Below are 139,744 nucleotides of genomic sequence, written 5' to 3' on the forward strand. Positions count from 1 at the left end.
GTTGGGGCATTCACAACTTCTGGAGGCAAGTTGTTCCACTGATTAATTGTTCCAAATGTCAGGAAATTTCTCCTCAGTTCAAAGTGGCTTCTCTCCTTGATTAGTTTCCACCCATTGCTTCTTGTTCTACCCTCAGGTGCCTTGGAGAATAGTTTGACTCCCTCTTCTTTGTGGCAACCCCTGAGATATTGGAACACTGCTATCATGTCTCCCCATGTCCTTCTTTTCATTAAACTAGACATACCCAGTTCCTGCAACCGTTCTTCATATGTTTTAGTCTCCAGTCCCCTAATCAACTTTGTTGCTCTTCTCTGCACTCTTTCTAGAGTCTCCACATCTTTTCTACATCTCATGAAGCAATTGTCTCCCCCATCTCTATACCATTAACCAGCATCTAATTTGTATTTCTCTGCAAAAGGTGGGAAGAATTTTGTCTGAACAACTTGGATGCAAATTTGTGCAACCCTACTTAATGCTAGCATACAATTTCATATTATGGGCAAGAATTAAAAAGAAAAAAGAAAAGATTCCTATTTATACGTTTGTTAAGCCATGTTGGATATTATTCTAATTTGTACACAGAGTAGAGGTGGTGATCTATTCACTTTAACTTGATCCCATCAATATTTCAAACTTGTGGATGAAGGCAAAGATTTCAAAACCTTTTCTGAACTTGGGCTGTAAAAGGCTATTTTCCTTGGGTGAAAGTTCTGTAAATATAATTAAATCGTTATAAAGAAATAGTTATTTGAATATCTTGTTCGATTGGATCTGTTGTTAAGACCGAGAGCCAGATTGGTGTGGTGGTCAAAGGCATGAGGCTGGAAACTAGGAGATCACAAGTTCTACTCCTGCCTTGGGCAAGTCACTGTCTCTCAGTCCTATGAAGGAGGCAATGGCAAGCCACTTCTGAAAAACCTTGCCAAGAAAACTGCAGGGACTTCTTGTCCAGGCAGTTTCTGAGAATCAGACACAATTAAATGGAAGAAAAAATAATTGTGTCAGGCCTGCAGCCATCTTTTCTTTTGGATCTTTGGCCTGCCACACTTTCTATTATTCTACTATGCATTTTCTATTGTGGGAAAATGTGAGGGGGGGATTGTAGGAGTGAGATGCGATGTAGCCATAACAAAATTCTTTCTAGAAAGCCAAGGTCATCCTTTGTCTTTGCACCTCTGCACCTGACCGGAACTGGATGGGTGGAACTGCCAGCATGGCAGTGGAACATTGGACCATATGATGGACTTGTGGATGTGGGGGCAAGATCTTGAACTTTCAACTAAGTGGGGAAAGCCGGGAAGCTTTCAGATTCGGGTTTTCCCAGATGTGCCAACCTGGCTCTCTTAATAAATTGGAACTTTGAGCAATAGTTTGCCTTGGATTCTGATTTACTTTTGAATGCTATTTGGAACCCTGACAAATTGTGTGACTAGGACAAGAGACCATTTATGCAAGGCTGGGAGCAAAACAGAAAATTATCCATATATTGCTATCTTGAAACCAATATAGGGCTATACTTGATCTTCTGATTCTGAATTGTGGGCAACTATGCACATGCATAATATTTACAAACTTCTTATATGGCCAGGATTTTTTTTTTAAATTGGAAACTCTGAAAAAATAACAATTTAAACAACATCATTAAATGAAATCATAACAAATTCCTGCCTTCATGTTTTCCTTTTGTTTTTGGATAGGCACATTACTGCCAAAGCAGTTTACCATAATTCTAGATTACCTAACTGCTTTTTTCAATGGGACATCAATTTTTCCCCATTAAGCAAATAAATAAATAAAAATACACAACTAAATTTTCCTTTGAGTGAAAAATGTACCATGAACTTCAGACAGCATATATTTCAGTTATGACTGTGGCCATTGATTAGGTAAGAGCACTTAAAAACAGGAACAGGATTTTTTTTTTAACAAAATGAATAGATAAAATAGGAGCTGCCCTTTTGACTTATTCCTGTTTCTAGAAAGACTGCATAAAATACTTAAAATTAAAATTAAAGAGAGAGAGAGAGTAGTGAATAATTCATTCGAAATCTAGGTGGCAATTGCAAAATTACAAAATCAAGAGGCAGTTTTCGATCATTTTCACACTCCATAATTGGGGTGCATTTACCCTATTGTTTTACAATGATTAAATCAGCTTCTCATACCAATGTTTGTCTCCTATTCATGTTTATTAAAATATGTCTTCTCTCTTATTCATTGGAAGTGCAATGGCTCAGCTGGAAAGCTGACACCTCAGGTTCGCGACCTGAGAGCCATGCAACGGAGTGAGCTCCTGTTCCTGCCCCAGCTTCTGCCTACCTAGCAGTTCGAAAGCATGCAAATGCAAGTACACTAATGGGTACCACTTTGGTGGGAAGGTAACAGCGTTCCTTGCACCTTTGGCGTATAGCCATGCTGGCCCATGGCCATGGAAAATCTCTTTGGACAACACTGGCTCCCTTGGCCAAAAAACAGAGATGAGCACCATGCCCTAGAGTTGAACACACCTGGACAGGTAAACTTCTACCTTTACCTTTACCTTTACCTTTTATTCAGTAATTCAAAGGGATACCCTCCAACCTACAAATAGTTTCCCCTTCAGCCAGTGAGGCTATTTGGAATGTGTGGTTACTCTGTCAAAATGGTTGCTTGTCTTAAAGAGCATGACCAATCAAAAACTCATATTTTTCATTGCTGTTAAAAAATTACTGGAAAAAAACACAAACCAAAGCTCAGAGATCATTATAATACAAATACTTACAAAAACTATACATAACTACACAAAAAAGAAACAAAGTGCACCATTGTAGCAATTAACAGTTATAATTTTCTACATCTTAGCTAATGTAAATGGTATTCAAATGCATATATATATATATATATATATATATATATATATATATATATATATATATATATATATATATATATATATATATATATATATATATATATATATATATATATATATATGTTATATTTGTGCTGATAAATAAATAAAGGGAGACTAGTATGGATCCATTTCAAGCTGTTTAGCTCTCATCAGCTAGCCATACCCTTACTGGGATTTGAACCTGGGATGTGTTACATATTAGGCAGACTTGCTAGCCACTTCACCACCGGTTCTCCTCCTTTATCAGCTAAGCCAGGGAAATAAGTATGTGTTTGTGTTACAACCCCTGGTATGCCCAAATATGGGAGGGAGCTCACTCCTCCCGCTTAGCTGATAAAGGAGTAGAACCGGTGGTGTAGTGGCTAGCAAGTCTGCCTAATATGTAACACATCCCAGGTTCAAATCCCAGTAAGGGTATGGCTAGCTGATGAGAGCTAAACAGCTTGAAATGGATCCATACTAGTCTCCCTTTATTTATTTATCAGCACAAATACAACACAAATATAAAAAGACAACATTAAAAATAAAAATATGGGTTTCTGCCTGCATGGTTTTCTATGATGAGCCGAAGGACAGAAAGAGGGAGGAGTGAGCTCCCTCCCATATTTGGGCATACCAGGGGTTGTAACACACACACACACACACACACACACACACACACAGACACACATATATATATATATATATATATATATATATATATATATATATATGCTGGTTTTGTTGTATTCGGGTCTTTTCCCGTGTAAGGAACCTTACACGGGAAAAGACCCGAATACAACAAAACCAGCATACCTACACCCGTGAAAATCTACGAAAACAAATATATATATATATATATATATATATATATATATATATATATATATATATATATATATATATATATATATATATATATATAACTTTTTAACCCATTGTATTTTGTTTGTGGTTCTTAGGTTTTTATTGGGAGATCTGCTTTTGCATTTTAAAGGTTTTTAAATGATATAATTTACTTAGAAGGCAGATTGTCAATGGTATTTCAGTGAAAATGCTCCAGATGCAAAACAATTGGCCAAAAAGCTACTTTTTGAACAATCTTCTTTTTATTGTTATCTTATTTGACTGCAACTCCTACCACTCTTGTATGTAAAAATTCCACCTCTACTATAACAAAGGTTAAGGGATAATCCCTCTCCCCATTTCCCCATATTCAATGAATTTGCTGAATGCTGGCCTAATCCTGACTGCTGATCAGTCAAAATGCACGTCCCTGACTTGTAAAAGTGACATAACAAGACAGTCAGCAAGCCAGCAAGCCAGCAATAAATTTCCCGGATTTACCCTTTATCCTGCTATGATTCAGTTCTGTTGTCCCTGCTAACCCTGATGGGATGCTATGATTCAGTTCTGTTGTCCCTGCTAACCCTGATAGGATGTCCCAATATCTACAACAGTTACAGCAATTCTCCCTAACTTGCATTCTCTGCTTGGCAGTTACTCGCTTACACACACGTACGAATTTATAATCCGTTGTGTTTCTTCCTCTTAGTCACAAGGGGATGTTGTTACTCTGAATCAGCAGAAAATGCTTTGGATGCCATCGCCACAGCCAGCTTCATGACACTTTTCAGTTGGTTTAATTGACCTGTTTATGTACGAGCTTATGCGATAAGTGGCAAATGAAGGCCGTTGACAGTGATGTAATACGAGACTTCTGCCCTTCCATACACATTACGGGACAAGTCCTGCAATCTGCTCTGAGTCAGATGCATAGACACAGAGCGTTTGAAACATTTGAGCAAGGCAACTGGCTGCAAGATACCATACTGTACTCTCTCCCTCTTCTTCCTTCATATCAGCCTTTTGGAGACTGAGAGATATTGTCTGTGCTTCAAAACAGGAAGGACATCCTGCAGGATTAACAGGGTGACATTGGTGGGGGCCACAAGTTCTATTGAAATCTAAGCATTTTAATAATTATAACATGCAATTAGGTGAAGTAGCTTTTGGTAGCTTCAGTTCCTGGCTACAGAGGGAATTCTAAACACTGTAATTTGGTATGTGCATTTTTAATAATCTTGCATGTTTAAATCATCAATTCATAAAATAGGTTTCTACTCATGTAAAATTGTTGATCAGCTTACAGTACCGTAAAAACAACCCAAAATACATATTTGTGCACTTGTGAATTGGTGTACATAGAGCAGGGGTGAAATTCAACAGGTTCTGACAGGTTCTAGAGAACCGGTAGCGGAAATTTTGAGTAGTACACAGAACTGGCAAATACCACCTCTGGCTGGCCCCAGAGTGGGGTGGGAATGGTGATTTTACAATATCCTTTCCCCAGGAGTGGGGAGGGAATGAGGATTTTGCAGTATCCTTCCCCTGCCACACCCACTAAGCCACGCCCACAGAACTGGTAGTAAAAAAAATTGAATTTCGCCACTGACATAGAGTATTTTAAATCGGGAAAGGGGAATTCCTGTCTCCTTCCTCTCCCATTTTGCAATATTCATATCCATAGCTCTCAACTGTCAGTGATGTGATTTCTTTGTCACTTTAAACATTCAACATAGTAAAATGCCAGTATTTTGGCCCAATATTCTGCAGTCTATTCCTCAGTATGATCACATCTACTGCAGCCCTTGGAGAAAAATTATGAGCCTTTGCCTAAAAAAAAAAAAAAAGTTGCCCGCCCCATTTTAAAGTTAATTAAAAATATCCAGAACGTTGTATAAGTCTGCAAAGGAATCCTCATGTGGCAATATAGTACTGAACAATTTCATGCTCAGCAGCCAAAGTTTGGGGCGGGGCACATTCCCCACACACAATTGGTCCCTCTATAAACTGCATTTTAAAGGCACAGACCATGCACAATTCATAAATGCAAAATAACAAATGCATTGCCCTTAGATATCTGCACCAGAATACCCCATCTATCTTAAGCTAAGTTCTTAAAGTTGTTGTATTCTGTAGTATAAACTTTTAAGCATTATTAAAAGCCTTCACTTGCAGCCATTGAGGTGCTTTGCTTTCACAACTGTTGTGCAGAGACTGTTCCAGGGCGGGCTAGAAGCAGAAGGAGATAGCTAGACTAGTAGTGTAGCATTCCAGGAAAGGGAGCCAGAGGGAATGCTCTGCTTCGAGAGCCTGTGGAAGGGCTTTGCCAATCGCCTTTCCTTCCGAACCAATGAGGAATTGAGAAGCAGCTCCTTTTCTTTCTGTTGCTAGCGTTGGAAAGAAAGGAATGCATGAGGTTCCTGGGTTGTTGGGAAGGGACTTCATCCAACATCCGAGATTGTTGTGTTTCTGAAATCTAAGACATATTGCCTGTGTGTCTCTGTGTGTGTATATACGCGGACGCATTTGCAAAATTGTGTCAGTGGCTGTGGGTTAATTTTGCCTCTGGAGAGAGATCAATTTAGCATGTGGCAAACAAATGTCCCCGAGCAAGAACCGCAAGGGAAGATTTGGGAGGGAGCCAGGAAACTGGAAGGGAGGGGAGATCTGACCAAGATTGCTCAAGCTGGGAGAGCTGCAGAGGAAAATCAGGGGGCTGGGGGTGGGGTGGGCAGGAGGAGTTAACAAGTCCACCCTTGCGTTGCCAGACCTGAACTAAAACTGGAACAGATTTTAACATTCGATCTGCACAAGTCAGCCAATGTTGTTTGGCCTGAAGATGTAGGGAAAAGGAAGGTTAAAATGCTATGGAAATACAGTTTCCATAGAACACAAGAAATCTGTATACTACACTTACTTTCTCTGGCATCCACAAACTGAAGAAAATCAAGGTCAAGAGGCCACATGAAAGAAAGATATTTTTAAAAATGGACCATATAGAGAGACATGCAAGTTCTGTTTTATGTAGTATGATTTTGCTTTAAAGCACCAAACAAAGCACTTTTTAAACCAAAACAATTTTTAGAAAACTAAAATACCTATGAAATAATAGAGTAACTATGCTGGGGAACGTAGGTTCCAGGGACTGTTAACCAGTGGCGTAATATTGTTAAAAGGACATGGTTGATTCTGTTCTGCAAGCTTTCCCAGATGACTACAGTATAATGTTTGGTGATTAGATGATCAGCAGTGTAATCCTTTGCTCTTCTTGAGGCATCAATATTGGAGACATTGAGATGTTGTTTTTGCTGACTTCTGCCTTTTTCTAAATTGCTAAATTCTTCTAAGGTTTCCAGAGGAATGCTAATAGATGAAGAATTTATAAATAAAAGCAGCTATCCAGTATCTGCTTGACTTCCATTCTGGGGCTAAAAGTGGTATGACTTTGGGTCAGTCATTCTCTTTAGCCTAACCTGCCTCACAAGATTATTGTAGTGGAGAAAATTGGAAGAGGACATTATGTATATTCACCACTTTGAGTTACTTATAAAAGTAGTAAAGGTGGGATAAAAATCTAAATTCCACCCAGACTAAATCAGTTTTGCTTATGCAAGGTGGTTGCATTGTGTGTCCTTAGATACTGGGGTATTTAAAGTTAAAAAATATAGTTGTTTTAGTGTGGAGTACTTCAGCAGGTATTTTAAGATTGTGGATGATAAAGGAAGCTGTTAGATCGGGCAATGGAAAGGCAGACACAGGCTAACAGTAACAACAGCTCTTTGTTAACAAGACAACAAGTGAGAATAATCCAGCAAAGGCTGGGTCTGACAGCAGCCCTTTTATAGGGAGCTGTCAGACTCTCAGCCAATAGAATCAAACCTCTGTTCCCGCCAGAACAGAGGACCTTGGTGGAAACCATATCTACTGTTGTAGATATCTAACACCCCTCCTCTCTTAGATGGAATAATCCTACTTGTAACGTAGTCACACAGGTAGGCGGGCTTTTGCATAGCTCTGCCTGACCTACACAGTTCAGTAGGAGGGGTTCCTTTGGACAGGTCGGAAGGACCTGTTTGCTCTGCAGTTCTGCTTGGTGGAAGCTCCTGGAATCTTCCACAGGCCGCGGCTGGAGCTCCTAGAGTCGGTTCACTCGGAGCTCGCTGCAAGCCTGCAACATCAGCAGATGAGTATTCTGGACAATTCGGGCTTGAGCTAACTGTTGGAGGAGTGAGTGGTTGCTCCGTTTGGTTCGGGCTTTGGCTAATTCGAGCAGGAGTTACCGCTGGTGGTCTAAGATTGGAGTTGGAGAGGAGGCCACGGAGTTGGTCAATGTGCCTTCTCCAATTCCTACTGTCCTCGAGCTCAAGAAGGTATGAGCGAGTCCCAGTGATGCCTATCACCGTGGCAGGAATCCACAGTGTTCCCCCGGTGTAGTTGTGGGTGTATACCGAGTCCCCTACGCTAAAATTCTAGACTTTGCTTGTGGAGTCTGGGGGCGAAACAGCAGAATAGTTTGGGTGTAGCCGGTCTAAGTGAGATCTTAGTGGGCGACCCATGAGAAACTCAGAGGGGCTCCCCCCAGTAGTGGCACTGGGTGTGATATGTTGAACTGGGCCAGCGAAGTCTATATGCACCCTAGACAATGGTGCTTGAGGACGCTCCCACTCCTTAGAGGGCACCTCTGGGGGAGCAGGTCTGGACTCTTGGCACGGTGTGCAGGTAGCCACCCATTCTTCTATCTCCCTGCCCATGTTAGGCCGCCATACGTAACTCCTTGCCAGGGACTTCATCCTGACAATCCCTGGGTGCCCTACATGTAACGCTTTCAATACTGCAATGCACAGTTTGGGTGGAACAACAACCCGGTCCCCCCACAGTAGGCAACCATTCACAACAGACAATTTGTCACGTTTACAAAAATACATTTTGAACTCAGACCCCACAGGCCCCTTGGGCCACCCCCTCCACACCCAATTCATAACTTGTTTAACAGTGGAGTCTTTGGCGTAGTAGTGGGCCACATCGCTAGACAAGACAGGACCAGTCTCCAAACAGTCAATGAGTAAGACTGATGTCTCGGGTGTAGGGTCAGCGAGGATTTCAGGCAATGGGCAGCGACTCAACGCGTCCGCATGTCCCAAGGTCGTGCCAGGTCAGTGCACCAGCCGGTAGGAATAAGCAGCCAAGAAAATAGTCCACCATGTCATACGTGGTGAAAGTGACACCGGAGTTGGCCTGTTCCCAGCCAGCAAGCCCAAAAGTGGCTTGTGATTGGTAATGAGTTCAAATCCTGCCCATAGAGGTATTTGTGAAATCTTTTTACCCCAGCCACAGCAGCCAAGGCCTCACAATCCAACTGGCTATAGTTCCTTTCTGCGGCAGATAGGGTCCTGGAATAGAACGCTATGGGGGGTTCAGTCCCGTTAGGCATGCGGTGGCTGAGGACGGCTCCAATGCCGAAAGGTGACGCGTCACAGGTCAACACCAAAGACAGGGTCTGGCTGTATTGGATGAGGAATGACTCGGCTGACAGGCGTCTTTTGACCACGGTAAATGTGGCAGCTTCAGCTCGTCCCCAGGCCCACTTCGCGTTCTTTGTTAGGAGGTGGTGAAGGGGTTCAGCAACGGTGGCTTTCTGTTGTAGAAAGACGCTGTAAAAATTAAGGAGCCCGAGGAACACCTGCAGCTCGGTTTGATTGCAAGGTGTAGGGGCGTCCTGAATAGCTTTAATTTTTTGGAAGGTCGGATGAATCCCAGAGCCGCCAATTAGGTACCACAAGAATTCGACCCTTGGCACATTTATTTTACGTTTTTCTTTTTTAAGGCGGAGGCCCCCAACCTTTTGGGCAACAGGGACTGGTTCTGTGAAGGAAGATTTTTCCACGGACCGGAGGAGGTGTGGTTTCGCATGCTGCCTGCATCCTGCATACTCTTGTTTGTGCAATCCGGTTTCTGGCATGCCGCAGCCCAGTGCCAACCCATGGACTGGGGGTTGGGGACCCCTGAGATAGAGTACGTTCTGCGTCCTCACAGGAACAGATACTAAATTAGAACGGAATAAATTGACATTAAAGGTAGGTCCAAAATTTAAATATATGTTAATGTCCCAGAACATAAATATATGCAATTACAGAACTGTTGGAAAATTAATTTGAAAGTGGTTCCCAACTCAGGAAGCTAAAATATTGCATAAATGTTCTAGGGATGTTTAGCAGTGTACACTGGGTACTAGAATGAACTTTTGTTCATTCATTTTCATACATATTCTACATATCCAAGATGGGGATCTCATCAAAATCTAGACATTAAATATGCAGGGCACCTACAAAAAGATAGTGTATAATGAATATTAAGTTGCAAAGCTCAAATTTTAGATATGTTTGAACATTTTAAAGCATCATCGGTTATAAAAAGGTTTGAAAGAGGTTGCTGTGCATACTGAAATACATTTATATATTGATACACATTTTCACCAGAATATGATTCTGCACTTGCTTTTTTTAAAGATTATTGTGCTGTAGGCTGTATTTTAGTAGTTTTACAGCTTATTTAGGTGTATCATTATTGTTAGTAAAATTAACACTTTAGATTTTTTCCATATTCAAAAATTGTGTAATATGTGGAAGGTAGAGAGAGAGAAAATGTGACTAGTTGTGGTTCATGCATAGCCCAGCACATCTGTGTTGTAAACATCCAGAGAACAACAAGATAGCTGGAACAAATTCCAGTTGCCTATTTATTCATAGCTAGTGCTTGCAGTTTGTCACCGAGATATGGTAGCCTTATCTAAAAATAATAATAATCATAAGAAGATGAGCTGGTAGGACCATAAAGTAGAGAAAGTAATAGAAACTGAAGAAGCTAAAGTGCTCTGGATTTTAGAATTCAAACAGGCACCTGCCACATCACTTACCAGAATTAACAATTGTCAATAAGACAGACCCCCCCCCCCAAAAAAAAAACCCCACACACAATCTTGATAGTGGATGTGGCAATACCTAGAGACAGTAAAACAGAAGAGAAAGGATTGGAGAAGATAACAAATACAAGATCAGCAAATAGAAATAGAAGGACTATGACAAAAGAATGCAAAGTAGCACCAATAGTATAGACAAATTGGGTGCAATCCCAAAACAACTGAAGTACCACTTGAACACCATTGGGATTGACAAAATCCCCATCAGTCACTTGCAAAAGGCAGCTTTTCTCAGAACAGCTTACAACCTGCAACAATGTTCTTTCAACACCATCAAGCATCCACATCTGCCTATCGCAAGTCCTTGGGAAGAATTTGATAGATGTGTTAAAAATGCCAAATCCAGTATGAACATCTGGCTGGCTATGCAACGAACCATAATAACAACAATAATAAAATAAAGCACAGCTAATCTTAAACATATCATTTCCTCTCCAGAGAAATTCAGAAGCTCTAATAGCTTTAATTGTAACACACTAGCTTGCTTAGTTAAAGATTTAGGCATGCTTTCACATGCCATATACTAAATATGGCTAGTGTTTATATATTATTGTTTTTGTTGTTGTTGTTATTATTATTATTGTGTGTTGTGCATACCTAGCCTCTTTGATTAGTTTATACATAGTTCAATGTACTGTACAATTCAAGAAATGGGTCTTATTCAGTAACCAGTTTAAACTATCTTAAACGATCGAGGTATAGAATAAAAATAAAATATATCTTGATTACTAGATAAAATATAATTCATAAACCATATAACTCAGAATTCCTTTCTCAGAGATAATATCTATTTAAAACACACTAGGATTTGCTGGGATTTTTAAAGTATTGCCAGATGTCTAGATCTTGTTTGATTCAATGCCATACGAAAAATTCAGCATTTGATATGAAGTGCTGGACTCCTATTTACTCTAGCCCAGGGGTGTTCAAACTTGAGAACTTTAAGACTTGTGGACTTCAATTCCCAGGAGTTGAAGTCCACAAGTCTTAAAGTTCTCAAGTTTGGACACCCCTGCTCTAGCCAAATGTCAAAGGATATGGAAAGATTGGGATGTATATCTCACTGTGCTTTTTCCTGCTTTCTCACAGAACCAAACGTTACTGATAGCCATATTGGCCTGTAGAGAAAAAGTGTCTTACAGATCAGATACTGTATCTTGATTTGGACAAGGCCAACTAATGTGCCACAAAATTGTGGGATGAAATGAAGCCTTTAAATTGTTGAGAGACAGTACTGGTGCTTTCAAGAAATTGAAATTATCTAGCTGACAATCACAACTGAGCCAATATTTGGAAGCAAAGCTGGGAGGAAGTTTGGGGTGCAATGAAAGCTGAAAAATGTAAATCTTCCACTGACATCATCTAAAAAAACCCAGCAATGTGTTTATGGATCCCTTTTCCAGCTTTCCTGATGTTGTCTCTTTAAGAAAAGGAAAAGTTCCGCCCTCTTTTGGCTTGCATGTGGGTGTCTTTACAGCAGAGAGAGCCAAGCCAAACAACATAGATCCCCTCCCTCATCACGTTTATATATCCAGCCTGCTGAGACTGGATCTCTCTGGCTCAGAAAATATTTGGCAGCTGCAGGGGAAAAAAAACATGTGTGGGTTTAATTTCTGTTCCTTTCCTTAACCACTGTGGTGGTGGTGGTGAAAGTTCTCAGGACTATGATAAAAACTTTTTTTTAGAAAAGAAAAGGCTCTCGGTGAATAAAAAAGGCAATTCAAATTCCCCTTAGAAAATTATTCCGGGAGCGAGTGACTTAGTGAGATATTCGTGTAAGCATTTATATTTTATTCTTTTCTAAAGGCTGATGTGCGTCCTATACTTGGGTCTAATTTCTTTGAAATTTGTTCCACTAGATGAATCACATGTAGTGAAATCTCATGCAAATGTAGTTAATGTACTAGAAAGTCTCTGAGAACTTGCGTAAGTGTAAAGATGCACATCAAGAGCAAAAGTGCAAAAAGTGTGCAATGAAAAGCACAAAAGAAATACCACATGGAGTAAACATAGGTAGTTTCTGCTTCAGGCAAAAACAGAACAGTGCCTTGCTCAAGGCTATATAGCACAAACCAGGATGTACTTAGCCTATAAAGCATAAACCAGCCTATGTTATTACACTTGGGTGTCTGAAGGTGTACAACCTGAGAGGTGCTTGTGTTTGGCATTTATCAAGCCTTGATATCTGGTGACATACCATAATTCCAAAGACCTCAAGACTGCCTGCTGTAATAATGGGGTAGGATGTACCTGTGACCATTTCATTGGCTTCTTTTTTTATATATATATAAAAAGTTTATTTATTTATTTTCAAGACAAACACAACACATCCTCCTTTACATACTGTAGAAAGTGTATCAGTTGGTTACAAAAAAGCTTACGTGCATTTCTTCCACAGTCAACAAACATTACTTCATATTAACTCAAGTATTTTAAACTCAGATATTTACACATGTTACCATCATCATACCTCCATTTTCATTTGACTATAATTGTTTACACATCCTTCATCATAAAATATACCAAGATTTAATACATAACCACATACTGGCATTTCATTTACTATTTCTAAAATCCTACAATAACACTGAATCTTTATATCCTATTCTAGCTAAACATCCATAGTATTCCACAACAAAATTTTCTAATCCTTCTTTCCAAATCATTATTTGCAATTTACATCCAATTTCCTTATGTTGTACCCATACCTATATATACATTATCATCATTATCCCTCCTTTATTTAACTATATCCTGTATCATAACATTTCCCCACTAATATTCAAAACTTAACTATATCTTAGTTCTTTTTTTATTAACCTTTATATATAATCCAAAAGAATTTCTAATCTTCCTTTCATGGGTACCATTCAATATTCATATTCCATTATTGCTTATCATGACACTACACATTGTATACATTATTATCATTATCAATTATTTGTTTAACTATATCTATTATCACTAAATTTCGCTAAGTTTAACTAGTTTTATGTTATACTCTTCCATCTATCAACCTGTATCTTTCCAGTAGCAAAACAGTCTCATATCTTCTGCTATTTATGGTATCAGTCCTCTAATCTTCTCTTTAATCAACTTTGTATGGACTCCTCTTAGCAACTCTTTGCTTATAAAATATCTCATGTAATTACGATGCCCTTCTGTTTCCTTAATCAGCTTGTCTTTGATTGTCGGTGGTGTTATCAAAACTTTTGCTAATAAGATTTCTCTCTTTAAATCCATAAATTCTTTTATTTTTTCTCCTTCTGTATCTTGTCATCTGGGGTAGGTTTCCCCTCCATTTAATTCCTCTTTCAGTATTCCATTCTTTCCATTTTCAGAGACAAACCAGTCACCATAAATATCAGCAATTTTAATTTCTTTATATTCATTTTCCTCTTCGATTTTTTGGATTTTAACCACCACTTTATCCATTTGATGAACATCTTCAATTTCTCCGTCATATTTTGCTGTTAAATGCACTAAGTCATCCAACTTCTCTATTCTCTCACGTGTAATTGATAATTTCTGTATTTCTGAGAATATCTTTTGCAGGCTTAAATCTTCTTTCTCCTGTTGAAATTGCACCATTGTCTTCAATAAACACTGCTATTCTAGCTTAGAGGGTTTTAACAAAGATTAAGCATCGATTCACAATAATTATTTCATTTTCATCTTTCTCTGGTTAGAAATACTTCAAAGGAACATCTGTGTACTTTTTTTCTTATCACTTTCTATAAACAAACAGTAAGACCTTGACGTGCCAAGCCAAGATAATCAGTGAAAGAAAATATAGTGTTTCGTTTCCAATACACAAAACTCTAGCCTTCGAAGTAGCAGTGTTATTGTTACAATGTTGCAGTTTTTTAAAATATCTTTTTTGTATTTCAAGTTGAAAAAAAGTCCAATTCCTAAATGAGTTAGAAGAACATCCACAGTAATGAAAGAGTAGAATTGACCATAGATTACAAAGAGTAATGAAGAAAAAAGAAAAATAGAAGAAGGCTTAATCCATTCGTTTTAGAAGTCTTACATACATTCCATCTGTGAAGATAGCATTTTAAAAAAAGGATAACCCACTGTCAAAAACCATTCCAAATTTAATTCCGCCGCTTATTTCTTCTGTTCTCCAATTTGAATTTATTTTATGTTTTTATAGGCAGTCACTTTTAAAACGGTAAAAATTCCTCACCAGCTGAAAACACTTTCTCTTTCCATATCCTTCCATTTTGGAGCCGCCCTGACTTTGTCAGCCAAATGGCTGGATTTTTTGTCACCGGCTTGAAGACTTTCTCTTGGACCGATCAGGGACTTTGCGATGTCCCTGAGATCAGCAAGTCATATTCTTCCTATTCACCATCTCTGCGGGATGGTTTAGGTCCATTTGGACCACCCAGTGGCAAAAGTGTCAACTGCGATCTCAGAGCATTGAGATCGCACATCGTGTCGTCGTGACTTCAGCTCCTCCCCCATTTCATTGGCTTCTGATAAACTTCACTTATTCAGGTTTTTAAAGAATTAGATTGACATTTTGAGGGGAGGCTGATAAGTTTCAAAGCCCAATTACTGGCCTCCTAGGCAGTCTTAGAATGAGAAAATAGCGCATGGTTGTAACTGAATGGCTTTTCTTACATGGCATGCCTTATAATCGTTGCCTTTAAATTGAGCTTGATAGCTATGTTCCTGTATTTTTTTTTCTGCAACACCAAATGATCACTTGGAATGTTTTAAAGATTTCCCAGTCTATCCTGCACTATTCTGAACATCCTAGGCAGTGTCCATCCAAATACTAACTAGGGGTGTTTCTGCTTAGTTTTCCAGATCAGTGAAAATTGTCTTGATGCTACTATGGTTAGGCTGATATGCTTATACTTTGCTAATTTGAATATGATTTATTCAGCCCAAGTAGTCTGGCATGCTTAATAGATAACTATGGACAAATTACCCAATTTAGCAAGTTTGGGATTCAGTGTACCAGGTAAATAGAGTCATTGCTTTTTCAATATCCGTGCTTCCGATGGAAGCCTTTTCATATCCCCAGCATTTTTAACATGCCTACTGCTAAAAAAAACTCAATAAAACAGTGTTATTGTATCTGAACTCCAGCTTTTAATATGTCTCCTCCATTTCCTGCAACTGTTATACTGTTACTAGATCTGGGCTGTATTCTGATTTTTCTGCAGCCTAACTTGCTTTACAAAAACACCTTGACTTAAACCCTTCTCAGCTTATAGATATGTAGAGATCTGTGTAACTTATCAACTGACTTGCAATAGAACTTTGCGCAACACATTTGTTGATGCCTTAATACAGTGAAGGCTAACCTTTTTGTCATCACGTGCCGAAAGCATGCATGCGTGCCCGCACCCATAATGTAATATATGTACAATACCCCCCCGCACAGCTCCCCTACACATGCACATGTGACCCCCTCCGCACCCCATGCATGCACACGTGACACCCCCCACACACCCAATTTTAGGCATTTTTTTGAAGCCTCCTGGGAGCAAAAACGGGCCTCCTTGAAGTGGGTCAGGGGGCAGCCACAATCCCTCGCCCATGCAACCCCCCCATTCCCCATGCATGCACACGCATCTCCCACATGCGCCCTGCCTCCCCGCACATGCAGAGACCTGAAAATTAGTTGGCCAGTGGGAGCCGCACACACATGTGCTGTGGAACTGAGCTGGGGTGATGGCTCATGTGCATGCCACCTGTGGCACGCATGCCACAGGTTCGCCATCACGGCCTTATTAGAATTGGGTAGGTGGCAATACATTGGGGGAACCCAGCCCTTATTTTAGTATGCTGTATGAACATTAGGCCATAAAAATAGCTTATTTGTTTGGGGACAGCATATGAACACACCCATTTTATGTTCTTAATATCAGTTTAGTATGTTACAAGAACCCTAAGGCTACCAGGCTGCAAAATTCTGATAGGATCAAATAACAGAGGTACAGAAAATGTTAATTCTGGCCATCAAGTAATCATATGGATTTTTACAGCCCAGATTTGGTAGCCCTAAAATGATCTTACTCTGGAAAGTATCTTGGTTATAACTTTGGTACAGCCTCATCATGATTAGCCCATTACTATGGTATGTTTTAAATAACTCTGTATTTCAGAGGGTTTGTTTCCTTTGGGAAACCATGTTAGTCTTTTCAATAAGTTTTAAAATGCTACAAAACTGTTTGAACTGATCTACAATGTATTAATGGAACTACATCTACATGGAAGGATGTAAATGAATAAGACTACTTATGAAAGTTACGTTTTTTGAAATAATAAAAGCAATTTGAACTGAACATTCCTGATTTAATACCCATTCATTTCTTGTATCAGGAAATTGAGAGAATAGCTACTAGGATTCATATAGACATCTGCTTTGCAGAGTGCAAACAGTGGTCAAATAGTTAAAAATCAAATACCACAAAATTTCATTTGTCCAATAGACACTTATCCTGTATGAAGTTGCGTGTTGGCTTTTTTGAATGAAATATAGAGGGCTTTCTATCTCGCTGTAGAATAAAAGGATGCCTCAGGGTGTTTTGTAGAGCATTGTTAACTGTGGTTATATAATTACCAGTGGCCACATCTTCTCTAAACCTTTTACACTTTACATAGAAGAATGTAGATTAGACAAATGTGACAACATGCACAAGACTAGTTAATATGGATTAAGTATTTTAATGTTAAGTATTAAACTATCAAATAATTCATTCCATCTATTAACTATATGCTTATTAAATAAGAATCCCAATTATGAGGGTTAACAGTCTTCCAGATTAGTTAAAACAAAGTATACAGCACGTCAAGTATTGTAAGTAAAAATCTTTTTTACACTAGATTAAAAAAAATAAAACAGACCAATAAGAGCTATTGTTTCTGCTATTATTTAAAATCCATTTTATAGGAGGTTTTATTGCCTTTCTGAGCAATGTACATGTGTTAATATTTGTATTTTTATTTTGTTGATTTTTCCTCTATTTTTGTAAGCAATTCTCAGGTCAAAGATAAGTTTCTTAATAATAAAGAAGCCCCAATGAAATAACATAGTAAAGCAGCTTAAAAGTTAATGGTGAGGGATTTCCAGTAATTGAAACTGTAATTATTAAAATCTTTATTTGCTAGGTGACTTATAGGCAGATATCAAAAATTTGATTTTAGTAATACTTTGCTTAGTGGCAGCATTCAATATTTTATAACTGGTTAAACACAAGTCTCAGCTGTGTTGCACGTGCTCATTTTGTTAGAAAAGCACAGAATTTTGGCAAAAGATCTTTTTTTTCCCCCTTGGTGAAAAGTGCGAAGGAAAGTTGGCCATTGACCTACAGAATGTGTTGATCCTTAGCCCAGAGGTAGCCACAAACTGCTTTTTCTTTGGAAGTCAGAAAATGAGTTGGGAGGGTCCATAGCTTTCAGCAGCGCATACCCATTATAAGCAGACAATGTCACGTTTCGTTTCTGGGATTTTCAGTGGTAAACATCTTGGTTAGGAAGGCAGAATGAGATCTCCACTTGATATATTAGAATATGTTGGGGATTTTTGAAGTATACAAGTAGATATTACAGGAAAGCCAGTTTGGTAGTGGTTAAGATACCAGGCTAAAAACTATAGACCAAGTTCTGGTCCTTCCTTAGGTATGAAAGCCAGCTGTGTAACTTTGAGCCAATAATTCTCTCTGCCTCAACAAGCCAGTTGGTCAATTTCTGTTGCCACCAATGGATCAACACTTGAACCCTGCACCTGTGGGAAAACACTCAGAAGGAAAAAAAAGGTAAAACATTACATGGCAAAAAGCAACAAAAATAGTTCCACTAGAAGACAATACAATACAATACAATAGTAGAGTTGGAATGGACCTTGGAGGTCTTCTAGTCCACCCCCCTGCCTAGGCAGGAAACCCTATACCTAGACACACTAGAACAATTGACCATTGTGAGGTTTCTGGAAGGGTACCCATATAAACTTTTACAATCATCCCTCTCCGCTCTGTGTTTCTTTTTTAAACATCAGTTCCTCATCAGAGGCTTTAGTTCAGCTCTTCATTCCAGGATGTTGAAGGGTGTGGATTCAAACTCTGCAATATACCAAAAATTTTGGAATCGGGATTGGTTGCCCTCTACCAGACATTGAGCTGTTCCTTATTAGCAATCCTTGGTGGAACTCAGTCTGCCTTTGCTGTGGGGATATACAAATGTCTTGGTGTAGTGATGCACTGTCTTTATTCAATTGGCTAATGGTTGGCAATGTAAATACAGTGGAAAAGGGCTGTGCAAATCAGACTGGAGGTCCTATTTACCCATGGCTGACTTAAAAGCGCTACCCATTTCTCCTTCAAACTAAGTTGGCAAAAAGCAATAGAATACTAACATAAAATTTGCTGTCCCTATTGCTATGCCTCTCTCAGTTCTCTTCCCAGTCATCTGACTTCAAGTAAAAGGGAGGGCTGGGAGCCTAAAAGCTTTACATATTTTTGAGGCTGCCCTTGCACATTCTGCAAGAGGAAAAACATCTACTCTTAATACCACTAACAGCTAATAATGTCTTACAGTATTCATAGGCTGGGAATGAGATGAAGGCAGTTTGGGGAGCCAGCTTAAAAAAACGTTGCAAGGGCACATGCACACCTTCAAAGATAGAACCAGGAGGAAGGGGGAAGTTTAGTTATTTCCAGCATCCCTGGCAACACTAAACAACATTTTAAAAAAAAGATGGATGCGTCGTTATAAACAGCAATCTCCCCAGTGGGGGGAAAGCTGGCTTGTAATAGCGACTTCCAGTGACAGAGACTTTGTGGCAGCAAAAAAAAAAAAAAGCTTTGTGGATCCTATTATGGTCTTCGGTTCATTCTTTGCCTAAGAGTAGTAAACCCAGTTCTGGGGCTTCACATGGTAAAAAGCAAGCCACTGAAGAGGGAGTGGGAAATGAGAAAGACAAGCGAAGTGTCTGAAGGAGGTGACCCCACTCACCACTGGCTTCAGTTCCTTCCCAACATGGGTCTTTAGTACCTGGGCCCCACCATCAGCATACAGAGCCTGCCAAATGATACCCAAAGGGCGAAGTCCGCCCTTCCAGATGTCGAAGAATTTCCAGTATTCCGGAAAGCAGGGATAAGGATGCTCGGGGTGGCAATTCAAGGAAGGCTACAACTGCCCTCAGAAATTCATTGCTCGGCACCGAAAAGCGTCCCGTTCCTCGAAAAGTTGTGGGATTTGGGGCTCTTTCGGGCACAACCAGCTACTCTTTTAACCACGCACCATCTTAAAAGGTCTGCCATTTTTTTTGTTTGTTTGGTTTAGACTTGTTATTTTCTTCTCTCTCCCGCTGACGACGACACTACATGGCCCTCCTGTCCCAAATATTGAAGGATATTCGTCTGAAGGTTTCTTAGCCTGGCCTTCTCTGGGTCAAGCTTTACACGTGCGCACGGCTGGAAATGGAAGATTAGGCCGCCAGATCGCTTCGGAGTAAACAAGCCTACAAACTCGCCTGTCAAACATGATAAATGTGTACCCAACGGCGGTAGAAGCCTCACGGCTGGGGCTTTTTATGACTGGGCGTGCGCGAGCGAAGGGGGTGGGGGGGAGGAGGAGGAGGAGAGGCGAAATCCCGATCGGCCGCCTCACTCAAGCGGGGGGAAGGGACGCTCCCCCGCCCCGCGGCGAAAATAGCAAGCCCCGCCCCTTCACAGCGGGAGGGCGAGGGAAGTGCCTTTCCTATTGCCTTAGCAGCTCGAGCGGGCGCTTTTGCAGCTGGATGCTATTTTAGCCACTGAGCGTGCTCCCGCCCTTAGTGATAAGGTTGGGTTCCTCTCAGCTTCTTTGCCAGCGGCTCTTCTTTCGTGATTGGCTCCCTCTCTCTCTCTCTCCCCTCCCTCCCTCCCTCCCTTGGGTCTCCTCCTTCCTAATCTCGTCTCTTGGCCTCCAGCGCCAACTCTTCCCGGTTTGATTTAGGATTGGTCAAGCTCGCATCCCAACTCCTCCTTTTAAGCGTTGCGATTGGATAGGCGCCCCGGTCGCTGGGTTCTCTGATTGGACGTCGCTCTTCCCTCGTTGGGCCGCCGCCCTTGACATAAGCCTCAACCTGCAGCTCTGGCTGTTCTGTCAGGAGGAGAGAGAGGGTGGAGGGGGGGGGACTGTTTCCACGTGGGGAGTGGCACGTAGTCATTTCCGCCCTGCCTGTAAACTGAAGCGAAGGAGGAGAGGTTGAGCGCTTTTGCCCGAATCACGTGGGACGGCGAGGGGAAGCGGAATGGAGCGAACCCTCCGATTTCTCAATTGGAAGCTCTTTTGTTGCGTGGCCACAGCGATGTGCTTTTTTTCAAACGGGAGGGGGAAACTCCAGCGCAGATGCTCTCCCGCCCGTCCCGCGGTTGCTGTCAGCTGCCTCTTGAATGCATGCAAAACAAACAAGTCTTAACCTTGTGGCTGATGCGCGTGCTTCCTCTTCCTCCCATTAGTTGATTAAAACATAAAAGCTGTCATAAAGGCTGTGGCGTTTTATCTCCCAGAACCGTGTGTGTGTGTGTGTGTGTGTGTGTGTGTTTAATGTGCTAAAGTAATCTAGCATCTGATTTTCCAGCCAGTAATGCGATTCGAGTCTAGGAAAACTTAGGCCGCACTCAGGGAAAGATCAGCCCAGGCTTCACAGCAGCAGAATACACAGCAGATAATAATACTTGTCTATGTATGTGTAGTCGGAAGTGAATTTAGTTGTTTTTGATGGGAGCTCTTTAATGATAGCTTTGGATTTCCTTCCAATTAGATTTTCATTTTGAAGTTTGGCATATTTGTGCAAGTTTACATTTCTCCCCCCCCCCTTTATTCGGAAACTTTTTCTGAAAGAAACCTTACTTATCTAATAAGTTCATTTGACATCTTAACTGTTGGTCGCCTCTTGGGTTTGGTGGGATGTTTCTTGCAGTGTGTGTGTACACATTTTATACAATATATGTATCACACACACACACACAGTTTCCCCCAAAATAAGATCTCCAGAGGATAATAAGGCCAATCGGGCTTTTGAGCACATGCATTAAAATAAGCCCTCCCTGAAAATATTGCAACACAGCAGCAGCCATAAGGTGACCACATTTGCTGCCTCCTGCACCACAAAAATAATAAGACCTCCCTGAAAATAAGGCCAACTGCTTATTTCAGGGGGGGGGGGTCAAAAGAAAAGACCCTGTCTTATTTTTGGGGAAACACTGTATGTAAGTATGTGTATGTATGTACATAGGTATGTATGTATGGTGAATGGGCTGTTCTATTTCTAGTTTTGAATAACCCTGAACAATAGAGGACCCCTCAAATTTCTGTTTCAACTTCCGTTTTACCTATCTGTTATTTAGAGGTTTCCTTTCTTATAGTGCCCTTTCTTATAGTGCCCAACTATATTGCCTTGGCAATTTTCTGGTTACACATAAATATGAAGTCATTGTGTTTACTGTTTCCAATTAGTTCAACAAAACCATGCATTTTTAGGATTCGTTTGAAGTCATCTCTAGTAGGTTCAGTTAATAATCTATCCTTTAATATTTTCTCCTGTTTTCCTGATTGTATTTTGCATCTCATCTCTTAGAGAAAAATAGCATGTCCCAGGGCAAAATCAATTTTGCATCCTTGCATTTTCATCTACAAGCATGATAGGGAAGAACTTTTTGAGGTTTCTGACTTCGTTGAAATTATGCTTTCTATAACACATACACACACATAGTGTGCTTGTGTATTCCTTCCCCTGTTCTATTTAATAAATTTTCATTTACATGATTATCTTGGTTCTGTTTCACAAGGTATTTGTTATTCTGTATTTATTTTTTTACTTTTCAGCTCCCCCTCATCTTGGCACAAAGGTTTGTATTTAACAAAGAAACAGGTAAGCACAGTGTTTCTTTTTGATATCTCTGGATTTAATTTTTTCCTGTGCCTGTTTGTCTTTTTATCATGTTCTGTTTTCTTGTGGTCTATTTCTCCATTTTTATTTGGCCGGTCAGCAACATTTTGACCCTCACCCCCTATTGATGATTCATCACAAAATGGAAGGTCAGTTTTTTTTTCCAAGAGCCCAGTTTGTTTGCTTTTATTATCCTACTTAGATGAAACTCCAGATGATGCAAGCTTTGAGGGCCTTTACCAGGTTTTGTGCCAATAAATTAGTTTTGGAGATTACTGCATGGCCACCTTCCTGCTTTGCAACTTTCTCACCTAAGGTGATTTCTAGGGTGGCATTGGAGAATGTCATGATGACTGCTCTTGGAAAATTTTAGTATTCATATTGAGGCGGGCAAGATTTGGATGAGATGATAATAAAGCTCTCAATTCAACATTATCCAACATTAGAGTAAGTCATTGTTTTGTTTTAGTCTTTGTCTTCGACAAAGTCTGGTTACCATGGAAGTGAAAGTGATATTTCCTCCTTGTCATGGCCAGGCCAATATTTAGTGAAGTTTTATCCCACATAATCAAACTCTCATTGTGAGGTGGGGATTGTTCCTTTGCAGATTCTGAAAGATTCCTGAATACTTGGAGGAGAGTCTCATATCAATGTCCTAAATCCAGCTGAGGAAGTCAAAAGTGGTTGAGGTTGAGAAAATTGCCCTGAGTGGCAAAACACAAGGAGCCTTACATGATCACTCCCAATCATAGCAACCTGTAGAGCTTACTCTGTTGCCTGGGAAATTCTGAGACATAGAGACCAAGGGATAAATATTATAGCACCATGATGGCGAACCTATGGCATGCGTGCCACAGGTGGCATGCAGAGCCCTCTCTGCGGGCATGCAAATGGTCGCCCCAGCTCAGCTTCACCACGCATGTGTGCACACCTCCCGCCGGCCAGCTGCTTTTTGGATTTCTGCTGCGCATGCACGGGGATGGTGGAGGCGCATGTGGGAGATGCACATGCATGTATGGGGGATGGGCAGGAGAGCACCGGGGCCTGTAGCGATGAAAAGGTTAGCCATCACTGTTATAGCACATAATGAAGCCAGAGTGTACTACTGGTCGGAGATGCATAGTTGGCAACTTCATACGGGATTTCTATACCATTCCTAAATATTCTTAATCTGTCACCTATGATCACTTTTTAGCATAGCTAGCGCATTACAATCTTTGAAATGTTATCTTTCCATTTTCATTGGAGAACCTCATTAGGGAGTGTATGTGGTCTGTTTCACCATGGGCCGGAGTTATCTCTCAACAAGTGCTTTCAAGGATCTGATGAATGCTCCCTTCTGTGTTTTATCAGATCCATGAAAGAAGATAGTATTGCCTTTATTGTCATTGTAAAAAATAAATACAATGAAATTGGTTACAACATAACAAAGAGAGGGTTTGATAGCTTCATCTCCCTTCAATTTTTTTTTTTTATGTACAGTAGAGGGAAGTAAATATATCCAGTCCTGTTTCATTCTACTGTACTTTAAAACACAGTGTTTTATTTGAGTTTTTCTGTTAGCAGATCCTTTTGGTATTTTGTCAGAACAGCAGTCAGCCGATTGAAGAGAGCAAAGTGTTCCTTCCACAAACTATCTCTAGGCTTCTGGTTGAACTGTGGGGTTTTTTTTAACTGTCTTGTGCTGCATGAGTGCACATACACACAATAGCAACCCCCCCTTTTTTTGTGGAGGGCTTTTGCTGTGCCAGGGCTCTCCCTCACAGTCCCGTCAGCCAACTTTAGTGTCCTCTTAATGCTATCTGTTGGAAAGTACTGTTTGTAAATGTTTCGCCCTGAGGAAGATGGGCAATTTCTACATTCAATAAATAAATAAATAAACAAGCAAGCAAGCGATGCCAATTTATTTTTGGGGAGGAGGACCCCCCACTGTTCTATTGGTCAGTTATTTATACCAACTGGTCAACCTCAGTTGATCTTGAAAATCTAAGCAATGTTGTGTTGCTTAACTTTAAATCTAAAAATGTGGGAAAGAGAAGAAGAAGAAGAAGAAGAAGAAGAAGAAGAAGAAGAAGAAGAAGAAGAAGAAGAAGAAGAAGAAGAAGAAGAAGAAGAAGAAGAAGGTATATTAGGTACATTCACACTGACTTCAGTTATTTATAACATGTTGAATCTGGATGGGAAACATCAGGAATTCTCAACACCCAGGAAGAAGGCAGCGGCACACCACTATCTGAATTGTTGTCATGAAAACTACATGGACGTGTCAAGCTTGACTTGAGAAAGTTGTTATCTTTACAGGTCAGATGGAAGAAGAACTTCGTTTAAGGTTCCAAAGGCTGCGGCGGTGAAGATGAAGCACAACAAGCTTCATGAAACATGAAGGAATTGGGGAATAGAAATGATGGAAGTGCCCCAAAACTGGATTTCTTGCCTGCCATGTATTATCAAGTAGCCATACAGCAGAATTTATTTGAATGGCTAAAGATTTTCCAGGATCTACACTGGTGTACAGCTGTTCAGCCCACCACATAGTCTGTGGATGATTCATACGGTAGTAGCCAAGAGATTTGAGTGCATGAAGAATGGTGCACATGGCCTTAAAGGTACATCTACTGTTAAATAAATGAAGTTCACATAAGCCAGTCCTCTCTTACAGTATTCCTATGATTCCCAGAATTCTAAAAATAAAAAAGCACTGTTTTGGAAAAAAAAATACTGCTTTTCAAAATATATATATTGGGATTCCAGTAGTACAAAGTAGCAGTACATTGCTGATCATGAAATCACCAGCTCGTGTACCATTAAAAAAAAAATGGCTGGGATTTGAAATTACAAAAATGCCAGTATGTTGCTGTTGATAAAACAAGCACTAATGAGCAGCCTCCAATGTTGCATGAATTAAGCTCTGCACAGTGGGATGTTTAGTTCACACTCTCCCCATTGCCTCCTCCATGTGCATCTTTAAAGCATGCTACAAAGGCCTGAAAGACGTTCCAAAGCACAGGATAGCACATTCAGGAGAAGCCGGCCCTCTCCACACATGCCCCACACCCCATTATGCAGCAGTGGAGCAAGTTTATTGCTCCTCTCCCAGTGAAATTATTTTGCTTATGTCAGCAGTGCACAGCTTCCTTTATACAGAGGGTTATATTTGGCCTTTGACTGATGTGTGCTAAAAAGTAATTACATTTGGGAGAAAGAAGTAGGCAGGACCAGAATGAAAAGGAAATAAAATTTAATTTAAATGTCCTCCACGTGGCAGTGCCTGTCCACCTTCGCTTGCCCTTGGAAGCTAAACACCGTTGAGTTGGATATTAGTGTGACAGATAAACATACGTCTATCAGAAGCCACCAGGATACCCTATGGTTAGAGATTGAGAAGTGGAAGAAAAATTCATGGACAACAGCAGTAGAAAACACCTTGCCCAGTTGCCCCCAAATCCTGCATTGATATATGCCCATAGGTAAAGGTAAAGTTTCCCCTCGCACATATGTGCTAGTCGTTCCTGTCTCTAGGGGGTGGTGCTCATCTCCGTTTCAAAGCCGAAGAGCCAGCATTGTGTGAAGACAACTCTGTGGTCATATGGCCAGCATAACTAAACACCGAAGGCGCATGGAACGCTGTTACCTTCCCACCAAAGGTGGTCCCTATTTTTCTACTTGCATTTTACATGCTTTCAAAGTGCTAGGTTGGCAGAAGCTGGGACAAGTAACGGGAGCTCACTCCATTAGGCGGTGCTAGGGATTCAAACGGCCAAACTGCTGACCTTTCTGATTGACAAGCTCAGCGTCTTAGCCACTGAGCCACCGCGTCCTCTTTATATGCCCACGGTGTCAGTGTATCCCCTTACAATAGTATCAAAGAGAAAGGAAGATTTTCTGTAGAATTTATTTTTATTTATTTATTTATTTATTTGACTTATCAGTCGCCCCCTCTCCGCAAAGGGACTCGGGGCGACGTACAATCAAAACACATATACAGATGTGGCATGGAGGAGGTAACATCAATGTTTAACAAATCAGATTCAAATGAAAAGCCACTAGGTTAAAATAAATAGCAATAAATTAGGACAGTTAAAACAATTTAAAACCCCCAAAATTTACATTTACAATAATTAAAATTGCCAGGGAGGTTAGAAGGTTCTCGTTAAGCCAGGCCGGCTAGTTGGAACAGGTGGGTCTTGAGTTTCGTGCGGAAGGAGCGGAGATCGGTCGTTATCCTGATGTCTGGGGGGAGGTCATTCCAGAGGGCTGGGCCCATCACAGAGAAGGCCCTACTACTGGGCGCCGCCCTCTGACACTGCCTGGTGGACGGCACCCGGAAGAGTCCCTCTCTGTGAGAGCGAATTGGTCGCAGGGATGTATGGGGCAGAATGCGATCCCGCAAATAGCTAGGTCCTGTGCCATGGAGCGCTTTAAAGATGGTAACTAACACCTTGAGGCGCACCCGGTAGACCACAGGGAGCCAGTGCAGCTCGCGCAGGAGAGGTGTTATATGGGAGAACCTCGTTCTCCCCATGATTGCCCACGCGGCCGCATTCTGGACCAGTTGCAGTCTCCGGGTGCATCTCAAGGGGAGCCCCATGTAGAGAAATGGGGATTTGAAATTAATCGCAATTAAGATAACTGTCATTGGTAGTTGTTTTTAGAGCCATACCCACATCCTAGGTTTTTGAAACAAGACACATCCTGCTTTAGATCAATAGTTAATGGGGGTTTTCCTTCTAGCATTCATTTTTCATACAGGAATTCCAAGAACAAGCAAAGCCCAGGTTCCTCACAAATTATGCTGGGCAAAATAATTTTGAAAACAATGCATTTCTCGAGATAAGATACATTGTTGTTCTTGCCACTTCGGTTATTCTTAAATATTCAGAGAAGAAGATGAAAAGAACAGGATAGAAATGGAAAGACTACAATGGTACTCGTTTTCCTTACAGCAATTTCACTTTGAACACAGGGATATTCAAGGTTCCCCTGAGGGCTGGTAAGCAAGCAATCCTTGAGAATGCTTCCACGCTTTAGTGGCACAGCGACACAGGCCCACCAATTTTCCTATGCTCTGCCCTCTACTAGGTAGTGCTGATTGGGAGAGCCACAAAAGGTTTCCCTGTGCTGTTCCAGGGATTCCATACACTCTGCACTCGGAGCCACACCATTATTTATTTCAGTTTCTATGACTGCCCACTCTCACACGGTTCTAGGTGGTTTACATAGGCAAAACCGAAAAACACAACTAAAATACTGTACTGTGGAACACACACAGAACGGAGTGCACAGGCCAAGAGCTGAGCCTTGGCATGCTGTCAACCATGTAAAAGTGGAATCGGATAGCATAGAGCCATGCAGCCACTTCTTTGTCGGGCTCATGTTTCTTCACTTGGATTCTGCTCTCTACTTCTCACTCAGGTTCATTTCCTATCTCTGGTTCCTCACTATCTGTCCTTGTGCCAGTGAAGATCAGCCAATATAGTAAGTGAGAATGGTTGATGTACTTAGACTACCCTACAACTGGGTCCCTGGGCTGGTTTGTATACAGTGTGAGGATTTACTTCAACCATTGTTCGATGATACCTCCTACACATGGTCAAAATGTTTGCCTTGTGTTGCCCATCCCCATTTGTTCCTCAGTGTTTCATCTGGAAAGCAATGGAAGGAAACCACGTTTTAGCTCTGTGTGAGTTGCGGTGAAAAAGGTGTTGCATTATGTGTCATGTTTTCATGCATTATGCATTAGGATTCTCACAAGCTTTGCCCCTTCCCACAATCACCAGCAGAATTGTCTTGAGTAGAATGATCACTAGGGTATATAGATATTATTACACCCGTGAGCCATTTAGTCAGCAGATAACTGTTAGACAACAGTCCTTAATAAATGCAATTTATTATATATTGCTAGTACCCCTTTCAGGGATTGTCTCATTTTATGTCTACTCATTGTGTGGCTTAACTGTCTTCCTGTGAATAAAAGGAATGTTGCTAATTGAGGTGGATCCAGGATTTAAGGCAGACCTTTGGGGATGAGGCTGGACTAGCAAATGTTATGTGTTGTGCGAATCCATCCAGAATCTTAGGAAAATAAGCATGCTTTATACTAACTTTCCAATAGGCAAGTTAATCATTGCAGCCAACACTTGGCAGTTAATCAAACCAACAATACGAGAAACTCAAAATAAATACTGCTCATTGGAAAAGATAGTATCAAGTTAATATGCAGAGTCAGGCTATTAGAAGAAAGAAACTTCCTTCTGAACATGGAAGTCTTAAAACCAAATGAGTACAATGAACAGAAATTCAGCCAAACAAAATGTATGCTGGCGACAACTGATGTGTAAAAAATGTAGATTTGAGTAAATAAAACAATAGGAACACAATTCTGACAAGATTAACACACACTATACAAAACAATGTGGGAGACAATTGAAATAGTGTGTGTGTGTGTGTGTGTGAGAAAGAGAGAGAGAGAGAGAGAGAGAGAGGGAGGGAGGGAGGGAAGGAGAGAATTAAAGGCTTTCTACAGGAGAACACAAATATTAAGGAGATGGGTTAGAATTTGAAATTCATAACAGAAAAGGTATTTTAATTTTGCATAATTGTAGACTTTAAAATAATGTTAAAATACAAAGCAACCAACCTAACAACCCAGTTCCTAACAGAAATTAAACATAACTGGATATTTTTCAGAGTGAAATCCTACTAAAATGACTACAGCACAGTTGCTTTATAGCCAGTTTTCTGGAAACTTCGGGTGCTGTTAATTTATTGGGAGCTGCACAATTGGGGCCAACCCAAGAGCTTTATGGTTAGAGGGAAGATTAGCTGCAATCACCAAGAACATATAATGTATTTTGCCTTGTCTCATGTTGTACAATATATCAGTTTTGGGTTGCAACAAGAAATGGTGTGCAGATTCCTATAATTTTCAGAGACATCGTTTTGATATGCTTAATTGTATCTAGTTTGTTTTTAACATGTAAACTTCCTTTGAGCCATAGAGGCAAGCCTGAAGGCATGCGATTATTTTTATGTTCATTAAAGTGTGGCACAATCAGTTATATTGTGCCCTGACATCAGGTATATGCCCTGAGTTAATGCAAAGAAAAGACGTTCTCTGCAATTCAAGAAGCATTTCAGAGAAATACCATACAGGGACAGCTGGCATGTGCTTCTGCCTCTCTCACCATTCTGTTTTGTGTCCACTACTCCTCCTGCGCAGCCAGAGGCAATGGGAGAAACACAGTACTTTTTCCTCTGCATGTTTAAAACTGCAGTTGTGAACAGACAGGCAGAAGCAAAGCGAAAGATGTTGTGTGTGTGCTTGCACTGGCACAGTGCACAGAAGACTTGGGCACGGTCCAAATTGACAGAGAAGCCACTGGGTGGGGAAAATAGTAGGGATCTCTCTCTCTCTCTCTCTCTCTCTCTCTCTCTCTCTCTCTGTGTGTGTGTGCATGTGCGTGCGTGTGTGCATGCCTATGTGTAAATCAAGCTAACCTGGAGCTTCTTCAGCCAATCCAGGAGCTCATGTTCCAAAATCTAGGCTATTGCCATTGCCACATGAGGAATTGGAGAAAGGATTCATCCCATCCAGTATTTGTATAGTATAGTCCTAGCTTCTTCCTGGTCTGATGAATGCATTCAGCAATAATGAACTAACTAGAGGGATTGCCTATCCGTGCTATACACTTCCAATTAGGCATGTATTCCTGATTTTAATAAATAGCATTCTCTGGAAAGGAGCACCCTCCTTGGGTAAATTAACTGTTTCCTTCCATGCTCCACTGCAGAGAACGTTTCCTTCATTGAAGCCAATTTCTGACCTTTGAAGAAATGCCTGTTAGCACCAACAGGTAGTCTATGAATGGAAAGAGATTGTTATTTCTTTTCTGGATTGACCCATTCTCTTCTGTCTCTTCCCTGTGAAGTTTCTTTCTTCCCATATTTAACCTCCAAGATTTGAAATCAGCCTAAGGAGAAATGGCACAGAGGTAAAAGTAGTAGGTCCATTGTTACCGACATGATATTTAGTAGTATTAATTGAATCTAGCAAATATTTGCACGAGCCATTTCTATTATTGTTTATTTGACTGCCTTTAAGATCTGTCTTTGAAAAATATAAAGTAAATTAACATCACCGGTTCTCTGGGTCTAATGCATTCTTATGTGCCAGCACCATGCCTCATTGCTCCCCTTAATATATGGGCATTGATACAGCACTTGGCACTAATATTGATTATTCAGTATTGCAATGAAAGAATCCACTGTGCACATGCTTTCCTTTATTATTCCTGAAAAACTTATGCCACAGACAGAACCAAAGGTTAAGGCCAGAGCTTTAGCATGCTTACAGCAACACCAGATTCTGGCTGGGCTCATGTCAGTTTCTTGTATTAGTATCAGAAAGACACTTAGGTTTATGTTTTACATGAGGATTAGTAGTTAACTTTATGTACTAAACGCTAGCTGATGAAGCCTGAGGCTACAACAGTACTTAGTATTACTTAATTATATAACTTTGTAGATCTTCCGTAGTACCAAAAGGATGAGTTAGGGTATGGGGGTAAACCCCTCCTCATCCTCAGGTACTACGGATGATCTACAAAGTTGGAAAGGCTACCCTTAGGGTATCTTTATTTGAATCTCAGTCATCTTTACAAACAGTCTTGAAAGAAAGATTGGCGGTCTCCCCCAAATTGCAAAAAAACTGGGACAAAACCACGGATGCATTTAGTAATGGGAGGCTCGCTGCTGCATCTTTTCCTTGTCGGTGGGCTACACCACAGCCATAATGTGCTGCTGCTGCTGCTGCTACAGGTCGGTTTTGTGAAAGATTTATTTCACGACAACGGCATTTGCTCCAATGAGGACTTTCTGGGTTTACATGAAGGCGACGAATAACGTTAAAACAATCTGTCTCGCTAAGGGAGAAGAATCCCCTTATGGACTGGAAAGGGCAAACCTGGGGACGTTACAAAACCCTGCTCTCTTCTACCGAGCTCCGCAATCGCAGCCAGGAGTTGAAAAAGAGCTTAAAAAGCAGAGCTGGGCGAAAAGGAGTGGGTGAAAGCGGGGGAGGACGGCGAGGCGCTAGCAGGAGAGCTGAAGCGGCTTGGCTTCGGTGTTTATTTTTTGCAGGGCTCCGGCTGGGGGCGTGTATTTAAATAGAGCCGCGCAGCCAATGCGCGCCGAGGGGTTGGGCCATGAGGGCAGCTTGTTTACAACAGATCTTTCCGAGCTGTTCTAACCCGGCCGGCAAGGAGGAAGAAGGCGAGAAGCAAAGCCTGGCGTCGGGAGCACGTGGAGTCGCGAGCGCGGGAGAGGCGGCCAGGCCTCCCCATCCGCTCCCCCTGCCGCCCGCCCCGGGAGGAGCCGCCTGCAAGGTGAGATGATGGGTGCAGCGACGGGGCTGGACAGATCCTGCCAAAGTCCACCGTGCACTGGCGGGACTGGTAAATACATTAAGGCAAGCTGGTGGGTGTTCTCTGCCAAAAGGTGGCAGATCTTGCGAAAGGACAGCCGAAGTGGGGGCTGGCTCGGAGCAAAGGTCCAATATAGTTCTGAACGACCCGTGCAAAGGTGGCTCTCAGGGGGAGCTTTTAAGCGGCTGGAAGGCGGCGACTACTTACTCTTGCTGGTTTTGTGCTTAATCGGCCAAAGCGGCTATTGGCAGATATATTGCTTCTGCATATGCAGGTTCCATTATTAAATTTACAGTAGTTACTTCATCTGCCTGGAAATGATCCAAGTCCTTTTGGATTCCACTTAGAAGCCAGCGGCCATTGCTTTGTCTGACGACGGAGAGCTCCCCAAACTGCTTAGGCGTTAAGTAAAAAAAAAAAAAGTGCAATTTTGGTTTTGACTATCTCCATGATCTGCCTCAATACACATTCTCGGCTTCCAATGTTTTAAGCTTCCCGGGTTTACTTTCTTCATATTTTCCCATTTTTTAATAGCTAGCTGACATGTTCAACCGCTTTTCCTCCAACCTACCCCTTCTCCCCCTCCATTCCTGTTTGCCTAAATTAAGCTCTTTCCCCAATGAAGAAAAGCAGAATCTCCGTCTTTTCTAAGGGCGCAGCTGCAGGTGCATTTGACCACCAACCTCTGCAGACAGCGTGTGTATTGGCCACGCTGGCGGAGGAAAATGATTGTGTAGCCTAACATTCAGAAGGCACAGGGTTGGCAGAGGCAGTTTTAGCTGTTTCTCAGAGGAAGCAAACTACAGCTATCTAATCATTTGTGTATTACTCTTTTGGATGTTTGTACATTAATGCCTGCATATATTTTGCTTCTACTATAGTCTTAAGTAGAAAGTGAACAACCCCCTATCTTCACTAAGATTGAAAATGTTTTGATTTCCTTTATTTTGCAAACAGGCATGTTTGGTCTTTGAGACTTTTAGCTCAGTTAAAAACACTTCGTAGCTCATCTCCTCAAAGAAACCATAGTGCACAATTACAGAAGTTCGTCCATAAAATTGGGGTGGGGGAATCCTTTGTATGCATTTGTACCAATTCATATTTATTGACAGCCTCAACTGTGTAGACAGAAAGCCGCACAACAGCCTTTCTGAATCCTCCAGATAGAGTGGACTGGAATTCCTAGAGCTTTCAGCTTCTAAAAATTTTAGGAATTGCAATTCCAATTCATCTGGAGGGTGCCAGGTTGGGAAAAACTGCTTTAGGTAGCAAATGGATGGTGGAAAGGGGTTACTTCAAGTCAAATGAAGGCAAACAGTGGCCCACAGAACACATTCAATCCCCAAACCACATTTTTTTGCAGGTGTCAAAGCTGTGTCTGTCTGTATTTGTGGATTTCAACAGCATAATAACCCCAGCACCATTTGTGGCGGGGAAAAACACAGGATTGTTAATCTAAATCCTAAAATAGGCCTCGCATACTTTGGAAGAGAAATCAATCTTTCTGCCTCAACTGGGAAAAATGGAGAATTTCAGTTCCACCAAAGTTGCAGATAAGCCTATACTCATTTTATGACCCACCCAGTGCAGCTTTCCAATGGTTTATCCTCCACTCCTTCAATTTAATGGAATAGATGCACCCAGATCTCATTCTTATATTTGTGAAATATCTTGCTTCTTGGTGATCATGCTGGATAATGTATCTTGTAACATTAAGGTAGGATATATAGCTGTCAGAGACTTTCACTTACAATTGGCACATGCTTGATGCTTTAAAATAAAATTACTTACACATAGATCCTTTTTGGCATATAGAGGGGCCCACATTCAAACCCTGATATCTCCAGTGGAAAGAAGGATACATTGGATATTCAAGTTTCCACATCCCAAGTTGATAGTTAATAGTCTGTCCTGACATAAAGCAGCTACATTAATCTAGGGAAAACTAAGACTTCTTAATGGTGAGAACTATTTAATTACATATATTTTATAATTATTTTATAGCAAAAATGCCTCAAACCAGCCCATATATGGCCCCTTTATGTTTTACTTGTGCTTTAAGACCTTGTTTGAAATTCAGTGGCAAAACTTTGGCAGCTCAGATTTGATCACTCTTTTATACTGGGAGGGGAAATCAACAGAATTGGACTTTCAGAAAACCAGGATATAGTCCTGGAGCATATATTTTAGCTGTAACTTCAATGAGCCATGACATATCTGCCCAAAACAGTGGAATTGTGAGAATTCTCCATTTTTTTTGGATCTCAAGAAAGATTCCAAGGCTGTTTTAACTGGAAGCTAGTATCTGCAAAACATGTCTTCAGCATTGGTGCTTACTTTCCCCCAAATAATTTTACTAGTTAATCCAAACTAGTGTTCCGACTTTTAAAATCTCCATTTCAAGGAACCTAAGGTCTTGTCGAGGTAAAACTGAATTGATAAACAGAACTATGATATACAAAACAGCCCTTGGAAAGGTTACCTGGTTGTCTGATGCAGTTCAGTCTTTTTTTAAAAAAAAAATTCAAATAAGCTTACTTTTAAATGCAAATGAAAAATTGTTCTGTTTTTGCCTTGCAGTTAAGAATACAGAATGTTTCTTAGAAGACCAAGGAAGGAGCTCTCCAACATTAAACTGATAAATATGAGGTGTCAAAAGTGTCACGTTTTAGCTTGGCGCCCCCCCTTTTTTTTCCTTCAAAGTTTTCTAAGCTCTTTCATTGCTTCCTTGAGTCTTAAGCTACACTCCATCTTCTATTTGCAGTGTAGGTGTGTCTCTTCAAACAAATGATTGCAAACCCCTGGGGCAAACAACTTGTTAATATGTGTGTTAAGAAGGATAACTGCAGTAGTGGCAAATTCAGTGGTGAAAAATGGCAAACTTTTTTCAAAAATAAAACTGATTTCCTCTGCAGTGAACATGGCTCCAAATCAATGCTAAGAAGTGGATTTTAAAAACCCACAACAGCTTTATTTGCTTAATGAAGCAATTCTATACATGCTAGTAATTTTTGAGTCAATTCATTGGACAAGTGACACGGCTTTCTGTATGTCCCCCTTGTATGGTAGTGGTAGTCTCTGCAACATATTTTGCTCCCCCTCTACACACTTTGTCTTTGCTTCCATGCTTTTTTGTAAAATTTCTGTTCTATATGCACTTCTTCAGAACTCGGGTATATTAATTTTTAGGTGTTAAAGTGTATCTTTTCATCCTGTATCCATAATAATTCATGAAATGGTCTTTGCTTTTGTTTCCCCTTCGCCTCACCTTTTTAATGAATATATTATATTATATATGAATTGTACCTATTATTTTGTATTTTGTAAGCCACTTTGCATAGGAAGCAGCGTTTGCATAGGAAGCAGCGTAACTAGTGTCCAATATCCATCAAGTGTTTCTGAACGAATGTATTTTGGCAAAATCCTGCCAGCTGGGAATGATGGGACTTGGAATCTAACATACGTCGTAGGGGACTTCTGGCCTTCCTAGCTCCCAAAGTGTTGTTAAGCAAAGCGCGATGCCAGTGTCCTTTATCGTGTGCCCAGTACAGTATCACCCGATCCTCGAAGCTACAGTAGTAACAAAACCTCCCTCGAGTGTGCGAGGAACCAGAAATTCACCTGAGCTAGCATTTTATCTACAGCGGCGGTTCGCCACACGCCTCGAGGTTTCCATGCCCGACTGGTGGCACTTGCCCCGTGGATGCTGTCTGCCCAGTCAGCTGGCGCCTGCTATTTTGTGGCCACGCGGGTTGGCGGATGTGTGCAGAATTGCCAAGGCGCTCACCCCACCCCCCCACTCCCAGCCGGCTCCGGCCTCGCGTTGTTTGCGTTCTGGTTTTTGCGCGTTTCCTCGACGTGCTGCTATGCCGCCGCCACCGCAAAGCGAGTACCTCCCTTCCGAGCCGGGACTCCAGGCCGGGGGCTGCCTGCAGCCGCGTACGTGAGGCAGCTTGTGCCGGGGACAGAGGAGGGGAGGGGACGGGACTGGAGGGGAGGAGAAAGGGAGGAGGGAGCTGGAAGGGGAAGGTGGATTTCAAAACAAGCTTCGGAAAGGAAGGAGGGAGCCGAGTTGGCAAGCGGCGTCTGGAGGTAAGCCCGAGAAGCGCCGCGGGTGGCGGCGGGGAGGGCGCGCGCGCGCGCACACACCCACCCCTTTGCGGGCGCGAGGGAATCGGGGGCCGCTGCAGCCGCTCGCGAAAAGAGACCCGAAAAAAATAAAAAGCCCAGGCAGCCGGGGACTTGCCCAGTGCAAGCGGAGTGGGTGTGTGCGCGCGCAACCTGCCACGGGCCGCGCAATTCTCGGTGCCGCGCGGTTCGCGGGCAGTCCGTCTTCCACCCGCTTCCTCTGCAAAACCCGAACCAAACTTCGTGGATCTCGCTTGGTCTCTTCTCCGCCCCGGTTTAGGAATTAATTGCTTCCTAGCTGGAAAAGGGTGAGCTCTTGCGCGCAAGCTTCCTGATCCAACGCCTCGGACAGCGGTCCCCGGCGCTCTTAACACTTTACCTGCCCTTTAGATCTACTCTTGTCTTTTGCAGAACCGGACTGTTTTATGCCGATGTTTGCACCGCGCAAGTGGTTTTCGCTGTGTGGTTGTCCCCCCCCTCCCCCCGACGTGGTTACTGAAGTCCTTTCGCATTTCCTCCCCCTTTGGACAAGCCCTCCAGGGGCGAGAGGATAGGGAGATGGACTTAGCTTTTGCTTCCTCCTCTCCAACGCGCCTTTATTAAAACCCCGCAGTCGATCTACTGCTGTTCCTAATTTTCCGCGATCACTTGGGTCCCGGTAGCCAGGCTCTTCCTTGTGCGAGCTGCCCTGTGTTTTGATCAACGCGTGTTTGCCACGCCTCCCTTCAGTGGGCGCTTTTTCCTTCGCTCTTGTCAGGGTTTTTCTTTTTCCTTTTGGCACCGGGAAGGGTGCAAGGCTAAGGCAACACTCGCTTCTCCCTTCGTCTGCAGGTCCCTCGCCGTCCCGCCCTCCTTCCTAGCTCCTGGGTCCGCTTCAGCCCTTTCCCCACAGCCAGCCAAACCTCCCCCGCCCCCCTTTCTGCCTTCTAGCCGCTGCGCCTTCCCCGCCCCTGGGTTGCCCATGGCACGCCCACTCGAGGCGCAGAGGGGCTCTGCCCCGGGAGGAAAAGTGCCACTCCCCCTCTTCTTGCGGCCATGTCACGTTTGCCTTTAGACCACGCCTCGCAGTCCAGCCCCAGATTCTACATTTTAAGTCTTAAAAAAAGAAAAGAAAAACCATCGATTTTATATGGCCTGCCCGTCTCGCGAAAAAAAAGTGACTTGGCGGGTTGTTGAGTCTTGCCGGTCAAACTTCAGGGCGCTTCCCGGGGACGTCCTGGAACGCGAGACTTGGGACGTTGCTGAGTCTTCTTTGTCATTATGGTTTGAGTGGATGGTAGCCCCATGGCTTCTTCTGTGGAGAATCTTTACAAAACCACTAAGGCAGGGCTGTCCAAACTTGGGAACTTTAAGACTTGTGGACTTCAATTCCCAGAATTCCCCAGCCAGCATAGAATTCTGGGAGTTGAAGTCCACAAGTCTTAAAGTTCCCAAGTTTGGACACCCCTGCACTAAGGGGAGAAGAAGATACTACAACAGTTGAGAAGACCCGAGCAGTCCAGTGCAAAGCAACTATGGTTTTGGGGTGTTTTTTTGTTTTTTTTGTTCTGTGGGTCTCTGCAGCTGTCTCCCTTCACTGTCGTTTTTCTTTTTCCCATAAATATACTTGTGCAGCTGTTAGCTTTTGCATAGCTAGGCAAGGCTTCAGCTTCTGGGCAGTGCCTTCCACAGCTTGGGTCCCATTTGTCATGCACCCACTCTTCCATAATGTTGTGCAAGGTTTGAATGTGTTCGCTCAAAAAGTAAATCTCATTGAGATTGCAGCTCAGAGCTTGCTATTCTAATGGTGTGGAGTTTTAATGTGCAGTTAAAATGCTCTGGTAAGCAATTAAATAAATAGCTCTTTGCGTGCCAGCTTTCTGGTTCCTCAGACCTGAATTCCTGTGTCTTTGTTTTAGGAAAGATTTAGATATTTGAATGAGGACATTTTAGGAGGACTTTTTAGGAGATTGAACCTTAGTTTGGATGAATTCTGCAACCAAAAGATCCTATTCTGGAGATTTCCTGCCTTAACAATTAATCATCTTGGAGCTCTGCTAGCTGCGAAAACTTCAGTATTTTTCATAACTCGCACTGGTCAATAGAAGGACTAGTATCTGCCTTTCCGCAATATATGGGGTGAGCTTGTTGGATTTGCATGTTGTGTGAATCCAGCTAGCTTGCTTACCGGTAGTTTATAGCTCAGGTCACCGTGCAAATCCTCCAGAAATGTTTAATACAGCAACCCAGATAAGGATGTTTTGTGAACATAGCCAGTGTGCTGCCTTTCAGCAGATGCTGCTTTCTTTGAATTTCTCTCTTTTTTTTGTGGGGTGGAAGAAAGCGGCATCTCTTAATGGGGAATCTTTGGCATGAACGAGCTTGTCTGGGCCCTGCTTCTGGCCTTGAAATAGAACAGGGTGGGATGAGATGAGAAGGGGAGATTGCCCCAAATGTAGGGAGCAGCATGCCATTGGCCCTTCCTGTTTCCCACTTTGTTACCGTGCAGGTTTTCACTCCTCTTGTGGACCTAACTGGTACTTGTTGTGTTTTCCCCCTCCCCCTCCCCAATTTGTGCCACACCCCTTCTTTATGCTTGCAACTTGGAGCATATCTCAGATCTTCTGCTTAGGAGCTTTGTGCCTTCACCAGGTCACACCATTTACCTCACAATATGCCAGTATCCTAGGCTGTGCAGTCTGGGAAATATAGTCCTGAACTTCTTCGACATTGTAGAAGGTTTGTCCTGTGAGTTAATAACACCTGTTTGATGACTGGTAGCTCCACACTTGATTACTTTTCACTATGCAGTGTTGTGGTGACATTTGGACTTCTGCCATTTTCTCCTGGTATTTCTTGGTATACGTGTTGCTGACTAAGTTTGTGATTAGCCAGTGATCAGAGATCTTATTGCCTCTTGGGAGCTAGGCAGAAGTTCCTTTCCCCCAAAAATGGCTTGCTTCTTCTTTTTTTTTTTTTCCGGCGTCACCAAGATTGCCCTAAGCAAGCTATATAATGGATTTAGCAAATTGTTTGTGGAGCAGAAACTTTTGCAGACAGCAAAAGTCTTTTTGTACCATTTCAAATGGAAAAAATGACAGGGTCCCAGATTCTCAGAAGAGGTGATAGGGGAACCAACTTTGAATACTTTGTATGTGTACTTGTAACCCTTACCCTAACCTTCAAGTTAGTCTTGACTCTTGGCGACTGCCTGGTCAAGTCCCTGCAGTTTTCTTGGCAAGATTTCAGAAAGGGTTTGCCCTTTCCTTCTTCCCAGGGTTGAAAAAGAGTGACTGGTCAAAGTTGCTCCCCTGGCTTAGGGGCTAAGGCAGGACTGGAACTCACAGTCTCCCGTTTTCTAGCCTGATGCTTTAACCACTGCCTTCAACTGGCTTCCCACTTTGAACATTGAGTGATGTAAATTGTTGATGGAAGAACATTTTTGAAGGCCAAAACCCTCACTTACAGGTATACCCTGCAAAGCTACAAGGTCTTATTTTTGGAGAAACATGGTAGCTTCGCAGGGTATACCGTACTTTTCGGAGTATAAGACGCACCATTTTTCCTCAAAAAAGAGGCTGAAAATGTGGGCGTGTCTTATACATCAACTACAGCAATTTTTTGCCTCCTGAAGCCCCTTCACCAAAATGGCCGTGCATAGCCTCATGGAGACTTTCAGAGATCTCTTGGGGGTTGGAGAGGGCAGAAATTAGCAACAAATGGGTCATTTTTGCCCCCAGCCTCCAGCAGCACTGTATAAGCCTCCATAAGGCTATGCATGCAATTTTTTTGACAAAAAATCGGGCCTGCTTTTGCAAAAAAAGCCATTTTTTGCTCATTTTGCCCCCCCCCAGGAGCACTCTGCAAGCCCCCCCAAGGCTATTCATGCCTTTTATTTGAAAAAAAAAACAGGCCCATTTTTGTGAAAAATGGGCTGTTTTGGGGAGGTTTGCAGAGTGCACAAACTTTTTTTTTCCCTTTTGGAAACCTCTAGTTAGAGTGATTGATGAGAATTACATTGATCAAGTGCTGTGCCAGCAGAAACAAGTCTTAGGTGCTGCAGGTTGTCAGCGATTTCCTTCTCCAGCACATGGATAAATACACCTGGAAACATCTACCTACCTACCTACCTACCTACCTACCTACTTACTCTCTCTCCCTACCTACCTACTGTATTTCTCTCTCTCTCTCTCTCTCTATCCCTCTCCATCCCTCTACCTATCTACCTACCTACCTACCTACCTACCTACCTACTCTTTCTCTACCTACCTACTGTATTTCTCTCTCTCTCTCTTTATCCCTCTATCTACCCCCCCCCCCAAAATAAGCTTATTATTTTTGAGGTACAGGAGGTGGCGAGCGTGGTCACCTCATGGCTGTTGTATGTTGCAATATTTTCGGGGAGGGCTTATTTTTTTGGGAGAGCTTATTTTAGCACATGCGCTCAAAAGCCTGATTGGGCTTATTACCCAGGGAGGTCTTATTTTTGGGAAACAAGCTGGAGGAGCCTGTTGAGATGAGTAGGTTGAAGCAAATGTAAAGCCATTTTTGAGTTGACTTTAACTTCTGGGGGCGTGTCATTTTCTTAGCAATTTTATGGTAGTGCTTTGCTACTGCCTATTTTAATGATGTTTTTTCGGCTTCTCTGTCTAGCCATAGCCTTGGGATTTCTTGGTGGTTTCCTATCTCAGTATCAAGAAGGTGTGATTTTACTTAGCTTTTGTTGCGGGTAGCCAATGTTACCTTGGTAACTTGGTAGCTTGGTACTGCCATGTATGTTGAAACAGAAAACTCTTTCAAATTCAACCAGGGACACATTCCCAATTGGAGAATCTTCCTGTCTTTTCAGTCTCTCCACTTCCAACCTCATGGCGATCTTTTCAAGAAAAATCTCTCAAGCCCGTTTTCCAGCATTTATAAAGAGTTGTGGAGGGAAAAGACTGGTGCACTGTAGTTTGCTTCCAGGAATAACTCCTGCTGGTGAGATGTTCAGTCTGTCAGAAAAAAGGCTAGCTTTCTCTTTGATCTGTTAGTTGTCAGTATACAACGAGATCATTTCTATGGCAGGGAATTAAAATATGATGCAGCTCAGAGAAAGTTGCAAGAACAGTTTCTGTTGTGCGTACGGTTCTTGCATATGTAGCTACTGTGCCCCTCCTAATGGTGTTTTGATTTTGGTATCTGGCATTAAATCTGAGAGACAAGGGTGTAGTTTGGCAGCCGTTATTGTTACTGTTGTTATTGTTAAGAGTGTATTCCTTTGGCAGTGATCTGCAAGAAATTATGCAGCAATGTGGATTGGGGCTTAAGCAAGCAGTGGGCAGGGCCAGACCCAAAAGTAGGTTTTCAACACCCCCATTTTTCCTCTCTCTTTGGCATCAGAGTCTCTCTCTCCTCCTTTCCTTTCTCTTTTGCCCTTTCCTTTCCCAAGCAATAACATTGGATGGGTTGCTCTTGCCAGAAGTCTGACCTGCATGCTTGCCAAATGAGCTTTGAAATTTCCATGTGGTCCTAGTGCAACATGCTGCCCATCCTTGGACTAGCCAGATGTTGCCCATAACATTTGTGAATCTGATTGGAAACAGCACCCCCTTTCTGCCAACTGGCACTCCCGGAACTGTCCTGGAAGATTTGATAATTCCCTTTTTTAAGAAGACTAACAGAGTCCACACATAGAACATTTCTAACTCTTTCCTGCCCCTCCCCCCAAGACTACCTGTCTTGATTTTTGTGATGACATTTGTCCTTTGCATTAATGAAGTACCAGGTGTGTGCATATTCATATCTGCATTCATTTGGGATTGAGAGAGCCGCACAATTTGATCAGTAGACTTGCTGATGGAACTTGGTAACTGGTTTACACATTACATGATACTGCAGGTTGTGCATCACTATATTGCAGAAAGGCAGCTGTTATTTTAAGCATATTGTATGAGCAATGTAATCTCATTATTAGCATAGCTAATATTATTTTTTTTAAAAAAATTAGTAATCTATTTTTTCTTAATTTGGATATATACCTTATTGTGTGAATTCCACAGCTATCAGGTGTGGATTTTGAAAATGTGGGCAACTGCGAGATGGCAGCAAAATGATAAAGAAAAAAATGCCACTCTTTGCTGCCCTCTACTGGTTTTCCGGGTTTTTGCAGCCCAGATGCTGTAACCCTAGTGAACTCTCTGTGTTTTGTTCAGTTGTCTTTCCACCTGGATGTGATGGGAAAAGCAAAAGGCTGGTGAATCTATTTTAGCTTTGTCTCTATTATATGCAGTGAGGCTTTATGGTTTGTGACTGCTCTTTTCCAGCCTGAACTGGAGGATGCTGAGGATTCTCTACAGAATCTATTGCTTCTGTAGAGAAAAGGATCAGCTCCAGCACCCAGTTCCTGCAGGTTTTATACCCTCTTGCGATTGAAGCAAGTTGGATGCAGGGCTGATTGGGTTCAGTGTGTGACATGGTAAACTTTTCTTCTCTTGAAATAGTCTTGAAATCTGGTTCACTCTGCAAGGAGAGGTGGAAACAAAGCTCTCCTACCAGGTCCTCAAGTCTTTCACTTGAATGTGGGAAATAAAAGGGATCTCCCTCGCATCGGGGGGGCTTCTGCCAAACCATTGAATAAATGTGCCCGAACAACGACAGATAAATTGTTGCTGGGGAGATATAAATATGAGGAATAATGCCACCAGTGCCTTCACAAGGAGAGTATGTATACTTTCCTCTTTCTCTTTCTGATTGTATCTTCTCCAGCTCTCCATTATAAACTCATACCTGCCTCCAGGCGAGGCTGCCACTCCTCCTCCTTAACAGACTTCTCCTTGCGGGGAATATGCTGATTTAAATTTGCAGGTTTTAGACTTTCTAAAAAAGCTCCTGATCCCTGCTTTTTCCTTCTTGGAGAATCTCACTTTTAACCCTTTGGTGCCGCCTGATTCTCCCCAAGACAAGGCTGAGGGCAGTGGGAGTTGCTGCCCTTTAAAAGCCAGAGAGAATGACTTTGAAGTTGGGAGGGTTAAATCAATCCTTATCCTAATTGTGTGTTGAACTGGGCTTTGTAATCTGTACAAATATAACTAAGTGGCTGAGGTGGCAGAAAGTCCTAAAGAATATATACCAGGGCTTATTTTCCAGATAAATCTGCATAGGATGGTCTTGCAACTTTGCTGCACAAGTTTGCTTTTTAGAGGCTGTTCAGCTGTAAAAATAACCCCTCTTGCATCAAAAGCCCCCTATTTTCAACCAATCTCAGCAAAGGATTTATTGGGTGGTTGCTGTCAGCCTCATTCCCCCTCCTTCGATTTTTACCATCTGGGTTTCATGATTAGGACCTGCCTTACAGAGCCTTTTCTGGGAAATGGGAAATGTAAATATTTTTTTAAAAAAACCACGTGATCTACCTTTAACATTAAGTTATTCCTCTTATTGATGTGCAATAGCAGATGTAACAGCTTTATATTAAAGTGAAAGCTATTCCTTTAAAAGACCAGATAGGAATACAGATAGACCTTGCTTACAATAGTGCATTTAATGACCGTACCAGTGGTGGGTTCCAGAACTCGGTGCAACCTGTACGGTGCAAAGGGGCCGGGCGTCCACCACATGAACGCGCACATGTGTACTTACCCCCCGCGTTGCTCCAGCTGCTCGGCGGAGCATCGCACAGGTGCCGTACGTTCCGTGCACAGAAGCCCCAAAAACCTCAAATACTGGTAAGAAGGGCGGGCGGATGGGCTCTCTGGAGCACTGTACCGGAACGGTACCTGGTGCTCCCGGCAGGCCCTGGTACGCCCGTACCAGGGCGTACCGGTCTTAACCGACAACTGGACCGTAGAAAGATAAAATGGCACTGCGAAAAGTGACTTGACCGTTTTGGACAGTTATGACCTTTGCAGGATCCCCATGATCATGTGATTAAAATTCAGGTGCTTGACAATTGGTTCAAGTGAAGTCAAGGGGAAGCCAAATTCACTTAACAATTGGTTTATTAACTTATCAACTGCAGTGATTCACTTAACGACTGAGGCAAGAAAGGTCGTAAAATGGGGCAAACTTCACTTAACAAATGTCTCACAACATCAGGGCTCAATTGTGGTCATAAGTTGTGGACTACCTGTACTTGACCCAAAACTTCAGATAACCCTGAGAACTTTGTGTAATGTAACCAAAAGGAAAATTGTGAAATATAAGGGGAATAATCACTTTAAATGTAGTTCATTTGAAATGCAAATCAAATTAAATCAAAGTTAAATGTTTGTCCTAGCCTATCCCTATCTTAGTTTTGGAGTGCTGTTTCTATCATGTTTCTCAAAGATAAAATATGCACATCTTCCTTAAATATTTTTTTTATTATGACTGATGCCTACTAAAGTAATATTTTATATTGAAGTTGAATGTAGCTTCCTTCATTAAAGTTTTTCATCTTTAAAACTGCTGTAATCCAAAGATAGGTCGGGTTTTGGTTGGCTGAGGGGTTAGTTTTGGTGGTGGGTAGGTGTGCAAAATGGGTACCACGCAAGGGTGGGCTAGTACTTTTTATGTTTTTTTCTTTCTTTTTCGCTGTTTCTTGAAACAGATCCCCCCCCCCTAAAGCTCACTTTATGTTTATGCTAACATCTCATTTTTTCCTCAAATTTAGCAGATTACAGAAAAGAATTCCTAGCTGCAAGTAAAGGATTCTGATGTTATACACAACTTAGATTGACCCCCATTGCCAAAACACAAAATGGGGGTAAAATAATATACATTGATATAAACTCTTTAAATACTTAAATATACAGATATTTGGTTTTCAAAACTGTCCCTATTTCTTTAGGAAGTCACCCAGGAATGCATCCATTGGATAAGATGATTTAAAAGCAAAATAAAGCATTTATTTACAACTGGAAAACTCTTAAATATCAATTTTGGGGTTTTGCATTACTAGATGAATAATGTAGATTTTGCAGATGTAGAGTTGGGATTTTAATTTGGAAGAACTATTAGATTAAAAATTGTGGGTGGCATAGTGGCCTAGAAGTGGAGCTCTCACATCACAATTAGGAGGCTGTGAGTTTGATCCTAGGTAAGGGCTGATATTTCTCTCTCTGGGCGCAGTGAATAATTGTCTGCTGCTGCAGACTCTGTGTAGGCATTAGGAAGGGCATCCAGCCTGTAAGCTCTCAGCTCCATTCAGTCACCCTGATTAGATAAGCTAATCGTATCTATTTACCCATCCAGTGATCCATATTTTGTAGGTAGGCTTTCCAGAAAAAAAATACATTGTGTGCTGAGAGTGTTGAGTCTGGAAATGAAGAATGGAATGGGAACCAAGAAGAAAATTTGGCCAAGCCGTCCTTTTTTTTTAACCTGCTCCCCATTTTTTTCCATTTACTGTTCAGGCGAGCCTACTCAAACATCAAAACAAGGTGAACATGACTACAACTCCTCAAATGTCAAGAGGATTTGTTAAAGAAAACTTTCACCCCCACCCCCACATATAAATAGATAGTATATCCAAGAGAGAAATTCTAACTAGTTCTTTTTTCGAAGAGGATAAGTATAACTATTATTCCAAACCATATCACAAGGATATGAATCTCAGTCAGAGGGTAACAACTATTGTATTATGATAAGCAGCCTTTAAAGGTATAGTTGTTGTAATTACTTCTAAAGCATCCAAGCCTGTGATTTCACCCAGTTCTTAACTTGTCAAAGCAATACTGTAATGAAGGCAGTACATCTACCAGGGCAGAATTGAAGCAACCTCATTGCACATATGAAATCAATAAATAGAACTTGCTTAGAGCCAATAGATACTTTCAGCTGATTAGAATAATTTGCAATGTTCCTTTTTGTTGCGTTAACCAACCTGCCTTTTGCAGGCCAGCTTGCTCTCTGAATTACAGGTACAGGTAATTCTCCATTTACGGCTGGTTGTTTAGTGACTGTTCAAAGTGATAATAACTCTCCAAAAAGTATGTTTATGGAGATTCTCTGCCATCCAGGTCGTGGTTGTCCCAAAGGTACTTTTTCAAGAGGCAACTGGACTTTCTGGGTTGTCTTTGAAGACGTTTCGCTTCTCCTCCAAGAAGCTTCTTCAGCTCTGACTGGATGGTGAGGAATGGAAAAGTATCTCCACAAAGCATTAGAACCCAGTTCTGAAGGTAGCTGCCCCCTAGTCATATGACTGTAATGACATTTTTGCCAAAGCACTTGCTTCCCTTTTTTTTTGGCAAAAATACCCCATAGTGAGCAAGTGGTTTGCTTAACAACCATGGATTCATTTAACAACTATGGTGATTCACAATGACCATTGCAAAAAAGGTCATAAAATTAGGTTGGTCAACATAGGTTACCCGCTTTATGCCTCTCTTGACTTACGACTATAATGGACAGGGGTAAATCAAAGGCTACCTGTACTTCATATCCAGATCGTCTGTAAAGCTTTATCCTGAATTCTCTCAGCTAGCCCTTTCAGATGTGTTCCAACCATCTGGCTACAAACTCCTGGAGTTTTAATCCCAGGATATCTGAGGATCCAATTTGGGAAAAGGCAGTTCTACTCCAAATATGAAAGAGAATTAATTGAGATGATCTGAATGAAGCCTGTATATACAAATTAAAACATGCAGCTCAAATTTCAGCTAAACTCTGGAGGTAGCAGGTGGCTTACTGGGTACAGAACCTGATGCCCCCAGAATCACAAGCAACTCCCCCCTCTCTTTTAGAGCCTGCCAAAGTATAATGTCAATGGGTCAGAACAGGAAACTTCTTGGAAAAAAAGGACCTCTGTCATGTATCCTTGCTTGAATGATTTTTGTACCGTACCATTTTTGTTTCATTTGTAGGCTGCCTTGGGGCAATGATCTGGTGGTTGCAACTTGGATTTTTCACAGGTTGTTAATATCTAAAATAGAATGTAACATGCTAGTTTGACCGAAATAATTCTTGGAATTTCAGTTTGGCAAAGTGCTGTCAGAGGGAGGGAGAATTTAAAAGAAGACAGACTGTAGCTGAAAATCTACCTGCCTTGCTGTCTGCATATTGCTCTTTGTCTCTTCTTTCTCGGTTTGATTAATTTCTTAAATTTCCTAAACAAAAGCTGTGGTTCAGGCCATCTTGGAAACTGCATGTGCACATGAGAACAAATTAAAATGTTCTCACTCCTTTAAGCTCAGATATATAGGGAATCATTGTGATGTGCGTGAGCCAGGCATTTCACACATGACCTGAAGTCATTGCTTTGTTGTAATTTCAAGGAGTGAGTTCTGGATACTGGTGAATTCCAGGCTTGCTATAATCAGGAGACCCCAAGCTTTTTTTCCAGGCTAAGGTCCCATGTTTTGCCTTTAAGGATATTCAATCCAAAAAGAAATGGGAAGAGCCAGAATAAAACTGAGTTTGAATTCCTTTATATCTCCTTACAATTAAAGAGGGCTCAGAGAGGACTGTAAATCACTGTGAAACAGTATATAAGTCTAGATGCTATTCAGAGGTGGTATTTAGCAGGTTCTGACCAGTTCTGCAGAACCGGTAGCTGAAATTTTGAGTAGTTCGGAGAACTGGTAAATACCACCTCTGACTGGCCTCGCCCCCATCTATTCTCTGCCTCCTGAGTCCCAGCTGATCGGGAGGGAATGCAGTATCCTTCAGTGGTGGGTGGGATTCAAATGTCTTTACTACTGGTTGTGTGGGTGTGGCTTGGTGGGTGTGGGTGAGGCTTGGTGGACGTGGCTTGGTGGGTGTGACAGGGGAAGGATTCTGTAAAATCTCCATTCCCTCCCCACTCCAAGGAACGGTTACTTCAAAATCCCCATTTCCTCCCGATCAGTTGGGACTTGGGTGGCAGAGAATAGATGGGGCGAGGCCAGTCAGAGGTGGTATTTACCGGTTCTCTAAGCTACTCAAAATTTCCGCTACTGGTTCTACAGAACTGATCAGAACCTACTGAATACCATCTCTGGTATCCTTCCCCTGCCACACCCACCAAGCCATAACATGCCCATCAAGCAATACCATGCCCACCAAGCCACGGCCACTGAACTGGTGGTAAAATATTTTGAATCCCACCACTGCTATTGCTAAATTTGGTTAATAGGATGACTCCTGCTAGGTACTTAATAATTTCCATCTTCTGTCATCTTAATTAGATTATATCAAATCTGTGGGATCCTTTCCCAGAGTTTTTAGGGGCCACTTATAGCCCAGGAACCTCACATTTGCTCCTCTGACATTGATTTATCCATGCCCAGTGGTGGGTTGTACTACAAGCATTTCTTTTTCAACAGGCTGAATTCTGAGTGCAACTTTCTGTTTACACAGCAGTGGCTTGCTGAGTTCTGAAAAAGCCATTCCTGAGCTTTGGGGCTAGAGCTTCCTGTCAGTACTGTCCCATGGGACATGCGTGGGTATTGGTTTTGCTTGTCTACTCTGTTCCTAAACTGTCTTTTAACACAAAGCACTCCCCAATTGATGCAAAACACAGAAATCTTTTTCTTTCTCGATTCTTTCATTGCAGAAGCTCAGGGCTTCACATCTACACAAGGGAAACTTTCTTCTCTTCCTCCTCGCTACTTTAACTGCAAACAAAACCTGTTTTAACTGAAAATACATTCCTGGCTTGAACTCATGTGTGGATGCAATTAGCGAGCAGGACTCTCTCGGGGTGAGATCTGTTCCTTGCTTGATTCCAGGCCAAAAAGTTTCAGCAGTCTGACATGGCTGAGGACTCCCATTTGGTTATATAGTGAATAGAATAGAATAGAATAGAATAGAATAGAATAGAATAGAATAGAATAACAGAGTTGGAAGGGACCTTGGAGGTCTTCTAGTCCAACCCCCTGCTTAAGCAGGAAACCCTACACCACTTCTGACAAATGGTTATTCAATCTCCTCTTAAAGACTTCCAGTGTTGGAGCATTTGCAACTTCTGGAGGCAAGTTGTTCCACTGATTAATTGTTCTAACTGTCAGGAAATTTCTCCTTAGTTCTAGGTTGCTTCTCTCCTTGATTAGTTTCCATCCATTGCTTCTTGCCCTGCTCTCAGGTGCTTTGGAGAATAGTTTGACTCCCTCTTCTTTGTGGCAGCCCCTGAGATATTGGAACACTGCGATCATGTCTCCCCTAGTCCTTCTTTTCATCAAACTAGATATACCCAGTTCCTGTAGTGCTGTAGACTTTTCCAAAGCAAACTGCCGGCCTACTGAAAACGCCCTCAATGCCATGAAGAATGTGTAGCCCCACATTCATTTGGGCTATCTAGGCGAATGTTGGCTAGTACAGAGCTACAGTTTGCAGGAATATTGTGGCCACTTTTTCTGGGTCCTTCAGGTAGGATGGGCTCTCCCTGTATTTTCTCAGAGCTTCTGTTGCCTGCAGTTGGCATCTAGAAACCATAAAGTAAAAATGTGTATGTGTGGAGTACGTGCGCATCTGGATTTCCTCATAAGCTCTGCTTCCTTAGGATGGCTTGAATGTTTGCTTGAGAAGTGCGAAGCCGAACTGGCAAACTGTGGTCTGGAAGCTCTTTTCTGTATACTCCAAGCTGTATAGCTCTAAGCACCTGCTGTGGCTGCTGTTGAACATCAAGAGACGTGGTTTTAGCTATTTTGGTGACGGAAATGCAAAAAAAAAAAAAAAAAAAAGAGGAATTTGCATTCTAACTAGCTTTCCATGAATGCCTCCAGTACCTCCAAATCTAAGGAAAAATCCAAACATCCTGGCCTCACCAAACAGATGACATGATCATACCCATTTTGCAGTATTGCCCTGCCAGGCTGAGACCTCTGTGCTTCCCCCACTTTAATAAAGTGTGACTCTTGGCCAGCGCTGGGGTAGAGGTACTTGAGATTCCTTTGCAGGCTGTGCTGTAATTCATGCTATCAATTGCTCATCCTTCCAGTAATTATTAATTACTAGGGCTGGTAACATGGTGTTGCCTGGGTATTTATTGATAGGGGGAAAATGTCCGAACCAAATGTAATTTCTAATGTTGGATTTTTGCCCTTACTAGAGGGAGCATCTTTGTGGAGTACTGTGAAGCCGTTGCCATGGCAACTCCACTGCACTGTACAGTAGAAGCCATTTTATGGCAGTACGGTAGAAACCATTTTAAGGCACAACAGGCTGTATCTTAACAGAACAAACCTGCCCCCGGACAGTATTTATTTCCAGAGAGTAAGTCATCTGTGTACCAAGTTTGGTTGAAATTGCTTGAGGTATTCCAGAGTTATGCTGGAACATACACACACACACTATATATATATAATTATAATTATGTCCTTTTCTTCTTTACTGATTGCAGTGTGTCCGTGATGGCGAGTGTGCTGTCCAGGAGGCTGGGGAAGCGGTCCCTGTTGGGTGCCCGCATTTCTGCACCCCCTTTGCTGGGGGATGGGATGCTGATGACAGCTCAGGTTCATCCCCTGCAGCCAGAACACACCAGAGCATCTTCACATCAGAGCATCCTTTCATATGAGGATGGACACTTCAAGGAACACGTTGAAGCCTCTGGCAATCAGAACCAAAATTGGCCAGTGCTACAACCTGGCCAAAAGGTACTGAATTTGGTGCTGAAAACTATAAACCACCTTTACAATACAATACAATACAATAGTAGAGTTGGAAGGGACCTTGGAGGTCTTCTAGTCCAACCCCCTGCCTAGGCAGGAAACCCTATACCGTTTCAGACAGATAGCTATCCAACATCTTCTTAAAGACTTCCAGTGTTGGGGCATTCACAACTTCTGGAGGCAAACTGTTCCACTGATTAAATGTTCTAACTGTCAGGAAATTTCTCCTCAGTTCTAAGTTGCTTCTCTCCTTGATTAGTTTCCACCCATTGCTTCTTGTTCTACCCTCAGGTGCCTTGGAAAATAGTTTGACTCCCTCTTCTTTGTGGCAACCCCTTTCATCTCAAAAATGCTGGTATTAAACAGAAACACAATTCTGTAATAACAAGCCATGCAGGTTCATTCAGTCAGCAAGCGAGAAAATAATTTTCCTTAGGAAAAAAAAAAAAGTAAAATGCCTAGGGAAACAAAAAAAAAATGGTTTGAGGCAGAAAAATGAGGAGGATTGCTATTGACACCAATTGCATCACCCTTGAGACATATTCCAGAGTTAGGGGGTCCATCATAGAGAATTCTGCCTCATTTATAATGTGTAAAATATTTCTTAGACTGAAGGTAATTGGATAAAGTATTAACCAACGGAACAAATAATGAAAGACTTGCTGTTTGATATATTTTGGTCTCTAGTCATTAATTTGGACTTAGAAATAAAATAGGAAAGTAATTTAATTTCTTAAACCTTGGGGTAGATCAGTTTTTCCTACTTTGGTATCCTCTAGATATGTTTAGACTACAACTCCCAGAATTCCCTAGGTTGGAGAAAGCATCTCAAGAGTTTTACAACTGAAATTCTAGTAGCCAAATTCTTCAGGAGCTGAAGTTAATGAAGTGGTTTCAAGGGCAGCAGCTTTACAACAAATCAGTGGGTGTTATGGACTTTCATTGAGCTAATATTTACAGACGTATCTGCAAATATAAAAAATCAGGGTTTTTTTGTGGGGAAGGAAACTATTTCTGTACCAACAAACATTTCATGTCAGATATCACAGTTTATTTGAACTGCCACAAGATGCCCATCCTGTCTCAGTGCTGTGTAAATAGCTCACTCCCATCACATCACTTTGGCCATACTGGCTGAGGTAATGTAAATTACAGGTAGACATATCTGAAGGAAGTTAATCACATCTGTCCTAAGCCAATGATGTCAAAAGTTGAGTTAGTCTTTACTTCCAGTCTTCCTATGTTACCGGCACAAAGCTGGTGTATATAGGTAGTTAAAAACACCAGACCTCCTAGACCCGTGATGGCAAACCTATGGCACGCGTGCCACAAGTGGCACGCGGAGCCATTTGTCGGCACGCGAGGCGCTGCCCTGTCAGCTGGCCAGCGCGCATGTGCGCGCTGGCCAGCTGAGTTCACCTTTTTAAAAGCTATTTTTCGCCTTCCCCAGGCTCCAGAGGCTTTATAGGAGCCTGGGGAGGGCGAAAAGAGTCCCCCCCCCGCCACCCCGGAGGCTTCAGGGACCATCCGAGGCTTCCCTGATGCCTTCGGAGCGCTTAAAACGACCCTCCGAGCAACCCGGAAGTCACTTCCGGTTTGCTCGGAGGGTGGTTTTAAGCGCTCCGAAGGCTTCAGGGAAGCCTCCGGACAGTCCCTGAAGCCTCCGGAGGGCCTCCGGTGGGGTCGGGGAGGCTCTTTTCGCCCTCCCCAGGCTCCAATAAAGCCCCTGGAACCTGGGGAGGGCAAAAAAACATGTAAAAATGGGGGGGTCGTGCGTTGTGCGCGCATGCGCACTGGGTGTGTGTGTCGCGCGTTGCATTATGGGGCGGCACACACGCACTCAACCCCCCTGCGCTCCCCCCACTTGTGGCACGCGAGCCAAAAAAGGTTCGCCATCACTGTCCTAGACGAAACAAGAGACACTGCACAAGACATGAAGGGGGGAGGAGCCATGGCTCAGCCAACAGACAGGGGAAAAGAGACAGCAATGAGACTTAGGTCACATAAATGATTTAAAAACACATCGCAATTGTTAATATAATGAAATGGTTAGAAGTGATATAAAGTATGGTTGAAGATGTCAAAGAATTTGAAGCTAAACTGCTAATATGTATGTAATAATGATATTTTGATATATATAAAATAAGAACGAGATGTAAGATCCCGGGGAAGTACCACCTTCGGTATGATGTAGCTGTCAAAATTTTTCTCCACATTTATGTACCCTTTTCCCCAAAATACTTGAAAAAACTAATAAAACTTTAAAAAAAACCAAAAAACAAACAAACCCACCAAGACCAGAATCTGGGAGACTGGGAGTTCTAGTCCTGCCTTAGATCTCCTTTCCTTGGGGCTAATTTCCTGTTTCTTTTGTTAAATGTCAAGGACAGGTTGCTTTTCCAAATGGAAAATATTGACTGGCAATGATGGGCACCAAGCCCAGCCTTTCTAAAAGGTCCAGCTTGGGGAAGGTTGGGTTAAAAAAGTGTGAAAATTAAGGTGGCATTAGGGGACGACGACACAGAGAGAAACGTTGGGTGGCATTGCGGAAGAAGAGGAAGTGTGAAGTAATCCTATTGTGAATTTCTATAAAAATAATTCTGGGTCCAAGTTTTTATGCTGGAATTAGTGGACTATAAAAAGAATGCATTCAAAACCACTCATCCACAGACTCAGCATGACCAGTGCCTAAAAGTATTTGGGAGCTTTATGGAACAAAAATATATCCTCAAAAGCTGACCAAATGAAAATAGGCCTTCCCCTTAGCTAGTAAATGCCAGCATTGTTTTGCTTAGGTGAGTTGCTATTTCGGGCAGGGACACACCGTTTTGGGGGTTGCATTTAATAGTTGGCTTGCTAGGAACTTCCCCCCCAGAAGGAGGCAGGTATGAGGTACAAAAATTAATGCGTATTTATTACATAGGTGAATATATTACTTTCACTCGTTTAGCTGACTGCAACCATCAGTTAAATCAAATTAAACTAAATACATAATTGATTGCTCCCTATACATCTCTCCTATCATATTAAAAATAAAGTTGGAGACAATTTGGAGGGACTTTGGGGGATCTAAGGCTTTGGGGGTACATAGCTGGTGAAATTCAGCAGGTTCTGACAGGTTCTGGAGAACTGGTAGCAGAAATTTTGAGTAGTTCAGAGAACCGGCAAATACCACTTCTGGCTGGTCCCAGAGTGGGGTGGGAATGGGGATTTTGCAGTATCCTTCCCCGGCCATACCCACCAAGCCTCACCCACAGAACCGATAGTAAATTTCACCACTGGTACATGTGGTTTGATTCAGAAGGTGCCACAACAGCTTTCAGGATTGTGTGGGTAGATTTTGCAAAGTCCCAGCTGCATGTCACCCAAGGCTAAGCAAAGCAAACAGTTCCAACGAACCATTGGAGTTGTTCCCATTCCTTCTGCAAGTGGGTGATGTTCAGTAGCAGCCTTGCAGATGGAGGTGGCAAAAAAGGTTGCAGATGGCTATCTGGTGTTCTCCTTATCTGCTGGTCACTGGTCCTTAACTTATGACCACAATCAGAAGCAGAATTTCCATTGCTAAGCAAGAATGTTCTTAAGCGAGTTGGGTCCAATTTTACAACCTTTTTTGCCACGATTGATAAATGAATTACTTAACAATGAAGTATTTCATTGTTGTTAAGTAAATCATGCCATCATTAAGCGACTCCAGCTTCCACCATTAACACACAGGCAATCCTCGACCTAACAACATTTCATTTACGACCGTTCAAAATTATAGTAGCGCTGAAAAAAAGTGACATATGACCGTTTTTTCACACAGCCATTGCAGCATCCCCATGGTCACCTAATCAAAATCCGGACACTTGGCAGTGTATTTATGACAGTTGCCATATCCCGGGGTGGGGTGGGGTGGGGTGGGGGATGGGATTTCACGTCATCCCCTTTTGCGACCTTCTGACAAGCAAAGTCAATGGGGAAGCCAGATTTGTTTAACAACCGTGTTGCTAACTTTAACAACTGCAGTGATTCACTTAACAAATGTGGTCAGAAAGATCGTAAAATGGGACAAAATTCACTTAATTTTGTCTCCGTTTAGGAACGGAAATTTGGGGCTCAGGTGTGGGTCGTAAGTCAAGGACTAGCAGTAGTTTGAAACCAACTGGGAAGGTCGGAAATGGTGATCACATGACTTTGGGGATGCTCTAACCCTTGTTAATAGTTTGTTAACAGTTTGCCAAAAGCCCCAAATTTCGTCATGTTACTGTGGGGATTTTGTAACAGTTGTACAGTAAGTGTGAGGATTGGTCATAAATCACTTTTTTTTAAAGTGCTATTGTAACTTTGAATGCTAAATGAATGGGTTAGTTGAGAACTACCTGCATAGCAATAACAATAGCAATAGCACTTAGACTTATATACTGCTTCACAGTGCTTTACAGCCTTCTCTAAGTGGTTTACAGAGTCAGCATTTTGCCCCCAACAATCTGAGTCCTCATTTTATCCACCTCTGAAGGATGGAAGGCTGAGTCAACCTTGAGCCGGTGAGACTCGAACTGCCGAACTGCCGGCAATCTGCAGTCAGCAGAAGTAGCCTGCAGTACTGTATTCTAAGCACTGTGCCACCATGGCTCAGAGGTTCCTTTTCCCCTCAGAGCAGTGGTGGGTTTTTACTGGTTTGGATTGGTTCAGCTAAACCGGTAGTGGTTTGGCGGCCTGGGTCGCTGGAACCGGCAGCAACCCAGGGCTGCCACGCCCCCGAATGGTTCTCCTGGTGGCACCATAGGCGGCGCCATAGGCGGCGCCATCTTGTTTTTTGCTTCTGCGCATGCGCAGAGCAATTTTTATTGCAGTGCGAATGCGCGCGTGGCACGCATCAAGTACGTGCGCACACGAAGTGCCCCTGAGCAAACCGGCAGTAGCCTCTGCCAGAACCCACCCCTGCCTCAGAGGCTTGGAATCATGGTTTTTCTTACACTTTCGTCCCCTGTGTTTCTCCCACAAGGGAGACCAGTAACCCGTAGGCCCAATTGGAAGAATTGGGATTTAAATTCAGGAAGTCTTGATCTGACAGCCAGTCCTTTATTGCTCTCACCCTGGCTCACCTGTCACACTAAGCCATAATGTGCTAGTTTGATTTTGGGGTAGCACATTTATATAATCCCAGTTAGTGTGCGGTTTATTCAAACCACAGCTTGATATATTGTATGAATTCAAATCTTCTCATCTGGCAGAATTCCTGTCCTACGTTTTTCAGTTCGATGGGATTTTGCTCATTGCACTACCTTAGTCTCTCCTCCTACCCACCTCAAGGATCTGTTGTGATGCATGACCTGCTTCACCTTTTAGCAGTAGCAACAACATTTAGACTTATATACCAGGAGCCCTTATGGCTTAGAGGTTAGAATGCAATATTGCGGGCACAATTAGGCGTTCGATTCTGACCTGCTCAAAGTTGACTCAGCCTTCCATCCTTCTGAGATAGGTAAAATGAGGACCCAGATTAATGGGGGCAATATGCTGACTTTGTAAACTGCTCAGAGAAAGCTGTGGAGGGGTGTTCTAAGTGCTATTGCCATGCTGCCCCATAGTGCTTTACAACACTCTGGGCAGTTTACAATATCAGCATTATTTGCATATTGCCCACAACAATCCGGCTCCTCATTTTACTGACCACAGAAGGATGGAAAGCTGAGTCATTCTTGAGCCCTGTCAGGATCGAATTCTAGGCTGTGGGCAGAGTTTGCCTGAAGTACTGCACTTAACCACTGCGCCACGAGGAGTCTTGTAATAGATTTTGAAAGTGGATGGAGGTTGAACATTAACCTAATCATGAATACGTTTTCATTGCATTAGATCTAACTGCAGCATTTTAACCTGCATACATACAGTGCTCTGCATCCTCTCTCTTGTCAATTGATGCCTAACCTTAAAAGGAATTAGGACAGAGGTGGGCAACTACGGCAACTTTACAATCTGTGAACTTCAATTCCCAGAATTCCTGAGTCAGTCAGCCATGGTTGGCTCAGGAATTCTGGGAGTTGAAGTACACAATTCATAAAGTTGCTCACCCGAATTAGGAAGTATGTGGGCAAACTCCCTCCCTTCCTGCACACACAGTCACAGATTCCCACAGAAATTTAGAGCAGAAAGAAGCATAGGCTAAGTAATGGTTCTAGGGAGTTGTCAAGAGCTCTACCGGACCCTGTACTGGGCTGCATGAGACTACCACACACAGGTTGTACACAACCGTGACTTAATGCATATATTTTTTAATGGAGCGTTACAGATCCCGTCACTCCAGTTTTTCAGAACAGTAGGGTCACTGCAGCTTCCCTAGTTTTTCCATATAGTAATTAGGATCCCTCTATAAATAACACCCCCAGGAATAACTTAACTCAAAGAGTGCCCCTCTTAGCCTGGATAAAATTACATACAAAAATAGACTTTAGGAAGTTAAGCAGCAAAAGGGAAAGACCTTTCCGGAGACCATTTTTCCATGGACTACCCAAGCATAGGCTAGTCATTCCTTTTCTGACTCTCCTAGCCAGATGAGCTGCGCTGTCTTACTAGATTGCATGTGCTTTTGCATGCACAGAGGAATGGTTGGAGAGATTTCACGAGTTTTTGCTTATTCACCTATTCTGACACTCTTTGAGAGATTTCACAAAGCCGGATGGAAAGTCAGCTGACAATCACAGTGTGTCGCTTCCACATGCTGGTCATGTAGATATGGCTGTGGCTTCAGAGCACATACTGTATCTCTGTGAAAGAAAGCTGTGCCTTTCCTGTTGTTCAGGGATCTGGAAATGCATTTTGGAAGCCCTCCCATTATAAGGCATTGAAACACTGAATTTGTTTCAAAATGACATTTAGTGTAGTATCTTCTCTTTAATGATGGTCAGCCAGTTGCTTTACAACACGGTCCCCAACCTTTTGGGCATCAGGGACCGGTTCCCTAGAGAGAGGTTTTTCTGCAGACCGGAGGGGGTATGGTTTCGTGTGCTGCCTGCATCCAGCAGATGGGGCTTCGCTTGTTTCCGCAGCCCGGTTTCTGGCATGCCCCGGACGAGTGCCAGTCCATAGACCCCTGCTTTACAAGCTTGAGCACCATAACTACTCCTGTTCACTGCCTCTGAACATAGGTTGCTATTGGTGGCACAGCGGTTAGAATGCAGTACTGCAGGCTACTTCCGCTGACTGTCAGCTGTCTGCAGTTTGGCAGTTCGAATCTCACCAGGCAGAAGGTTGATTCAACCTTCCATCCTTCTGAGGTCAGTAAAACGAGGACTCAGATTGTTGGGGGCAATATTCTGACTCTGTAAACCGCTTAGAGAGGGCTGTAAAGCACTGTGAAGCGGTATGTAAGTCTAAGTGCTATTGCTATTTGAGTACTTGGCTCATAGTTATTGGTAGGTTTGGCTTTGGTTTGTTTGTTTATGTTAGGAAAAATGGAAACAAGGACAACAAAACAGGTTTACTCATTTGGAGACCAGAATGACCATTATGACTGATAATGGCTTTTCTTCCTACAGGTATATGTCTTTTACAACGGGCAAGAGAGTACTGGGCTGGTGGAGTACCATGACCCAGTCAGTCGTGAAGTGAAGGTGTTGCTCCCAGAAAAAGGTTTTTATGTCACTAGGAAAGATGACGAAGTGAGACTGGCTGAAGTTGTGATGTCACCTCTCCCCAAACTGGAGATGGATCTTGGAACCCCTACAACAATGGATTATAGCCCGGTTCCTGTGGTGATGGAGCATTGCACCTCTGCAGCAGACATTGCTGTGACATCTGCTTTGAGATCGGTTTCTAGGAATATTGATGTACCAAAAAGGTGGGTGGTTTGGAATGCCCATTCGGCTGTAGTTATGCAATATTGCATAACGGTTCCATAATAACTTAGGGATTTTTTCCCCCTTGGCTGAAACAAAATGTGGAAAGCAGTTTCCCCCTCTGCTGTTTTCTTTCCCTTTCATTTTATTAGGTTGAAAGCACAAAGGCAAATACAGCTTTGTTTGCACTTAATCTTACATAAGCTACTCTAGTAGCCTTTTCAGCTGAAGGGTGGTAGATGGAAGTATTTATAATATTTTAAACAAATGAGTAAATAATTTGCAGCCACAAACTAAAATAACATATCTTGACTAAGATGCCTTGGCGATAATAGTTCACACCGTGATCCACCCATTAGGCTAGTGTAAACATGCTGCATGAAGGGTTGCCTTTGGAGATAACCCAGTAGCTGGACTGGGTGCAAATTACAACAGCAAGTTTGTTGTCAGGACAATTCCACCGGGGTATGGATCTTTCCTATTTTGAAGTTGCTGTACTGGTTATTAGTAAGCTTTAGGGCCCAATTCAAAGTGCTGCCCATTACTTTTAAAGCCTTTTACTGGTCAATATTGAGTTTTATAATATTGAGCCAGGGTGGTGCAGTGGTTAGAGTGCAGTACTGCAGGCTACTTTTGCTGACTGCCACTTGCCTGCAATTTGGCAGTTCAAGTCCCACCAGGCTCAAGGTTGACTCATCCTTCCATCCTTCCAAGGTGGGTAAAATGAGGACCTAGATTGTTGGGGGCAATGTGCTGACTCTGTAAACCACCTAGAGAGGGCTGTAAAAGCACTGTAAAGTGGTATATAAGTCTAAATGCTATTGCTATTACTGTAACCAGCAGCACCTTGCCAACGTAGAATTTGCCTCTTTGGTAGGGGCCATGTACACTGAGACCTTTTTCCATGCAGGGTATCTAAGGTATAGGCTATATGATCGACCTTCTTGGTAGTGGCCCCTCTTTATGGAACAAGCTACTCCTGGAAGGATAGAGACCTTCATTCTTCTTTGCTTTATAAAAGCAAGTTTAAGTTGTATTATGTTTTGTTCAGGGCTTTTAGCCCTTAGTTATGTCTGAGCAGCCATTATAAGTGGTACCATTATTATTATGGTTTGGTTGTAATGATTGTATTTTAGAACTTGATTTGCTGCCTAGTATCTGTAGTAACTGGGGCAGCCTATAAAAACTATAATAAAGTAAGTAAACAAACAAATCCTAAATGCTTCAAAATGAATTAAGAAAAAAAGAGAGATAACAACGCCAACAAAATTGTTCTAAAATCTGCTATTGTCCAGTTGAAACAATCATATTACATTTAGTTGTTAAGAACAGTGGTAAGAGAAGAGAAAATGTTACATCCCTGGTAAATGCTGCCCATTAACGTATCTGGTACTGAAGTTGAAAGACTGCTTCAATATGTTTCGGCTTTCTGGTGTTTTAGGTGACTACTGCAATTTATTTTTCACTCCAGTGGGTTGAGTTAGATCTCTTCCACCTGTACACCTCCATTGAGCTCCAGCCCCTCCAAAATTATAACAGACTCCTTATAAATAAGAAATCCGAAAAAGTTTTCTGGTCTGCTTGTTTTTAAAATTGACAGTGGAAGCTTTTCCTACTAACTTCAAGAGGTCTGCTTTTATGACCAGCAGGGAAGGGGTGGGGTTGTTCATGCTCCCTTTAGAACAGGGGTCTCCAACCTTGGCAACTTTAAGACTTGTGGACTTCAATTCCCGGAATTCCTCAGCCAGCTTTGCTTTGCTGGCTGATGAATTCTGGGAGTTGAAGTCCACAAATCTTAAAAGTTGCCAAGGTTGGAGACCCCTGCTTTAGAAATCTTCATCCTGGAGATGGAAGAGACAAGACTCCAGAAGAAAAGTACAGATCCAGAAGAAAAGACCTGAATTCACTTGAATTTGTGCCTGTTAAATGACTTGTTAAAAGTTGAGACTTTTGATCAAAATGCTTTACTGGTTGCTTTTTAACGAATAACTTGTGCCCGAAGAAGAAAGTCTTGCAAGAAAACAAATGCAAGAGTCATGAAGCACTTGAGACGGAATTGTGGGGTGAGCAATGTCTTCGCTAGGATAGTTGGTCTGTTGATTCTTTTGGAGGGAACCATCTTATCCTTCCCCCTCCTTCTCTCATTGCAGGAAACCAGATGCTGCAGTGGAGATGGATGAGATGATGGCAGCAATGGTGTTAACCAGCTTATCCTGTAGCCCTGTGGTGCAGAGTCCCCCTAACAATGATGCCAGCATCTCTAGTAAGTTTGACAGCAAAGGGCCTCTGATGGCTGTTTGGCATTCTGTGCCAAAACAAAACTGGTTTAGTGCATAGCTCATGCAGTGCAAGCACTGAGGCCACAATGGCTTAGCTGTATCAGCCCAAATGGATGTTCTCCTATTGTTTTTTTTTTTAATTAAAAAGTTTTAATAAATTTTACAATTATCACCCCCCTTACCCTTCCCTCTTCCCACCCTCCCTCCCCCCGACCTCCCAGAGCAAAATACAGGGTATAAACATTTAACAACCATACGCTAACATAAGCTAACTAATTTTAATATGTTACTATTCTTGTGCTTTAACTCCCCCTTTAATAAACTAACTTAGAGTAAATTGTAACATTCTTTATGCCTTCATTCATAAGCTAACTGAATTTTTTTAGTCCGGTATTTGCTTTGAATATAGTCAATCCATCTTCTCCAGTCCAGGTTGTACTTCTCATCTGAGTGATCCTTCAGATACCCTGAAATTTTGGCCATCTCTGCTAAGTTTACTACTTTTAACGTCCATTCTTGAATAGTGGGCAACTCTTCCTTCTGCCAGTATTGCGCCACCAACAATCTTGCTGCCGTCGTTAGGTTCAAGATCAGATTAGTCTCTATGACAGTACAGTCTGAAACTATGCCTAACAAAAACAACGGGTGTGTGAACTTTATCCTCCTTTTCAAAATATTTTGAATAACCCACCATATTTTTATCCAAAATGCTTTAACTTTTTTACAAGTCCACCAAATATGGTAGTACGTGGCATCAACACAGTCACATCTCCAACATTTAGATTGTAGATTCGGATACATACAGGGTAGCCTTTTTGGATCTAAATGCCATCTGTACAACATCTTGTAGAAATTCTCTCTCAAGTTCTGAGCTTGTGTAAATTTTACATTTCTTACCCAAATCTCTTCCCATGTTTCCATCATTATTGGATGTTCTCCTATTGTTGTTGGAACACAAGTTCCAGGATTCTACCATGCTGACTGCTGATTCCGGATATGACAGTCCCGGCACATTTGGAGAATGCCAAGCTGGAAGTGATTATTTAGAACACAGACATTTCAGTATCTGCTTTTTCTTGAATACACATACCTGAAAATTTAGGCTATCCATAGAAATATTTTAGCATCTCTTTTTTTGAGGCAACAATGTGGGCAATCCGGAACTGGAAAATTAGGCAAATGTGCCCAGAGCAGTTTTCAACTTATATCAGAAAACTTTCTGATTAAAAAAATAAGGCAAATGAATCTGATTAAGAAAATTTCCATTAATTGTAGATTTGGGATATGAAATTTCCACCCTGAAATAATGATTGCAGGGGAGAATTCTGTCTGTGATGATGCTGATGGTATGGAATAGCGTTCTTTCATTGTTTTTTTTTAAGAAGTCAAGAAAACTTCTGTATTTCAATTGGAAGTATTTTAATTCTGTGAAACGCCTTTTTGGGGGTAAGCGTTATTGATACTTGTTGACTTGTAATTGTTTAGCCACTTTGTAACTCAATTTTGAAAGTTGTGTAAAAGAGAAAATGGCATAAATAAAGGGAATAGAATAGCATTAAGTGCCTTGGCCAACACACAAACTGTTCAATTCAGCTTTCAGAGATCCAACTTTTCTGCTCTACTTCTTTGGTCTTTTGGGTACTTGGCTACCTGCCCCAAATCTGTGTTTCTAAAGCACTCATTTCTTTCAAACTTTCTTCCTGTTAAACGGCTCACATACCTCTTTCTTATGTCCTGGACAAGCTTTTCTCAAAAGTAGGCCATACCCAGTTCAGATCCAGGATTTTATTCCAGCTGTGAGGTTTAAGGATGAAGTGTACCTCATAGTAAACCAAGTCCCCCTTTGATACCTTCTGGGTTCTACCAGATTTTCCTTCTCAGCTTTTCTCTCTTTGCCATGGTTTTACTAAACCCTTTTGCCTGGCAATTCTGGCGCTCTTATGTACTTAGCATTCCACACGTTTCTGAACTCTTGAAAATCTGCTCCAACATTTCCTGGCATAAAGTGAGTCTGTTAATATTGTCTGTTGAACTGTTTTAAGAGTTGCAGAATGGGGAATAAGGAAAGATGGCGTATGGGGCACTTTTGCAGTTCTTGTTCCTTTTGATGAAGTATGCATGAGCAAGTTTCCCCAGAGATTGTCCCCGGTTATTGAGTTCTAGCACATAAGGAGAATATCTTCTGTGCTAGAACTGGCTTCTGACACTTCCTTGATGCTCACCTGTTTCTACTGCAAAACACATTGAAATGCTCTTCTTCCTTGGCTCCTAAGAAAATGAGAAAGGGATTTTTAGTATTATTTTTTTATTATCGTTCTTTTGCTTCCAGTACAGGAAAAGACTGACTTGAGGATATGTTCTGTGAGAACAGACGGAACAAACTTGGGATGTTCAGTCTGAAGAAAAGAAGACTTAGGGGAGGCATAATAACCAAGTTCGGATACTTAAAAGGAAGATGGCCATGAACGCTTCTCCATGGCTGCAGAAACCTGGCCCACAAATAATGTATATTAGTTGTAGCTATCTAGATTTCAGTTAAATATAAGGAAATACTTGATGGTAAAATGTATACACCAGGAAAGTAGCTCAAAGGTGGAAGTGGTCATTTATCCATCTCTAGAGAATGTTAAGATGTTGGATAGCTGCCTCCCTGTTTAATTAATCTTTGTGCTCATTGAGGGTTAGGGGTCTTCAGACCTTCTTGCTGGGGAATTCTGGAAGTTGAAGCCCACTCACATACCTTCAAGCTGCTTATGGCCTCTTTCAACGCTCCGATTCTTTTATTTTCTTGAGTAGCTATTATCATTTGCCATATCCCTTACCCCTTGGTCATGTTCCAGAGCCTGAAGATAAGGATTTAGTTGTGCTATGATGTATGAAAACCAGCACAATACTTGAGGGATATGTAGAGAAAATATACCAGAATATTGATATGCCACTATGAAATGAAGAAGGTGTAGTTCCCACAGGTAGACTGCTGTTTGCATCTAGTTGGGTAGCTTCGCAAATCACCAGAAGGATACCCACAGGTAGAGGCCAGTTCATAGACTCTGTTGGATGTGTGTATATGTACATTCTTGAATCTCCCAACCCCCCCCCCCCCCAATTCTTTAAACTTTTGTCCCTCTTTCTCTTTTTTAAAATCAATTTCTGAATTTATGGGGGTTAGAATCCAGGAGTGGGGGCTGTAAACTCAGCATGTTATATGTCAGAAGGAAGAAGTCAGTACTGATTGGCTGATATTCTTGGATAGATTGTGGTTGTATTCAGGGAACTGAGCTAATTCTGTGGCTGATTTGAATTGTGAGTTGCCAAACATGCCTTCTCCTAGTTTGATTTGTTTGAATTCCCACCCTAGCCTGCAATCCTAATACTTCCTGATGGTTCTCTACCAAAATACAAATATGTTTAATTACTTAGCTTTTTGAATGCTACCACCTATCTTGGCAGGGGTCTCCAAATGTAGGAATGGGATATGAGGACAGATTGGTAGGTAGGAAAAGGGTACTGCCCCACCGCTCTTTCAGACCACCAAATCTCTTTAAATATCCTTTTGCCTACTAAGTTTGATCCAAATTCAGTGTTTTTGCCATCTCATATTGACTCAAGCTATAATTACAAAGTAGGAAGAAGATCATGGAGAACTTTTCTTGAAGAATTGTCTGTGAGAAGCCTGTAAGTAGAAACCCTTGAGACTGGCTGTTTGTGGACAGCAGTAAAACCTTACCTATAATCCCTCCAGCACACCCAGCCATTGGAGAACTGCTAGAGAAACAGCTGGCTGGATTAGGAATGGTGTCTGCAGTCCCCAGTGGAGGGAGGGGGTTGTGTAATCCAACCCCTGGCTGCCGCTTCCAGTTGGATGCTCAGACCTATTACGGGAGTAATAGGCACCAAGAAGAGCCAGTGTCTTTATATGGAGGCACTTCCCATAAGCCTCTTTGGACCCTCTGTGTGTCTGTTTAAAAATAGGAGCCTTCCAGCATGGGAAATGCAGGTAGGGCAGTCAGGCCTGTTGTATGTCTGGATGCTGGACTGGCAGTGAAGGTGTGAAAAGGCTTCTAAAACGGAGAAGAGGGGGAATATCCGGTGCCTTTTCCTGTCACTCACTTCCCGATTCCAACTTTACAGAGAAATATTAGATATGAAAATATAAATTCATCTTGATTGAATTCAATGGAACTTTGTCTCAGAAAACGCTTACAGGACTGTAGTCTCAGTAGGTGGCAGAAATTTGTAAACTTACTCTGAGTAAGCTAAGCAGGGTTGAGCCTGGTTAGGACTTAAAGGGAGGCTGTCAGGGATGTAGGCTGGATTGGAAAATCCATACAACATCCTGGAAGTGGCAACCACCTTTGTTCTGTGGCCATGGAAACTGTAGGGCCATACCCATGGAGCAGTGGTGGGATTCATTTTTTTTTTTACTACCGGTTCTGTGGGTGTGGCTTGGTGGGCGTGGCAGGGGAAGGATACTGTAAAATCTCTATTCCCTCCCCACTCAGGGGAAGGATACTACAAAATCCCCATTCTCTCCCAATCAGCTGGGACTCGGGAGGCAGAGAATAGATGGGGCCGAGGCCAGTCAGAGGTGGTTCAGTTCTCAACTACTCAAAATTTCCACTATCGGTTCTCCAGAACTGGTGAGAACCTGCTGAATATCACCTCTGCCATACAGTCATCTGGAATCAAGCTTTAAAAAAAGCTTCTTAGGCATAATTGTATTGCATTTTTGGATAAAGAGATAAGTTCAATACAGATGTTCCATTCAGGTTGCACTAATCAAAATTTGTGCCAGGCTGTTTTTGGATTCTTAAATGTGCTTGGCAGTGGTAGGTTGCAGGTAGTACGCTCCGGTACGGGCGTACCGGAGCCTGCCCGGAGCACTGGGTACCGTTCTGGTACCATGCTCCGGAGGGCCCACCCGCCCGCCCTTGCTCCTTACATGTCTTCAAAGTCTTCAGCACTTCCACGCATGGACATGGCACGTACAGCACCTGTGCGACGCTCCGCTGAGCAGCTGGAGCGTTGCGGAGGCGTCGCTGGACAGTGCGTCCATATGGACGCCGCTGGGCCCATTCCAACCGTACTGGTTGAAACGGGATCTGGAACCCACCACTGGTGCTTGGGTATTATACTTTCACACGTACAAGAACCAAATTAGACTTTGGAGCTGGATATCTGCTTTGCTTCTAGGATAGAATCTATTTGTCTTGATGTTATAGATAGAACTCATCAGTCTTTATTCTAAAAAGAGCAATTTTACTCTATGATTTCTTTCATCTGCCCTATAGTTTAAAGTTTCCAGTTCTTGGTTCATTATCTCTGTATGATTCACACTTAAAATAATGTTACTTCTGGTATGAATTCATTGTGGAAATGTATTTCTTTCTGGCTTATTTGTCTGGCTGTATTGTGAACATGTGATCAGTAAATTTAATCAGTTCATAGAATGCCTCAGAAAAAGAGTTGTAACAACAAAATATTCAGCATCAATAGAATGATTTAAAAAAAAAACACCAGAAAAAGCACCATTACATTTGATATAAAGGAAAACATGGGCCATTTTTTTTAGAATCTAAGGATCATGTAATATGTGACACCCAAAGAAATAAACAGTATTGTGTTTCAAAATGTCATGTTCTAGTTTCACACAACATTTAAATTAATGGCCAGGTTTTAACACCTTGAACAACAAACTAAGCAGCCCTGCTTTAGCCTAGCCTAGCAAGTTGTTTAAGCCCATGTGGAAGGGGCCATTTTAGTAACTAAGTCCAACCCTCTTCTCAGTAGAAAAATCTAATATAAAGCATCCTTGGCAGACATTTGTCCAATTTCTGGATGATTGCCTCTAAAGAAGGGGAGATTATCATCTCTCTTGGTTTGACTGTCAAAATGCTTTCTTAATGAAGTTTTTCTTAACATTCAAAATAAAAGTATTTAGAAATATATTATCTTTTGTACAAAATCCCATTCAAATTCTATTTTATAGAATAGGGCCACTATAAATGAAACACTAAAACAGGGGTGTCCAAACTTGGGAACTTTAAGACTTGTGGACTTCAACTCCCAGAATTCCCCAGCCAGCATGGCTGGCTGGGGAATTCTGGGCGTTGAAGTCCACAAGTCTTAAAGTTCCCAAGTTTGGACACCCCTGCACTAAGACAAAGCTATTAATAGTCTTCTTTCGTCTCCCCTGTTCCCTGTTAGTAAATTACAGGAAAGCAACTTTTTTTCTCAGTTTCTCACATTCCTCGTTCTTAGTAGCAAAATTTGCAATATGAATATTTTTGTGTTTGTTTTAAAACGTCAAATGCTAACAGTAAAAAGCAGACTGCTGAATGAAAACACAAATTTTCTTACTGCACTGTGCTTTGGTTGGCATGCTCTTGGGAGGCAAGGAATTATTATTAATTAAGAAATTTAAGAGGTACAGTTTTCTTCCGGGTGATGTTCATACCAACTTTAATAAACTACAGTAGTTATAGGAGAGGCTGTGATTGGTCTAAAAAAACGCTATGGCCAAGTGGGATTTAAATTTAGGGTTTCTTGTTTTGTCCGGCTTTTGAACTGTTGCAGAGATCTGAGCTCTCCGTAGCCATTGAAAGAATAATTTAATCTAAACTAGTCCACCTCTTCCATTCAGTGCTATCTTCCTCCATCTATACCTATGTCAGGGATGGGGAACCATGGCCCTTGGCCAGGGGTGAAATCAACTTACCTTCGCTACTTGTTCACACATGTGAATGGGCGGGCGCACTCGCTTCACTTGCCCGTGCTACCTCCGGGCATGAACAGAGCGTCAAAAATGGGACGTGATGATGTCCGGGCGGGTTGGCAGAGCCTCCTGCCACCAGCGCTACCGGTTCGCCCAAACTGGTTGCAACCAGTTGAATTTCACCACAGCCCTTGGCTCATGTTATAAAGGGTCATGGTTCCCCACCCCTGCTCTGTGTCAAAGTGATGAAGGTGCTAAACTGAATAGAGAATCAACTTAACTGCTTAAGAGCTCAATAAAAGCATGATTCACCTGTTTATCCTCTCACTTTGTCTTCAGCATCCCAAGCAACCTGTGATGCCTGGAAAGAAAGTGGCGACATGTCAGATGGCGGGAGCAGTACCACAAGCGGGCACTGGAGTGGCATCTCCACCCCTTCTCCCCCACACTCAGAGGCCAGCCCCAAGTACTCGAACGAGGCCTTCAGTTCTCCTCGGGGTGATGATGGCTTTGAAACAGACTCGGATCCCTTTCTCTTTGAAGAGCCTGCTCCAAGGAAAAGGAAGGTACATGATATGACCATAAGACGGGGAACGAATTGTTCCATAGAAGGTGCAGGTCTAAATATAGATTTCTCCCTATCAGATCAAGAAAGAAAAGTATCTACACAAGCCTCTCTTCCAGAATTTGTATTTTTACTATCAGAGCTATATCAATCATTACTGTTTCTATCCACTCCATTAATTCCTGTTTAATTATTTGTTAGGACTTTGTATGCTGGGTTTCCCTCAAGGTCTTATATTGTGTAGAGCCCTTTCCCTTCCAGTTTTCCACCTAAACAACATCCTATGAGTTGGTGGGCCTGAGAGACAAAGTAACTTCCATGCCTGAGGTGGATCTGAACCTGGGACTTCCAAGTCCTAGTTTAACACCTTAATCACGATACTATCCTAATTCTCATTTTTATTGGCAACTGTTTTAACTCTGATTGGCTAACAATGGAAGTGTATTAATTTTGATGTGAATAGGACTTATTTTGATTTTTTAAAAAAGGAAGTTGATATAAAACCGAGCCATCGAGTTAACCGAGAACTGTTAACTTCAACAGAATCAAGAGAAGAACAAAGTCGGGGGTGTCAAATTTGCGGCCCATGGGCCGGAGGCTTCACACGCTGGCCACACCCACCCCTGGTTTGGCGAACAGAGAAAAAGTTGCGATATGTCATGTGATGACAACATGACGCCGCAAATTTGACACCTCTGAATAAAGCGGTGCAGTCACCAGTCGTTAAGAATTCTGAGGGGTTAGGTTTTGCGCAACTTATATATGGCCATGAATTGACTTAGAGTTGTTTTTCTTCTAGAATTCAGTGAAAGTGATGTACAAATGCTTGTGGCCCAGCTGTGGCAAAGTCCTTCGCTCCATTGTTGGAATTAAGAGGCATGTGAAGACCCAGCATCTGGGGTAAGGCCATAAATTGCAGTTGTTCACATTTGCACAGTTATATTGGAAAGTATTACCAGTAGGTAGAATTATACAGTATTACAAAACAGTAACTGAAGTGGGGATAATTTGATGCCGAATCTGGACTTTTCGATCTTCCAATATGATCCTCATGAATGGTTGCTGGAGGGTGAAATCAGATCCTAAGGAGGGGCTTAAGGTGGATTTTGGTGTACTGCAGACGAGGACCCTTGCCCCTGCTGACCATGTTAAAGGAGGTGGCTGGGGTCCCCATTTTTATTCCAGTAGTGAATCAAATGAGTTTATTGGGGTTTGTCAATCACCCTGTTATAATTCATCTTTCCTTTATGAGGCTGCAAAGATGATACAATGAGTAACTTACTGTTCTGGCCTAGGCTTCCCAAGAGCATGAAGCAAACTTCTTGTCCCGACAAAAACCCCTTTTATTAATTTACTGTGAATTCTGCTCATTCACGTCCAGCAAAGTCTTTCAAGGTAGGATTTACAGTCACAGACCTTATCTGCCAGACCGATATCTGCAAAACTTGGCAAGGAATCTCAGAGAGTCAGGAACCAGTTAAATGAGCTAATTGTCTCCTGCAAACTGCACTCCCCTTTCTCTCCTCTCTTATTTCCTCTGGAAGTCCACTTGTGGCCTTACTCCCAAGTTGACCCCTGTTCTTTAGCTGTTCCCTTTGTCTGGCAGCTTTGTGCATGCTCACACTGGGAACAGGCTCTAGCTGTTTGTCTGCCTCACTGATTTCTGACTCTGAAGGCAGCTGATAACTGGCATTCAGCTCTGCCCCCCTCTTTGCCTCCGACACAGGGCCCTCATCAGAGCCTTCCCCAGACTCCATGACTGGCCCATGTTCCTCCCCAACCTCCTCACTATCCGAATCTGCTGCCAGCTCTGCTGGCTGCTGGCGGGTCACAACACTTACTGAGTCAAGTTCAGGCTCCGGATATAAAGTTCACTTTATTTGGAAAGGCTCAGATCAGGGTTTTGAGGTTGGGCACATTTGGAACATTGAAAGGAGGTATCTATGCTTACAAAATGTTTGCTGTGGTGTGCGCAGCTAGTCACAAAGCACTCATTTACCACAGTTGCAGGAGCTTCATGGTATCTCCTGTAGTTCCCCAGAATGGGTCTTAGAATGCTTAGTTCTTTCTTTTTGTGTGGGGCTGTTGGATGCCATTCTAAACAAAATATGATAGATTCATCCACTCCTCATGATCGTCCATGAGATTTGAAAATGCCAACTTTTCAATTGAGTTAAAAACGGAAGTGAAAACAGTGAATTAAAACTAAAATGAAGTTAACACTGAACTTAACTCAGTTGAGTTAAAATTGAAAGTTTCAAGAAAGAAAAGGGGTAAGTGGGTTGGACGTAGGGAGATGCCACATGGGTTGTTTGCAAGCATATATCTGCCCTTGAGATACTTGATCGTGTTCATCATTTTTTGAATCATCTTCTTTGCTGTGATGGGGTTATATTTATTGGGAATTCCTGGAAGACAGCGCTTGTTCTGGTAGGCAGTCATTTATTTCAAATTGGCCTGTTTTGTTTTGTTTTTTTGGTTTTTTTGTGAGTTAGAGAATATAATTTAGTCTGGATTTGAGCATTGGCAACTATTTTCTCTGGCTTGAGTGTAGACTTGGTTACCTGGCTAGAAATGACAGAACCGTGTTTGATATTCGCTTTGTGGTTATGGGGCCCTCTTGTGGGGATAATTGGTTATACTTTTCCCATCTTTTTAAATATTTTCTTTTGCTTTCAATGATCTTCAGTTCTGTTGAGTTTTGCTTCTTCAGTTAACTTTTCTCTCGTTGATTTGTTCTTTTAGCAGATGAATTATTTTAACAGTGCATAATACCAGAGAAGCTCAGATGATAAAGTTATGAATGGAGTTAGATGAGAGTTTTGCAGTCCAGAGGGGGAAGGTCTGCATTCACCAGTTATTTGTTCTGCTCCAACAGCCTTTGCACCAAAAAGGGATCAAGTGAACCTGAAAAATTACTCCCACCTTGTTGTATCTGTTGCAGCAGATGGACTTAGTTCTGCATTCTTGCCTTTGCTACTCTATGAGCAGAATGTTACCCTAAAAGAAAGGCTTTATGGGGATTCCATGAAATCATTCTTGGTTCTGCTGACAAATGCAGAAGAATTTCAGGATTTGTCAAAAAATGTGTCTCCATCTCAGTGGACAAAGGAGGATTGGCAGAGCTGATGATTGAGATGGTAGAACTGGTGTTAACTTCTCTACTTTGGGGTGGTGGATATGAAAATTCACCAGATAAGATGTTCTTCTACTTTTACATTCAGGGACAAAACCCCTAGATCAGGGGTGTTAAACGCGCAGCATCACATTGTTGTCACGTGATGTATTGTGACTTTTTTGCCTTCACTAAATCGGGTGGGCGTGGCCAGCGCGTGACGCATCCGGCCTGTGGGTCACGAGTTTAATATCCCTGATCTAGATTGCACATATTATTCAATACAATACAATAGCAGAGTTGGAAGGGACCTTGGAGGTCTTCTAGTCCAACCCCCTGCCTAGGCAGGAAACCCTATACTTTTTCAGACAAATGGCTATCCAACATCTTCTTAAAGACTTCCAGTGTTGGGGCATTCACAACTTCTGGAGGCAAGCTGTTCCACTGATTAATTTTTCTAACTGTCAGGAAATTTCTCCTCAGTTCTAAGTTGCTTCTCTCCTTGATTAGTTTCCACCCATGGCTTCTTGTTCTACCCTCAGGTGCCTTGGAGAATAGTTTGACTCCCTCTTTTTTGTGGCAACCCCTGAGATATTGGAACATTGCTATCATGTCTCCCCTAGTCCTTCTTTCCATTAAACTAGACATACGTTTTAGTCTCCAGTCCCCTAATCATCTTTGTTGCTCTTCTCTGCACTCTTTCTAGAGTCTCCACATCTTTTCTACATCATGGCGACCAAAACTGAATGCAGCATTCCAAGTGTGGCCTTACCAAGGCATTATAAAGTGGTATTAACACTTCACGTGATCTTGATTCTATCCCAAGATCATGTGAAGTGTTAATACCACTTTATAATGCCTTGGTAAGGCCACCCTTGGAATACTGCATTCAGTTTTGGTTGTTTGTTTCAGCTTTTGCAACAAAACACTGGAAAATGTTACTTGGCAGTTACCTTATTTATGCTATATCTCCTTCTTTCATCATTGCCTGCAGAGATGGTGCCAACTCTGACCAGAGAAAACGAGAAGAGGATTTCTACTACACTGAGATGCAAGTGAAGGAAGAGGCACCTCTGGAATCTTTAGTAGTTGCCCCTAATCCCACTGCAGGTTCCTCTCCTATTGTGATCCAACAGGCTGCCTCTCAGCCCGAGGCTCTCATTTTGGATCAGGCAACTCCCTTGGAGCCTCATCTGCCCAGCAGTGCCCTCAGCCAGTCGGCCCCCAGTTCTTTCTGGCACATCCAGGCTGACCATGCATACCAGGTAAGTCAATGCCCACCTGCGCTCCAGTGTTAAGAATCTGTATTCCTCCTGAAGGTGTTTGGAATTATCCCGTGGAATTGTTCACCCTAATAAATAAAACCGTCCCTCAGTTAATGATTGGGTAGTTAAGTGGCAGGATTGCAGTTCTGAGAGTAGTGATAACAAGGAGGATGTTTGAGTTTCAAATAAAGAATAAGGTAAAAGGTAAAGGACGTGGTGGCTCAGTGGCTAGGACGCTGAGCTTGTTGATCAGAAAGGTCGGCGGTTCAAATCCCTAGCGCCGCGTAATGGAGTGAACTCCCGTTACTTGTCCGAGCTTCTGCCAACCTAGCAGTTCGAAAGCATGTAAAAATGCAAGTAGAAAAATAGGAACCTACTTCGGTGGGAGGGTAACAGCGTTCCGTGCGCCTTCAGCGTTTAGTCATGCCGGCCACATGACCATGGAGACGACTTCAGACAGAGCTGGCTCTTCTGCTTTGAAACAGAGATGAGCACTGCCCCTAGAGTCGGGAATGACTAGCACATATGTACAAGAGGAACCTTTACCTTTAAATGCAATTACCTTTCTAAGCATTTGTATTCTTATTCTGTTCGCTTATACTTAGAGAGCGAAAGAATAATGCATTATTAATGTGTTCATCCTGTAGAGAAGAGTAAAGGGATTGGGCACGGTTAGCCTAAAGAAAAGGAGGCTAAGGGGAAAACAAGATAGCATTTTTTTTGCTTTAGCATCTTTATCATCTGAAAGGAGCCTGGCTGGGGAATTCTTGGAGTTGAAGTCCACAAGTCTTAAAGTTCCCAAGTTTGGACACCCCTGGAGTAGGGGGTTGTCTACAAGATTTCCAATGTCCTTTTTCCAACACTATGTTTTTCAAGTGAAAATTCACAGAAAGTGATTGAAAATACTCTTCATTTCTTAAGACAGCCATTTTTCTCTACTTAGGCTCTGCCATCTATTCAGATTCCTGTATCCCCGCACATATTCACCAGCATTAGCTGGGCTGCTGCAACCTCAACCATCCCCACTCTTTCACCGGTGAGTCTCACATCTTTATACTACTAAAACTCATCATGACCTTTTAACTGGGTAAAGTGGTACATCGCAGGGCAATAATTTTTGAATCAAGGAACCTCAAGTGGACTAACGTAAAAGTATGCATTCAAAATCTGGGATCTGTAACTCCTGATGGTGTGAAATTGGAGATAATTATGGCTGTGTCAGTGCTACTGGCTGCTGCTGGGCTACTGCAGTCACATGATCATCAATTTTCAACATTCTGTAACAGTTTCCCAGACAGTCTTGCAATCCCTTGCTCCCTCCCCCATCCAGTAGCAGTCACAAACCTGCCTGCTGGAAAAAGAGACTGGGGTGGGCAAGGAAAGAAGGATTCCCAAAAGGAATCTCAATGGGGAATTCAATAAGAGGTCAGGTGACATTACTGCTCCCATTGCTTTTTTGACTGCCCTTCATCATCATGTTTCGATACAGTAAATTTTGCCAAAGCTCCACCTACCCACCGGCCCCCACCTGCTGACTTCTGCCTCCCAGCAATTTGCCTCCTTGTAACAAACAGGAAACAGCCTGGTCAGCTTCAGCACAGCCTGATTTATCAAGAGCAGCTGATTGGTGGTTGGATCTGCCTCCTGGAATACTGCCTATTAGCTGTTCCAGCCTGCGAGGGTCTCCACTGCCCATCACTACCATCTCCGCTCATCGCCACCGCCGCCTATCGCTGCCTCCATTTGCCCCATTTTTGGCCTCCATGCGTCTCGTTTTCAGCCTCTGGGCACCCCAGTTTTGGCCTATTCCAGGCAGCAGGGATCCCCGCTGTCTATCCCTGCCTGGAACGGGTTGAAAATGAGACGCGCGGAGGCGGTGATAGGTGGCAGTTGTGATGGGTGACGATGGGCGGTGGCAATTCCTGTAGCCTGGAACAGCTGATAGGCAGTATTCTGGGAGGCCTGTCCAACTGCCAATCAGCTGCTTGTGCTAAATCAGGCTGTGCTGAAGCTAACCAGGCTGTTTGCTGTTTGTTGCAAGGAGGCAAATTATTGGGAGGTGGAGGCAGATTTTTTTTCTTGTTTTCCTCCCCAAAAGCTAGCTACGGCTTATAGTCCAGAGTGCCTTACAGTTCAAAAAATACAGTACTTACCTACTTGTTTATTACTAAATGTATTTGCCTCCCATCTCATGTCAAATGACTCTAGAATATAGAAAGTTGTCTGGGTATATATCTAAGAAGAGAATCTGGATTAGTTCAGAAGATTGTTTCAGAAATATATTAACATGTACTTGATGGGTGGCATATTCTGAGAAAGCCGTGGTTTTTAAAGATCCCTTTATGCAGGATTACCTTACGAAATTCGCTACCACAAATTAAAAATAGATTTTCTTTTTTCTGTCTGAGCAAACAGAAACGTTCAACTGCCTGTCAGCCTGAAAAAAAAGTCCCCTCTCTCCCAAAACACGGCATTTGTAAACAAAATGTTTCCAGAACATCTACTCCAAGTTGCTAGACAAGGGCTTTTTAGTTTCCAAAACTTTGAACTTTGGTTTAGGTTGAATTGAGAGAGAAAAACATAGAACTCAACTACACAGGGAGAATCTGTCAGTTAAAAGTATGATGCAACGTTCGTCAAATAGTGCGATCCTTCCGAGGTCCATAAAATGAGGATCCAGATTGTTGGGGGCAAAATGCTGACTCTGCAAACCACTTAGAGAGGGCTGTAAAGCACTATGAAGCGCTATATGAGCTGAAGTGCTATTGATGTGGATGTAGGGGAGTCAGCTGCAAATGTTTGGAAGGTGCAAAAGGAGATCTAATCTAAGTTATAGAAGCCTTGTGCAATTTGGAAAGTGTTGCCCAGAACTTCAGTTTTCAAATTCTCTGAATCCTACAATTCTAAAGGGTTCTGAATTAGGAAAGGCAAACGGGAGAAGGGATCCTTCCAATAAAATGCCACTTCTTATTTCTTCTCTACATACCTACCTCTATATCCTAGCCCAGTGTTGACAAACTTTTTTGAAAGGGGAGCGTGCGTGCGTGCCAGAAAATGGAAGAGCATTCCTTGGTGTGCATGGACGCGCCAGGAAGATGATCTTCCGCTTTCCGGTGCGTTCATGGGCACCATCCATCTGGTCTTCGCGCACGCATGTGCACCAGAAACTGGAAGACCAGGTGGCCGATGCGCATGAGTGGAACAGAAACAAGAAGATCATCTTCCCAGTGCGCGCATGAAGACCAGCTGGCCGGAACCCGGAAAAGCAATGGGCGACCGCTCGCGTGCCTGGAGAGATGGCTCTGCATGCCAGTTCTGGGTGGCATATAGGTTATAGGTTCACCATCACAGTCCTAGCCTCTGCATGGTAAAGACACATTTCCCATGAACCTAAATGTAAAAGGAAATCTCCTTTTTCCACTTTCCAAACTGATCGCTTCCTTCTTACATAGCTGTGAAAAACTTACATTTGTGACTGGCTTTATTGGAAGAAGGCCTTTTAGGGGGATTGTGGCCAGTAGAAGAGAAAATGGGGATTAAAGGGAGTATCTGCATTGAGAAGCAGCATACCTCAAAAATAATAGCAGCTTGTGTTCTTCTCAGAAGTATCACCCTGAAAAAAAAGAAGGCTGAACTAGATAAGAGTTTCTGTAATCCGGCAGGGCACCAGTTCTCTGGAAATTGATATTTTTATTTTGATATTTCTAAAGAAGAAAAGGACGTAGAAGCATCAAAACAAGACATACTTTCAGCAAGTTTACAATTTTCACCTGAATAGAAAAAAACCTTTCAAAGTTTTTTTTTTAGACACCCACCCATAATCATTTAAGGCCGAATAATAAAACCCAAATCAATCAAAAGAGTTTTTCTTGCAGGTTCGAAGCCGGTCTTTGAGTTTCAGTGAACAGCCACCCCCGCCTCCGGTGCTGAAATCCCAGCTGATTGTTGCATCCCCCCCAAGAGCACCCAGTGGCACTAGGTAAGACCTGGAGAAGCCAGACTGAGCTTTTTCAAGCAGGGCTGGGAAATAGCAGGTGTCAGATATGCTCAGAAAGTAAAATGGGGGGGGGGTGTTGTTCTTCAGAAGTTTTGAACCTGTGCTGTTGGCTTGGGCTCAGAGGAAAGAGCGTTCTGCTTGAAATTTTGGCTGTCTCCTGCCAGAAGAAGTAGACATGGGCTGTAGGTGTTTTTTTAAATCAGTGGCCTGATTGAGCAAAAGGCAGATTTGTATGTTTGGTCATTTTTACACGAGGCAAAGTGTCTAGATCAGTGGTCCCCAACCTTTTTTTTGGCCATGCCCCACCTAAGCATCTCTAAAATCCTGGTCTAGATTCATACATGGCAGTAAACCATGAACAACAATGTAATGGCTAGGAACCATGTTTGAATCCAACATTCAAAATACATTGAATCCAATGTATTTCATCAGCCCTAGTTACATTAGAGCAGGGGTGTCCAAACTTGGGAACTTTAAGACTTTAAGCCATGCTGGCTGGGGAATTCTGGGAGTTGAAGTCCACAAGTCTTAAAGTTCCCAAGTTTGGACACCCCTGCATTAGAGGCAACCTCCATTTTCTAGCCTTCAAACAACATTTAGATTGTGCTACTGAGATTGATGGCAAATGAGTTTGATTTGTACAGCACCATCTTTTTTTTTAAACTAACTTTAGGAAGAATGGGAAATTGTAAATAATGTGTGGTTGCGGCCATTGTAGTGTCTTTGAACCAGGTTTGTGTGAGCCATATATTAGCATAAGTAGTTTTCACTTATGGACCGCAATTGGGACCGGCAACTCTGTCATTAAGCAATTGTAGCTGTAAAGTGGGACCATGGGATTATGCTCACTTAGCATGTGAGTTCCAACTGCTGTTGTGAAAGTGAATCCCCTGTGATTGTTAAGTGCAACATCATGTGTGTGACGTATGACTTCCTGCCAGCTTCCCCATTGACTTTGCTTGTCGGAAGCTGACTGTGAAGGTTGCAAATAGCAATCTTGTGACTGTAGGATGCTGTGACCTTTGTAAATGGTCTAGTCTGACAAAAAAAAGGACTAGGGGATGACATGATAGCAGTGCTCTAGTATCTCAGGGGCTGCCATAAAGAAGAGGGAATCAAGCTATTCTCCAAGGCACCTGAGGGCAGGACAAGAAGCAATGGGTGGAAACTAATCAAGGAGAGAAGCCACTATGAACTGAGGAGAAATTTCCTGACAGTTAGAACAATTAATCAGTGGAACAGCTTGCCTCCAGAAGTTGCGAATGCTCCAACACTGGAAGTCTCTAAGAGGAGATTGAATAACCATTTGTCTGAAGTGGTGTAGGGTTTCCTGGATAAGCAGGGGGTTGGACTAGAAGACCTCCAAGGTCCCTTCCAACTCTGTTATTCTATGGTAGAGGAAATGCTCCTGAACCATGCTCACATGACTTGGTGACAGCTTTGGAGAATGGTCATAAATCTCGTTTTTCAGCACTTTTAAAATTATGAACGGTCACTGAACGAGTATATCAGTGGAACAGCTTGCCTCCAGAAGTTGTGAATGCCCCAACACTGGAAGTCTTTAAGAGGATGTTGGATAGCCATCTGTCTGAAATGGTATAGGGTTTCCTGCCTAGGCAGGGGGTTGGACTAGAAGACCTCCAAGGTCCCTTCCAACTCTACTATTGTATTGTATTGTATTGTATTGTATTGTATTGTATTGTATTGTATTGTATTGTATTGTATTGTATTGTATTGTATTGTATTGTATTGTATTGTATATGAACTCCCTGTACCCAAGAATAGGCTCTATTGCAAGATCTTGGCTATTTAACAAGAGACTGTATGTGCCTGGAAGAGAACAGAAGCCCTCAGGACTTACGGGTGGAAGGCCCTAGATCAGTGTTTCTCAACCTTGGCGACTTTAAGTGGACCTGTGGACTTCAACTCCCTGTGCTGGTTGGGGGATTCTGGAAGTTGAAGTCCGCAGGACTTAAAGTCGCCAAGGTTGAGAAACACTGCCCTAGGTTCAGCCCCAGGGTTTGTATCAGATGAGAGAGGCTTTATTGCTCAGTAGCTATGTATATTCAATTTTTTTTTTGTCTTTTGTTTTCTCTAGGAAAGTCCGTGGCGAAGCCAAGAAGTGCCGCAAAGTTTATGGCATCGAGCACCGAGACCAGTGGTGCACAGCCTGCCGGTGGAAAAAAGCATGCCAGAGATTTTTGGACTGAGAAGAATGTACCTGCATTCACACCCTTTTCTGGTGGGAAGTCTCAGAGGGCTCTCTCTCTCTCTTTCTCTCTCGCAGTTACCCAAGAGCAAAATAGCCAGATCTCTGTATTTTGGCCACATCCAGGGCTCTGCTGTCTTGGAAGCAATTCCTGGTGCTTTGGCAGAAATCTCACGAGCCACGTGTTTATCCCAAGCTGTGTATAGTCTACATCTGCCAGGTTTTCTAACGTTCAGTGTTTTGTGGGAAAGCTTTTTCTACACGATTTTTTCTTCTTTTTTAAAAAAAATGACAAATAACACAGCCTCCCTTTCTATCTGTAAATAAGGAGGACAAAGGAAAAAAAAAGCTGATTGCTTGATCTATCTTACAGACTTGTTTCTAGGTGGGTCCAGGGACCAAAGACCTTTGATCTGTTCCTCGGTATAGGGTGAGGTTGGCTGTGTAGTTGGATCAATGACTGCAATATGGAGGAGGGAAGCAACTGTTTCACCTCCCCTGAAGTCACATAACCATTTAGAGCAGGGGTGTCCAAACTTGGGAACTTTAAGACTTGTGGACTTCAACTCCCAGAATTCCCCAGCCAGCCATGCTGGCTGGGGAATTCTGGGAGTTGAAATCCACAAGTCTTAAAGTTCCCAAGTTTGGACACCCCTGATTTAGAGAGTGCAAAATGGAGGGACAGGAAGGGAACTATTAGCGGATGAGGACAGTCGCTCTACTAATGGACACCCTGTTTCCCTGTTAATCCTTGGATGCCCGCACAGGAATTAGCCATTTGCATCCTTAATGAGCACTGCTTTTTATTTTGTTTTCTTTAGTGGCTGTTGGGAAACAGTCTTTGCTTTAAATTGCAAGACCCCAAATTCCAAATAACCATGAAGTGGAAGGAACATAAAAATAATCTGGATTTTCTTAGCAAGTGTAAACCCCAAAACAAATGCATTCTGCAAGAGCCTTAGAACTATTGGCTGACGTAACTGTTGGTTTGAGATGCATCTTGAGCCTCCCCAATGCAGCTTTTCTTACCCAGATACCATAGGAACCTCACAATCTCCCCATTTCCACTCTACTATGTGGCAGTAAATTAAAGTTCTCCATGCTGTATTTTTAAGCAAGAATCTGGGTCAGTCTTTGCTTTCCCAATAGCGGGAATGCGCATATCACATCTGTACAACTGTGCATTCTTCTTGTCTTCATTAATTGGATCCCCAAATCAGACCTATCTTCCAGCAAAGAAATAAATGTTTAATTATTAATTGAGTTTCCCATGAATGGTAACGTGTTTGGACATTTTCATTTCTTTTTCTAATTATCGTACGAGCCAACAGGTAATGAGCAAAGTAGCAAAGCGCATAAAAACCCATGATTATGCTTTTCCTTCCTCTTCAAGGTCAGCCCGCCTTGTGCCAGCAGTCTAAACCTTTGAACAACAAGTGAAGCAGCATTCCAAGCTTTGCATATGAGAAAGCCTGACATGTTTTGTAGGGCATGCTGGTCCATGTTCAGTTTCTTGGAATGCCCATTTATTTTGCCCTGCTGCCCCATTCATTCTTTCCATCCCCTCTTTCTGGCTACTGAGTGATCCTAGATCCACTGTCTAGAGTCCCAGTCTCTCAGGATGTAGTTAGAAGAGAAAGAAATCAAATTGGGAGGGTCACAAAGATATGCTGGAAATAGCACTTGAAGACAAGCCAACATTGTCTTAGAATTGATTGGGAATTGATGAGTACAATTTTCAAAGATACTTGAGTCATGTAGGAAAAAAATGAGCATTTTACAATTTTTTTTTGAAGGGGTGGTTTGAAATAATAACCAATTCCTTCATGATTGGCCTCAAAACTTGAAAAAATTGTAATAATCTATCTCCCCATCAGATTTCTGTCTGACTATTCTTGTTATAAATGAGTTTGGGTTAAACTACCGTGAGAGACATTGGAATTGGAAATGGTTGCCTGCTCTCCCAACATACTTGTTTTGCCTTCACACTTAGTGTTGGTTGTATCATCTACGCAAGGAACTGTAAATCCAAAGTATGTTAGCCAAGCTGTACAAATATTCCTTTCAATTTTCTGTGATTAGCATGTATATGTTAGGACTCATATAGACAGATTTCCTTGCAAATATTGTCTTTCTCTCTCTATTTCTCTCTCTCTCTGGTTATCTGGTGGCATGAAGGTAGGCCAGGCAGGATCTCAGTAGGATGGGGGAATACAGTCCAATAAACCAAGTGTTAGATGGGTGTTGCAATGGGTGGTGGTTAGCCATAGTCCATCAACATACTAGGCAGTGCTGAAACTTTGAGGTAATTGGGTATTTTAAGGAGTGTTATGGGTCCCTTGGCATCTGTTGGCCTAAGCCATGCATTTCTCTTCTTAAATTTCCCAAATCAATTAAAATGGATTTTAGCCCTGCCACGCAGGAGGGTGGGGGCTCTCAGGGCTGCAGATGACGTGTTGGAGGTGTGTGGAAGTTTACATTCAAAGTTGGCAAACTCAAAAATGCATGATCATAGGTGGTGCAATGCTGGCTTCAGTGGCAAGCCTAATTAAAAACCGATGGCTAGTTTCACCGCGGAAGTCATTGTCATGCTATCAAAGAGCCATCAGTTTGGCTGATGGGGAAATCTGTTCCTCCATTTCGGAAGTCATGTAGCTTGGTTTGTTTTCATTTTGCAGAGGTAAAATGGCAACACCAATAGTAATGATAATGGAAATGGAAAATGAGGTATATTGGTAGTTATTTACATTGTTTTGAAGTTGGTTCTCTGCCTCTTTTCTCCCCTTCCCCGAAGCGTTTTGATAATCATGAGCCATAAACTAAAGAGATAAACCTCTCTCTGTAAAATAGTAATGGAACTATATGTCCTGCAGAATTATAATTTCCTTATATAAAAATGTGAGCCCTTTTATCTTTCTTCGAGGGTACTTTAAGGGATGGGTGGAAGAGTTTGAAAAGGAATTATGTATATTTTTGGTGCTTGTTGATTGCTTTTGTTTTTTTTGTTTTTGTAATCTTGTGCATAATATTCACAGTATGTCAGATTTTATTTTTCTAGCCTGGACATGGATAGATGCTTAACTGATCTTGTAATTAGTTACAAATTAATTTGTACAAATTGCAAATTAATGTTTTGAAAATTAAAATTGGAATCAGATTTATATAGTGCAAATTCTGAATAGGGAATTTGGGAATATTGAAGTTCAGATAAGAGGTATTAAAATTGAAGCTTCATGTTTATAATAAAATGTGGGATTTTAAAAATGCATCGCTTGGGTCACGATAGTCTGATTTCAGTGAAAATGTCTTGGAACTTAAAAAATAACGAGGAACCTGGCTTTGAAAATCATGCTCCATGCCAAAATACTAATGAAAATTTGGAGTGGGAGGAAGTCCTAGGTGAAATATTAGTTTTAGCTTCAGGAGAAACCTCAAATCTTTTCCTCCCCATTCGAGATACATTTCTCTCACTTCTGCAGCTCTGGTTCAGTGAGTTCTTGGGAAACATTGAAAGGGGTTGACACCCTCCTTCAATAAAAGCAGGGGTTGCTCATAGACAAACCTGGCCCTTTAAAAACTATAAGTTGACCTCATCAAGGATGACCCATTACCAAGATATGAGTTTACTAGGATTAGTGTCTGGGGCACAAAAACGTAGGCTTCCACCTGTTGCAGAATGCGGGAGGGCCTTGACCTACCAGCCTGTTTCCTGTTACAGCTGTGGAGGGATTCAAATTGTTTTACTACGGTTCAGGTGGGCGTGGCAGGGGAAGGTTACTGTAAAAATCCCCATTCCCTCCCCACTCCAGGGGAAGGATACTGTAAAATCTCAATTCCCTCCCGATCAGCTGGAACTCCAGAGGCAGAAATTAGATTGGGGCGGGGCCAGTCAGATGTGATATTTACTGGTTCTCTGAACTACTCAAAATTTCCACTACCGGTTCTCCAGAACTGGTCAGAATCTGCTGAATACCACCTCTGTGTTACAGCCAAGTCAACAGAATTATTGCTGTGGATCAACCATCTTGGTTCAGTTATTTGAGTGATGGTCTCTGCTAAGCAAAGCAGCCAGTTGTCATTACGAGTCATGATTTAGCAAGTGGATGAATGGTCTGACTTAAACATCCAAGAAGATGGATACTTCTTTTTTGGAGATCTGTGGCTGATGTTGCTCAAATTAGATTATTGATGCCATTGGCTCAGAACTTCTCTGCTCTCACAAATTAGCCAGATTTCCTTTTTCCTTTTTTTGGCATCCATTCTTCCTCCTGACAAACTTCGCTGCTTCTTTCTGTCCCCCGAATCCAGAATCTCTGGATTTCCCCAATGAAAGTACATCATCTGCGACTTCCAAGCTACAGCCATTCATGTTTGGAGGTTTGGGGCAGTGCAATTGCTTTTTCTTTCTGGACTAAATTATAAAACTTTAAAAAACTTGGGAGAGCTGATGGAGTTGATTCCTATAATCCTATTAATAAAAAGAGAAAATTAATATTAAACATACATAAATGGACAAGGACTTAGAAATTGCTTACTTTAATGATAGCAATGTATTGCTCTGATTCTCTATGCCTATCAGATACTCAAAATATTTTTAAAAAGGAGGATTTTGGCTGCTTTTCTGCAGCTGCCTTCCTTCAAGCTCTTAGTAACTCTCTAAGTGGCATGTCTTATATAGACTAAAGCGATAAGATGCAAAATTGCAAAGCCAATCTGTTGCAGGTTGATGATCTAACAAATAATTCTTAGTGGGAAACTGTGAATTTCAAAGCCATTTCTCCTCAAATTCCAAGACGAGCACGGCTCCAATTTGACACTGAAAATTGAGTATTGAGAACTAGGCTTGATTAAAATTCAGTCCCCAAAAGTAACGTTAAAGTTTCTTTAAAATCCCAACATTTTTATCTGCTTCTTCTAATTTAGCCATCCTGGTATGGGTGGATCAGAGTAAAATTGTTTCTTTTCTGATTTAGGAGGGGAATCTCTCAGTTCCGTGTTGAATCAGGAGAGAGTAGTCAATGAGTAGCTTCAGATTGAGATTTAAAGATCAGTTTCTTCAGTGGCAAAAGTCTGGGTCTTATGCTTACAAAAAGCAGGGAGGGGGTTGGGGGGGAGGGAGTAGCTGTTGTTAGAATGTGATTAAAAAGTTGTATGGAGAAAAGGCCCTATAAAAGAATAAGCAGCAAAACACTGAAGACATTCTGGAACAATGTTTTCTCATCCTTGGCTATAAGATGTGTGAACTTCCCAACTCCCAGAATTCCCTGACCAGCATTGGTGGCTAGGGAATTCTGGTAATTGAAATCTTAAAAGTGGTTAAGGTTGAGAAACAGTGTTCTGGAATATAGGATATCCGTGTTATGCCATGACAGATTCTTGGAATCGAAGTGTTACTACGGTGTCAAAAGAATACGTGCCATTTGCTGGTGAGGTTAGGAGCATAACCGTCTCCAAAGCATGCAGTCAGTGCTTTCCTCTCTTTTGAACAAAAAGCCAGCCTTTTTCAAATGCCTCATTCCCCCAACCCTCAAATTTATAGCACTTAATTTTGGAGAGTTAAAAGAAAAGCTAGCCTTCCATGGGAATATATTTGTTACCAGTATTTTTGAAATAGGACATGTTTCCCCCCCCCTTCTCTTTTTATTTTGTGAGCTATGCGGTACAATTAGACTGGACAATGTATGTCAGTGATTTTATTCCTCCCCCCCCCCCTGTTTTTTAACCAAGAAACTTTGGAATATAATTCTCTTCCTTCCTTCACCCCACGTATAACCTCCCCACAGGAAGGGGAAGTTGGAAGGAAGCAATGTTAGGAAATGCTGCTTCCTAAATAATGGTGTTGTAAAACTGTTGCATTTGCAGTGGAGACTATCCTGTTTTCCCCTTCATAGGAAGAACCTGGTTTCTTGGGGGCAGCTATTTTGCAAAGGCAGCCTTTACATGTCACCAGTCCACATCGTGAGTTGAAGAAACTGAGGTGCTCTGTTCATTTCTGCCTCTTCTGCTCACAGGATAGTCTGTTTCCCAACCTTTGCTCTTTCTTGCATACTTGATATAGGCCAAAGAGAGAATGAAAGAGATCCCTATCTGTAACCAAGCCACTACTTTTTATTCTTTTCTGAACATTTTTGAAAAATGCTTGCCATTTCACAAATGCAACTGAGACTTTTCTCCTGGCTTTGAAAATAGCAAAAGAAAAAGAGTGTTTGGTTATTTAGACCAGGGGTTTCCAACCGTAGCAACTTTAAGCCTGGTGGACTTCAACTCCCAAATTTTGGGAGTTGAAGTCCTCCAGCTTAAAATTGCCAAGATTGGAGACCCCTGATTTAGACTGTCTCCTTTTCCCCATTTTTGTTCAGCCCGGTCTTTCTGATTACTTGAAACAAGGCTAGTTTTTTCTGTTGGATTTGCACGAAACCTGTGCGTAGTGAATGGACACACTCCCTGTCGCAATCCTAGGAGCATAACTCACTTCCTGGGTCAATAGGATGCATCAGAACCCAACTGAGTGCAGCTTCCCAAAATAAGGTCCCTAAAGGTTTTTATTTTTACTGAATTAAGAACATTAGGGTATTTCTGATGCCAGAGGATTTTAGCTTTAATCTAGTAATCCATTCCGTGGTCCTCTTGTCTGGCTGAACAAGTGGTGCAGTCTTTAATTCTTCCATTTTGATTTTAGTTACTTTGTTACAGCATGGTTTCTCAATTTTTAAGCTGTGAGGACTTTAAGCATCCTGGGAGTTGAAGTCTACATAGCTTAAAGATGCTGAGGTTGAAAAACGCTGGCTTACAGGATTGATTTCTAAATCTTATATCATTTTTCAAAAATTAACTCGAAGATCTGCAAATACGACTGGGGGCTGTGCAACTTTTTTTTTTTGAGGGGAAGGGGGAACATTGTGACTTGTGCACGAATATATAACCATTTTATTAGCAGTAACAAGGGCCTGTTTTCTATTAATGCTATGCACTGTGAACCCTTGATTTTGTTGTTTCAAACAAAAGCCACCAATGTTATGTAGCAAAATCAGCATACTGGAAATACCACCAACCAGGTGTCCATCTACTGGGTCGGACTTCAGCTCCCATAATTACTAATCAGCATGGAGACTGGGGGTGATGGAAACCAAAACACCTCGATGAGGTTGAGATGTAGAACTCCAAAATCAAATTACGGTAATTTCATGTGTCCATTTTTTTTTTAAAAAAATGTCTTTGCTTTCAAATAGGAGAAGTGGAATTGATTTCCAAATAAAAGGGCTATATGATTGCACAACGGTGTGTATATATATATGTGTACGGAGTGCAGATGTCCGTGAGTGCCATGCCTTGTTAGGCATGTGGAGACAGTTTGCCAGCTCATCCTCTGGGATCAACATGCAATTCTAGGCAAATAGGATTCTCCCCTAAAATTGAATGCACACATTAACTCCAGTGCAGGGTAGAGAACTAGGAAACGATTTGGGTTTTATCACTCTGCTTTTACATAGAGCAGGGGTCTGCAAACTTGACAACTTTTAAGACTTGTGGACTTCAACTCCCAAAAGAGCTGGCTGGAGAATTCTGGGAGTTGAAGTCCACAAGTCTTAAAAGTTGTCACGTTTGCAGACATCTGACATAGCGCAACAGGAAGTGAAGAGGAAGCACCAGAGCTAGCCTTCTTAGAAGATCAAGAATAAGCCTGTTAAAACCTTGGTTGTTAAGATCACTTTAAAGCTGTTACTCACTTGGTTTTCTGAGCTTGAGATTGGTGGGCCTGGCTTTTTGAACTTCTTAAGCATGAGAGATTTTGGGGGGGAAATAAAAGGAATGAAGGTAGGAGTGGTTGGATAGTTCTTGTAATCTGCAAACCGCTGCTCTTTCGATGGTGATATGCTATCAAGCCTAAGGGGAGGGGGAATCTGTTGTATCGTGAATTTCTATCTAATTGGAGCTTTTCTTTTGATTGTCTTCCAAGTATTATTTTTTATTGTAAACAAAAAATGTGAAATGTAATTTTTACAACAGCAATATGAAATATATTTTATAATAAAAGGATATGGCCTGGTAGATGCCGTTTTCTGTATTTTTTGTTCCTTTTCGGGTGGGTGGGAGGGTGGGTAGGTAGGTAGGCCTACATAAAGGTGATTCTTCCACCTACTTTTCCAGAAGACTATTGACTCATACCCTGTTTCCCTGAAAATAACCTCCCCAGTTAATAAGCCCAATTGGACTTTTTGAGCGCATGTGCTAAAATAAGCCCTCTCCCAAAAATAAACCCTTCCTGAAAATATTGCAACACAGCAGCAGCCATGAAGTGACCACGCTCACCGCCTGCACCTCAAAAATAATAAGACATCCCTGAAAATAAGATCAAGCATTTATTTCGGGCGTCAAAAGAAAATAAGCCCTGTCTTAGTTTGGGGAAAACACGGTAGTCCCAACTGGTCAGGATGTGTAAGGAGGCATAGAAAATGGACTTTTAAATTAAACCAGGCTACTGGTACAACTATTAACCCAATAGCCAGACTGGACTATTCATGTGGAGCTGAGATGTCTGGCCAGAGGTACTTCTTGAGTCTACTATTTGAAGAAGTTTCTTGTTGAACAGTTTTTCCTGTTAGAAAGTTCTTACTGATACCGAACTAAATTCTACTTCATTGTAATTTAACACTGTGCTCAAAAGCTGAGAGATGATAATATCTGTCTCTACAACTGAGATGATGAGTGACACTTTTCTCCCTCTGGCGTTTTTCAAGCTAGAAATTTCTTGATTAGTACACAAGTAAACTTGTATAATTGGGCAAAAGGAGTGTCTTAAAATGCATTTGTACTGGTGTAAGATACAAAGGTCATCCAAATAGGGAATTGGCGCCCCAAAGCTTCATATGATTCCTCTTAAAGCAGATAGATCTGCATATATTTCAACCAAGGGACTTTCACAATAGCTATCAAGATTAGTAGTGTATTTGAACAGAAACTTTGGTGGATCATCAGATAAATGTGGCCAGTTTTCAAGTGTTGGGCAGACCAGTAAGTATAACTGGCGATATAACTTTCTGCTATAAACATCGTTTAACATATAGCAGCTCCAGCTCAGTTGCAATTTAATGAAAGGTACAATGAGCGTTAACAGCAGTGGAAATTTTAGACAACAACCTGAAAGTGCAAAGAACAGTCTCTAAAGTTATTTGTGAAAAGCAGCTCTATAGCAGGAAGATATTGTAATGGGGAAGCTTGCAAACTAGAAAGCATCTTTCAACAATGGTTAATAATGGTAAGTTTTGGTCCATCTAGTGTTTCTACTACAGGATGTTCCTTTTTATTACTCTAGTTAAATCACTATGGTTGAGTGATCTTAAATCTTTCTGCCCCAAACTTCAAGAATGCCAGCATGGAATGAGTTAAAAGACACATTGTTTTATAGCACATCTCAAGCACTTGGCATACTTAGGTCTATGTGGTTTTTTTTTTTTTATGAACAGAAGTAGTTGGGTTAGGTATAGCTAGGTATGGCATTAATAGATCTTCTTCATGGAATTTCCTACCTCATTTTTAATTGCAATGAAATAATGGTTCTACAGAACATCATATGCCAGGTGATGAAACACCTCTGGGTTGACTTAACTAGTTGGATAGCTGACTCGCTACGTTGGACAGAATTGCGGGAAAGAAAATTCATTGCTAGAATTGGTTGCTGCCTACAGTATAAAGAAGCTAATCATGGTTAAAGACCCAAGATAGACAGGAATAAGGAAGTTGCCTACTTGTTCATGTTAACCAGCCAGAGTAGGTTAACAATTCAGGCAAATTTGTCCCTGCAGTGTCCCCATATTTTTTCTATATTTTTTAATTCCATGAACGTGATTTTGCGCAATCTCATTATGTCTTGAAAGTTCTAGACTAAGCATTAGTTTCTTAGACCAAAATTCGTTTGCTACTTTTATGCTTCGGTGGTAGTCAAGCTGGACCAAGCAAAGCAGAATAAAAAAGGTGACCAAGTGCTGTTCCTAGTATATAATTCCTAGCTGTACTATTTTCCTAAATCAATACACATCAAGATACTTTAAAACATTACATAAAGTATATTATTTAGACATTGTAAAACAGTTGTCAATTAAATTGTTTTAGTGATCAGTTTCGAAACACAACTTTAAAAAATATACAAAAAACAATTAGTTAAGAAAGAGATGTAAATTAAAGTGTAACAGCAGGGTTTTAATCTCTTGGTGATTCAATTTTTTTAAAAAAAATATTTAAATTACATTAAATAAACTAATTCAGAATGAAACAATCTCGAAAGAAACACTATCAATTTTCCAACTGTTGTGCTACATCTTAAGAAGCCACACAATTTCAGCAACACTTTTCAACCAGGAATCTAACCCTTAAGTCTGCTAAATGCCTGCACTTTGTTATCTTTTATCAAATTTATGATCTTCACAGGTCTGTAAAGCAAAGGAAAACTGATGTAAGGTCATAAGCAGTCCTCCCAATTAGTGACCACTTCATTTAATGACTGAGTTGCTGGTCTCAACTGTGATTGCTGAGCAAGGACTATCTATATTTACTGAGCTAAATGAGTGTGTAGTATGCAATTTAAAGTACCAACTTTTTCCTTGAAGATCGCTCCTCTCTTAGAAGCCCCCTTTTGCATTTTGCTTGCAGGAACTGCTTATCCTTCTCTTAATTGCCAGTGTTTCTTTACCCTTCTGCCCTTGCCTCAACTTAGGACAGACCTTGATCAGAAATATTCAGTCTGATTTCAGTGATCTGCATTTCTACTTTGACCTTTTATTGGCTTACAGCACAATTCTATGCAAACCTACTCAGAGGTTAAGTCTCGTTGTGTAGCTTATCTCCAGGAATGTACGTATTAAAAATTCCTAGTAATCAATTACAGACCTTTAACGCTTTAATGTATTAAAGCTTTCCCTTTCGCTTGCAAATGCACCTGGATGCTTCCCCCCCCCCCCCCATTCTGTAGGTTATCAGACTAATTCCATTTTTTTGTAAAAGCTGTAACTGGCACTGCCAGGGGAAACAGCATGGTTAATTTTACTCCACACAATTATTTTATTAAATTTAGATGGTTGCTCTGAAAGTGCTCAAAATTTTCTTGCAGATATATATACTTTACCTTTTGTTAGAAAAGAACGTTCTTTGCAAGCAATGTAAAATTTAATTATGCATACTCTTCAATTTAAACAATACGTTAGAACTGCCGATCTATTTCTAAACTATATTTGCAACGACCACAGCAGAGACTTCTTAAGAGAACCGAGTATCAACAAAATAACTTTTTCATATGGCTACCTTCAAAAATACAATTAAGTCTACACAGGTTGGTGAAAAGTCCAATTTAAATACTTCGAAGTAATGCTTGTTCTCTGAAGATCTTTCTGTGCATATAAACACGACTTCTTTTCTGCATAGGTTCCCCCCCCCCCCCCCGCTTTCCCTACTGCAATCTTTATTGTCTTTCCCTGGTGTGAATCCTCTGATGCAAAGTTAGGCTTGTGTTTCGACTGAAGCTCTTTCCACACTCCAAGCATTTATAGGGCTTCTCCCCTGTGTGAATCCTTCTATGTGAAACAAGATCTGTGCTCTGCCCAAAGTACTTCCCGCACTCCGAGCATGGATATGGTTTCTCTCCTGTGTGGATTCTATGATGCCTAACCAGGCTGGACTGAGTGGTAAAACTGAGGCCACAGTCTGAGCAGCTGTACGTCTTTTCCCCGGTGTGAATCCGCTTGTGTTTCACCAGGCTTGAATGGTCCCGGAAGCTGAGGCCACAATCCAAGCAGCTGAAAGGCCTCTCTCCGGTGTGTGTCCTTTGATGCGAAGAAAGGCTTGTGCTCCGACTGAAGTTCTTCCCACACTCCAGGCATTTGTACGGCTTCTCTCCTGTGTGGCTTCTCTCGTGCTTAATGAAGCTTGACTGGTCAGAGAAGCTCTTGTTGCAGTCTAAGCAGCTGTACGGTTTCTCCCCGGTGTGGATTCGCCGATGCAAAGTCAGGCTCGTGCTTCGGCTGAAGCTCTTCCCGCACTCTAAGCATTTATAGGGTTTCTCTCCGGTGTGGGTTCTTTTGTGTGAAGCAAGGTCTGTGCTCTGACCGAAGTACTTCCCGCATTCCGTGCACCGATACGGTTTCTCTCCTGTATGGATTCTCTGATGTCTAACTAAGCTTGACTGAGTGCTAACGCTCAAGCCGCAGTCCGGGCAACGGTAGGGTTTTTCCCCAGTGTGAATCCGCTTGTGTTTAATAAGGCCTGAATGGTCCCGGAAACTCAGGCCACAGTCCAAGCAGCTGAATGGCCTCTCCCCGGTGTGTGTCCTTTGATGCGAAGAAAGGCTTGTGCTCGAATTGAAGCCCTTCCCACACTCCAGGCATTTATAGGGCTTCTCCCCTCTGTGAATCCTCTGATGCGAAGGGACACTTGAGCTGTGACTGAAGCCCTTTCCACACTCCAAACATTTGTAGAGTTTCTTGCCTTCCAGAAATGCTTGACCATCAGCAAGATTTTGGTTCCAATTCACACTCTTCCCAAATTTGAAGTTTTTATTTGACTTTTCCTCTGCATGGATGAACTGGTGAATATTCAGACAATTGTTACATCTTTTATCTGTTTGGCCACTAGGCTGAACTGAGGTTTCATTGAAATTTCTACCTTGAGAAGTAATAGATTTATCACCTCTTTTCTCCACAAAACTTCCATCTTCTCCCATTGGTCTACTCTGATTCCAAAAATTTTCTTTCAGTTCCTCAGATTTGATTCTTTCTGATGGTTTCCCATCACTCTCACTCTTCCATCCATTATCCACTGGAATAAAAAGAGAAATCCAACAAAATTTCTAAGTAGGACCTCCAGACATTGCGTTACATATCTAGTTAGTTTCTTAGGGCCAACTCCCCCCCCCCAACAGTTAGCTAGTCCCTTAGGTCCTTCCTAGGTAATCTGCTACAGGGTTTATCTCTCTTTTCATTAGGATTCTGACTTACAGCGACAAATATAATCTTAATGGGTCTTCTCTGCAACATGATTAAATAATCAGCTAGAACCTCAGTACTCTACATCTCATTAGCAGTGATTTTGGCAGCACATTGCTGCTTTAATTGGGTCAACAACTGCTATTTTAGGAATACACTCTCCACCCCACTTTTTCATGAAATACCTGATATCTTATGAGTCCTTGTGTCAGTCAAATGCTGGTAAGCTTTATTGTATGACTAACCCCATCTCTTTTGACAAGAAAGCAGCAGTAGAGGAAGTTTCACCACTATAGCTATAATGGGAATGAGCTTGGGAGCAGGAAGAAGAGTGCAACCTAGATAGTACAGCAGCCTGATAAAATTTGTGCCTGAATGAGGTGTGGTGAAAGCATCTCAGAAGGGATCTTCTCTAGTTTTTGGAAGAGTAAAAGAGAAGAAAGGAAAAGGTACTTTTAGTCTTTCAAGATTCTGTTAATGTGACCTTATAGTAGAATTAGTAAGCATAGTACTGTTTTCTAACAGAACTATCTCAAAGGACTAACAATAGCCAATTAGTGTTGGAGAGACATGTCTCTGGGTTGCCAGATCTTGGAATAAACAATGTTTTTTTAGTTGTTTTTCTTTCTATATTGCAAATACTTATTTAATCAAATCAATGTCTAGATTTACGCATGCCCACAACTCACTGGGTCAAGTTAGCTTTAATTCTATGCATAAATGGTTTGAGGATGAATTTTATTGAGTATTAGCTAACTGGGTCAATTGACTTATTTTGTGTTACAAAAGGCTAATATCTAATCATCCTTTCCACTGATCAAATTAAATTTTGTTGGGCTCAAGCAGCTCTCCTCGTCGTTGTCATGTCGGAAGTGCTGAGGTGCTTCTGGGTTGAAAGGATTAGCCAGTGACATCACTATTTCCTGGGGGACACTCAGCTGGGGGAGCCTTTCACAGCCCCATTAATGAGCCCACCAAAGTAGTACCTACCATATTTTTCAGAGTATAAGATGCACTTTTTTCTCTCAAAAAAGGAGGGTGAAAATCTGGGTGCATCTTATACACTGAATACAGCATTTTTGGCCTCCCGAAACCCCGTCCCCTTTGCAAAAATGGCTGTGCATAACCTTTAGGAGGCTTCCAGAGTGTTCCTGGGGGCTGGGGAGGGTAAAAATGAACAAAACAAGAGTCCCAAAACCGTTTTTTCTCATTTCTGCCCCCCCCAACCCCCAGGAGTACTCTATAAGCTTCCTAAAGGCTATCCATGCCCTTTTTTTGAAAAAAACGGACTCATCTCTGCGAAAAACGGGCTGTTTTTGGGGGGTCTGTAGAGTGCAAAACCTTTTTTTTTTAAATTTGCCTCTTCAAAATCTTGGTGCGTTATATACTCGGGTGTGTCTTATACTCTGAAAAATATGGCATTTATTTACTCGTGTTCACACACTTTCGCACTGCTGGGTTGGCAGGATCTGAAGCGAATCATGGGAGCTCACCCCATCACACAGCAGCATTTGGGTCTCAAGTGTGGGCTTACAAATTGCCAACCCAACATTACAACCAGTAGAGGCTTCCGGATCCCGTTGCAACCAGTACGCTGCATCAGGGCCGGGCATCCTTGTCGGGCACGTGCACTGTACACGCATGCACACACCACCACCTAGCGACACTCAGCTGCTCGGCAGAGGTTGCGCAGGTGCTGCACGCTGTGCGCACATGCACAATTGGCCGGTTTGCATCAAAAAGCAGTAAGAAACATGAGCAGGGAGGTGGGCCAAACGAGTCACCGTTCCGGTACGGTGGCCGCTGCTCCCAGCTATCACTGGTACGCCCGTATCGGGCCATACCACCCAGAACCCACCATTGATTCCAACCATGTTAGCTACTGTGCATGGTTAACTCTCCTAAAAGCATCAAAAATTAAGGTTACAAATTTGGTGCTTCAAAAATCCAGATAAGTCAACATGGAAGCAAACAGACTTCTAACTCTGCTATCATTTGTTGTGGTCTGAAGTTTTGCACCCCAGGCTTGGTAACTTCACCAAAATGCCACAAACTAGGGATCTCACTGAATTTCAGTATGTTGATTTGTACCATTTTAGCAACTGGTGCATTAATTAGGTGCAGGCAATAGCTTTTATGTCCATGTTGGTGATCTTTATGCTGTGATATACATTTTTTCCCATTTTGTCTGAGAGTAAATCCAGATCATTGGATGTAATTCATAGTACTAATGGGCACCTTGGAAGTTCTATATGGCCTGCAGCCTGGATAGTTTTAGGACAGGCTACTCCCAGCAGTTACCAGTCAAACCTAGATGGGAAGATTCTCTTGGGATCCCTACTCCAAAGCAAGCAACCATCAAGCACAAAGCCAAGCCTTTTCTCCTGCTGCCCCACTACTATGGACTAACATTCCCACTATGATTAGCCCAGCACCAGTCCTCTTGCAATTTAACAAAGCTATTAAGCCAGCCAAGAAATGACATAAGACTGACTTGAGAAATGAGATTCCACACATACACACACACCCAAAAAATTCTTGATCTGTTTTCTAGGAATGCTGTTTCCTGGCATAACGCAATTAGAATTACTATGGTTATATTCGGTTACTGAATTTTATAATCCGTTTACTGAAATGGAATTATGCTGCCTGAAGCCAGTTGCAACTGAAGCAGCCCAGAAATTCCATAATACAGAAGTACACAGCAGCTTATTCAACAATCCATGATGAAAACAAGACGTGGCTTAGTGTCAAGATGAACAAAAATGAACAAAGCTCATAAGTTATACCCATAGTCCTTACCAGTGTCAATTCTCAACTGGACACTAGTTCCACAGGGAGCTGGGCTCCCTTCTCTGCAGGGAATGCCTCTATTTGCTTTCTCCCCTGGGGTGTTTTTTGCTCTTTCTTGGCTTGCTAAGGTCTTTGACCACTCCCAATTCTGGAAACCATCATCTTTTCCTTTACAGGCTGACTTGCCATATAATTCCATTGGTTTTGAATCTTCTGGTGGGTGTCTTTCCTCGCTGATTCTGATTAAATGCTCCTGGCCTGTTGAAGTAATTTAAAAAAAAAACCAATTTGTTCCTCAAATTAGAAAATATGCAACTTCAAAATTATTTTCTATATGTATGTGTAAACGGAATGAAGTGGAAGAATCACATTTCAGATTTCAGAAGGCATTTAGCTATCTCGTACATACATCAGATTAAGAATCCAAAATTCTGAGCATAATTATTCTATCTCTTCGGAAGACTCAGAGACTCTTCCATATACTGAACTTTATCAGAGTACAAAACAATTATATGCTTCCCAACACTCTGTTGCCTCTAGTCATTTTGAAAAATCATGACTGCTTATAAACCCAAAATAATATTATTTAAAAAAAATGTTATCAAACATTCTAAGATAAAGACTTATGAAATTGTGAAGGAGGTGAAAGAATCCCCAGGTGCATAAGAAAATGTATTTATTGAGTCTGAATGCATTTCAAAAATAAACCTATGTTGCATATCTGGATTTTTTCTTCTCCTTCTTTTCAATACAATCAGGTCTTTCATCTTTCCTTCACTTTTCATATCCCAAAGACCTTAAATAAAATAAGTTCCAAAAGAAATTAAGAAATTTAGACCATGTGGGTGGCCTCAGTAGTCTGCTTTTAAAAGACATTCAAGAAACCTTGGGAAAATTATTTTGTCTACCCATTTCCATTTCGCGACCGAAGAGTGTGGATTCTGAAAGCATACATCATCCTTACTGTTCTCTGAAGGAAGGAGTCCTAACTGAACACAATGAAATTTAGAATACACACAAGGGCATTCCGCATTACCCAAAAAGCAGACATCCACTGTTTCATCTACTCTCTTGCTTACAGCACACAGAAGATTCCTTTCCATGTTAGCTGGAGCTTCGTCTTGCTAGAAGTTTGAAGTTTTCTTTTCCAGTGGTAGGAATGAATCCTTTTAAGATAAAGCAAACAAGCGGAAAGGGCATAAAAAACATAAAATATCCAATTCTGTTTAGTAGCCCCATTAGCACATGCTAGAGCAGTGGTGGCTTTTGGCACCAAGTGCCGACACTGGAGTGTGCACTTGTGCTGGATCACCCAAACCCAGAAGAGAACAGCTGTGCATGTGCGCGCAGCCAGCAGCTCTCTTCCGGGTTCCGTCACATGCATGTTCGCTGGCCAGCTGGTCTTCATGAATGTGTGCAACGAAACCCAGAAGTGCAGTTGGCAATGGTGCGCGTGCCCAAAGAGAGGGCTCTATGTGCCATCTCTGGCACGTGTGCCATAGGTTCGCCATCACAGTGCTAGAGGAACATCAAGACTGAATTGAAAGACAAATTGGTTATATGGTTATATGTTATATGGTTTTATGTTTTTGAAGTTTTGGGGTTTGTGCAATATGAGCATTGTGTTTCTAAAAGGCTTGTGAATGGAGCCAAACTTTCTTTAGGGTCATTATCTCATTATCTCTATCTGGCAGGCATGTGGAATGAGCCCCAGGCAGGTTTCTTTGTTAGCAGAATGACCGTTGTCTTACCTGAACGGTCGTTCTCGGGGCGCTGCGGGTGAGTCCAAGGAAGGGTTAACACAGCCTATCTGCCCAAGGACTGAGTTGATTTTTTCCCCTGGTCACGCCTCCTTTGCCTCCACAGGGTCAGTTTTAAAAACGAAGTCTTGACCGTCGAGGAAGTTCAATGCATCTGCAAGTTCACGGAAACTGTCACATATTTATCTATGAACCCTGGGTGGGTCTTGGACTCTCCCGCAGCGCCCCGAGAACGACCATTCAGGTAAGACAACGGTCATTCTCCATGGCGCTGCTTGGAGAGTCCAAGGAAGGGGCATGCCCAAGCTATTTTGTCCCAGGGAGGGAAAAGTCACCACTGGCCGGAGCCTCAACCACTTGTTGCAATACTCTCCTCCCAAAAGAGGCTTTGGCGGAGGCAAAGGAATCTACTTTATAATTTCTGATGAAGGCCGTTGGAGATGCCCACGTAGCAGCTCTGCAAATGTCCAGGATGGACGCCTGGGTCGCCCATGCTGCAGTCGTGGCCGCGCTTCTCGTGGAGTGGGCCGTCACACGGGCTGGAACCGTCTTGCCCTGGTGTTCGTAAGTCATTTTAATGCAGGCCCGGAGCCAACGACCGATAGTTGATGAGGAAACCTTGCGTCCCAACGACCCCGGTTGAAAGGATACAAAGAAAGCCTCAGAACGTCTGAGGTCCTTAGTCCTCTTCAGATAGATCCGAACAGCACGCCTCACATCCAGTTTGGGCCAGCAGCGCTCCCTGGGGTGCTGAGGTTTGGGACAGAAGTTCGGGAGTATCACCTCCTGCGCTCTGTGGAAAGGAGAATTTACCTTTGGCAAGAAGGTTGGGTCCAGACGTAGGATGACATGGTCTGGGTGGATGATACAAAGTTCTTCCCTGACAGAGAAAGCAGCAATCTCCGACACCCGTCTGGCCGAGGTGATAGCTATCAGGAAGACGGTTCTTAGAGACAGGTGCTGAAGGGAGACCTTTCTTAACGGTTCAAAGGGCGCAGAGGTTAAAGCCTGCAAAACAAATGGTAAGTTCCAGGTTGGGTATCTATGCACCACTTGGGGTCGCAAATTGGAGGCCCCCTTTAGGAAGCTCCTGATCTGGGGGTGATGACTCAATGTCTGAGACTGGTGCCTCGCCAGAATGGTAGACAAGGCCGCGACCTGCCTCCGAAGAGTAGCTGGTGCCAAACCTTTGTCCAACCCAGCTTGAAGAAAGTCCAGTAACTGAGGCACAGAAGCCTCAGCGCCCACGATGTTCCGCTGTTCGCACCAAGTGGAGAACGCGGACCGTTGCTTCGTAAATTCGAGTCGTGGCCGGTCGTCTGGAAGCTTGTATGGTCTGAATGACCTTGTCCGAGAGGTGTAGGTCCCTCAGGAGCTGCCCCTCAAGCGCCAGACGGCTAGCTGGAGCCACTGGGGCTCTGGGTGAGTGATTGCCCCCTGTGTCAGTACTACCTTCTGTGGGGGGATTCTTCATGGTCTCTCCACTGAGAGGTCGGTCAGATCCGCAAACCAGGATCTCCTGGGCCAATATGGAGCTACCAGGATGAGCTCCGCCTTCTCCCTCAGGAGTTTGGAGATTACCTGTGGAATCAGAGGTAGAGGCGGGAACGCATATAACAGCCCGGGAGGCCACTGGGTCCTCAGGGCGTCCGCCCCCTCCGCCTGATGAGACCAGTATCGAGAGAAGAATCTCTGCAGGTGAGTGTTCTTTGCCGTGGCGAAGAGGTCGACTTGTGGCGGGCCAAACCGTTGTACAATCTGGTAGAACAGATCCGGATGCAACCTCCACTCGGAGCTGTCGAGTGTTTTGACGACTCAGCCAATCTGCACTTACGTTGCTGGTGCCTGAGATGTGATCTGCTCTCAGCGACGCTAAGTGAAGCTCTGCCCAACGACCCAGGGCCTCTGCTTCCGCCATGAGTCCCTTGGAGTGAGTGCCACACTGCCTGTTCACGTGTGCTTTGGTGGCAATATTGTCTGTAAGCAGAAGCACGTGGTGGCCCCGGAGTTGTTTCCAAAACCGTCTCAGAGCGAGTCTGGCAGCTCTCAGCTCCAGCCAGTTGATGTTTCGAGCCGCTTCCGCGCGAGACCACTTGCCCTGCGCCAGCTGACCTTGGCAATGCACTCCCCAACCGAAGAGGCTTGCATCTGTAGTGACAACAATCCTGTCGGGCTCTTTGAACAGACAGCCCCTCTCCACTGCTCGTGACTGCCACCATTTCAGGGAGCGGGACACCTTCAATGGGAGTCGAACTTTCCTGGACAAGTTGCTTGCCTTCGCCCTCTGCATTGGCAGGAGAAACCATTGCAATTCCCTGGCATGAAGACGCGCCCAGGGAACCACGTTGATGCAAGATATCATTATCCCCAGTAACTGGGATAGATGGACGATTGGCAAGGTGGTAGTCTTGCGACACTGATGGATTCTGGCCCTGAGATTGCGCAGTCTGTCTGGAGACAGGAAAACATGGCACGAGTCTGAGTCTATGATGGTGCCCAGGTGCTGTATGCGAGTGGCAGGGACCAGGTGGCTCTTCTCTAAGTTCACAGAGAACCTGTGGTCCTGCAAAGTGCGGATGGTGGCACTTATGTCCCTTGCTGCTTGTGATTGGCTCCTCGAGTGAATGATGATGTCGTCGAGGTAGCACTCCAGACGGATGGGAAGCTTGCGCAGGTGGGCCGCCACAGCTGCAAGAAGCTTCGTAAACGTTCGTGGAGCTGAAGAGAGTCCGAACGGCAGTGCCTTGTATTGATAATGTTTGCCGTTGTAGAACAGCCGAAGGAACTTCCTGTGAGCCGGATGAATGGGCACATGTAGATACGCCTCCTTGAGGTCGATGGAGGTGAGCAGGTCGTCTCGCCGAATGCAGCTGAGAATGGACTGGAGGGACTGCATTTTGAAGCGCTTGTAGGCCAGATGCCGGTTCAGGCGCTTCAGGTCTAATATGGCCCTCCACCCCCCTCCCCGAGCTCTTGGGGACCAGGAATAGAATGGAGTAAAATCCCTTCCCTTCCTGCTCTGGGGGAACGGGCTCTATGGCCCTTATCAAAAGAAGATGATCGATCTCTGCTTGCATGAGGGATCTTTTTATGGGATTTTTGGCTACAGGACAACGAATGAATGTCCGGGGCGGGAATGATAGAAATTCTAGAGTCAGCCCCTTCCTGACAGTGTTTAGGATCCACGAATCCGTGGTAATCTCCTCCCACCGATCTGCATAAAGTTGCAGGCGGCCGCCGATGGGAGCAGTCCCGTGGTGGTCACTTGCCATGCCTGAACTGATGGTTGTTGCCTCCCCCTCGAAAGGGCTTACGAAAGGAGCCCTGGTTCTGCTGCCTACCCCTGGGGTTGAAACTACCCCTGTCCTGTGCCCTGTCAGTGGACTGGTTGTAGGGCCTCTGGTAGGAATAGGAAGAGGTGGAGGCCTGGGCGGAGTCCTGATTACGAAAAGGCTGCTTCCTGAAGGACCCAGAACCTTTTCTTTCATTCTTTTTGAAAGTAGACGGAAGGACTTTACGTTTGTCCTTAGTCTCTATTACGAATTTGTCTAATGCATCCCCGAAGAGGAACCCCCCCCTTGAAGGGAGCTGAGGCCAGCTTCCATTTGGCTTTCATGTCAGCTTGCCAGTGCCGGAGCCATAGCAAGCGATGTGAGGTCACGTTGGAGGCGAGCGCCCTGGATGCAAATTTTGCAGCTGTTAGGGAAGCGTCGGCAGAATATTCTACAGCCGTAATTATTTTGTCCAGATCATGACGCCAGCGAGATGCCTCGGAGGGAGGCTTGGATCTCAATTGGCGTAGCCATAACAAGGAAGCCCTCGTGAAGAAAGAAGAGGAGGTGGAGGCCTTGATCGCCCAGGCAGTCGCCTGGTGCGTCTTAAGGCAGGCTTTCTCAGACCTCTTATCCTCTGCCTTCAAATCCTCCAGCAGGTCAGCTGGGAGGGAGGAAGGGGAGGTCAGAGAAACCACTGGAGCATCCACTTCAGGCATTTTAAGTACATCCTCCAACTTTTGTTCCAGGGGGAACAGAGTTTTGTCTGCGCCACTGGGATTGGCCAGGGTCCCCGGCTGCACCCACTGACGCTGTACCACGTTCATAAACATGTCAGGAACTGGAATAAGTTCCGGATCTGGAGTGGTCTCACTGAATAGACCCGCTTTAAGGTCCTGAGGAATGGGGAGAGAGGCCTTATCCTTAGGCTTAGTCCCTAACTCTGTGGAGGTCCTAGCCTTGTGCAGTATGGCCTTAAACAGAGAAGGCTTGAACAAACCAGTGAAGGCAGGTTTGTCCGGGGGCATATCCTCGTCCTCCGAAAGCTGGAACTCATCTGCAGTCTCATCTTCCCATGTGGACACCTCTGTGGTGACAGAGGTGCCTGGGGAACCAGATTCGCGGCCCCTGCCTGCTGCTAGAGAGGAGGTAGGCCTTGAGGCCTTACCCTTTTTGCTCTCCATGTGGCACAAGGCCTCAACCACGCCCTGCGAGATGGCCTGAGTAATTATCTCCTGCATCTCTGGCGAAATAGCTGGGCCCTTGTCCTCAACAGGCCTGGGCCTAGAAGAGCCTGACCCCCTTGCATAGTGAGTAGGGGCTAAAGGCCCCTCCATGTGGGGACAGCCAGGGAAAGCCCCCAAATCGTCCCTTACAGAGGAACTGGGGGAATCTGGGTAACCCAGAGATGCAGCAGGAGAAACAGATCTGGAATCCCTACCACTAATGGAAGGAGATTGATCCCCTTGGTTAGAGAGAGAGTCCTCTCTCTCACATCTGCTTAGGACAGGGCCAAGCTCAGCCTCACAGGTTTGAGGAAGATGAGGGGCCTGGGCCTGGTCAGGTTGCTCTCTGGAACCCTCAAGTCTCCTATCTCCTAGGTGCTTGGGGCCCTTGTTCCCTGAGGAGTTATGGGGGGGGGTTTCCCCCAGCCCCTTTTCCACCCTTTCTCCCCTGGCCCGAGGGATCTGGCCTACTGCGCTTGGCGGATGGCCCAGCCAGCTCGTCCCTCTGCTCCAAACCTTCGTCTGCCATAGCTGCACAGGTGTTGGATCAATTCAAACTGCAGGAGAAGGGCAGTTGACGCTGGCCAGCCGGCTCCAAAGGGTCTGCAGATCTTCAAATTTTCTGGAGGCTGGAAGAAGGCACCAGGACACTCCACAGCCGCTCCTTCAGCCGAAGGGACACTCAAGAGGCTCCGGTACTGCTGGAGACCCAAGCAGGACACTCCAAGCTCTCCGCAGCGATCTGCTGAGAGGCAGAGAGGTGCGGAGAATCCAAGCGCTTTCCCTGCTGCTAGTTGTTAAAGTGAGCAGAGAAAATGGCCGCCGCAAGTTTCGCGCGCTTTAAAAACGCGCCCAGAATGCAGCCATACGTCTAAAACGGCCGTTGGAAAGCACGCCAACACGCAGCTTTCAAAATGGCCGCCGCAACCTCCGGAGCCAGCAAGGACGCCGCCGAGGGAGAAATCCAGCCGAAATTCCCCTTAGCAAGCGGCCGGGGCCGAGCCAACGCCAGGATCGTCCCCGCACTCGCCGGCAGACGCCAGACCAGTGGCCACAGATGATTACGTTGCTAGGGCAACAGGTGGGCTCCTCCAATGCCTCTGTTTTAATTTAGTCCATTTTAATAAAAGCCAATACTAAAAAAAGGCCGAATTGTTATTAGAAAAAAAGAGGGAAAAAATCCTGATAAGTATTATGCTAACTAAAAAAAATTTCTTTTTGGGGAACCCAGCCTATTTGTCCAAAGACCGGGAACTCCCCAGAGTACGTCCTATAGGGCGGACTGAGTTTTTAAAACTGACCCTGTGGAGGCAAAGGAGGCGTGACCAGGGGAAAAAATCAACTCAGTCCTTGGGCAGATAGGCTGTGTTAACCCTTCCTTGGACTCTCCAAGCAGCGCCGTGGAGAAAGAAAGAAAAATAGTGCAGCAATTTAGGGCTAGAAGGCTACTATGAGGTCATCTAGTCCAACTCCCTCTGCAGCAGGAAACCTTACATTGTATGGATTATTTTGGTGCCTTTAACAGAGAGGAAAATTGCCAGAAAGGAGAAATAGTTTACCAGGACAAGACTGCCATGCAGAGGAAGGCAGAGATAGTCCTTGACTTATAACAATATAAGTGGCAGTAGTGGCTTTTTGGCACCAAGTGCTGACACTGGAGTGTGCACTTGTGCTGGACGACCAAAATCCAGGAGAGAACAGCTGCGCATGTGCACGCAGCCAGCAGCTCTCTTCCGGGTTTCGTTGCGTGCATGTGCGCTGGCCAGCTGGTCTTCATGCATGCACGCAACGAAACCCAGAAGTGCAGTTGGCAATGGTGCACGTGCCCAGAGAGAGGGCTCTATGTGCCATCTCTGGCACATGTGCCATAGGTTTGCCATCACAGTGCTAGAGGAACATCAGGACTGAATTACTTGAATGTATATATTAAATTTATTGAGGCCTTTGGTTGGAAACTAGTTACACATAGTCTGTGAAAATATCCTCTTATGGCTAGACTGACCCTACAAAAATGATATCCAATTCCACAAATTAATGCAAATAGAAAAGTATTTTATGCTTTCTTTTGATATCAACCCTGATTTTCAATGTTGTTGCACTTAACGGCCTAAATATTTCTTTTCCACCTCTGTATAATAAACGCTATGACCTACGTTTTTCCAATGTAAGGGGAAAAAATATGAATTCATTAAAACCTGGTCTTTTTGTAAGGTGGAAATAAAGTAGAGCAGGAATTCTTATAAAATTTCAATACAAATCCAATAAAATTAATTTTGCTGATCTAAAAGCAAAAAAATAGTAATAGATTATCACTTGAAATAAATGAAGGTTTCAGATGGTTTCAGACTCTAGCTGTTTTCTCTTTCTCCCATTGTTATCCATCTAATTACTTATGTCCACGTCCTTCCATCCTTGGAGTGGCTCTTTTATAAAATAAAATAGAGCAAAATCTCCAAGAACAGATCTTACCATGATAAAACTGCAGCATGCAAGACAAACTATGTACTGTGTTTCCCCGAAAATATGACATGTCCTCATAATACAGCCATGCCATATTTTTCTGGTGGGCAAAAATATAAGCCCCCCCTGCATATAAGCCCCCTGGACAACCCGCCACCTCCGGGCAGGCAGAGCGCCGCTCCAACCTAGCAGTATCCCAAAGGTGCCAAGCTACGGGAACCTGGGGGGAGGCAAAGGTGATCGCGTTGCTTGGCGCCTTCGGGATACCACTAGGTTGGTGAGCAGCGCTGTGCCCAGCTGAAGAGGGGGGTTGCCGGGCGGCTGCTCTCTTGCGAGCGAGCTCCCAAAGAGTCAGGCACAGCCTCATGAGCGAATGGCTGTGTTGCGCTGTCGCAGCAGCGCAACACAACAGCCATGAAGTGACCACGCTCATGAGCAGCCACCCAGCAAACCCCCTTTGCAGCCAGGCACAGTACCATTCAATGACCAAGCCATGTGAGTGCCTGTTCGCTTGTTCCCGAGTCTTTCGGCAGTGGCTGCTCTGGGCGCACGCTCTATGATTGTACACTCTGCAGGCAGCTGGCCCACAACCAGTGCATCCAGAGCGGCCACTGCCAAAAGTCCTGGGTTGGAAGCCGTGGAAAAAACCAGGCTGGGATGGCGGTGGCGGTGCCCTGGCTCCGTAATGAGAACTGGGCCATGAATGGTGAGGCTGGGAGGTGAGTGAGCGAGAGCGGAACAGCCGCTCACACAACCCCCCTCTCCAGTCATGCAGAGCGCCATTCACTGGCATTTGGAAGGCGTCAAGCCGCGGGAGCCGGACGGCGGCGAACAGGTGCTTACGCACCTTGGCGATACCCCTAGGTCAGTGAATGGCACTGTGCTCGGCTGCAAAGGGGGTTTGCCGGGTGGCTGCTCGTGAGCATGGTCGCTTCATGGCTGTAGTGTTGCGCTGCTGTGACAGCGCAACACAGCCATTTGCCCATGAGGCTGTGCCCGGCTCTTTGGGAGCCCGCTCGCAAGAGAGCAGCTGCTCGGCAACCCCAAAACAATAAATCCTTCCCCCCCCATAATAAAGCCCAAGCCATATTTTGTAGGTAAAAAGAAAATAAGACCCTGTTGTATTTTTGGGGAAACACGGTAGCATGTAACAACACAAAATATGGTTTTCTCTTCTGAGAGTTATATAATCAGCAAATTATATCACAGGTGATGAATTAACAGAAGTTGTCAAAATGTCCAGCTAGACATATACATCTTAGTTAGGTTATTTCAAAATCCTTATTCTTTTCTGTTTCTTTTACAGTTTTGTTTTGTTGTTTTTCTGTTTTGTCTGTTGCTTTTTATGATAAAACAGATAAATAACGGACAAGGAATTTATGTATAACAGTAATATTACCGTATTGAAATTTGAAATTTTCCAGCTTCTTCTAGAGCAGGGGTGTCCAAACTTGGGAACTTTAAGACTTGTGGACTTCAACTCCCAGAATTCCCCAGCCAGGCTGGCTGGGGAATTCTGGGAGTTGAAGTCCACAAGTCTTAAAGTTCCCAAGTTTGGACACCCCTGTTCTAGAGAAACTAGTCATTGACCTTTTCTGCCACCGTTGTTAAGTGAATCACTGCAGTTGTTAAGTGAATCCGTCTTCCCCCATTGACTTTGCTTGTCAGAAGACGCCTGGGAAGGTTCAAATGGCGATCAGATAGCCCTGGAACAGTGCAACATCATAAATATGCGCCAATAATTTTGATCACATGACCATAAGGATAGTGCAACAGTCCTAAATGCGAGAACGAGAAGTGGTCATAAGTCACTTTTTTCAGTAAATTTAAACAGTCACTAACTGGTTATAAGTCGAGGACTACCTGTATATCATGAATTAACCTAAGAGCAGGGTTTGCTCGCTATGGTAAACTACAAAAAATCTAAGGGATTAATTTTGCCCAAGCTTATTATGTTGTACAAATGCACCTGCCAAATCTTTTAATTAAATGGGATGTATTCCCAAACAGGTTAGATCTAGGACTAGTTCCCAATTGATTTTAAAACAGGGGTCCCCAACCTTTCGGACCTCAGGGACCACTAAAGTCATATTCTGAATCCCGTGGGCCACTAATATGATCTGCCTAATGACTGGCTAGGTAGGTGTGGCTAGGTGGTCAACTTGGTATCACTCATGTCAAGGGGCACCTCACCAGCTCTACTTGCCCCCCTCTTCTCCCAGCCACTCCTCGCCTGCCTGCCCAGGCTCCTTAGGGCCCCAACAGGAAGCAGTTGTTGGAGCTAAGCAGCCACCATAAGAAAGAGTTGGCAAAACAGCTGGCTCAGTTCAAATTGGATCTGACCAAGAAGGAGGCTCAGCAGAAGCACTTTACTGAGGACTAAGAGCATACGCTTTCCAAGCAGAGGGAAGACCTGCAGGAGTGCAAGGCCAGGTACTGGCGCCTGGAGGCTCAGCAGGCTGAGATGATCAGCCAGTTCCAGGCCATGATGCAGTCCCACTGGAACAAGGCCCTCCAGCTCTTTGCCACCATCAGCACTTCCCCCCAGCCTTCACCCAAATCCCCACACCAGGAGGCTGAAGCAGACCCCAAGTCAGAAGTTCTCCCCTCCTCCGACCCCTGCAAAAAGACCCAGAAGGGAGAGACTCTCTGCAGCAACACAAGTGTTCATTGCACGTATCTGGCCCAGGGGCCGTAGTTTGAGGACCCCTGATTTAATGCAATATAGAAAATGCAAATAATTTTTCTGCAGACCACCCAAATTTTCTCGCGGACCACCAGCAGTCCATGGACCACCAGTTTGTGATTGCTGCTTTAAGAAACAGAAGCCTCAAATTACTGAATATACAAGCATATTGCATGCTTCCTTATCCCTGCCATGAGTACCAAAAGCATGGTAAACTGGGAGAAGTGAAGTCCTCCAAAAATGGGTGTCCCGATCTGTGCAAGAGGCTTTGTGTGTAGGCTATCACTAGAGATCATTTTCAATATCTGAATATAAGTGGAAGGACAAACAATACTATTACTTGTTTGTTTTGTGCAATGCAGAACTATTAAGCAATACTTAACAACTGGGGGCTTACTTCTTTGTATGACAGCATATAAACAGTATCTCACTTCTTTACACAAGAATTTTCTTTATAGTCCATTTTGGTTTAATTACATATACATTGTGCATACATTAAAGTGTGTTTGTCTATTATTTTGGAAATAATTAGGTGTTTATTAATTATACCTTCCCTTTTCTCTCCAATAAGGGAATAAGGGTTTTCACTTGCTTTGCAAGACAACAAGAAAGATTATTGAACAAATATACATATATCTAATGTTCTCTAAAATGCACTGAAGTAGAAGTAAATTCAAATATATTAAGCTTTAACATTAACATTTATGTTTAATGTATCAAAAATTTAGATATCAAAATTTAGTTAGCATTGTGGCCACATCTGCAGAACAATAATAACTTGCATTTTTAATTTACTAATATTTAATGCTACAATAATCCCACCTGCAAATATTGGAGTGGTATAATTTTTGGAAAAAAAATAAAGGTAACTGGTAACATTAGAATAATACAAGCACAGATGTAGTTTGAAAAATGAGCAGATGATGATAAATTCCTTGCAGCAGAAGCAAACAAAGCAATGTTTTTTTTAAAAAAAAAGAAAGATAAAAAAAAAACCTCTGCTCAACTGCCTCATCTGTCAAAGCCCAAGGCTCATGCAATACTGTAAGTAACAAGGTTTTGGGGGTTGGTTGAGAAAACAGAGATTCTGAAGCCAAGGTCGGAATCCACAAAACTTCATAGGGGGAAAGGAATTATTTCAAGCTAAACCATGTGAGGTTTTAATGACTAAGATCAACGTTAAATGCAACCTGGAAATAAATATGCAATGAATGGTACTGTCGAAGAACATGCATAACATGATTCAAATGCTTCATTTCTCTCTCCACATCTCCCCTCCTCATGCATACCCACACAGAGGGCACCCACCCTGCAGCCTGTTTCAACTGCTGTCTGAACAATCTCAAGGTATACGTTATAATAATTTAGCCTGGCTGGCCGTAACCCCACACATCATGGAAGCTGGGTCAATTTTATCTACAAAAAGATTGCAGCCGTCGAACTAGTGAAAGCTAAGCCACCAACCCAGAATCACTCTTAAGCTTTAAAAGGGGGAAAGCCTCCAGCTAAGAATTATATTGCAAACTTCCTTCCTTCCTGAGCTGCAGATTTTGCTCCCTGCCACCTGCCTGGATTTAGGCTTCACTTGGGGTGCTCCCCCCACCCCGACCCTTTCTCGTCTTCCAACCCATCCCTCTAACAAGACCGGCTTGTGATCGACGTCCTGATAATCTCCTTGCAGATTTTCAACCAAGCTTTTCCTGCAGTTTCTCTCTCTACGGGTGTTCAATGAAGCCCGAGGGAGGGCATATTCATAGAGATAGACTACAAAACCCATTAGTCACCAGGTATCGCAAAGGTCCCCTTTCCGCTATTATAGACGCGCAGAGGGAGGAAAACTGCTCCCTTATGAGCTGGGGCTACGGGGGATGAGAAGGAGAGGAGCTGGTCTTCGTGTCCTTCCGATCTGCTTCTCAGTCTCTTTCGGGTTTTTTCCTTGCGGGGGGGTGGGGGAAATCCCGCTCCCAACACTCACCCAGGTCTGTCCAAGCCCTTTTCTCCCAGCTTGGGAAATGCAAGAGAAGCATCCCCCTCCACCCCAACCTCCCCTGGGGCTCTCAGGAAACCTTGCTTGCATTTTCAAACAACCAGCTTCCGGGGCGGGCCTAACCAAGGAAGAGCCAATAGCAGAAAGAGAGAGAGAGAGAGAGAGAGAGAGAGGGGAGGGGGAGGGAAGCGGCTTTGCTTATTTGCCTAGGTAGGAAATGGTCGGGTTGGTATCAGGAAAGTCGTTCTAGAGCAGGGGTCTCCAACCTTGGCAGCTTTGCGACTTCAACTCTCAGAATTCCTCAGCCTCTTAAAGTTGCCAAAGTTGGAGACCCCTGTCTAGAAGCCCCCCCCCCAACATAGTTAAGATTTATGTATTTGTTTGTTTGTTTGTCAAACATGTACAAGATAGCAGGTATTAATATAAATATGGACATGAACGAAAGAAATGGATACAAATAAATGGGGAGAGTAGGACAGGGACGGTATGGACCTCTTGGGAATGGGGTGGGGTCTATGGCAGACAGTTTTAAGGTTGAAGCTGTGCGGGTTAGAGGATGTAACAACGGGAGTCAGGTAGAGCATTTCATAAGTAGACAATAATTACAGAGTTTGCGCTATGTCAAACTCAAGTGATATTTTGGGTGTGTGTGTGTGAAGCCTTTTCTAAAAATGCAAAATGTTTTTGAAAGTATTTATGCAAAACACAACCTTGATTTTAGATACTGTGTATTGGGAGAGTTGGTGGGGATGGGGTTAGGGCAGGGGTAACCTTTTTATACCGACCGCCCACTTTTGTATCTCTGTTAGTAGTAACATTTTCTAACCGCCCACCGGTTCCACAGTAATGGTGATTTATAAAGTAGGGAAGTAACTTTACTTTATAAAATTCATAAAGCACAGTTACAGCAAACCCTTGCTGCCCACCATGAAAGCTGGAATGCCCACTAGTGGGCGGTAGGGACCAGGTTGACTACCGCTAGATTAGGGTATCAGGTTACAACACCCTTGCAAGATAGACTGTGCTTGTACTATTACTGTGGAATTTCTCAGGCTTGGCAACGTTTAAGATGTGTGAACTTCCAACACCTGCAATTCCTCAATCAGCTGGGTGGGGACTTCTGGGATTTGACCTCCACACATCTTAAAATGGCCAAGCTTGGAAAATATTGGGTTAGAGTAGAAACAATTTGCAACCCAGTAATACCCAGCCAAGAGCTAACCACTAGGTATCCATCCCATAGAAATGGGAGATAGTAAGCAGTCTGTTGGTTCTGTATTTCCATTTAGTAACAAAGAAGAGATTTGGCTGTGCACACATTACATGGAAACTCCTTGTAATTTTGGTCACCAAACCTGCAAATGGGAAGTGAGAATTTATGATTTTTCACTTGTAGGGAGCTGAACAAGCACACTGGCTGGGATGCTGCCAAACCCATATTTAAAGTTGCCAAGGGTGAGAAACACTGTACTATGTTATTGCAGTGCATCAAGATTGGGGGAAAAATGTAGAGCAATAATCCATGGTTTGAACTGCAGGGTGAGGGGAGGCACAGAAACGCAGCTGAATGAGGAAGGCCAGTCAAAGACATCAATACTACACAAGGGTTGGAATTATTTTTAATTGAAACAGCTTCAATGACAGAATCTTGCATATCTGAATGTGTTTCCTCCTTCCTCCCTTTATCTGTGTGTGGTTTAGGGGGAAGCTTATCTAAAATGTTTTATCAAGTTATTTTCTTGGCCCAAACTCAAGCCACTCATCAGACTGTTGGCTCAATAGCGACTCTTTTTCCTGTTCCTTCTTCCCTCTATATTAAGAGCCATCTGATACGAGAAGGGTTCTATGTAAAAGCTCAAGTCCTTGGTTGGAATCTTATTTATCTCTATTATAAACTCATGGGCTGTATTCATGCAACATACTGAATTGTAATAAGCTTGATTTGTTTTTGGTTTAGCAGGTTCCGTACATTCAATCATTATAGTGTTGCAAGAAATGTCCATCTGGGTTCAGTTCCAAGTGGGGAGAAGGACAACAGAAACATGGAGGCTGATTGGAAAAATGGTTTATTGGTGAACAGGACCACATGGGTTTGAAGTCCTGGGTAGCTGACCACATGGAGTGGAGAGTGAGTGTTATTTATACCCTCTCTTGGGCTTTGAACTTGAACTTCCTGTTCCTGTGGCAAGGTCAAGTATCCTATTGGCTGTCAGACTCCCAAAGGGCTGGTGTCTTAGCTAACTGTAGGCTGTCTGTGTCCAAGGCTTGGTTGAATCTTGCTGGGTGATGTAATGAAGAGTCTTTGGGCAATTCCTATTGTGGCTGAGGGCTAATCCTACCTTTGTTGGCTCTTGGGTGAGGGTATTTGCTTATGAATAGACCTCACCATCTCTTTATCTCTTAAGTGCTGACATCTGCTGTGGGCTATTGATGAGGGTGGGGGATATTAAGAGTGAGTCTGCTTCCTGCCTCAAAACATGTTTCTCCATTTCTCATTCCTAGAATATTTCATTCTTCTAGGAGAGGGGTGGGTGCTAACTTTTTACAGTAGTTTGCACAATACAGGATTCTCACCAAGGAGGTGCAGGTCTGTCCTCCTCCACTGGATGTCTTCAGGATAATTATTCTCAGTTCAATGTATTCCACAATGCTTGTGTGAAAAGAAGTTCTAAGGCGGGGCCCAAGAGATGGTATAAATCTCCCTCCCCCTCTCTCCCCCTCCCTCCCTCCCTCCCTCCCTCTCCACAGGAACAGGAAGCTCAAGTTCAAGAGAAGGTATAAATAACATTCATTCGCTACTCCATGTGGTCAGCTACCCAGGACTTCAAACCCAGGTGGTCTTGTTCATCAATAAACTATCTTTCCAATCAGCCTCCATGTTTCCGGTTTCTTTCTCCCTACTTGGAACTGAACCCAAGTGGACATTTCTTCCAACATGTGTGTGTGTTATAAAGAGAGGGGGAGGGAGGGGGAGGGAGAGATACTGTAGATAGATGACTTCTGAATACTGTTGGTACCAGTTCCTGAAGTTTACTTGGCAAGATTTTGGAAGTAGTTTTCCCTTCCCTGTTTCCCAGGACAGAGAGAGGAACTGATCCAAAAATCATCCAGCTGACTTGATGCCAGAGATAGGACTAGAAGTCACCATCTCCTGATTTGTAGTCTGGTGCCTTAGTCCACACTAGATGGACTTTGTAGTATTGTACTTGCTAATTAATATAGTTATTTTGTATTTTAATTTGACTTATTTCTCTCTTTCTCTTAAATGATGTTAATGGTTTATCAAGCCAATGCAGACTGGAATGTAGAATGAATTAATTGATAACTTCTAACATTCCTAAACTTTAAGATAAAAAAAAAACTTTTGTTCTCCAGGTCAGGCTAAATAGCAGCATGTTTGTTTTAATATGATGTCTGCAGTCAGTCTTTTGATAGGGAGGAGGGAGGAGGGAGGGGAGAGAGGGGGAGTGCATTAGCTGGGATCTAGTTTGTCTCTTCTTAAATTCCAAAAAACTTATTCTCATTAACATCCTAAATTTTACACCCCTGCTTTCATCTGAGCTCATTTAAATAGACATGTTTAACTCCATGTAACTGATTTCCTATGCGAAGGTGGGATTACTTTTCATCCTATCCAATCAACTTTTCTCTTGTAATTCTCCTTTGATGTGTTAACTATAAGATTAAAAGCTGAGGATTGGGGTTCCCTCTTTGAATGAAAGAAATCTTTTTTAATTGGAATGTTCTGAATAAATTGTAATAAAATGATCTTCCTGTCTCAGTCTGTTTCTTTGGAAAATATGCATGCTGAGGCATGAGCCTAAAGCCATATTTGGTTCTCACTTTTCTTCTTTCCTAAGCTAAGAGACAGGATTTCTTGCTCATCTTCTTGGAGCAGCATTCTCTCTCCCTCAGAGGGGGAGAATCCTATTTAAGGAGCAACTGAAAATTGGCTCTTCTTCCTCCTCCTCCTCCTCCTCCTCCTCCTCCTCCTCCTCCTCCTCCTCCTCCTCCTCCTCCTCCTCCTCCTCCTCCTCCTCCTCCTCCTCCTCCTCCTCCTCCTCCTCCTCCTCCTCCTTCTTCAATAGCAGAGTTGGAAGGGACCTTGGAGGTCTTCTAGTCCAATCCCCTGCCTAGGCAGGAAACCCTACATCACTTCAGACAAATGGTCATCCAACATCTTCTTTAAAAGTTCCAGTGTTGGGGCATTCACCACTTCTGGAGGCAAGCTGTTCCACTGATTAATTGTTCTAACTGTCAGGAAGTTTCTCCTCAGTTCTAAGTTGCTTCTCTCCTTGATTAGTTTCCACCCATTGCTTCTTGTTCTACCCTCAGGTGCCTTGGAGAATAGTTTGACTCCCTCTTCTTTGTGGCAACCTCTGAGATATTGGAACACTGCTATCATGTCTCCCCTAGTTCTTCTTTTCATTAAACTAGACATACCCAGTTCCTGCAACTGTTCTTCATATGTTTTAGTCTCCAGTCCCCTAATCATCTTTGTTGCTCTTCTCTGCACTCTTTCTGGAGTCTCCACATCTTTTCTACATCGTGGTGACCAAAACTGAATGCAGTATTCCAAGTGTGTCCTTACCAAGGCATTATAAAGTGGTATTAACACTTCACGTGATCTTCATTCTATCCCTCTGTTGATGCAGCCTAGAACTGTGTTGGCTTCATCTGAGGCAGATCATTCCATTCACCTAAATAACTTAGTTATCTCCTGGCTAAGTGGAGTTGGATCTTCTGTTGCAACGCCAGAACTCCATGACAACAAAATTAAATCATGGTTTGTGATATGGGAAAAAATCATCAAGGCTATGGGTCCTCTGTAATCACAAACATCTCCTAACATGAGCTAAGGTTCTAATACCTTTTTAGAAATCTCATGTGATTTGAACTCATCTAGGGTAGCTCACTTACCATTTTCTTCCCTATTTCAACTTGTGTTCCTAATCTGATTTTTGTGGTGCTGTTTTTGATAGGTTGGACTGTTTTATCCCTTTGTGTAAAGACTGATGCAAAAAATGAGTTAAATAGTTCTGCTTTCTCCCTGTTGCTTGTCACCTTCTTGCCACTTTCTCCCAGCAATGGACTGATTGTTTCCTTAACTTTTTTCTTGTTTTTAACATGTTGGAAGAAGCTTTTTTTGTTATTTTTTAGTTTTGTGGCAAGCCTTTCTTCATTGTGAGCCTTAGCTTTCCTCACTTCATCTTTACAGGCTTGGGCTATTTGCTGATATTCTGCCTTAGTTATGTCCCCCTCTTTCCACTTTTTATACTTATTTTTTTTGTCTTTCAATTTGTCAGAGAGTTCTTTATGCAGCCATGCTGGTTTCTTTTGGGAGCTGTTATTTTTCTTCTTCATTGGTATTGTGCTAGACAGGGCTTTTGTAATCTCATTTTTGAAAATTTCCCAAGCTTCTTGAGTTGTTTTCCCCTTGAGGATTCTCATCCATGGAATTCTTCCCAAGCTCTCTCCAAGTTTATTGAAATTAGCTCTCTTAAAGTCCAAGACTCTAGTTTGACTTTGTTCTACTACTTGTGTTTGCATAATGTTGAATTCCAATATTGCACGGTAACTTGCTCCCCAGGGTTCCTGTGGCTTCAACACTTCTTCTTCCTCTTCATCTATCTATCTATCTATCTATCTATCTATCTATCTATCTATCTATCTATCTATCATCTATCTATCTATCTATCTATCTATCTATCTATCTATCTATCTATCTATCTATCATCTATCTATCTAACATTATACATTCTTTTTCTTTCTTTTTTCTATATATATATATATATAAAGGCTGAATGCATGCATGTATGTATGTATGTTCCAGCATAACTCTGGACCGCCTTGAGCAATTTCTACCAAATTTGGTACACAGATGACTTACCCTCTGGAAACAAATACTGGGGTGGGTGGGTGTAAGTCACCTCTGGTGTGTGTGAGTTCCAGCATAACTCTGGAATGCTTGGTCCGTTAAAGAGAGCGAGTGCAGCAATTGTTTGTGATGTCAGTTCCTTCACAGCTTCCTCTGGAAAGCCAGCTGTGAAGTTTGCCCTCCAGTGAACCAAGGGGGAAGTGCCTGATGGATTTGGGGCAAAGTGCCAGGATCGTAGACAGGGCGGGAAAGAGGAGCGCATGGGAGGGGGAAGGGAGAGGGAAGAGATGGTGGGAATGGGAGTAGGGGGAAGAAAGGTCCCTCTCAATGGCTCCCTGTTAAGACAAACTCTTTGACATCTATAAATACCTGGGCAATGCCTGGTTATCAGCTAATATCTCTATAAATCCAGAAGGCTTTTTTTCTGGAATTACTGTTGCAGTGGGCTTGTAACCTTTTCAGTAGATAAGTAAAAGTAAATAGGAAGCAATGTTGGCCTTATCCATTGAGTTTTTTTACCAAGCAGATGGCTTCCTCTGAACATTCTGCATGTGACTGCTCGGGTCATCCACCAAATTAATAATTCAGACTTACTCTTCCTTTTGTTATTTGTCCTTATCTCATGATTATGTTTTATCTTTAATAAACCCTCTAGAATAATGTCAGGTTTGGAGTGGTTAAATTTATGTCCTCTCAAGAAAAAGTGCAGATTTTGGATGATGTGATAATTCATATAATTGTTCAAGTAAAAGGTTATATTTGTGTTAAACATTTTACCCATTTACCTCACACAAGAACTCAAACCAACGTTTAAAATAGTATTCTACAATTCTACCAAGTATAGCTTATTCAGGAAAACATGATTAGAATTTGGCTTAATCTGGGTTACCATGCTCATTAACTCATCTCATATAACTAATTAACAAGTTTGTGGCTTGGGGATTGCAGGAAATATAGCCTATGATACAGTGGTCGGTTCCTACCGGTTCGGCCAAACCGGTAGTGGAATGGCGGCCTGGTCGCTGGAACCAGCAGTGACCCAGGCCTACCATGCCCCCAAGCTGGTTCCCCGGTCTCTTCTGCCATTGCCGGCATGTTTCTGCACATGCACAGAACAGTTTTCAGGCAACTGCGCATGTGCAGCAATGCATGGCGGGCGCACAAGTGAACGAAGCTAGTAGCGTGTGCGCAAAAGACCCTCTCAGCAAACTGGTAGTAAACTGGTTAGGAACCCACCACTGTGTCAAGCTCCCCCTCCTCCTGTAGTGATAGAAGGGGAAACACATTATGAGGTGAAAAAAATCTTAGACTCCAGGCTGTATCGGGGTCGCTTACAGTATTTAGTGCATTGGAAGGGGTACCCTTTGTCTGAAGCTACTTGGGTGAAAAGCTGGAACCTAAAAGCGGATAAGTTAGTAAAACAATTCCATTATAAGTTTCCAGATAAGCCAAAGGGTCCCCCTGGGGGTGGTGGTGGAAAGAGGTGGTTAATTCTGTTATGTAAACCGCTCCATTAATCTCTTATAGAAACCGCTTCCTTTCTGAGGAGAGGCCACCTGTCAGGCCTGCAGTCATATTCCTTTCTGGGTCTTTGGCCTGCCACACTAATATTCTATTCTACTATGCTGTTTCATTAGTGGGGAGTTGGGAGGGGGAATAGTAAGGAGTAGAATGTGATGTTGTCAAAATAAAATTCCTTTCTAGAATCCAAGGTCATCCTGTGTCTCTACACCTCTGCACCTGACCGGAACTGGATGGTTGGAACTGCCAGCATGGCAGTGGAAGATTGGGCCATGTGATGGATTTATGGGTGTGGGGCAAGATCTTGAACTTTCAACTAGGTGGGGAAAACCCAGGAAGCTCAGATTCCAGATGTTTTTCCAGATGTGCCAACATGACTCTCTTAATAAATTGGAACTCTGAGCAATACTTTGCCTTGGACTCTGATTTAATTTTGGATGTTATTTTGAACCCTGACACACTGCTGCGACATCATGTGATACCACTAAATGAGCAGTGCCAAATATTCTCCATGTTTGCATGGTTTTCCCCATGGGAGCCATACTTGGAGTTTTAAAGTGCTCAAATTCCAATTGGAAAAAATGACTTAGTTTGGGATTGGAATTCATGATCTTAAGAAATGAAAACTTTCTAAAATGCAGGAACCTTCAAAGGTTTCCCTCCCAACCAAGCCTTAGCTTTAAATGCTTTACATTTTCAGCCTCAATCCACTCTTGAGGGTTGCAAATGGGTTCCTGGCTGGGTGCATGTGAGCCATGCTTGCCAACTCAGTGTGTTGTGACCAGCGGAAATCCTTCCAGAAGATTTTAATGCAAATTGTTTAGATTTGACTTATTCTATTATATCAGAGGTGGGCAAATGTAACTCCTTTACGACCTGCCAGTCAATTGTGGCTTATTTAACAAACCCTAGTTAAGCAAAATGTAATACATCAAAAATGTGGGAACCCAGCAGAAAGTTTCTTTAATCTGGGAAGGGACACTGAAAAAAAGCATAACTGAATGAAAAGTATAGCAATGTCTTCAAGAGATATTCATATTATTCAGTACTGGGGATCTTACCAAGGTTGGTAAAATGAGGACCCAGATTGTTGGGGGCAATATGCTGACTCCGTAAACCGCTTAAAGATTTATTTTTATTTATTTTCAAGATTTATAGACTGCCCCCTCTCCCCGAAGGGACTTAAAGAGGGCTGCAAAGTGGCATACAAGTCTAAGCGCTATTGCTATTATACAGCATTTAATGAAGTTAACACTGTTAAGCAGAAATGCATAAATATGCACTCACAAATGAGTGCACTGCCGTAGAACTAACAAGAAAATGAAACAAGTTATATAAGCAGTTTTAGTTCATCCAGTTTGGAAAAAACTTTATAGTGTTTATTTCTTATTCTGTGATTTTGATCTTTTTTTTTTTTTTTTTTGGCCAAAAGGTACGCTACAAGGCAAACTTCCATGCACTCTTGCCAGTAGATAGAAATCTACTCCAAATAAATAACATGGCTTTTGATTAAGGTGTAGCCTCTGAAATACTTTTAATTAATTTTAAATGCTTTTGCCCTGAGATAATAAATTGTTGTCAGTACAGATTTCAAAGGGAGTAGGAAATTGAGCCAAAACTAGCATCTTCAGGGATTAGGAAAACAGACGTGATTCCAAATACTATTTAGGATGCTTTCTGGAGAACTAGAGCCAATGCTGATCACTTGGTGCAGGTATGTGCTTGAGAGGCAGGAAATATGTTTCTGCAGGAACTGATTGTATTCTAGGGAAATACACATTTCCCTTAGAATGCCATGCTGTGTATCAAGCTAAATTTGGAAAGCTAAGCAGTGGCAAATCTAGTTAGAAGTTGGATGGGAGACCACTAAGAAATATAAAAGAATTGAGCGAACATGGAATTTGAGAATTGAGAAAAATATCTTTGAAGTCAACATACTTAACCCCCTGAGTCAATTATACCTGGACCAACAACCTACAAAAGATGTGACTTGATCACTGAGGAAAGGTACAACCTGATGTGTATTAGCAAGACCTGACTGAGACCAGAAAGGAGGATCCACTTCTTGGAATTGTGCCTAGTGTCAGGGTTCCAAATAGAATCCAAAAGTAAATCAGAGTCCAAGGCAAAGTATTTGCTCAAAGTTCCAATTTATTAAGAGAGCCATGTTGGCACTTCTGGGGAAAACCTGAATCTGAAAGCTTCCAGTTTTCGTCACCCAGTTGAAAGTTCAAGATCTTGCCCCCACACCCACAAGTCCATCATATGGTCCAATCTTCCACTGCCATGCTGGCAGTTCCATCCATCCAGTTCTAGTCAGGTGCAGAGGTGCAAAGACAAAGGATGACCTTGGCTTTCTAGAAAGAATTTTGTTATGGCTACATAGCATCTAACTCCGTACAATCCCCACTCCCATTTTCCCACAATAGAAAATGCATAATAGAATAATAGAAAGTGTGGCAGGCCAAAGATCCAAAAGAAGAGATGGCTGCAAGCCTGACACTACCTGGATTTAGGATGTGGCTTTGGCCAATACTTCAGAGCAGAGGTGGGAGTTGAGGATCATCATCTGGGGGTCTCTTATGGCCTTCAGGGGCTCTGCTCCATAAATTGAAGAATGTGAGAATCTGTTCCTTAAGTTGGACTCTACAGATCAGTTGGGATTTTTATACTTCCTTAAATTGATCCAAAAGAAAAGATGGCTACAGGCATAGATTAAGCATAGCTGATGGCCAGGAGTCACCTTTGAGATTTGTTCACCCGGCACAATGAATCCAATTATTCATGGAGAGTGAAGGAAAGTGGAATTAAAACTCTTTATTTCAGAAACAAAGGGACACCTCTGCTGACAGTTTTGGTAAAGTTCATCAACAAGAAAGAGGGCTTCAAATCAGGTTTACATCAAATAGAACAGCAGAGACTGGACAGCCGTTCACCTGGAATGATATAGAGTCCTGCTTGAGCAGGGGGTTGGGCTAGAAGACCTCCAAGGTCCCCTCTAATCCTATTATTCTATGCTCTAAGTGAGGGGTGTCCAAACTTGGGAACTTTAAGACTTGTGGACTTCAACTCCCAGAATTCCCCAGCCAGCATGCTGGGGAATTCTGGGAGTTGAAGTCCACAAGTCTTAAAGTTCCCAAGTTTGGACACCCCTGCTCTAAGTTGTTATGCTGTTTACACAAGGAAGCAAAGGGTTATATTTTCACTTGTTGATTATTTCTGCTACCTGGGCAAACTGGCTTCACACACACTCCCACATAGCATACTCCAACCGCTTATACTCTTAGCATTATCCCTAAATTGCTAATTTAAATATTGAGGGGTTCTACTTTTAGTATGACCTTTTGTTCACCTCTGGACCCCTGCCCAGATTCTTTGCTCATAGCTGTAAGTTAAATGTCATGCTGCTTTCAAGTAATGGGCATACTTGCAACATTTCTTCAAACTGTTTTCTGACCACATCTTTTTTTTTAATCAAACTAACACCCCTTCTATGTGGTCTATACCTTCAGCATTTTCTAGCAAACACTTGTGCTGATTCTTATCTGCAATTAACATCTGCTGGCAAGCTTCCATTTATCTGATCTAGGTTGCTGGTGGCTGAATCTTCTGTTTAAACTACGTAGCTCTTAATTCACTGATGGAGAAACGTGAGGCATAGCTCTGACTGAAACTCTTTTATAAGCTAAGTTAAAATACCTGACCTTCACTGACCAAGTCTTCATTGGACTAAAGTTAAAGTATCAGGTGTTCATAGCAACTTCTGTGCCTGGGCTCCTTGACTCCCTTTCTGGCTTGTCAGTTGAGTTTCCCAAGCTTATGGTCCTAAGACACTTCAGTTTGTGTTTTCTATGGGTAAGTCTGAGATAGCTCAGGGGTTTCTGGTTACCATGACAACCATGTGACTGTCCTAGGCCATACAGGGCCTGAAATGGGACAGTAGCAACACATCTGATTTGGTTTTCCTATTGGATCAGTAGCTATATGATCTGGATTTGGGGGAACTCTCCATGATTTCCCTGTCAGGGTCAAATCATTCTCTGGTGGCTATAAGAATCTCTGGTTACTGTACTTGACTACAGAGAGGTAGAACCTATTTCATTAGTTCATCCCAGTGATTGATGAAGCTGAATGGGTTCCAAAGGAAACTTCCTAATGATCCACTGTACAGTCTGACTAAGGCTTCGGCTTTGCCTTGAACAGGGAGTGACCAAGACGTTCAACCAGATCACACCCATGCAACCTCTCCCTACCCATATAACATCTCACTCTCTATGGTTCATGGAAGAGCTGAGGTGGGCTTCAAAAATTTCAGCAATGGGTTCTCTGCCCAGTTGATGGATGGGCGTGGCCATGGTGAGCGTGGCCTAGTTGGCCTCCTGCACCACAGCAGGAGGTCCGTTTTTTGCCTTCACCAGGCTCTGGAGGCTTTCCTTGAGCCTCTGGGAGGGTGAAAACTGCTGCTCCCAGGCTCCGGAGGTCTTCCCAGGCTTCCAGAACTTCCAGGAGGCCTCTTTTTTCCCCTCCCTGAGCTTCACCGCCCCGAGTCCCTTTTGGGAGAGGGGGCGGTCTAGAAGTGCAAATAAATAAATAAAATAAATAAATAAATAAAATTCTGCGCGGGCCCCTACTTACCTCTGAAACGGACCGTGTGAAGTCTTCTGGGAGGGCTGGGGCGGGAGGGTTGGGGAGGGCAGGGTGGGATTGTAGGGCAGGGTGGGTGTGGCCAGCCAGGGGTGGGATTTAGAGTTTCTCCAAACTGACCCTAATGTTAGCTACAGGTTCTCCCGAACCCGAGTGAACCCGTAGCAGCCTACCCCTAGCTGAAGCAGGTGATGAGATGTCTGGAGCATTGCTGATGGAGAACAAAGAATGAATTTGGACTAACACTGGTTAGAGCTACTATTAAGGTCTACCCTATGGCGGTAAGGGTGATGAAGCATTAATACTTCTCTGCCCTTATTGCATCTGCAGATAGCCAACTGGCAGCACTATTTAAGGTGATTTAGATCCTTCTGGGTAAATCGGTCCTGAGTTCCACCTTCAGGGTTATACCAAGGAATTTGTAGAATATCTTTCAGATAAAATAGCTGTTTTTGAACAAATATGCAGATGGTTCAGTTTATGCTTTAAATCTGCACACTAGCCAGAGTCATGTGCATAAAATAAATATATAAAATAAATATATAAGCAGGACAGCACTTATGTACTGGATCCAAGAAAAACATTAGATGTGTCCATGATGATCAGGAATTAAACTCCGCTCAAACGAAACTTTAATTTTTACTATGATACGCAACTTATTTGCAAATGCTTTTCTTCTGAATTTCTGATGCAATTAGATATTGGTTTAGGGGGCTTCAAAGGGGACTGGGGAAGTCTATTAATGGCTGAATGGAACTTATGAAATGAACAATAAGGACAATAGGGACCATCTGATCATCTCGGCTGAAAGGGACCATCTGCTCATTGGTCCTCAGCTGTCATTTAGAGGCAACCGTTCTACCATGCTGCATTGAGGAGAGATGGAAAATGGGAGACCCACCATCTGACTTTGCTGGGGGACCAGATGCATTTCTCTGGATTGCTTCCATTGAAGCTGAGTATTATATTTATTAGAATGTTCTGTGTTAAGAACCAATACCTCAAAGTTATTTCCCCCTTCTTCTCTCCCAGCTGCATTTTTTTTGAAGAATTTGGATTTTATAGATAACAAACCTGTGAGTAAATGCAACCTGGTTTTGTACCACTTTTCACGAAACAGATATATATATATATATAGACATACTGGTGCGGAAGTGGCCATAGAAATATAAATTTCATGATGACATCATCATCATCATAGTCATTGTTGTTGTTGTTGTTTTTAATATTATTATTATTAAGACATGCTAATAAAAACTAACATAAACCAATAAAGATAATGGATGGTGCAGGAAGATTACAGGTAGTCTTCGACTTATGGCCATAATTGAACCTAAAATTTATCTCACTAAAGGGGAGTTGTTAAGTGAGTTTTGCCCCATTTGACAACTTTTCCTGCCATAGTTATTGAGTGAATCACTGCAGTTGTTAAGTTAGTAGCATGGTCGTTAAGCGAATCCGGCTTCTGCCATTGATTTTGCTTGCTGCAATGGTCGTAAGTGTGAAAAATGATCATAACTCACTTTTTCCAGTGCTGTTGTTACTTCAAATGGCCAGTAAATGAACTGTTGTAAGTTGAGGATTACCTATATGAGCAAGAATCAAAAATATATACAAAGAATGACTTCTGGCTTCTTCTTCCAAAGATGTACTAACATTGAATCCTTAGTCTAACACGATAATATGATGTCCATTTTTATCCAAAAGGAATTTTTAAAAAATTAGCAATAATCAAATACATATTTGATGTAATTTGATTCCCCCCCACACATTTTTGTTCCATCAGTGACTTTTCTCTCACAAAATCCGTTAATTTAACCATCATGCCAGTCCTGTCACCTTTACTTTACATTCCTCTATTGTAAGTATGACAGGGCCTTTCCAGCACTGTGTATAAAAATAAAATGTATTCACCTTTAAAGTGCCTCAAGATCTTTTGTTCATTTTCTGTTGCTAGACTCTAATTATAGCTTGTTGATTTTACACAGTTCCTGCTTCTATATGTACTACTACAGTGCTACCCACTAGAGGGAAATGTTGGCTTAATTTTCCTTTTCCTTACATAGAAGACCTGTTCTGTTTTCAGTCCCCAGATGGCAGGCTCTGTTCTTCCAGCTTCCGATTCTCAAGGTTTAGGTGTAAGAATATGAACATATTTCGAGGCTTGTGATGTGAAATGGAAACTCAACTTTTTAATAACTTATTACTTTCCATCACCTAGTGGTAAATATTAAACCATTCAAAAGCTTTTATCGTTCAGAGAAAAACCTAATGCTAGTGATCCTTAAGATATAGTTTTTTTCTATAGGACTGAATTTATCATTTATTGTCACTGGGAGGTAATTTCATTGAATCCAATGAGACTTGAACAGATTTAGCAGTGAATTCTCATATAGGTGTTCACTATCCTGGGCCAGACAATGCCTAATATTTAATGATATGTAATCTCTATCTCTGTGGGACGCGGTGGCTCAGTGGCTAAGATGCTGAACTTGTCGATTAGAAAGGTCGGCAGTTCAAATCCCTGCCACCGTATAATGGCATGAGCTCCCGTTACTTGTCCCAGCTTCTGCCAACCTAGCAGTTCGAAAGCATGTACAAATCGAAGTAGAAAAAGAGGAACCACCTTTGGTGGGAGGGTAACAGCGTTCCATGCACCTTCAGCGTTTAATCATGGCGGCCACATGACCACAGAGACGTCTTCGGACAGAGCTGGCACTTCGGTTTTGAAACTGAGATGAGCACCACCCCCTACAGTCAGGAATGACTAGCGCATATGTGTGACGAGAACCTTTACCTTTACCTAATCTCTATCTCAGAATTTTTAGTATTTGTTAATTTTTAGATAGATGTTTGTTTTGTGCCTTTAAGTCATTGTTGACGCCTGGTGACTGTCTGGACTAGTTCTTGCAATTATAATTTTTTGCCAATACTTTTTGGAAGCAGTTTGTTACTGTCTTATAGCTGAGAAAGAATGGCTGACCCAAAATCATCCAACTGGCTTTGTGCTTAAGGCAGGACTAGAACTTCCAGTTCCTAGCCTGTTATCTTAAACTACTACACCAAACAGAGTTATGTATATATAAATAGAAAATGTAATACATTTATCTGCTTTTAAAACATTTCTGTGTATTTCTATGTAATACAAGTAGTCCTTGTCTTACAACTGGTAGTTTAGCAACCTTTCAAGTGACAATGGCCTTGGAACAGGTACTTCATGGCCTCTGAAGCACTTATGGCCATTGTAAAATGTTGTGCTGCTGCCCCCAATCACATGACCACATGTTCTGCATTTGGCAATCTATTCATCTGGCCAGTTGCCAAATTTCCTGTGATCATGTGGTTGTCATTTGCAATCTTCTCGGCTGGCTTCCCCAGAAAGTTAATGGGGAAGCCAGCAGGAAAGGTTGCAAGTGGAGGGAGTCTTGGATTTGTGCACTGAGGGATCTCCCTCCCCTCCAGGGAGGGAGGGGAAATCCTTTTCCTCACTGGAGGAACAGACTTTAAACCTGGCAAAAAAGAAATGTTAATAAATGTCAGAGTTTTCAACTGTTGAGAATATTTCTGCCTCTTCGCAGGGGAAATTGCTAGTGAACACCAGCATTCTGAGCCTTTCAGAATGTTTCCACCCTCGTGAACGGCAAGGCAGGGGATGAGTCTATCCTTTCCTGGAGAGACTGATGTGGTTGGTGAGAGTCGAAACTAACCCAACTGGACCACATTTAATCAAGGGTAACTGGGATGAGGATGATTAGCATGTGGGAGTGATAAGGACATTTCATAAGGGATGAGGCTCCTGTTTTTTTTAAAATGGTTTTAGCAAGCCGAAAGTGAAAAACATTTATTACAATTATGCTGGAGAAAATGTGTTCTGTAGCATTATAATTGCATTGGCAGCTTTTATTTTTATCATCTCTTCCTTGGATAGTTCAATATAGGATTTGATTTGAACCCGTGTCCTTATAGTATGAAGCCTGCTACCATGTTTTCCTGAAAATAAGACAGGCTCTTATTTTCTTTTGACCCTCCAAAAAAAGTGCTTGGCCTTATTTTCGGGGAAGTCTTATTATTTTTGAGGTGCAGAAGACAGCCAGTGTAGTCACCTCATGGCTGCTGCAGTGTTGCAATATTTTTAGGGAGGGCTTATTTGGGGGGGGGGATTATTTTAGTGCATGTGCTCAAAAGCCCAATTGGGCTTATTATCCAGGGAGGTCTTATTTTGGGGGAAACAGGGTATAAAGGCCATGCCAGTTTTAGAGACGATGCAAAAGATATTAACAATTTTTTCCCCTTCCGATTGCGGCAATGGTAGAAATAGAGAGATACAGTATATTAGCTGGAATTCTCTGCACAGGAATTACATTAAATGGAATGCACCTATGTCTAGCTCCCAGGTCCATAACAGTTTCCCCCAATGATTCCTCCGAGCATTGCTATCTCCTTTTGAAAAGAAAATACAGTAATATTAATTTTATCTCTCCTAGGGGTGCTTTGAAGATTAATGAACAGTTGATGATGATAGAATAGTGCTTGTGCTTCCCCTTATACTTGTGCTAAGGGGAATGGGTAGATATTGTTGAGGACAGCTGGTCAATTTTTTCCAGTTATTCCTGTCTAATGTTTTCCCAGTGTGCTCTTATTAAGATGGGTTGATTCCCATTATTCCCTCACAGCGTAACTGTCAGGGGTGCTTGAGGAATATATGCTCTTTCTCCAGGCAAGTTAATTTGGCTAAGATCTAGGTTTTTCTTCTTCTTTTGTGGTTCAGTCTCCTATTTCCACTCTAATTACCAATAGCATTAGCACTTTGACCTATAAATCACCCCCCGGAGCGCTCTCTGAGCAGTTTACAATGTCAGCATATTGACCACAACAATGTGAGCCTTCATTTTACCAACCTCAAAAGGATGGAAGGCTGAGTCAGCCTTGAGCTTGTCAGATTGAAGTCCAGACTGTGGGCAGAGTTAGCCTGCAATACTATCACTCAATCAGAATAGATCTAGAAAGGATCTTGGAAGTCTTCTAGTCCAGACCCCTGTTCAAGCAGGAGGCCCCATATACCATTTCAGCAGTGGTCGGTTTCAAAATTTTTTAGAACCTCTTCTGTAGGTGTGGCCTGCTTTGTGGGAGTGGCTTGCCAGCCATATAGCCAGGTGGGAGTGGCTTGCCGGCCATGTGACTGAGTGGGAGAGGCTTGCCGGCCATGTGACTGGGTGGGTGTGGCCAACTCGTAAAATGTGATGAAACTTACTTAACAACGCTGTTGCTTAGCAACCAAAATGTTGGCTCAGAAACTCTGGCATTTGAAGCACGCAAGTCTTAACGCTGTCAAGTTACAAGACCCTTGCGCCCCTAACCCTTTTGAAAAAAAACCCAGGGGTGTTCAAACTTGACAGCTTTAAGACTTGTGGACTTCAACTCCCAGAATTCCTCCTCTCGCTCTTCATCTTGATGATGTGCTGACGGGCAGGGGGAGGGAGCTGGAACCGGTTCTAAACGGCACTGTAGATTTGTGGAGCCTCTTCTATAGAAGAGGTTAGAACTGGCAGGAACCCACCCCTGCATTTCAGACAAGAGACTGTCTAATCTCTTCTTAAAAACCTCTGGTGATGAAGCACTCACAACTTCTGATGGCAAGCTGTTCCCCAGGTTAATTGTCCTCATCGTTAGGTAGTTTTTCCTTAATTCCAGGTTGTGTCTCTGCTTGATTGGTTTCCATCCATTGTTTCATGTCCTGCCCTCTGGTGCTTTGGAAAATAAATGGACACCCGCCCCCTTTTTTGGCAGCCTCTCAAATACAGACCTCCCAAGCTCCATTTTTGCTGGCAGAACATTCAGGCCCCCACCACAGCCCCCCCAACACGAGTGATGTCGAGCTGGCCACACCCACTCTGGCCACACACCTGACACACACACACCCTGGAGATCAAACACAACCCTGAAATTGAAATTGAGTTTGACACGCCTGTTCTGTGGAATCAGAGACCGCACATCCAGGGCAATCTTGCACAATATTTTAATAGTTTGCATATCAGCAGCACAATCACAACAAGGGGAATCTTTACATCTGCACTGTTACAGGGCACAGGTGCTTCTTCCAGTATCACACCAGATTCTGTTCAATTTCAATAAGACAAAGCGAGGAAAGTCGAAATCAGGTGGTTTGGTAGAAGGGTCACTAATGGTCAAGCCACAAGAAGATACCTTGGACCATTCCTCTCTCCAGACATACTTGGGGTTAAACTGGGTTAGATGTTAAGTGAATAACTGTTTTCCAAGCTAACCTACAGGATTTCAATCTTGTGGATGGGCTGTGCATTATCCTGGTGGATAGGGAGGGCCTTGCTGTTCAGCATCCTTGACTTTAACATATCCTGGCAACATTCCCATCCCCCAGACATTATTTTCATCTCCAGACCATTACAATCAACCTTAAATCAGCCTTAATTGGACTAGTGTTAAAGTAGTATTTTTCTTCTTTAGGTGAAATGCATCTAATGCAAAGGTGTCAAACTCAATTTCATTGAGGGCCGCATCAGGGTTGCAATTGACTTTGGGGGCAGGTGCAGGTGGGGGGGGGCATGGCCAGGGGGAGACATAGCCAGATCAATGGGGGTGCCTGTAGTGGCCCAAGTGCTCTGCCAGTGAAAACAGTCTCTCGAGTTCCGTTTTTGGCTGCAATGGCTTCCTGCAACCCTCTGCCAGTGAAAACGGAGCTCAGGGGTGCAGCCCTCCCGAGCTCCATTTTTTCTGGCAGAGGCACCATGGGCCAGTCCTTTGCTGTTTCCAGGGTGGCCCTGTGGGCTGGATCTAAGCACCCCATGGGCCAGATCCAGCTCTCAGGCATTGAGTTTGACACCACTGATCTAATGGGAGCCACAAAGTCTGTAACGTCTGTTAGGCTTTGTACCCATTACTTTGAAGGGAAATCAGATGACTTCAGTGACTGGAGAAAAGGATAATAGAAACAAGATAGGGCTCAACAATGGGGATCACAGATCTCATGTAGGTATTGTTTTCTGTTGATTCTGGATGGATGGATGGATGGATGGATGGATGGATGGATGGATGGATAGCTGGCCCTCCAGTTTGGCAGTGAGGCAGGGCTTTCAGTGCCATTGTAATTATTACCAAACGAAGCCCTGGGGACAGTCATCCTTCTCTAAACCAGAAAGAGAAACAATAGCAACATTGAGTAAAGGATAGGATTCAAGTGCTAGGATGGATAAAGAGCCCCCAATTAAGTTCAGTTTCAACCATGGAAACTCACTGGCTGACTTTGGACTAGTCACTCTTTCCCAGCTTAGTTTCTCTTAAAGGTTGTTGCTGTCATAAATTTAACAAAAGGCGATCCCCATCTAATCAGCACGTGCAAGAGCCATGGTGGTGCAGTGATTAGAATGCAGTCTTCCAGGCTAATTCTGCTCATAGGCAGGAATTCGATCCTGACCATCTCAATGTTGACTCAGCCTTCCATTCTTCCCAAGTCAGTAAAAAGAGGAGTCAGAATGTTGGGACCAATATGCTGACTCTGTAAACTGCCATGAGAGGGCTGTGAACTATGAAGTGGTATATAAGTCTAAATCAGTGGTGGGTTTCCATTTTTTTTACCACTGGTTCGCACGATGCTTCTGGGCATCTGGGCAGGTGAGCGGAGCCTCCCACTGCCACCACTACTGGTTCGCCTGATCCGGGCCGAACCGGCAGAAATCCACCTCTGGTCTAAGTGCTATTGCTATTGAGCTCTTGGGGAAAAAAAGGTAACAATTAACAATTTCATGAAACATCCTGAACCATAATTAGCCAGTTTAGTACATGATATTGTGAGAGCCGTGCCATTGTGATGGGTGCATAACGTTTCTGAGAAAATACTTCTGAAGAATCCCTCACATTTCAAAGAGTTGTTGAATGAGAAACTGAGATCTCTGTTTAGTTCTTTGGAAAAGGGCACGACATGGGTCAACTCAGGGGTGAAATTCAGCAGGTTCTGACAGGTTCTGGAGAACCGTTAGTGGACTTTTTGAGTAGTTCGGAGAACCGGCAAATACCACCTCTGGCTGGCCCCAGAGTGGGGAGGGAATGGGGATTTTGCAGTATCCTTCCCCTGCCATGCCCACCAAGCCACGCCCACAGAACTGGTAGTAAAAAAAATTGAATTTCACCACTGGTCAACTGTTATGAAAGGAGACACCCACTCTAATCCCCCATTTGACAAGCTCTCTCTTTTAAAGGAAAATTGGCATTTTGATGACATTCTCATGGGTAGAGTTTGGCTGCACTGTTCTTATAGTTAAATCTTGCATCGAGTTAGCAATATGATCTCCAAGTGTTGGCTCTATAGCATTTGATGACCTTCAGAAAAGTAAATAAAAATTTGATTGTACTCCAAACGCTTGGTAAAATACAAATGGAAAAAGGACAGGGAGATGGAAAGAATATCTGCCCTCCAATAAGAAGGTTGATTTATTTTCTCTGGCGTCCAATACATCAAATAAATCCCAAGGAATCTCATGAAATGATTCCTGCCACAGGTTACTGTCTCTATTTTAAAAATCTTGATAAAATTTTGGAACATTTTTCTTTCTCTTGGTAATAATTAGGAAAATTGTTCAATTTCCTGTGCACAGATGTGATGGAACATTATGAAAGGCTATTTATGTCCAAGAAGAAGCAGGCCTGGCAATATGGAAATGGAGATTGATCTATATGTAGCTGGCTTCCTATCTCCTAGGGCTAGGCTATCTTTTTTGGCTATGCAGGAGGAGGAGGAGGAGGAGGAGGAGAAGACGAGGAAGAGAGGAGGAGGAGCTAGTCTCTTCCACCAGTGAAACAATGGTTCAGAAAGATTGTGCAGATGTGACTTTTTCCTTTCTAGTACTTGGGGACAGAAATTTCTTCCTCATTGAAATAGTTAATTTCATAACAAAAGAGAAAATAAAAAATTCCATAATTAAAAGTTGCAGCTTCCTGGAAATTGACAAATATCTTTTTTCCCCCTAAAATTTTTATTGCTTTAATTAAACAAAAACACACAAAAAGAATCATCCTTCATTACATCTTGTAGAAAGCGTGTCGATTGGTTACAAATGGATTTCGTGCGTTACTACCACAATCATTATTTATACTTCCTTCATATAGAATTGTACATTTTGAATCAAAAATCTTTATGTATTTTACTATCAATGTACCACCATTCTCATTTAACTAGAATTATTTAAACGTGCTTTTATCTGGAATAATTTGCATTTAAAGACACAACCTCCTACTGGCATTCATTAACTATTCCAATAAACCTCCAATAGTTACCCTTTTATAACAAATTCTGGAAAAAAAATTAATAAGATATCTAAACATTTTCCCACCTTTTGTCCCCCCAAACTCACTATTTAAAGTTTATATCTAATTGCTTTTACCATTGCCAACACATGTAGAAATTGTTAAACATTATCCATTAACATTTCCTTGTTATTATTGTAGTTAGCTAAAAATTATTTACTATTTATATCACATCTCCTCTCATCAGACCCAAGAAAGATTACATCTTTATAGCAAAATCTAAACAAAAATTTGTTAATAAAGTTTGTAAGTATCCAAGAAAAATTGCATCTTTATAACAAAATCTAAACAAAAATTTGTTAATAAAATTGATAAATCTTTTTCCCAGGTCCCAATTTGTAGTTTATATCCAAGTTGCTTTTACTAGTTAAAATTATTATTTCATTATTATTATTGTAATGAATTATTTGTTAACGAATAAACATTTAAAGAGACAGTCTAAAAGCATCTACAAAGTCCTACTTATTAATCACCAAAAATTAACTAAGTTTTTTATTATCAACATTATCAACCTGTATCTTTCCAGTAACAGAACAGTCTTATCTCTTTTGCCAGTTGTTGTGTCAATTCTCTTATTAACTTCTTTATACGGTTTTTAACCTTAACTTCTCTCCGCACCTTTTTGCTTAAAAGATCTCTCAGGTAGTCTCGTTGCCCTTGAACTGATATTGAAATTAGCGTATCTTTGATTATCAGATGTATTTCTGAAACTATTTCTCTTCTTAATTCCGTCATCAATTCCATATCTTGACATGATGGATAGAGCTCCAAATTATCAAATTCATTTTTCCATATTCCCTTCTTTCCACTTTCACTCATGAATGCTCCATTAGTAAGTTCATCTGTTATCTTATCTTTATCTTCTATATCTTCATTCTCTTCTTTAATTTTTGGGGCTCCAACCCCTTCATCTTTTGCTGTACAAAATAATAGTATATCCAACTTCTTCTTAAATCTCCCAAATCCTTCCAATATGTTTTGAATTCCAACCAAAAAATCTTGAAAACTTAAGGTTTCCTCATCTGCATATTGATACATATTTCCAGGAAGAAAAAAAAGAGAAGAGAGGAGAAAGAAGAAAAAAAAGTCTAAAATCTACTGCCACTCTAGCCTTCAATGTTTTTTTTGTATAGATAAGTACCTTTATTTTGAAATGACAAGTTCCTTTAATTTTTTCAAAAAGAAAGGATTCTATCTTTTTCTTTTCTTTTCTTTTCCTTCCCTTGCCAAGATATTTCACAAAGGCACCTGCCAAAACAATCCACGCCCTTGGCTCCTTATCAGTCTCCACAAGTAGGCTGCAAAGCCTCCAGTTACAGAGTCAGTAAAATCAAAGAAAAGAGAACAAAGGATACATTGTTTCAAAAAAGAAAAAAACACACCAAGTTCTGGCTTCCGAGTGGCAGATTCGACTTTCTCCTATTTGTTTTAAGCTTATGGAAAAACAAAGGTCTTTAAATGTCTTTAATGAAGTTTAATAAGCAATAGTAGGGAGGATTGGTAGAATAAAAAAAGGTTTTAGTTCAACCAAAAAATAAGGTAGTAAAGAATAGGAGAAAAAAAAGTCAATTCATTCACTTAAGAGGAGAAACGGAAAGCATTGCAGTCACTTCAATCCACAAAACATTGTTACAAAGAAAAAGGAAAGAAAAGACTTTCTAAGGCAGTCCAATAAAGATGAATTTTTCCGCTTTATTATTTTGCTTAAAGGACCAATTTATCTTTTAAAAAAAAGTTTCTTTGGGCAATCATTCTCAAAGAAAAAAATCTCATCAGATGGACTCACTTTCACTGCCTTCTTTCTGGAGCCATCTCCAACTTTGTCAGCCTGGGGCTGTCTGTTTACTGCCGAGTTGGAGAACTTCCCTTGGGTCAATCAGGGACTTTGCGATGTCCCTGAGATCAGCAAGGATTTGTTTCCCTGTTCACTGTCTCTTCGGGATGGTTTAGGTCCTTATGGACTGTACAGCAATAAAAGTATCAACAGTGGTCTTGGACAGTCGAGACCGCATGTTGTGTCGTTGCGACGTTGGCTCATTCCGACAAATATCTTTTTCAGAGATCTGCATTCCTGAAACTTTTATTTTTTTATTTGCCCAGCTATTAAAAGGGGATTATAGTGCACTCCTATACATAAATCTTTAGAAATATGCTCTATTTTGAGCAGCTGTTTCTAAAGATTGCAGCTATGTGCACTATTCTCTTTTGCTTTTTTAAAAATGTCTTTAATTATTGGTAAATGGCCTCATTTTAAAATTATTATTGCTTCAATCTGTGATATATTAGTTCAAGAATTAAATGGGTAGGAAACAACATCTAAATGAAAATGCAGAACTACCATTTGTCCTGTTTCTCATGGTCAGGCAATAAGAGGCATTGTTTTTGGTATCAACAGGTTGTTTGGAGGAATGCCAAAATGCAGAAATACTGACAAAAATAGATATAGGTGTGGAGGATAAAAATAGCTCATTGAAAACTTTGAAAGTCCTCTGCGAACTGACAACTGAGAACAGGAATGGGGAAATGAAATGGTGTAACTGGGATCCTGTATTCCAATTGTAGTCAAATTATTTTTGGCTTTTCTGAATAGGATCAGGGTGCTCTTGTTTTCCCATCTCAATGCTGCTTTCCTTGCACATATCTGGATTGAAGATGGAAGAGAGATTTTTCTCTGCCACGCATGAACCGCGTTGTTGGTCCTCTTGAGCTTTGCAATGAAATGTCATGGCTGCCCTTCTGGGTTTGTAATGACTTCTGCTCAGTTAAATAATAATGAATACTGTTATTGAGCACAATGATACATCCAGCTTCCCAGCTGCAGCCTCATTTTGTATCCCCTGTGAAATACATACATTCCCCCCAAACAACAATGAAGAGTCAACTCGGTACGGCATGTGTGTTTCTGCTCTTGTTCCATGGCATTAACTTTTATGGGGGTCCCTTTTGATTTTAAAATGTGATCTGACAAAGGATTCATCTGTCATCTGGCATGCTAAGTGCTTCCTAGAGCCTGGTTTATGAATGTTGGCACAGGAAAAATTCTGGTTTGGGATAATCAACCTGTTTCAGCCCACTGAACCTCCTACCGAATATAGAACTTCTCTCTGTTGTATGTGGTGCTTTTTTCTTTCCAGCAAATGCTATAACATGCATTGCTCTTTGGAAAGCTTATGGGAGAGAAGAACTGAATAGGAAGTAGTTAATACTCTTGTGAATCTGAAATGCTAACAACAACTCACACGTCTCCTTTCCGTAACATGATTCAAGCAGAGATGCTAAGGACCTTTTCTATTTCTGGACAGATGACAGAACATACTGTACTCAGATTTGGTGTTACATAGATTATCTGACCTTGCAAGGCCATATATAAAGGAAAAAGGGAAGAAGCTATGTTAGTTCATTAGAAGAAAACAAACTGCACAATAACTATGTGATTCAGGTAGTTCTCAACTTATGATCACAACTGAGTCCCAAATTTCTGTTGCTAAGTGAGACATTTGTTCAGTGAATTTTGCTTCATTTTATGACCTTCCTTGCCATAGTTGTTAAGTGTATCACTGCAGCTATTAAATTAGTAACATGGCTGTTAAGTGAATCTGATTTTCCCATTGACTTTTTTCCTTGTCAGGAGGTCACAAAAGGGGATCACGTATCTCTAAAGCAGTGGTTCTCAACCTGTGGGTCGGGACCCCTTTGGGGGTTGAATGACCCTTTCACAGGGGTCGCCTAAGACCATCGGAAAACACATATTTTTGAAAAAATACAGAAAACATAAAACAATTTTATGGTTGGGGGGTCACCACAATGTGAGGAACTGTCTTAAAGGGTCATGGCATTAGGAAGGTTGAGATCCACTGCTCTAAAGGTAACAGTTCCCCTCGCACATATGTGCTAGTTGTTCCTGACTCTAAGAGGTGGTGCTCATCTCCATTTCAAAGCCAAAGAGCCAGCGCTGTCCGAAGACATCTCCATGGTCATGTGGCCAGCATGACTAAACGTCAAAGGTGCACAGAGCGCTGTTAACTTCCCACCAAAGGTGGTCCCTATTTTTCTACTTGCAGTTTTACGTGCTTTCGAACTGCTAGGTTGGCAGAAGCCGGGACAAGTAATGGGAGCTCACTCTGTTACGCAGCACTAGGGATTACAACTGCCGAACTGCCAACCTTCCTGATCGACAAGCTCAGCGTCTTAGCCACTGAGCCACTGCGTCCCTCTACAACATGACACTACACTACATAAATGTGAGTCATTTCCCAAGCATCTGAATTTTGATCACATAACTGATGGGGATGTTGCGGGCTTGTAAGTGTAAAAAATGGCCATAAGTCACTTTTTCAGTGCCATTGTAACTTCAAACAGTCACTAAGTAAACTGATGTAAATTGAGCCCAACCTGTACTTTATTAGGATCAGATAATATATTATAAATAAAGCTTTTCCCATTCTCTGAAACTCTCCTTGAGACTGAATCTGGCTGGGTAACCTTTTACATCGAGGGCTAAACATTTTGGAGAGACTGAGGACAATGATGCAAAGTGGAGGGGGCTAATTTTTTCTTGATTTCAGCAGTTCTTAATGCTTAAAATATGTTTATGTTTGTTGTCAGACTTGGACTGTACTTTTAATGTTTTTCAGAACAGGTAAGAACTGTCTCATCACTTTTTCAGCCACAGAAGACAGTGGAGTTTGCAGATGTCAAAGAAGGGACTCAGGGATGTACTTTGCTCACCCCTGGATTAGATATTAAGCAGAAAAAAGCAGGGAATCAAAGAGGAAGCTACAACATGTGGCATGAAGCATGAAATTTCTGATTTTATTGGATTAAATGACATCTAAAAATTTTATAGGAGAGCATCATCCAATTAATTCTGCAATCTTCATTTACATTTTAAGATTAGAATTATTTGAAGCATCCGTCAGTCAAAAGTCATCAGGCAATTATTCTGTCTTTCCCTCTTTAGTGGATTTTTGTTGTTGCTGTCAATAAAATGAAGGAAATGGTGGGAAAACAATGGGAGAAATTACACGAAAGACAGTATTATCTGAACCGAATCAAATTATTTTAAAAAGCTGGGATTGATTGCTGAATCTTTTCTAAGTCTTTTCTAGAAACAGCCTGTGACCAGATTAATATGTTGGCATTTCAGCAGCAAATTTATCTTTTTTTCCTTCTCTCCTCATCCTTTGCATTTATTATTAGTTTGGTAAAGGTTTCTGACAACCTGGAAGCTTGCTCAGTATTCTACAATCAGCCAATTTTTTTAACAAATTACCATCCAAGGAACCATGGTGGCGTGGTGGTTGGAATGCAGTATTGCAGGCTGACTCTGGCCACTGCCAGCAGTACAATCCTGACTGGCGGAAGGTTGATTCAGCCTTCCATCATTCCAAAGTTGGTAAAATGAGGACCCAGATTGCTGGGGGCAATATGTTGATTCTGTAAACCGCTTAGAGAGGGCGGTAAAGCACTATGACGCGGCATATAAGTCTAAGTGCTTGGATGTTCATTATCCAATGGTAATATCTCTCCTTAAAATAACCCAGTAGATTAGATATAAAAGTGAGGTACTAATGGTGTTACTTTTCATACATTTAAACCATGTATGTAAAGTCACAGATCATTCACTTGAGTCAATAAACACATTCAATAAACACATTTGGAAATTTGAGATCGAGTCAGAAATAGTTATCAAACTGGGCTAGATTGATTAAAAAATATCCATTCAAAAGAAAGGAAAATGTCCTATCATCCTCACCAAATCTCTAGGACACTATTATCCCAGTTTCCCTTTGTATCCTTTTCTGGACAGGTATACCGTATTTAAGCAAAACCCTTGAGTGGCAATCCTTGATTTATGACTACAATTAAGGCCAGAATTTCAATTGCTAAGCAAGGAAAACGTTAAGAAAGTCACACTTGCTTTTACAACCATTTTTCTCATGGTTGTTAAGAGAGTAATTGCAGTTGTTAAATGAATAATGCATCATAATGCATGATCTCTTATCTATTTGAGGCACTTTCATCATAATATTCTTTGGGGAGATTATAAGGCAGGGGTGTCCAAACTTGGGAACTTTAAGACTTGTGGACTTCAACTCCCAGAATTCTGGGAGTTGAAGTCCACAAGTCTTAAAGTTCCCAAGTTTGGACACCCCTGTTATAAGGATTATAGCAGATCTTTAGAAATTTTTTAATGACTGGCTAAACATGTTTCCTAAAAAAGAATCTGCCTGAGACCAAATGCTGAATTGGAAAAAAAAGAGAGACATCATTGATAGAATTCTCCATTCTATGAGTTGATGCCTCCTTGCTTACTCCACTAGCTAATCTTGCTAAAGCAATAGACATGAGATCAGTCAGGTTTTCTCTTTATGCTCAATGTGGTGGAAAATGCAAGGTGGCTCCTCTCCTTCAAATTAAGACATGGCTCAATTATCTATTACCTTGATTACAAGGAGTTTATGAAAGAGGTAAGTGACCACTGAAAGATGAAACCTAGTTTAATTGCACTGTGAGAGAGATCATTAAAGTAGAAACATTGGGGAAAGTGGATGGCGTTGACTAAGGAGCTTCCCCCTCCCCCCAAAAGGAACAATTTATATGCACTGATCACATGGAGAGGCACACTTGCAATAAATATTGTCTGTCTCCTCTGGGCCCAATTCCAACATGTAAAAATATAGTTGCACAGAGATAAAGGCAATGTTGACTGGGTGTATTCCATAAAGAGGACAAGCTGAACAAATTTCTCCATGATCTATACAAAAAGGGTCCAGTTTGTTAGAATTTTAGTGTTAGAAGGCGTTATTTATTTTTCTAGGTGGTCACCCACCAGCAGAATCTGAAACTCTGCTCAGTTAATGAATCCAAAATAAAGCATCTCCAATTATGTGGTGCAAGAAAACTCAAATTTAAAATAAAATGGAACTTTCCAATTGCTTTCATATTACGAATTCATCAAAATTAAACTGAGATACACAATGTTCTTGGAATGTAAAACTGACATGAAAAATATTCCGTAAAAAGAATTTCCTTTCTGTTGGATGGTACTATAAAAAGTTTGCCCCTGGTTCCTTTATGCAGAGACAGGGGAATCTGTGGAAGGTATGTGTATCTCTAAAAAATGAAGACAAGTTGGGAATATGGAACTTCTGCATGCATCTCACAAACATGAAAAACAGTGGAGTTTCATTGTGTGGTTGCACCTGCCATCTTGACTCTTTGAGTCTCCATGCAGATGTCACTGCATGATAAATGAAAAAATATATGGCTACGCAGCTTATTATGTCTCTGGAAGTATAGTAAAGTAGAAGTGCTAATAGAGATTTTTTTCTTTTATTCAACTCCCCTGTCCTGTTAATAATCCAAATATAATAATATACTTGTTAAAACAATGTTAAAAGTTTTGTTAATTAAGGGGGTTCAGCTAGAATCCAAACCTACCGGATATACTTCTTTTTATAACTTGATTGACACAATGCAAAGTTATGCCTACTAAATTAAATAGCCATATGTACAGCACATGTAAAAATGGGGCATATGTTCAAATATAAATCACAGTTATACACATCAAGCTCTATTAAAAAGGAAATCAATGCATGCAAAAGTCTACATTATGTGCTTAAGTATCAGTATTTTCAAGAGAATAAGAGATTGGAGATAAGCCTGCATTTTCCACGGCAACAAATTTGTATCAGGGCTGTGAGCTTGCTTGTGCATCCTGTCAGATGTGATTTAGGCTTTCCTTCCCTCTCGAAGCAGGGAATGTGTGAGCATTTGGCTTAACTGTGAAATGTGTAAGCAACCCAACACTTGTTTCTTACAATGGACTGTATCAGCAGCAAAGATTTTTCAACCTTGGCAACATTAGGTTGTGTGGATTTAAATTCCCAAAATTTAATCTTAATATCATTGCCAAGACTGAGAAACACTGAGCTAGATAATACCCCTTAGGATGCTGAACATCTTAGGGGGTTGCTGGAACAAAAGAAAATTGCTCATAATTAAACAGAGTTCCATTGGAACTACTGTACAGTATCGTAATCCCTGTAGGTCATCCGACACAGATTTGGTCCTTTGGAGAAGCTCTTTGTGGCTACAGAGACATATAATGGGAAAATAGTGCTAGATCCTTTTCTTATAAGAGGTGCCAAGTCATTAAAAACCACAGAGCAAATGGATGTATCAGTGTAAGAGAGAAGAAACTAATTAGGTGGAAGGCTAAAACAGAATGCAGGAATTCAACACACTGGGAAATATTAACTTAGCTCTTCCAGCTTAGAAGTAGACCCAAAGGGGCCAAAAGCAAAGTGAGGTCTTGAACCGTGCTAATGAGGTTGAGTAGATGCTGAGTGTATCCTGACAGAATTCATAAAGTATGTGCATCCAGGGCACCCTGCATGTATCTGTTAACCAGTATCAGCTAAAGTTTTACTTGACTTACTTGCAGGTGTTCACATTCTCCTTTGCTTCCTCTGCAGTGATTTGAGTTTCTTTCCACTGTCTTTAGTTTTTGTTCTCTGGATTTTTTCTCCCATCAATTGTTTTGGAGACAGCAGAAAAAAGCGTGACTATATTAAGACTGCTGCTTCCCTCTTTTTTGGGTACTAGGAAACACAAGAACATAAACATATACACTGTGAAGCATTGGAACTCTTTATAGTACCAAGTAGTATCTGGCAACTTTTACAACTATTACGATCTCTTGCTTGATCATAGTAGAGTAGCTGTTTATAAGAGCTTTTTGTGGAAGAACACAATCCCCAAAATTAGTTTACAAGGCAAATTGGACGGATTAGTTTTGAGCTGCAAAAATTTGAACGAATCCTAGATGGCAGCTAAGATATATATACACCAACTCTTCGCTGCTATAGAGATAATCATTGACTTACAACCATTCATTTAGCAACTGTTCAAAGTTACAATGACACCGACTAAAGCGATTTAGGACTGGTCCTTGTACTTATGACCATCACAGCATCCTCATGGTCCTATGACCAAAATTCAGTTGCTTGGCAACTGGCAAATCAATGTTTGCTTCCCATCTGGCTTCCCACAAGCAAAGTCTATGGTAGAAGCTGGATCTGCTTACTGGCAGATCCAGCAAGTGTGGTAGAACAAGTGTGGTAGAAAAGGTTGGAGAAAAAATTGGGCTGGATTCACTTAATAGCCATGTTGCTTAGCAAGAGAAATTCTGGTCTCAAGTGTTTTTGTAAGTCAAAGACTACTTGTATGCAAATCCTTGAGCCAACCAACCCCCCTAAACTTGTATAAACTTTGTTGTCCCATTGCTATTTTCTACCTCCAAATGGTGATTTCAGATTTGAGGTGCACAAGGCATATTAAACAAAGACATTTGTTAACCTTTCTGGCTTTGCTGCATTTCTATTTGTACATCATGGTACAATCAGCTAGGATTTAGGCCAGTCCAGCTTTCTGATGTGGGGATTGGCTAAAACAGGGATGGCTAAACTTTTCGTCACTGTGTGCCAAAAGGGCTCACATGCACCCATAATGCAATGCATGTGTGACCCCCCCTGCATGTACCCCCGTGCATGTGTGTGTGTCTCTCGCATGCGCTCTGCCCCCATGCATGCACAGCAGAAACCCAAAAACCAGCTGGCTGGCGGGTGGCATGCACGCATGCATAGTGGAGCTGAGCTGGGGTGATGGTTCATGTGCCCGCAGAGAGGGCTCTGCCCCAGTTCAGCTCCACCATGCATGCATGGCATGTGTGCCATAGGTTCACCATCATGGGCCTAAAACATGGCAGGAATAATTTGTAATGTCTGAACTCTTCCATTACCCCAAGAAAAGTGGTCCAGGAGTGGAAGAGGCAGGCCTACTTTACATGATCCCAAGTGGGTAATTGATTACTTCTCTATGACAGTGGCTGAGAGGGTAGTGAAACCTATCAGATAATACTGTCTGCTTAAGGGGGAAAATAGAACTATGACCTAAAGCTGCCTTAGACATAGGCTGAGCATGAGATGGACAATATTGTAATGGCGTATAAGAATGGCCAGGACATGGCTGTGCTTGGTCAAGTGCAAGTGGAGAAAGGCCCTTGGGGTCATAATCAAAGAATCATAGGGCTGGAAGGGACCTTGGAGGTCATCTAGTCCAACCCATAGCCCAAGGCAGAAAAAGATGATGATAATAATTTATTATCTTTTTCTGCCTTGGGCAATGGATTGGAAATGTTCTAACTTTGACATGCTTCATGTTGTTTTAACATTGAAATGTTTTAATGGCCAAGAGAGCTAACCCCTTTCCCTCAATGCTCAGTTTAAAGAGGATACGGGAAGTAAGTGTGTGTACTTGGAGTGTTTAATATTAATTTCCTGCTGCCTGATAGATAAGAGGAACAAATCACCCCCTCCAGTGTCTGTCTCTCCTGTCAATCCAACCAAGTTGATTAAACATTCCCATTGGGTTGGACTCAGGAAATAGGCCTTTTCAGTGCCAGCACTGGCCTTCTTGTACAGCCTCCCGTCCAGAGATTTGCACTGCCTCTACCCTAGGCTTGTTCAAAGCTCTTTTGTCAGTCCTTGGGCTAAATTGGGTGATGAACTCCTTTG

General features: G+C 42.3%; 2 protein-coding genes across 6 annotated transcripts; one reads left to right on the top strand and one right to left on the bottom strand.

Annotated features, from left to right (window-relative positions):
- The first annotated feature begins 31,760 nt into the window (after positions 1-31,760).
- ZNF395 (zinc finger protein 395) lies at positions 31,761-79,146 on the top strand. 3 transcript variants are annotated; one of them, XM_081943117.1, is made up of 10 exons: positions 31,761-31,976; positions 50,401-50,653; positions 58,186-58,487; positions 60,636-60,748; positions 67,819-68,045; positions 68,844-68,944; positions 72,154-72,424; positions 73,368-73,460; positions 76,300-76,403; positions 78,520-79,146. In XM_081943117.1, exons 2-10 carry the CDS (start codon positions 50,411-50,413, stop codon positions 78,629-78,631), a joined length of 1,566 nt encoding a protein of 521 aa, XP_081799243.1. In that variant the 5' UTR covers positions 31,761-31,976; positions 50,401-50,410; the 3' UTR covers positions 78,632-79,146. The 3 variants fall into 3 exon arrangements, with proteins under 3 accessions (XP_081799243.1, XP_081799242.1, XP_081799244.1); XM_081943116.1 differs by lacking the exon at positions 31,761-31,976 and adding an exon at positions 36,034-36,107; XM_081943118.1 differs by lacking the exon at positions 31,761-31,976 and adding an exon at positions 36,181-36,451.
- A 9,525-nt stretch (positions 79,147-88,671) lies between these two features.
- On the bottom strand, positions 88,672-107,887 carry LOC309387316 (uncharacterized protein). 3 transcript variants are annotated; one of them, XM_081943763.1, is made up of 5 exons: positions 107,774-107,887; positions 104,703-104,818; positions 95,431-95,560; positions 94,404-94,652; positions 88,672-91,434 (listed from the first exon to the last, which is right to left on the bottom strand). In XM_081943763.1, the coding sequence occupies exons 3-5, from the start codon at positions 95,495-95,497 to the stop codon at positions 90,083-90,085; spliced, it is 1,668 nt and encodes a 555-aa protein (XP_081799889.1). In that variant the 5' UTR covers positions 95,498-95,560; positions 104,703-104,818; positions 107,774-107,887; the 3' UTR covers positions 88,672-90,082. The 3 variants fall into 3 exon arrangements, with proteins under 3 accessions (XP_081799889.1, XP_081799890.1, XP_081799891.1); XM_081943764.1 differs by having other exon boundaries at positions 104,703-104,787; positions 107,774-107,867; XM_081943765.1 differs by lacking the exon at positions 107,774-107,887 and adding an exon at positions 107,583-107,736 and having other exon boundaries at positions 104,703-104,787.
- Positions 107,888-139,744: the final 31,857 nt, after the last annotated feature.

The sequence above is a fragment of the Natrix helvetica genome, assembly GCF_964273705.1.
Source record: "Natrix helvetica genome assembly, chromosome: 2".
NCBI classification, from domain to species: domain Eukaryota; kingdom Metazoa; phylum Chordata; class Lepidosauria; order Squamata; family Natricidae; genus Natrix; species Natrix helvetica.

Coding starts and splice junctions, on each gene's coding strand:
- ZNF395 (XM_081943117.1), top strand. CDS start 50,411: ATGGCGAGTGTGCTGTCCAGGAGGCTGGGGAAGCGGTCCCTGTTGGGT. Junction 50,654..58,185: donor TGCTACAACCTGGCCAAAAG/GTACTGAATTTG, acceptor TTCTTCCTACAG/GTATATGTCTTTTACAACGG. Junction 72,425..73,367: donor AGGCTGACCATGCATACCAG/GTAAGTCAATGC, acceptor TTCTCTACTTAG/GCTCTGCCATCTATTCAGAT.
- LOC309387316 (XM_081943763.1), bottom strand. CDS start 95,497: ATGGAAAGGAATCTTCTGTGTGCTGTAAGCAAGAGAGTAGATGAAACA. Junction 94,653..95,430: donor AGTGGATGTCTGCTTTTTGG/GTAATGCGGAAT, acceptor TTACTTCAACAG/GCCAGGAGCATTTAATCAGA. Junction 91,435..94,403: donor CCAGTTGAGAATTGACACTG/GTAAGGACTATG, acceptor TTTTTATTCCAG/TGGATAATGGATGGAAGAGT.